Source organism: Bipolaris victoriae (genome assembly GCF_000527765.1).
Source record: "Bipolaris victoriae FI3 unplaced genomic scaffold scaffold_14, whole genome shotgun sequence".
NCBI classification, from domain to species: domain Eukaryota; kingdom Fungi; phylum Ascomycota; class Dothideomycetes; order Pleosporales; family Pleosporaceae; genus Bipolaris; species Bipolaris victoriae.
In genome coordinates, this window is record NW_014575378.1 from 1 (window position 1) to 133,014 (window position 133,014).

Consider the following 133,014-nt stretch of genomic DNA (forward strand, 5'->3'; position numbering starts at 1 on the left):
TAATACACTCAACCAACTACACCGCCTTAGCCTCAAACCTGTCGACATCCGGCGGGTCTACTAAATCCCTCACATACCGTACAACGGTAACCTCACTCGCATTCATAAGCGCAAGATGCCTCTTCTTCTGCGCCTCGGCTTGCTCCTCAGTCCTCACCTTACCCGCACTCGCCGCAACCCTCTCGTCATATTCTTGCATGCGGGTCAAGCACGTCGCTGTTGTTTTGGTGAGTATGGATTGCATGGAAGCGAGTACTTTCTGGCAGGCGCGGGCGAGGGGGAGGTCGGTGGCGGAGACCGAGTCCGGGGAGCGCCAGCTGGGGGTGGAGTGGAGGGGGGAGTCGGGGGTTGAGGCTAAGTGGACGGCTTCGATGAGGCGGGGGATGGTGAGGGCGGCGAACATGTCGCCGGTGCCTGAGAAGAAGAGGGGGAGTTGGGGCGTGTCGATGCGGAAGAGGCGGGGTTTGTGGTCAGAGGTTGCGGTTGAGCCGATGATAGTTAGGTTTTCAATGTCGTCCGAGTCGGAGGTGAGAGGGGTTTGTTGGGACTTGGGGAGGTTCTCCCAGGTTGAGGGATGGGAGGTTGCTGCATCGTGGGCTTGGGTGTTTGAAGGGGTGTGGGTTCCTGTGCCGGCTTTTGATACTGGTCTCGAGGACACTGTTTGGTTGTCGCGGGTCAAGCGGAGCGATGTTATGATAACGTGTGGGACTTGGTATTTCGTGTGGAGTACCTGGATTGCAGCTGCGAGAGACTTGAGGTCGGTGATTGGAGTCTCAGAGAGTAGTCTGTAGGTCTTGTTAGCCGTGATTTCTATTGTGACCTTCCACGCGCACGCACTCGGCCTCGAACTGGTTGGGTAGGATCAGATCTGCCTCACGCAGCAATGCCTTGTACTCTGGTACCTCGTCCTCAGGTATGTATAGCTTGCCGTTGTCTCCCATGACCGGGTCAAGCACTGTCCTCGTCAGTCGTCGCTTCATACCATGTTGTTTAACATCCACCCACCCCAGAAGAAGCTGCCAGGCTTTGTACCCGCATTGAACTTGATATCCCTTCCAATCGTTCCTATCGCTTGTACGGCCTCGGCACTGGGCATATATCCTGTTAGGAGCACGTCGAAGTTGTTAAGGTTGGATTGGCGGAGGCCTTCGTAAAGCTCGAGAATCTCGCCAGCCGACGTTTTCGTGCCTTTGATTTGTTTATACGCCGTGTGATTGCCTGTTCGTTAGTCAGTTTGTACCCAAGACACCAACGACTGACACATACTGTAGTGTACGGTATTGATCGCAGAAACGTCGCACCCTAGTGACTGCATAACAAAGGTCGCCATCTTGTTGCCCACATAGCTTAGCTTGCAGTCAGTCGAATGCGCAATCCGTCGCAACATGCAACTCACCCGTGGACTACCTGTCGCATGTTAGCTACAAGCACCATAGCTTTGCGCCCATTCCTCTTACATGGCTGGCGATTGCGAGAACTCGCGTATCCGGAATCAGAGTGTCAGAAGCCATTTTCACAAGTAATAGTTGCAAGTAGTCAGGGCAAGAGGACGTATGCGCAGGTGGGGTATTTGTTCATGTACTATCGATTTCCGTATCTGAAATTCCGCGGGTATGACGCGACTCGCATGGTGGGGCGGCAACCTTCCTTTAGTTTCCAAAGCGCAGAACACCGCTTGCAGATGCCCATTCACGCCAGTGTCGCATGCCATAATCATGAAGCTATTAGACGCTCGACGCACATCAAAGCCATTGCGCCACTTATTCCCTACATCTATTCTGAAAACATGCCGCTCGTATGTCAATAAAATCGTGGTTCGTTTAGTCTTCGTCACCAATCTGTGCACGCTAGTTAGCATCATGATTGTGAAGCATGGAAAAAATATCTCTTACCTTGGGTGCGAGGTAAAACCTGAGGTAGCTTTGCTCTTGTAGGCCATACTCGACAAGCAGAGGGACTTCGCTGGACAGGCAGAGCTTGACCTGATCCGACAGGCCACTAGCCTTGCAGAAGTTGGTCAAATACTTGAGCGAGAAAGTAAGGGCAACAGGCTCGGTCATGTCGATCGTGACAGACTCGCCTGGCTTGTCTAAGCTGGGGTTTTGCTTGAGGATGACAGAGCCGGAGCCGATGTCACCAGAGCAGGCAAACTTGACACCGTCTTTTGAGCACTCAATTGAGACTAAATCCACGTTAGTTCTGCCAACAGTATTTACTCATGTCGTCACGAGTCACGTAGGACATACCTGACTCTGACAATGCACCCAAATCTCTGCAAATGCGCTGGAACTCGGCTGAGGGCATCGATATGGTCGCAGCATAGTCTGTGTCGGGGATACCAAGGTGCTCCTGGTCAATGTCCATAAGCTTGATATCGTACTCGCTAATTCGCGAGCTGGTCTTTGTCTCAAAGACAAGGTTGACAACGTCGGGAGCATCCTCGGCCTTGATAGTGAGGATGTCTTCGTTTCCAGCAGCACGGAGCACCTTTGTGAGCGAGCCCAGGTTGATACCAAGGGCAATGTTACGGTCGCAGCGGAAGGGCGAGAAGGCGTCCGACTTGAGCATCATGGACACGAGGGCGACGTGCGAGTTGTCCATGGCTTGGAGCGCAATGCCCATGTCATTGCAGTCGAAGTTGCAGTCTTGGACAAGGTCCTTGATAGCATCGACAACCTAGTACGCGGTTAGAAGGGCTTTTGACTTTTTTGACTAGGGAAACATACCTTCTTCAAGGTGTTTGCCTGTTCTAAGCGTGCCTCAAGCACTGCAAATTGTTAGCTTCGTTCAGTTGTCATGGGAAAAGAGACTTACTCTTGGATTTGGGATATGATTAGGTGAGAAGGTAGTGCTGGAGGGTATCGTAAACGTCGTGCAAGAAGACAAGTGCGCTCTGTTGTAGAAAGGCAACAATGGATGGAGGGGATCTCAACGCGGGAGCGCGTCAAACACACGCTAAAATATGCACAGATCACCGCATGTTAAAGAGCTGCCAAGAGTACTACGCACGCGATGAACAAACGTGGCAGCTGTCAGGAGAATGTTTAGATTCAAGGCACCATGGGTGCTTGCCATCGTTATTGCGGGAGACGCTATTCTAAGTAAGTCTTGAGTCAGTCATCTCAATGCGCAAAGTTATTGCAAACTGCACTCTATAAGTTCACAAGCTCAAACTGGTCACGTTTGAGATGAAGAATCTGAATGCTTGATTGGACGGGGTATCATGCTAAAGAAAGGCAAAATGCGGCGAGTGATATCATGAGGTATATCCTACTACAGGATGCGTCTCTCAAAGAGGTTCGTGAGGTCTTTTGTCCTCGAAGACAGCTCTGTTCTCTCCCACCCAGATGGGTTTCAAACTTGGACTTAGTTGACCTCTATCCCATTTGAGCATCTTCCTGGGCCGAACAAGTTGTTTTAAGCTACCTTCCACCTTTTTGCATCGTCGCAACCACGTATATCTTCTTCAACTTCTCGTACATTCCTGCATCCATCCCAAAGCTCTACGCCCGCACCAGGCCATAGAACAGTGTCCAAGTCAGCACAAAGCCGCTCAAACCCCCAAACACATCTCCCAACCACAAATCGCCCAGCGGACTGTAAAAGTATGCGCTAGGCTTGCCCTCCGTCTTCAGCGCAAACAGCAGCGCCGAGACGACTAGCGATGCGAGTAGGTAGAAAATGAAGCCAGCGTAGGATTCGAGGCCTAGTGTGCCAGCGGCGACGCCGAAGAGCGATGCGGTCAGACTTCGTATGTTGGAGATGACCTGTGGCGAGCGTAAGTCTGTGACTGTATCGTGCAGGGCAGAGGCGCAGCAGGATAGGCTATGTCGTATGCCAGGCGGCGGCAATGACACGGTGCCATGGCGATTGATAAGCGTACCTGGGTATTGTGCTGTACGCTGCTTGCAACGATTGGGTTGATGGCAAGCTCCCGCTCCTCGTTCAGCGCTGATGCAGCCATGATAGACAATGCGACTGGGGTGGTGTCGCGGAAGGACAAAGGTATGCTTGTAATCTCACGGACGCTCACGGACAAAATGGTGGTATGTCCGGCCGTATGCGCGTTTCGGCCGAAGAAAGGGTTTAAGCTTGGGCTCAACTGTGGCGGATATCGAGTGTTACAGATTTGTTGGGTGCTCTCAAACGACGGATTCTTGTTCCTTCTCCGATGCTAGGTATGGCCGTTGTGGTGGGATAGAGGGTGGGTTGCCGGAGTCGAGTGCTGGTAACGCCGGTGCTCCACAATTTGCCGTCTTGGTCCATGCAGGGGACCCTTGACCGTAGGGATGACTTCACAGCACTCCACTTCAACACTTCAACAATCTCAACACTGTCCAACGCGATCGTAAATGATTAAAGATGAGATTTCTGTTCTAGGTATACAAGATCTAGCAATATTGAGATGAAACTTTTGTGGTCTATATGCATACCTCCTCCACTACGCAGTTCCGACTTCAAGCATCGTCGTAAAGAAATCCGTAATCGTCAAGATACCTCAAGCAATTAGTCTCTGTCAATACCACAGGATACGTATACCTACTGGAGCATATGCAAAGGTAATAAATAGTTGTTGAGCCCCTTTGCTGTTCGGAGGTAAACCATAGCTTGTCGAAAATAAACATGATGGACCCTGGGCGACGTGACGTTGCCAATGCTCATGAATGCTTCGGCGGCCTTTGCGTAGTTAGCGTTTGGAAATCTGAGTGAAGGGAAGGGTACTTGCTGTCAAAAGCAAATGCCCAGTCAGTTCTCCTTTTTCTCTTACTGCATCCACGGCAGATTGGAGGTAGTCGATTGCTGGTACTAGTAATGCCCGTGCCTCAACATAATCTGCCCCATTTGTTCGCTCTTGAGTACCGAGTAGAGGTTGCATTGTAACTTGGGCTGGATAGGGACTGCTTTCTTCGTTGGGGTGAAGCTCATTTTCTGCTCGAGCAATGTTTGCCAGTGCTTTTTGCGCTCGTAACAGCCAATGCCGACCGATCACCGTGACTGTCAGCCAAGGGATATGAAGCTATGAGTTTAGCTTACAAGTCAGAATATCAGGGTCTTGAGGGTACAACGCCAGCAGCGTCAGCAATTGTCGTAAACACCAGTCCGCTATGTCCGGGATAGGGCCGTTATCCGCATCCGCGAATGCTACCCGCTGGACGACAGTGACCAAAGGCATTTGCCAACATTTCCGAGATTGTTCGGGGGTTGTATCAGAAATCTCAAACGAAATGGTGATGTTTCGGATGGCCGGCAGTTGATCTCGCCAGGAAGCAGGCGTAGTGTCGAGGTTTGTGTTCACTAGCTCGACAGTGGCCATGAGCATGTGGAGCATTTGGCTGTCCATAATGACGACTACGTAGACGGTGGGGTTGTCACCAAAAAGAAACCCCCAAGATGTTGTACACAGCGCTGAAGAGTGAATTTGCAAGGAAACACACTAAGAAAAGAAACTTGGAACTAATATATGCTGCAAGAAGAGGATGAGACGACTCAGAGGAAGCATATTCCACACTTGGGTTGGCCACATCTTGCAGAGATGGTGCTAGCAAAACCGGTGTTCAGCCTGCAGGATTGGACATGTTACCGGGGCTCATGGCTGTCGCCTTGTGGAAATAGTCGGATGGCGATGTGTCAGCCATATTGACGGGAGGGGATAAGGCCGGTTGTCCGGAATCTCCAGGAATGAGATCGAGGACGATGATGCAACATGTATCTTGCCATAGGTGCTTGGCCAAGGTGAGACTTGACGGGTGTAGTTCATTCATGGCAGCAAAAAGTGGCAAGCATGGTTTGTAAGCGGAGATGGCATAATCATAGCAAGGTGGTGGCAGCGTAGTCTCAGGGACATGACAGCACACCACAACGCAGTACCTGCATACAGCATGCAGCCCTATCTTATCGATTGTGTTATCGATTGAGCACAGGCGAGCTTGCATGCATGCGCGTCATTTCGCACGCAACCACCACGACTGCTCGCAGCGAGTACATAGGCCAGCCGACCAAGAGGAAAAGAAAACAGTCATGTACTCTTTGGGAATGCGAGTCGCGTACGTGCGGGGCCGGACCTTCGTACTCATCGGGAGTGGATTTCAGGCTATCCGAAAGGGACGCGTGGTCGCAGCGTCGGTAGGGCCGGCAAGCGGCATTAAGGGCGAAATGAGGCGTAGGAGGGTGAATTATTGTTTTGCATCCAAAACGAGAAGCCTGCGGCCTCAACGCTCACTCGAGTCGGGGACGAGGGAGGGCTTAGGGGGGCTAGGCAGTCTGAGCCTCAGGGTAACGCGCGCCTAGATAGGCGCATGAATGGATTGTAGACCAGGGTGTCACATGAAAAGCACGGCGGAGACGGCTAGAGGAAACGAAACCGCCCCGTGAACGGTCGAGCGGGCTGTCAGCCGGTTAGTCGCCAATCACAGGGGGCCCGTCTCCGCAAGCTGCTTCATTTCCCTTGACCGAATGGTAGAGCCAGTGTAACAAGTGTGTGGCTGTGGATGTGTGCATGTAATGTGTGTGTGTGTGCGCGCGCGGACTACTCCAGCTGCCTCTCCTTTCTACTACCTTGCTCCCTTTTCTTGTCCGTACCCATCCCCCAATGTCCCCCCTGCCATCAGACGGACAAAGTGACAGCTGCCACGATTGGATCCCACGCACCAGACCACGCGCCCTTGCCAGCGCCCTCGCCTGCGCCCGCGCCCGCACCCGCACCAGCCGTCCCAGCTATATCCATATCACCTGCCCACCCCGGGTTAGAGCCACCGCAACACCACCACCACCAGCTCACGCGCCGCCCCAAAGACCACCCGACGTCCACTCCCCCATCATGCGGTAGCGCTCCCACCATGGAGAACATTATACAGGACGACTCACCCCTCGCTCACTTGCTCCAAGGTGAGCCTCCCCTCCCCCCCACACACAGCAACCGCCACCATGATGATGATGGTTATGACAACGATGCACCCCCAGCCACTAACCGCCGCACTAGGCCAGGGCAGAGGCGGCGAAGATGACGACGATACCCTACGCCCTCCTATCCTTCGACACGCCGATACCGACGTCGACTTCCAGGGCTTTGCACCCAAAGGACCCTCTACTCTGCAATCGAGAATAAGAGACCGCCTCCCACAGCCGTTGCGCATACATGCGCGCCATGGCTCCATTTCCCGTATTCACTTGGCCTGTTCGGTGTGTTCATCTGGCTTGGCGCTTTGTGAGTCAAGACGTACTGACCCAGGTGCAGAAGGCTGTCAATTCGCGATTGAGGCGTGCAGACAATGAGCGCTTCCTCGAACACTTCCGCTACCTCATCGTCGCCTCGCAGCTGCTTGGCGAAAAGGACGGCCTGCGCGCATCATCGATATCCACCTTTGCGCCAGGCGGAAGCTCCGGCTTGCACGAGTTCAAGGTCGCCACGATAAGCCCTACCGGCGCCGCTCTGACAGGCACAACAGCATTTGCCTTGGTATGGCTAGTCCACTGGTCTCGCCGCCAGCCCACCTTTAGCTGGAGTAGGTCGGCATTTGTGGTTCTGGTCTTCGCAGTCGCTGCATCCGCCGTATATGGCTTCATGCGACGTCAATGGCTCCGGTACCTGAGGCAGGAGGCTGTCGATGGCGCATCCGCCTTGGTCGCCAACCTGCAAGCCTTTGAAGCCTCTACGTCGTCTGCGCTTGCTTTGATCCAAGAGGTAGAGCTCGTATCTCGTGGCTACAGATTGTAGGTCCTCCACGTTTCCAACCGGTTTTCCCTTATCCCCGCTCACTGGTCCCCTTCTAGAAGCTGTCCACTACCCCCAATCTCGCGCATCGAGGAAAAGGGTCAGGCCCGCCGTTGCCAACGTCTTCGTCGCAATCTCCGCGCAGCATACGCCGACATTGTCCCCTTCCTTTCCGAGCAGTGTGGAGTCTTGAAGCCACTAATTCAGGAAGATGACTTGGAAAAGTACTTTGACGTTTACGAGATCAGCAACCCGGATCTGCAAGAGGCGGCTCTCAGCTACACTCCGTCCGAGTTCGAAGACGCCGAAAGCCTGAAAGCGCTTCGCACTCTCCAATATCGATTGTCAATTCTTCGCCGAGTGTACCTGTGCTCTCTCCTTGCCATGGAGGCTGATGGTGGCACGCTGGATTTCCCACGATGGTCAACAGTAGTCGACTCTATCCTAAACACAGCCCGTCCTATCGGTCAATGGAGCGAAAAGTTCAATCGAGTGCTATTAGAAGAAGAGCAGTTTGTTTTGCCATCGCCGGCCAAGGTAGCGCCCACCCCTGGGCGGGAAAAGATTCGAAACTCAGTGCGTAAATTGTCGGGACTTTCGAGCGGAATCCGGGGTTTGCAGGCAAAGATGCAGGTATTACGGGAAGAGACGAATAAGAGCTTGGAAGATGTGGAAGATGCCAGTGATCTGGGTCATTCTCTTATGGCGCAGTACGAATCCATTGGAGCCGATCTCAAGAGTTTAGTGCAGGCTTGGGAAGCAGGGAAGAATGCGCTTGCGTTGAACATTGACCGACAGGAGCGCCGAATCTCACAAGCATCAAGCAGCGGTCTACGCTCGCCAGTTCCAAGCCTAGGTGGATTGACTGCTGTTGACGAAGGAAGTCCGTCTGATGCTCTGCGCGCTCTTAACGGCGAAACTTTGAGTCCTCGCGAGAGCGCCCCGTCCAGCGACCAGGGCAGTAACTCTGACGACGAAGTATTCGAAGCCATCGCAATCCCCAAGACGCGCGTTACCATGTCGAGAGAGGAACGGATGCAAAAGATTCAGGATGACCGCATTCGCCAAGCTACGCTTCGTGAGCAACGAGACGCAAACACCAGCATGCTGAGAGAACTGGAGTCCGTGATCAACCTGCGACCGCATCGTGCATCTGCACCTCCTGGAAGCCGAATCACTAGCATCTGAGCCCACCCACCCCTTTTTCCTTTGTGTATATTTCCATAACTCATGACAGCTCGCTCGATACCGCATCAGTTACTCTTTTTCTCTTGTTTCCTTGTTTCCCGATTTTCATATCATTTGTTTCTACCGCAGGCATGCATCTGGACCCTTTGGGCTTTTGAATCTCTTGGGCATTTATCGCGATACCATTTGCTACGGCAGCAGTCGCAGCCACAAGTCGCTTTGTGTTTTTTTTTTGGTTTTTCTTATTACATTGGGCGTTTAAGGGGGGCCGTCATGTATGTGCCAATGCATCAATCAGATCTTGAGATTGGAAAAAAAGAGAAGATACTACTAGAATAGTATGACTTGATCGTGAAAGAATCGATGTGATGATGTTTTAATTGCAAACTACTTGATTACCAAAGGAAACTTTTGTGATTTATCACTGTGAGAGTGTGGGAATGAAAGAGGAATTCTTTTCCAAGAAAAAGTCTACATGCTGACACTTTGAAAAACAACTCAAAGCGTACGAAATGCCCACCGACTCACCACTACATCACCCAACTCCTCCCTCTTTTTTTTCCCCTTTCCCCTATCCAAACCCCCCTCCACCAGAACTTTCATCCCCTCTCCCCCTCTCCCTCCCCTTCCTCCCTACCCATACCCCCATGCACCCTCCTCACATGCACCCTCAACCCATCCGACCTTGCATAAACCCTCTCACACCCCTCACTCACACACTTGTACCTTCCCTTTCCCCTCCCCGGCCCCGTGCACGCTTGCGTTTTCAGATGCCGCGTTAGATTACCGAGGGCGTGGGTGCCGGTCAGGATTGTGCCGCAGTGGTAGGGGCAGGGGATTTTGGGGGAGGTTGATGGGGGAGGGGGTTGTTCGGGTGGTATGGAGGGGGGAGGGGGTGCGTGGTGGGTAGTAGAGGAGTTTCGAGGAGATGGTTAGTATGTGGCGGAGATGGAGACGGGGGGGTTGTTACGTACTGATAGTAGGGGAGATGTGCTTGAGATGATGGAGAGTTTGCTGTAGGCGTGTGTTGGGATGTGAGAGTTGTATAGTAGGTGGTACCGGTAAAGGCCGTGCTGGAGGGTATGATTTGGTCTGGTATGGGGTGCTGGAAGCTGGTGTTGGGAGCGTAGGTTTCGTAACTGGCAGTTGCATATGCGCATGCTTGTGAGTCCCAGCGCTGAGTTCCTCCTTGGAGTTCGGATATAATGGCCATTTGTAATGGGCTTTCTGCCGAACTTGATACGGCTGAGGGTTGGTAAGATGTGCTGTTTTGGCTGCCTCTGTTGTCTGGTGACCAAGGAGGCGCATGGCCGTATGTGGATTGGTTGTACGCCATGCAAGATTGCTCGTTTTTCTGGTCTTGTATGTGTCCAAGTAATACTACATGATGGTATTTCTCTCAACCATTATAAATCCAAAGAGCGAGGTAGAGAGAATGGTGATAACCCAGTTTGTCATCCAAATCGGAGCAGCAAATCATAGGAGAAAGCGCCAACAGCCGGAGATACAAAGCTCAGGCCTTCAAGGGCTCAACGGTAGTAATACGCCACCACGTATGGCACAATCACTATAATCTCTATCCAGTCCCAGACCATTAGTAAGGCGCCCTAGCCGACAAAGAAAACACCCCTCTGCATGCGTCTGACCAGCCAACCACGATACATGCATACCGATCAGATCAATCGCCGACATGCAACTTTACGCCTCTTACACATCTACATGAACAATCGCACTTAGTAATCATTCACGGAATTATATGAACGAAAATTCTATCCCATGTGGCTGCCTAATTTCCCTTCGCTTCAAAGCGCACGGGACAGTGTGGCAGTTTGTTCAGACTGGGATGGGCCTACTCGCCAATTCATCGAGACTACCCAATTAACGAAATCATCGGTAAAGTCGGGATGTAACACGGTGCATGAGACTGTGTTGTTGTTGGTCTTGCAGTACTGGGTTTTCGCAAGCACCAGTAGACTGTGACGCAAGATACGGATGCATAGGCAGCAAGTGCGGAAACGGGAAGCTTTTGCGATTAGATGTGTTTAACAAAGAAACTATGGGAGTCATTGGTACATATGTAGATTGCCTTTCGTGCAGTGTATATCTTTTTTTTTGGAAATTGTTGTGATGTATGGTATCTTGATACATGTTTACCAATAGCCCAGCACTTTGAGTTTCTTCTCATTGCAATCATGAAACTGTTCAATGCTCACCGCCGTTTTCTCTCTTGTTATTCAAGGCAATCCAGTATCCTCCTCACCATCTTCCGCATTCACTACACATCAGTGTTGTCATGACAGCATCTCCATCCGCAACAGAACCCGTGCCGATCATCCCTTGGACTACCCATCGGAACTGGAGATATATTAAATACACAATCGGCCTTACGGGCCGGTATTGATAGAGCAAACGCTCTGTTTGTCCATACTTCGGCGACCATACCTCTGCACGCTCCCTGCACCTTTATTAGCCTGCAGCGAGCAAAGCATCGAACCAGACACTACGTCAGTACCCCTGCGTTCCTTGATCAAGGGCTCTCCTATTTGGGTTACACGAAGGGGCTAGATGTTGAGACTAGCGTCGGTTTACAATGCATGAGTCCGAAGTAGAAAGTTGGGCGGGACGGATCGTTAGCGCATCAGACCGAGTACGAGACGGATGTTTTTTTTTCTCGGTCAGAGCTTGGCAGGGACGGTTGCTACCGGTTTTTTTCTGACCGGCCCGATTGGTTTTGCTCATGCGCCGCGGTAATCTATGATGGATGGTGCTTGCATGTGGCGATGGCGATGCGGAGCGAGGATGTGAAGAGATTGCAACGCCAACTGGTTCGGTAGATAAACCGGTTTACATATTATGCTCGCTATGATCTCCCATCTCCTATGTCGCAGAGGATTTTTTATAGGAAATCAGCCTCGCATATAGCCACAGAAGAGTTCTGGTGCAGAGAAGTTCTATTTCAGATGGTTATGGGCGTGGTGTTAGATTGAAAGTATGGTCGAAACGACTATACGGTGAGGAAGTTCTTCTTATGAGAACATCAACTGAACTAGAATATGAAGCTATTGCGATTGAGGACTAGCGACTAGACTAGATCATAGACCCTGACATGGAAAGGGCCAATGCCTTTATTTGAAACTGCCGTCTTGGTCATGTTTTGCTGCGACAAAAACCTCGGCTCTTGAGTGTTCATATTCCAGAACTCTCTAGAAATGAACACTTAATACGACACTAATATATTGTTTGGTATCGAGCATATGTATAACTCACAACTTCTCGATGCAAACGCCAAGACGAGAAGAAGGAAAAGATATCACTTTTCTCCACCGAATGTTCCGTCGCACTCGATCAGATTTTGTGCCAAGGCGATCCAACCGGTTTCAATTGAACAACGTTCTTGTTTTTGCTTGAGTGTAAAAATCATGCTCATCGTTGCTATTCCCTAAGATCAAATACGGCATTCTCTTCAGCTTGTCGTGTACTTTGAGCATAGCTCCAGACTAGTTATTCATGTGAAGAAAATTTGATTTACGTCCTTCTTGAAAGTGAGAAGGATACTGGGAGAACAACATCAAGAATCAGTGGAGGGGAAACGCATGCAGACATAGCAGAAATGTTTGGTATGAATGCACGATGCAGCAATTGGTGATGCAAGGAGATGTGTTCGCTTAACCCCGATCTTATCTACGGCCGGAGAATTTTGCGGCTAACCTATGATTAGGACGCCCCGCGTCCTAGAAGCACCTCTGACGTCGGCCGAGCTTCTTCTCTTCGATGGATACAGATCCATAACTTGCAGTATATCCGTAGTAATGATGCCGTAGCTGACGAATCGGCAAGTAGACCTCTCAGCCGATCTCGAATGACGAAACGTCAACGGCAGCTAATCGAGGGCCGCATAGGTATCATTCCTTGTTACGGGTTGCCACGTTGCGCCGGCAGATCGAATATCGTCTCAGGACAGGGGCGCGATATGTTGACGTCTTCACTGCGAGCCATGTCCGAGATTTTTGCAGTCTTGTCGCCGCAGATGTAAACCTTTTTCGGACCTTCTGGGCCGGGGTTAACGGTGATAGAAGTGCACGCCCCGCTTTGAGGCTCGAAAACGTGGTAAAAGTGGGTCCGGTGCCAACGGCGTAGATCGGCGAAAGGGCAAAACACCGGGATATCCATACGGACATACCTCATACACCAGACCGTCTTTTGATGTATTACAAATGTCCAAGAAATTTTCTAGAAGGCTGAAGGAAACGAGGGTATATAAAACTTGAGCCGTGTAGCTTGTATAGTCACCAATTCAGCCAACAAATCTCATTTCACACAACTACAACACCATTTCTCAATCCCCATCTTGTGCATTTCATTTTCCATAACAAAAGCGAACGAGAAAGATGTCTTCATCATCCGACTTCCAGGGCTGGGTAGCTCACGACCCCTCTGCCGCCGATGGCAACATGAAATGGGGCGACTACACCCCTAAGAACTTCGAGTCCACAGACATTGAGATGGAAATCAGCCACTGCGGTGTCTGCGGCTCCGACATCCATACCCTCCGCTCTGGCTGGGGCCCCTCAGACTACCCTCTCGTCGTTGGTCACGAGATCATTGGCAAGGTCACTCGTGTTGGAGACGCCGTCAAGGACCTCAAGGTTGGCGACCGCGTCGGTGTTGGTGCGCAGTCCGACTGCTGTGAGAGCTGCCGTCCCTGCAAGGCCAAGCAAGAGTCCAACTGCAACAACTTTGTCATGACCTACAACGCAAAGTACAAGACTGGCGACAAGGCCCAAGGAGGCTACGCAAAGAAGTGGCGCGGACCTGCTTCTTTCGCTATCCCTATTCCCGAGGGTCTTCCTTCTGAGTACGCTGCTCCTCTCATGTGCGGTGGTGTAACTGTCTACAACCCCCTCGTTACCTACGGTGCGGGTCCAGGAAAGCGCGTCGGCGTTGTTGGCATCGGTGGTCTCGGTCACTTTGCTCTTCTTTTCGCAAAGGCCCTCGGCTGCGACGAAGTCGTTGCCATCTCCCGCTCCTCCTCCAAGAAGGCCGACGCGCTGGAGCTCGGTGCTGATAGGTTCATCGCTACCGGCGAGGACCCCGAATGGATGAACAAGAACGCTGGCGGCCTCGACATCATCATCTCCACCATCTCTGGCGGTTTCGCGCTCGACCAGTACCTCAACCTCCTCGACGTAAACGGTACTTTTGTCCAGCTCGGCGCTCCCGACGACCCACTTCCCAGCTTCTCCCCCATGGGCTTGATCTTCAAGAACTTGAAGATTGCTGGTTCTCTCATCGGTACCAGGCAGCACATTGCTGACATGTTGGAGTTGGCAAAGAAGACGAACCTCAAGGCTTGGGTCCAAGTCAGGCCCATGTCCGAGGCCAACGATGTTATCGTCGATTTTGAAAAGGGCCTCCCTAGGTACCGATATGTGCTCAAGAACTAGGTTCTCGGTATGAAAACAAGTACCGATGATGACGATACCCTGTATTTGTAGTTTAGACGATATCATATAAATAGACTTTTTAATTTCCATTTGATCAAATATGAACTTTATGGCGCAAATCTATTGAAAACACCCCTTTAGACTAGTGAAATTTCTTGTTATGGCTGATTCCAGTGACGACTATCCTATGACAACATTTTAGATATGCTATCAAATTGACGTATTCAGCATGTTACGTTAAGTACTTGTCGAAAAATACCTTTAAAAGGTCCACATTAGAATTAGGACCTGGCTAAAAGGTTGTTACATGTTACGGCAATGGCAGAACTATAGCGACTCCTGAGATGCGATATTAGGAGTAGGCAGGATATTCACTACGAAATATTAGTATGATCTATTCAAATAAAAGTGAGACCACCTATGTATTTTGAACTAGTTGTGTCGTCAAGCGTTGCTGGGATGCAGGGTCTAGCCTAGCTAACCCTTTGTTTAGCCTCTGGCATTAGCGTACACTACTTTGTTATCCGAATCAGGAAACGCGGGGTTAGAAATACTAGATCTCTAATTGTCATGGGTATAGTGTAGCTGCTTGACCAACGCACCTTTTGGCGGGGTTCCTGCACTGGGACTATCCATGGATACACTATGAGACTATTGATTCCGGGAATTTGGAACTCTTACTAAGAATAGTTGGTTTGATATTAAAAGAGATATAATAAAACTATGAAATTATACGCTTGAGATACTTGTGCGACTACTTTGGTTCGCTGGCTTCTGCTGGCCGAATCGACCCATATCCGGTGCCACAAGCGACTGCTCATCGCTATCAGTATGTCGTACTTCGTAAGTGGTCGTATATGTGATGACATCCGGATCACCTCCTTTCCTCGAACCGAACGACTTTCCTCCCTTGCTTGCTAAAGCAACATCCTCTTTCTTCATTCCGAAACTTTGATTTCCATTTCCGTAGTAAGCTGCTCGGTCGGTGGCTCTGGTTGTACCCAGGATCTTGGGAAACAATCGTACGAGTATGACGCGTAATGTTGGTAGATTGGCGCACATGATGCCGATGTTGAGCTCGAGATTTGACCAAGTGATGACGTCGACCTGATCCCATGTTGGATTACTGGAAGCGGCAAAAGTCACAAGAGATCGTAGACGAAGAACGGAGATGACGGTCACGCTGGATGTAAAATCAGTACTTGAGCTCTCTCAATGGGCATGGGCTAAACTCACAATGTACCCACGCAGAACATAATAGCTACGCTCAACTTCTTGCGCCAGGATAACTGTAGCTGAAAAACTTCCCACAAGGGTACGGCAAGCATCCAAATATCCGTGATGATGCTGATAATGGCGTTGGACCACGCAAGGGCGTTGATGTTGATGCATTGACCTTGGTGTTCTCCGTCCCATTTCCACCAGTTGTATGATATCGGCCGGCATTGGAAAATCGACGCGGTGATAAATGCGATGGCGTAAAGGCAGGTGAAGACGATAGTTGCCCAAATGATTCTCTTGATGCTCTGCTTTGGGAATATCCGCAAAAAGAAGAAAAGGAGCATGAGCTTCAATAAAGCGATGTGGAAGAAGTAGAGCACTTCCAATCCGAAAAGATACTTGGCAAACTCGGTGATCTGGTCAGGTTGGACCGTCCAAATATCTCTTCCGAGTCCGTTGGGCACGACAGCCCGGTCAATGATGATAACAGACGGTGCTCCTGAAATCAGAGCGGCGACAACGCACCAGTCGTCATACGCAAACTCGCCACCAGAGAAGAATCCTCTATAGAAGAGTCTAGTAAGACCGAAGGCAGCGGTCAAGACCGCAATGATAATGTTGGATACGCGGACACTCTCGCCTCTATAACGTATCGGAGCGTGACATACTGTCATGGTCGCATTTTTGGTCACTGCATTTCAAATTAGCGGTGCTCATAGTCACGATAAAGAAACACTCACTCAGCCCTTGCCTTAGCGTACATGTTTTATGTACACAAATCTCGACTTGGTGCTGTAATTGCATATTTTGGCATATGCAAGTTGCATCGTTCAATGCACATGATGACTTGGAGACAGCCGTGACCAGACACTCTTGCTAAATAGTTGTATTAGTAGGCGTCCTCAAGATCATCAAGGAGGGGACATACCGCGCAGTCGGGAAGCTGTTCCACTGCTAATATCAAAGCCGAGTCATCGGGAACCTGACCCTGGGCAAGTGCCAGCTGCATCCATACTAGCAACGAGAGCAGGAATTGCAGGGACTTCATTCTTTCTTTCGCCCGTACGCGACGCGAGACTGAACAAACGAACTAAGAAAGCAGACGTGTTCTAAAACAAGTCCTGACTCCGATGCTGCATGGGGGAGCGGAGAGTATTTAGTATCATGCGAGGAACCAGTCCAAGCCACTGTTCTCCAGGGGCCAGCTCTTTCGAGAAAAGTAGAAGAGAGACGAACGACTGTAGTAACGTGGCGCCATGCGAAGGAAGACGGTAACTATAGCGTAGTGGAAGGCGGGGCCTGCGCGAATCTAGTGTCTTTCACCAAGCGGCATTCTTCATCGCAATTAGAGTTCCGTTGCCGTAGAGGTAGTCCCTGCTCCACGCATGGCAGGACCTGCACTAGGTCCCACAGGCATGGAATACAACCAATGATGAAATTACGACTGGGATAAGCGGAGTTGCCCCAGACATGTTGAAGTGGATCTCTCTGCAGGCCCTGCAGGGCAATCGCGGTCGGCAACGGAGATCATACTTTTCGCGAACAGTGGGCTCACAAGAGTGAAGGGGTTCGCCTAACATGCAGGAATGGTCGAGATAGGGAAAGGAGCCAGGCCCCGGACTTGTGCCGCTGAGCCTCACCAGGCACCTTTGCCGAGCGAAATCCTTCAAAGTCCAGCCTTACTTGGCGTCTTCCGATGCTTGGAATTCTTTGGAGGGCACTGAGACAGGGTGGGTTATCGTGAACCCATAGCAAAGCCGGAGAGTGTCCCGAAGATAGTGTCTGGTTCCGCGCCCAAGCGGCGGAAGAAGCGACTGGGCATGCACCACCACTAAGTAGGTAATGCAGGCGTTCAGGTTGAGGCCATCCGCACCCGCCCGTGGGCATGTCCATGAATACTTAGTTCTCTCGGCAAAAGGGCTATGGTACGCTTTAGCTGCTTGTGCCACATGGCAATCGGCACTTTCTTCTTGCAAATCGTGTTCGCAACGGTGTCGATCACCTTACATACCTACATGCTACGTCCACCAGGGCCGCACCCCAAATTCTCGACGCCACCCGCTGCTCCACTCTTCCTAGCAGATATGTACAAGCATAAGCATCCCGCAATTTGGCACATGTCAATGTCAATTACATGCGAAATCTCTAGGGGGTGTGAAACAAGGGGATTTACAGAGCCAACTGGTCTATTCCTGGGAAGGCTGAGTGTCAGTCTAGTGTCTCCACGAGGGAGAAAAGTGCCGGGCGCCTCCTACATGACACACGCCACCCCTCCAATATCCTTTGCTAGTTTGTTCTTTCAGCTCTTCTGGTTTCGTTCCAATGACGATAGGCTGCACACGTATTGGCATCCTCTAGCCAAGTTACCGTTTGGGTGCCAATGGCAAACGGTACTAGAACTAGGAGGCATCTCTCCGAACCCAGGACGCCACACCCGAAAATTCTCTACCACTCACATCCATTACATGACACACTCCACGTGTTAGGGGCTCTATTTTCCCGAATTTTTATCCGATGAATCTAGAAACCAGTCGCTTCGAAGTATCAAAATTGTAGAAACCATATATCTTATAGCACAAGGCAAAGCACCCCCCCGGTTGATAGGGCAGTCTTACATACTATACCTGACACGACATTGAAACGAGGCCACGCGACAGGGTGAATTAAGATTTCCAGGACGCTTGCCCCTTTCCTACGGGTCGCATGCATCACGTCCGACCACAGTGGCGGCTGTGACGCAAGTGTTCCAGTCTTTTTAAGGTTGAATGTCGGCCGAACATCGCGACCCAACGTCGTGACTCGCAAGCACAAGCATCACATCCCCGCGTTCATCATTCGTATCCTTACGGCCTCTATGCAGGGTATTTACATGCATTTGATCCACGCATACACATGAATGTAAAATAGCGTATACCTATACGCACACTCAGCCTTGTCGATGGAAGTCAGTGTGTGGGCACACCCACGACAGCTGAAGCTCTTCACCGGAACGAGGCACCTCCGAGAAATATCGGTGATTCCTCTATACCAACGATACATGCGTATAAATTTGAAGATAAGGGACTGGAATAACAACGCAAGGCAATCTCCACATTCCGATTCCTGTCTATGGACACTCCATAGCTACTCCACCGCTACTCCATCTACTCCATGCGCTTGTCTGTCAAGCTACGCCCACAACCCACATTCCGACCTGCCTCTACCTTGGGTTGGTACTCTATCTAGCTTAGTTTTTAGCGCGATGCTTTGGTAGTGATGGAAAGTTCCGCACATAAGCCGGGAAGCGATGACATATTCTCGCACCTCTGCCGGACTACATTCGGGCCTTGGTTGGGCGATCGCTCTGCAAATCGTTCTAAGCGGTTGGTCATCGGCGCCGCGCATCTCTACTAACCACCCACGTGCCAGTGGTCGGCGATCACCACGGTGCGAGCTACGGGAAGGAATGGATTGCTTGTTAGCACATCTTTAAGGGTCGCATTACCATGCAGTGCGCGTCTTTATATCGACACCGCACATCCCCTCGTTGGCTGTATTTCGCTGAATATACAAAGCTGTGTTGTCATTGGTGCGCTTTCCGATGATAGCGTTCGGCATTTTTGATGTATACATATGCAACTGGATCTCTGGAAAAGAAAAAGGTGTTTAGATGCACAGCTTCTCAACCATTCATGAAGGTATTTACTTGTGTCGGCGAGAAGGGACACCGCGATCCAAACATGGCTACTACACATGCTTCCATTGCTCCGCTCGAAATCATTGCCACTGTATTCACTTCCTGGAATCTTTCTTATCCCGATATCAGTTCCAAACTACATATTGTGATCAAGGCGCATCCTCGGCTTCAAAATCTCTGACATTGATCTGCATCTGTCGCCTGATTGTGGCGAAGCGAGATGTTCTCACACACCATGCAAACTCTATTGCGGCGTCACCCGGCCACATGCGAAACAAAGGTTGTATCTTGGAGATCTCGATCATCAGAAACCCCGTCGGCCGAGGGGGGTTTCCTATTCATCTTGAAAACCCAATAACGTGATGGTTTTTTCTTGTTATTTGCATTCTTGATTTCCTATTCCCGTACGACCATTCAATTAACACCGAAACAAACGGCTCCACATCTCATCGACTCATGGGCTTAGAAAACCCCAGGTTGTGTCTAGTGTACACTCGATCGAGCGGGAATAACTTGTTCGCCATACTCCACGTAGTCAACTACATGCCCTCTCATGACTTTCTCAAGCTCTCAGGCGATGTCGAAATGGTCATGAAAAGTAGTGTAGATCTTTACACATAATGACGGCACTCTTCTCGGAGTGGCTATTGGAACCTGCTCTTCTTTCTCGGATACCAATACCATGGAGTTGTGTAATTCTAAGAAGACGGTGGCAGATATTCAATATTCCTTCACATGGGTTTTTTCTAGTTTTGAAAGTAAGTCTGGTCATTCTGAACCACACATATAAAGTACACTTTTTTTTTAAATTGGAAGGCTGAGAGATAGAAACCAGAGGATTTAGTATCCACGAAACCAGGAAGTAAAGTGATAGACGTTCAGCATTGTTACTGGGCCTAGACTTTCGTGTACAGCATCACGTGAATATGCGTTACGTCATCCTTATCGATAATACTAGCGCCTATTGGACATTTTTCGAAAGTGAGAACTTGGGAACGGGCACAACCGTCATCCCTTGAAATGCGACGAAATTGAGTTATTGTTCTCTTATTTTCGCCCATTCGCGACCGTGCCGGCTGATGCTCGGTCTCTGTCGACTCCGATGCCCATCCTACTCCGCTCCACACTTCCAGACGCGCTTTCTCCGAACGCTCCCTCGCGAAATACCGACATACGTTCCACAATGGAATCCGACGATACAAAAACCCACCGGTCTACTTAAGACGCTGAATGGACCTAAGCTTGACTCGGAGGCAGCCCTTGGCGACATAACTCGGACCGCAGAGCTTAAGAAGCTCGCAAATATACAACACTCATTGATCGCTCTGGAAGATGGTCATTCCAAGAACCTATATGCGCTCAGAAGGCTTCACATTATACTACGGTCAGTCAGTGCCACCGATGGCCGTGATGATAGTCTTCGCGCACCCTTGTGGCGGGCATATATGCTATCAAAAGCAATCTATCCTCGAGTTATGACACGTCTCTCGAAAAGAGCCTGGGATCTACTATGGACAACCCAGTCTATTGATTCACCCAATAATCGAAACCGAAAGGCCCACTTGAAGCAGCTTCTTTGTGACATGGAGAAGCTGGGACAGACCATGACTGTTGGGCAGAGGGCCGGATATCTCGAAAGAGTATTTCTTAGTGGCAGGGAAGATTACGCTATCAGCGCATGGGAGCAGGACCATAGTTCGGATCCTGAGAGTGCAACACATGGTCATAGCCCGGAACATTTAGAAATTGGAGCTAAGCTACATGCTTTCTTTGGGAATGTAGATCGCAGCCGATGTATTATGGACGAGCTCTTCCGTCTGTATCCTAGCTGGGACACATCTGTTATGATGGTTGTATTTCGCGCTCACACAAGCTCGGATCTCCAAGAACACCATCATATTGCAAAGCAAATATACGTCAAGATGAGAGAGCAGAAAGGCGACGCCTGCACGACCGAGGACTATGACGCTTGGCTTGTGGGATTTCTGGAGGCTCGCAGTCTGACCGACGCAAAGCAAGTGTTCCAGGACATGGTCAAGGGTGGCTATTTGCTTGTCAGCGGAGCTACTGGTCGAGCCGAGTCAGTCTTGAGGAGATTGCATTTGCTGTATCATCTTGGCACCGACATTTCCAAGATGACTAGTATCGCTCTCAATGCCATCTCAGTTCTCCCGCCTGTCTATCACGGCCATATATTTGGAGATTGGATGAAGTCCGCTGTTGTGGAAAAGGCACCGGAGGCAGCTGCTCAAATCTTGGACGTGATGCTGAAGAGAGGATATCAACCAGAAACTTTTCATTTCAACATGCTGCTTAAAGCTTTGATACGTACAAAGGACACCCCCAATATTCTCAAGGCCGAGAACATCGGATGGCGCATGATTGATGAAGCGTGCAAAGCCCGCGCGAGACACTCATCGGATCCACAGACCGGTAGCATCGACAAGAGGTTTGTCGACCGCGAAACGGGTGTAGGTACTGTACAAGGTGTTCCTGCAGCCAATGTTACTACGTTCGCTCTGATCATGCAACATCACGCTAAGAGCTTGCAATGGGAACATGTTGAGTACCTGACCCGTCAGCTTAGGGAGACGACTGTTGAGCCGAATGCCACTATCATGAACGTCATCATGGACAACAAGTGTCGCCAGGGTGCTTACAGTGAAGCCTGGATGGTTTACAAAGCCCTCACCAACCCACGAGAGGGCAGTAAAGGCGTTTACCCAAATGGTGCAAGTCTCCGTTGTCTTTGGAAAACGCTTCGCCTAGCACTTGGAGATCACGCCACCCGGAATGATCCTACCCTGCCCACTCCTCGCGAGCTATTGAAAGAGACGATATCCTGGCGAATTCTAAGTCGCAGTCGCTACGATGCTGATCGTTTCAGAATGGGTATCGCAGGCGCCGACAAAGGAGCGATAACGTCACTCATCATGCACTGTTTCGGCTACACTCAGGACCTCGCTGGCTCGCTCATTGCCCTGCATGTTCTCCGTCACCACTTTTCCATATTTCCAACCAACAAAGCAGCCCAGATCTTGCAAAAACAAATGGCTTGGGTAGACATGGCGCGCGATTCAGAATCTGTGCGTAGTCAATATTTCCACAGTCGCTCCAACAAGAAGAATATGGAACGTGTTGTGAGAGTATACGATATTCTTTTGGAGCAGCGGTTAGCTAGGATGGATCTGAAGGAAGGAGAGTATGAGAAGTTGACTGAGGAACAGATTGGAGATGTGGGACTGAACCTGTTGAGCGAGTATGTGAGAGTGATGCTCAAGAGGAATTACCCGCCTGAGGTTGTGGAAGCTATGATTGATGCGGCGAGGCGTGCAGTAGGCGTGCCCGACCTGCCTACTGGGGACATAGATGCTTTTGAGGTGGTCTGAATGGGAGTGCTCTGAGGAAGGTTACGAGAGCACTTGATGGGAGCAAATTCGTATCCTTGATCACGTTCAACAAACTTTAGAAATTCCACTCAAACTATTATTATAACAATCATGATCCAAGATCTACAAGCTTACGGGAAAACGATCCCTGAGTCGCTCCCCAAAAATATAAAACAAGATCGGAGCGGGTGCAAGGAGTAAGCTCACGAATGCAAATGTACTGATACCCCAGCCATAGCCCAACTTCTTGAACAGCGCAGGCGCAAGGATGGGAACAATGCCACCGACTACACTGCGGAAAACAGTACCAGCTGCTATCGCGCTTGCAGCGTACTTTTCGAAGCTGTCAATAAAGTAGTTCTGCGTGCTGTTGAGAATCATGACCTGTCCGATGCCATAGAAGAATGTCGCAGCGATAGAGACGAGCCAGTGCGTGTGTTTCTCGACTGCCCAAGCAAACCAGAAGAGAGACATTGGGATAAAGACGGATCCGATGTTAGCCAGCGGCAGGCGGAATTCAGGTCGAGCTTTCTCGTGGTTTTTGGCTGTGAGTGACTTGTACACTGTATCGATGCGTGGGACAAGAAACCATACTGCAAATAGGAAGCCACAGCCTGGTCCGAGATAGAGCAGCCCAACCTGCTCAGTCGAAAACCCGTAGTCATCTTCGTAGATGGGCTGCATATTCGTGTAGATGCTGTACGTAGTGCCGAAGATGAGAGCCTGATATACCGCCATGACAGCAACAATGGGCTGCACAAAAATCTTCGGAGGGCGCTTCAAAGCCTGTGAAATCTTTTCGCGTAGGGGCCGCGCATCCTCGCCTTCATACGAGTACTTCGTGTCATCCCATTCAGCCGTTTGCGCCTCGAACTCTGCCTTCTTGCCGCTCAGAATCATGGGTGCGTACGTTTCGCGGAGGAAAAAGTATCCAGCGAGCGTGTTGATGAAGCAGACGATGGTCATGATCCAAAAGACCCATCTCCAGCCAAGTCGTTGGACGATCAGCCCTCCGAACAGGGGTCCGAGGGTGGGACCTAGAAGGGGACCAAGGAGATACCAGCCAAACACACCCGCTCTTTCGTTGGGCAAAAACATGTCGCTTATGGTGCCGCCGCCATTTGCAATGCCTACGCTACCGAAGAACCCTGTGATGCTTCGTACTGTGATCAAGAAGGCGATGTTGGGCGCAAGTGCGGTGGGAATTTGGAGGAGCGTGAAGATGCAGAAGCATGTGAGATAGATTTTCCTCCGGCCAAACGTCTCAGATAGAGGTGCGAGAATCAAGGGTCCGATGCCTAGCATAACCACGAAGCCAGTCGTCGTGCCGATGACAGCGGTTGTGGAGCAGTTGAGGTCTTTGGCGATTTGTGCAATACCTGGCGTGAACATAGATGAGACCAGGGGACTGAGGACTGGATATATTTGTTAGCCAAAGGATATGCAGGAAGAGGGTAGCTTGGTGTGTGTACTTGACATGAGGGCTATGACAGCCACATTTGCCATTTTCCGGCCTTTGGTCCATTCTCGTGGGTTTTCATCGCTGGGTAAGTCTTCGATACGCAGATGCTATCGCAAATCAGTAAATCTTTCATTTGGTGTATTGAATCACGTGTGCGAAGATGACGTACTGTACAAGGCTGTCCCTCTTCGCTATACCTCTGCTGCAATAGCGGTGCGCGCTCATTTTGTGTAGGCATGATAGTCACAGCATACGGTGGTGTATGGTGTTCCGGACGTGAAGCGCGACTGTGGTTGAGAATAGCATCACGAGCTTCTGAAATCCGGCAGCCACATCCACTGATGTGTCAAGAAAGTAGTCGTCATTGTGGCTAAAGCAATCATGCTGTTTAGCCGCGTTGGGTCGTGTTTGTGGATATCTCATCTTTGGAGCGTCATCGATATCTGCCGGGGGAGATCGGGCGATGCGCGATCGACAAGGTTCGTTTGGCCAATCATGTCAGCTCGCATTCACACCATATACATATCCCACCACAAACTTCGGGCTTCAGTGGCCGTCGCACATTTATTAAGGGCATAGATTTGGGGATTGGTATGATTACTAGAGCTGGAATTGAACCGTGTTGTTTCCATATGTTTATCGTGATGAATTGTGTGTGGTGACTTGTGCGGCCATGCGTTCGATATGTCAAGAAATACTAAACATCACTTTGACTGTCTTGTATGGAGATGAGGCTGAGAAGTTAATTTAATTATATTCAAAAGACCGCTGTGCAATAAGTCTACATCCAAATCATACAATCAGCGCCTTTGTGAGTTTAGGCAACACCTCTACCTCTACGTCGCCGCTCTTGCTTCACTGCTCTTTCTATACTGTACACAAAACTTTACATTATCGTAGTCTTCTCTGAGAACGCGTAGACCCCATCCGTCCCGTAGCCCTCTTATAAGACGACGGCTGCTACCATTCTTGAGCCTCCGTGCTTTGTACACAATGCGGAATCTTGGCACAAGATTGACCAAGGAGGCGGTCATGTAGATTGAGATCTTGTTATCCTGCAGATCTCTCCACCAAGCCTCGCTGGCGCCTTGGATTTCGTAAAGAGGGTCCATATATATCAGTTCTTCGTCATGAAATCCCTCCCAGTCCGCCCGGTCCTGCAAGTCGGCATCTGAAGGTATACATGTGCAATCTTCCTCAATGCCGGTGCCACTCCATTCTCCAGTTTGGGGGTTGAAGAACTGTTCGCAGCAGGTGCATATTCTCTCGTCTGGAGGTGGTCGCCCCATGATATCCTCAAACGGCGCGAAGCTAATACAGAAATAGGGACAGAGTGCGTTCATGCGGAATAGAAGTGTTATATCACGTTGAGAATCTTGGCCGATCTCATATTGCGTTCCAATGGTGAAACGCTCTGGTGCATGCTTGAACTCAGCAATGGTCGGCATGAAGGTCGAGATGAACGACACTGAAGCTTCGAGTCCCATGAGCCGAATGGAAGTGCTTCGCATCCAGAGCGGACGAAACTCAGCCCGAATCTGCCTACAGGTCTGTGTGAGGCCGAAAAACTTCCAGGGACGTGTTGCATATGGCTCTGGGACAGCCTCTCGAACTAGAACGTCGCCTTCTGGTGTGTCCGGTGTTCCGGCAGTGATGGCGAACTCGTATATGAAATTTCGGATCTCTTTGATATAGTCAGTAAGAACCGCTAATGTCTTGATGAGGGTGCCTACCTGCAGAGTGTGCAAGGAAGTCGTAAAAGCTTTGGACGTTCCTTGTTGTTGGTGTCATCTTGCTGGTGATGCGTAGTGATTGTAAGCTGATCTTTTGATATCGAAAAGTAGACGCACTGTGAGCTCAGAAGCATGGGCACAGTGTCAAGAATATATATGTGAGTGGGAGTGTACCAAGGTGGCCGGTCAGGTGACAGGTCAGTGAATGATATACGCCTAGCTACCTTTCACCAAGTTGCATGGGTCTCAGTGTGCGCCTCTCAGTGGTTGCCTGTCTAACATACAGTATGACGTGAAATTAACAGATAGCCACGAAATATTTTACGGGAATATACCAAATCGTGAACTGAAAAAGGGCGAGTGAGACTCTAGCGCAATCTCTTTCGAGCTTGCAACTGCAATGGAGTGAAACACGTGCACATCGTAAATTGTAGGTGAAGGGGTGTAAGTGAAGGAAAGGGTCGTGATCCAGCTGATTTATGGGTTTTGAAATCAAGGTAACGCCAGCATACATAGTAGTTACGGCAATATAAAATCGAACATCTACACAGAAGTAGTGCCAATGCCCAACAAATGTCCGCGCGGTGGCTGACAAACGGAGTCTGGTTGCTACAGGCTGGTTGCGATATCCGCACAACAAGAGAGTTGTCTGAGCCCGTAGACTGTCAAGCCTGACAAGGAGTCATGACGTGGAAGACATGACGAGAAGTTTGGGTGTCCCTTCCTCTCACTGTGGATCGCTTGACGTCCACTCCTTCCCAATGAGCGTAGAGTAATTTTGTAAGCTGCACGTGAAAACAAACACTGCCCCTAGCACCTGAATACACTCCTTCACTTTGAATTTGGACCACAATTAGTCTTCTCATTGTTTACAATCACATGTTAATTGATTGATAGCCACAATTACCAATCAGAGGCACAGCGCGGGATCTCGCGCCTCAAACCTCTACCAGGACCTCCACACAAGCCGCTAGCAGCTCCGTCATATGGAATACTATAAATGCCCGGTCGAAGATCTATGGCGAGAGGTAAATCGGCGCAAGCTGGGACTGCCCTTGAGACCCCGGGACGAGCTGAGCGAGGCTTTGGCGAACGACGACGAGCGAAGAGGATCCGAAGCAACGACGGTGGAAACCATAATCCAAGGCGGCTTCATTCCCAAAAACGTCAATCTGGGGCACACAGCCGAGTTTGGATCGACAGTCGTGGCCAACCAACTCGTCGACGAAAGTACATACAACCAGTACCATATGTGGAGACAACGAGACTGATGAGGGCTAGAAATCATCTACTGGACCATGAATACTTTCTTCCCGACCATCCAGCTCTTTTTCGAGTCCGGCCGTTCTTGTACCATCGACGGCGGCCAGCTGCCGGACGCAAGAATAGGTCTAGATTCGGCTCTTCAATTCCAGTTGACAGATTGTGCACACGAAGAGGATGGTCGTGTTACCAATTCCCTTCTCCCTACAACATACTCAGGGCCTGGAACTGGCATGGCTATCAAGGAAGTAGTCATCGCCCAACGAACCAGCATCGCGCTGCAGCCGATACACCCAGAAGACGCCAAGCGGTGGACAGAGCTAGATCGCCCTCACACGAGGATCGCAACGGAAACGCATACGGTTGTTGGAATAAGATTGAGGGGTATGGATAGGCTGGCCTACATATGGGCGAAAGTTAAAAATGCTCCGGCAACACGAGTTTGGAGCGACGTCAGGATAGCTGGGTTGCGAAACGATGTGCCAGTACCAAATGTATGGCAGCCAGAACGTCCTATAAAGCCAGGAGCTGAGAAAACCGTGGTAGTCAAAAACAGCCTGATTACGCGCAATTCTGGAGCGGCCTAGGCAGAGCCTCGTTGCGGGTGGATGCTCAGAAACACCTGGGCATCGGATATATCCCTTTCACGATGTGGCGAGCGGTTTGGGTGATAAGGTTAAGGTGAGCAAGTTCGTTCAATTAAGGGACTGATACAAGTCTGTAACTAACGTGACAGTGATATTGGAAGTGGTTCTCGGGAAACCCAGCAACACTGGAGCGATGAGTTGTTGACTTGGGTATGGATTTTACAACGTGCTACTTGCTGGCAAAAGCACGAGTGTGTACTCTGTAAATGGTTGGATAGCATCAATATAACCATTGCTATAGCTTGACGCCGCAAAGTCCACTTGGTGACTCGGCCGATGGAAGTGCATAAGAAGGCTTCAAGACTACTAGCAGCGACGAATGCTTTCTGGGACAGGGACTGAGTGTTCCACAACCAGACAACATACTCTTCACCACACCGACAAGTTAATCAACAACCCAGCATCAATCCAGCTAAGACCCATTAGCTGACATGGGAAAAAGCGCAATTCCCTCCCAAAAAAAACACCGAACACTCCTTATACCATCACTCCGACCCGTCAAGTCACAAACAAGGAAATTACCAAACAACCCCCAAACGGTCCGATAATCACCAAGCCCGTCACTTCCACGCCGATGCACCCCATTTGCTCAGCCGTAAACCCACCTAAGCACATCATCACCGCTTACCTCGGATCAAGACGGGGAAGTAACCCGCAAGCCAACTACACAAGATGGGATTGCCCGCGCCAATCCTGGTAAACAACCCAGTCGGACAACACATGTCCCTCGACCATGACGCCTACTTACGCGTCGTTTGCGCCCTTTTTCTTACCTCCCCAATAATAAACGAGAAAAAAAGGCTGTGTACAATGTCCAGCTTACGCATCACCATCTCTTCCATACCGGCATCAAGCCATCCTATTCCTCAGTTTAAAAAAAACCCCTCCATACATGCTATACCTTCCCAGATAACCACCCCACGTGACATCTTCAACCGCCAAACCCCCACGCCCAAGCCGTCTAAAAAAACACAACCACATGACGTCCAAGCCCAAATATCTAAAACTCCGACCCAACCTAACCTCCCTCTGTACCCCTGCACCCATCCAAAAAAAAGCTCAAGCAAGAAAACTCCCAACACAACAGTAACAACTCCCGATCAGAACATCCGACTCACAATCGCAGTGAAGCAAGCCAACGGTCCAACTTCGGCGCGTTGCCAGAAAAATAGCAGGATAACCCGTACCGAATGTAACGGAATTAACCCCCACGTTTGCGTCAAGCGCGGGTGTGGGGGGTGAAATGGAAACAAGGTTGAGCGACGCAACCAAAAAAAAACGTTTGCGCTGGCTTTGGGGTGGGACTGGGGACTAGGGGGTAGTTGGCGGGGAAGGGCGGAAGGTATATGTAAGGGGGGGGAGGTTTGACGAGGGGGGTCTTCCGGGTTCCGGTCGGTGAGATGATGGTGAGGTTGGAGGTGGCGGTGTGGTTGGGGTGGGATGACGAGGGTTGCGTGGATGGTCGAGGGATTGGAGGGGTTGTGTGCGATGGGCATGGTGTCCATTCTCAACATGGCCTTTTTGTCGTTAGTATGTAGTTTGGTGAGCCGGGTTGAGTGGTGAGTATGCTTCGATTGCTCGTGTAGTTAGTCTAGGGACATAGATGCGTATTTTAAAATATGTGAATGACAACACTGCAGTTATTTTAGTTAACAAAAAGATGAAGTGTATTGAGTTTTTCCCAAAAGAGTAGTGCGAGTTTAGAGCCTCATTCGGAGTCTAAATGCTCGCGATGACGCAGATGTCAAACCATAATTTCTGCAAGGTTGTGAGTTCATGGGCAACGCCTACAATGCCTCAAGTCCAATCTTCCTTCATTAGGTAATGCATCCTGCAACTCCAACACATGATACTCACAAATCAAGTTCTCGCACATGTCCTTTTCAATGCAGTCGTCTAGCTTACCTGTGTTTTCGCATTTGCCGCGATTTACTATCAGTCGACCAAATAAACCGCAACATGTCATGTATGTACTTGGACGTAAAAGGCGATTGCCAAGAGCTGGGGAAGTGCATACCGTTCAGAGAAGCAATGTGCTTTGCCGAGCTGGTTGGTTTGTAATAGTGGAGAGCGAGATTGGTGGAAGATCTGCACTGCCTTTTCGGACCGAGGTTTGGTAACATGTGCACGCTACATGGACTACATAAACGGCTGAGCGCAAGGGTCTGGCGAGGGGCATGCGACTAGAACCCCAGACGGGAAGAGTTTTTCGACATGTGGAGGTCTTCAAAACTTGGTTTGGCGTGTTGTTCGTGTCGAAATACCGAAAGAGGGATGGCTGTGATAGGGAATTGTGATTGACGCAGACGCGAACTGGACGACTGCTGAGAAGCAGTGTGCTTACTCCAAATAAATTGAAGTAAATTGATAGTATGTTGCGCAGTTACATTGAATGTATTGTTTCCGCCTTACCCGAACTATACCCGTCAAGCGCGGATAACTTCCTTCAAACCGACAATGCCGTTTTTGTACACACATAGGCTGTCTGGCAAGATCGAGTAGTATTCCCGTGCTCGCAGGTATGCCTGGTGATTCTTCGCAATGGGGTAAGACTATACGATCTGTTGAGGATCCATGATGCGTATGTGCTATACTTGGCGCAGACCGCAGACATGCGCCATATACGCGCAGCCACTGACGCCGATGGCACCAATATGGCCCGATACGACTACACTCCGGATTTGCCGCCAGAGTTGAGTAATGATATGGATCTGTGGCTTACGCGCAAGCGCTGCCCAGCAAATAACTAGGATAGACATGGTGTTTTTGGATTGTCATGGATCGATGGATTCGAAAGCTTGGCCCATACGTAGGATCCTTGCAGATACTCGCTTGCATGGGTGGGTTTGTGAAAAATCTTGACTCTAGCGTCTATCGACTGTCTGTGGCTAGACGTCAACCCTCAGTCTGTAGGAATGCATTTGGAGATGCCAACACTTGATCTACGTATTAGGGCTGCCCGGCAACTGGATGTTCCGACATCCGTAGAGAGGGGCTATTGCATTCGAGATTTTAATGGACCTATCCTATGCGAATTCGCATAGTTGTCCAAAGACGTGCAGAGCAGCAGTTTCAACATCGAGAGACACTAGCCAATTGTTGCATGGGGTTGTTTGTCTCCAATTTTGACCCCTGCTCAGGCTGCCCATCGTAATGTCAATCCATCCTATAGCATATCACTTACTCAATGATCTGCAAGGCCCAGATGCTAATACGAATTTCTCAACAATGGGACAGCCATTGATCGTGTCAGCAATATCATTCAGCTCCAACTGCGGTCTATGATTGAAATGTTGGGAGAGGCAACAACAGACGGGTAGAGATGACCCGAGCCTGAGGTCGGGGGAAGAGCGTGGGTATAGGCGACATCCCACGCCGAGACAGTGGAGAGGATCCCGTCCGATCAGCTTGGCTGAGATATGTTGAGGCTCCTTGCTAAACGGAATTGGCGTGGCAAACAAGCAGCGGCCGCAACTGCCGTTCTCCCTAATGCAGACGTTGAATGGCAATCGACCCCCACGAACAGCCATGACAAATGATCGGCAAACTACAGGTAAAGCAAAAAAGGGGGGGCGAAGACTTGAACACCAGTACCTGTAGCTGGTGTTGCCAGCCAAGGCCAGACCGAGTTTGCGATGTGCGTGTGCGCTTGGAATACCTGTGCTTGTCCTCTGTCGCTTACGCTTGCAGTATGTATAGAGGCAGTATCGGTGTGTGTGTGTGTGGCTGGCCGTGACAGATGGAAACGAGACCATGTCATGGTGACGAGTGTCAGAAATGTTTTCCGCAAAAGCATGTGCGAATGCCGTCGGCTGGGCAAGTCGCCGATGGATGTGGACATGGACGGCGGTCTGGCTTCGCAGGGTTGCATGTGCCCCGCATGATCCAAGGTGATGCCTGACCCTTATCCTCACCCCTCTTTATCGCTATTCCCGGCGTGAGACGGGCTGTTGTCGGGTGGGGAGCGGTGACTTTTTGATATGCTTGCTGGCTCATGGTGATTGATGGTGTCCGTCAGTAGCATATAGTGTTTGCGGTGAAGAAAGAAGCAAAGTAGTGCTGTTCAAAGGGGTCTCGTGATGGGTTTTGGCCAGCACACAAAGACGGAACTTGGGCAGCATCCAAGACGGCCATTCCCGGGGTGACATGCATATCTCAGGGCGTCAATGCATGGAATGGCGGTACACGAGGACAAGAGCAATGGCATGGAAAGCTTGGGGAGGCTATGCGAGTCAGAAGGCTGGTGCGGCGACGAGTTCAACGTGTGCGGCGAGTGTTCGAACGTGGTAAGAAGGCGGGGAACCAGGATCGCCAAAATGTGGGGTAATAGCGTCGGTCTTTGCTGGCTGCATCGCATCGCTCCAGGCTTCGGGGCTCGGATGGCGCTCCGAGCGAGGCTGTGCATTCTGGATGGCAGACGTTGGTCATGGGTGGTTTTGCCAGTCTTGGTCGTCTTTGTACTTGGACCGACTCGGACTTGTTCTGGGTCAAGAGACCACGTATATAGACTAGGTAAGAGCTAGCATACTTACATCCAGCTGGCGATGCAGTGGGTATAGACTTTCCAATCATCGTGCCACCATGACGGCGTCGCCGGGGTGCATGACATGTCTGTGGCAGCGCATGTTGATGAATGTTACCGCTCGCTGGACATGCGCAAGACAAAGAAGCTGCCTCCGTAGAGTAGAGTGGTATCGCCGACCCAGGAGAGTTTGGCGGGATGATTCGGAGACGGACTTTTCTGGGGCGAAGTTGATTGCCATTGTCGGGGTAAGCGACTGCGTGGGGGGGAGCCAGCGATACACCGGTTCACAGTCCACGGCGGAGGATCAGGTACCACGAGGAGGCGTCTCACCCACCCCCGTATCGTTTTGATATTGCAGAAAAAAAGCAAGGTTGGGGCCATGTCGACGGACCCTGCTCACCGCCGTCATGATGCCAAAGTCAGTTTGGACGGGGCATGTCGAGTAGGATAGTCTGCTCGCTCGGCACCTTTCCCCGCGCTCTGCCCCCTTGTTGATATGTCGACATACGCGTGTATTGACATGGTGCAAACACGTTTGCTGCCACAATTGGCCTAGATGGCTAGGTACACGATTCAATGGCGGTGATAGGACATGGATCTAGCGGTGCTGGCGGGCGAATGCGCAGTATGGAAACGTGTGTTGGAGAGCCTCAGAGGGGAGACGCTCGGGCCTGGGCCCCCCCGCCACCAGAGAGTAATGGGCGTGGGGGTTCTCCCGACTCCAATCGATCGTCATCTTGGCCAGGCTCTGCAACAACGAGGCACATGTTTGATACACACGTACGTATGTGTGTGTGCCTCCACTATTTTCGGCAGGTTTCGAGGCCATGTCATGGTCGCATGGGGATTACGGCCGCCGGACTGGTGCCGCATGGTCTGGTGACAAGAGCCTGCTTCACACGGCCTGCCACGTCTTGCAGCGTTGCTGGACAATCCTTCGTCCCCCTTGGCCTTTGCATCTGCTCTGCTGCAACTCCGAGCAAAAGGCCCGCCAAACTCTAGCGGCGGCTGGGGCGACTGGGCCTGGGGGGGGGACGAGGAGGAGGAGGAGCATCACCAGATGGTGTGAGGACAAGGACCCGCCGCACCCATTTACACCGGACGGCCACGATTCCCCCACCCCCACACTACCACGCCCGAACGGTATCCATCGACGCTCCTCTGATTCCGCCAACCCTTCGCATGGGGCCAGCAGTGGCGCCCGCCAGCCTATCACCAGACCCCAATGGACCCTCAGAGATCGTCACAAGGCGCTGCTCCCCCTTGCCCTGGCCCTTGCCCTTGGCCTTTTTTTCACATCCGGCCACGATCCGACCATCACAGCCTCCCCACCCCTGCCCTCCTGTTACTGCACGAGCGAAAAGAAACAAACGCCGCTCCAATCAGTAAGACGCCCCGTCTTCATTAGACCCGTTCAAGCCACCCAGCAAACTAAGGCCCAGCCAGCGGTGCCTGGCATCGGCTACGTGCAGGCCAGGACTGCCTCGGACAGGCTGCGCTTGTCACCGCCCCTTTGCCCTTCACCCCCAAGTGCCGGCTCATCCCTCTCGGACACGCTCGTTACTCGTTACCCTGAAATGCCTGCAGTCGCTAGCTCTCCTGACAAAGCCCGTCAGCTGGACCCCCACGCTCCTCGTTGCCCTTGGGAGAGGGTGCCAGGCCAGGTCCGGCGTTTGCAAACATTTAAGTACCTGCGCTATCTGGCTTCTTGACCAAACATCCATCCACCATTGACGTATTCGTCTCATTTTTCCTTTTCAGCGTACCGCTAGTTCTTTGCCAAAAAGTCTCGCTTCTCTTTACAAGCCTTTGCTAGTATAAAAGCCTACTTTCTTCTCCACACTCTCAAAAAAACTTATATCATGTCACCACACCACGACGCCCCTTCTCCTGCCAACAGCTTCACTCAAGATTCGGGTTTCCACCATCCTGTGCAATCTGTCTACCTGGCTGACCGCTACAACGACATCGACACCAACTCCATGACTTCTGCTGACGTTGGTATCCGGCGGGCGCTGGTCCCTGGCATCTACGTTCCTACCGTAGCATTCTTCGACCCAGCTACGGACAATGTAGATGTCGAAACGGTAGCTAGCCACGCAGTCCGTCTGGCAAAAGCTGGTGTTGCTGGCATCACCACCCAAGGATCCAATGGCGAGGCTGTCCACCTGTCGCACAAGGAGCGTGACCTCATCACAAATACTACCCGCAAGGCTCTCGACGACGCAGGTTTTGGCTACATGCCCATCATTGTCGGCTGTGGCGCCCAGTCTACTCGCGAAGCCATCGAACTCTGTGAAGAGGCAGCCTCGGCTGGCGGAGACTATGCCTTGGTACTGCCACCAGCCTACTACCAGGGCCTGTTTTCCAAGGACACTGTCAAGGAATTCTTCAACGATGTAGCCACTGCGTCTCCTATCCCCATTCTCATCTACAACTACCCAGGCGCCGTTTCGGGTCTTGATCTCAACTCGGACGTCATCATCGAGTTGGCCCAGCATCCCAACATTGTCGGCTGCAAGCTGACCTGCGGCAACACTGGAAAGCTCAACCGCATTGCGTCAGCAACACGTGCAGCCACTGTCTCCGACCCAGGCTCCGGCTTCATGTGCATGGGCGGATCCGTCGATTTCACTCTCCAGACACTAATCGGAGGTGGATCCGGCATCATCGGCGGCATGGCCAACATTGCCCCCAAGACGTGCGTCAAGCTAGTTGAACTGTTCGAGTCTGGCCACCTCGCCGAAGCACGCAAGCTCCAGGCTGTCGTGGCTAGGGGTGACTGGGCTGCCATCCAAGGAGGCATCATCGGCACCAAAGCTGGTCTCATGGCTCACTACGGCTACGGTGGTTACGCTCGCAAGCCTCTGCCCAGGCCCTCCAAGGAGGAAACCCGCAAGTGGCGAGACGCCTTTGAGGAACTCGTCCAAACGGAGAACTCCTTATAGGAGAGTGTTTTTTTCTTCGTTGTTCCGTCACGTCTCTTAACGACCCATGTTCTTTTTTACAGTCCTGCCCCCTGTTCTGCATAGGAATCTGGCGCTGAAGATTACTAGTATTTACAAAGCTTGTAATGGCGTTTTCTTTTTTTCTCTACATTTCTCATTATCTTCTTTGTCGTTTTCCTTACTGGAATCTGGAAAGCTTTGAAAAGCAAAAACGCGGATTTTTTTTACGTCTTTTGTTTGCCAAAAAGAAAAACTTGAGGTTTTCCATTTTTTTCCATTTGGTCTGCTTTTGCAACCGATTTTTTCGCATAGCAAGTTGGGGTTGGGGCGGTTCATCTGTCGTTAGCGATTTATCCATTTCTTAGCAAAACAAGATGCATTCTTAACAATGCCTCCCCAAAGAAGGAATTTTCATGAATTAAAAACATAAAAATCGTACTTACTACTGCCTGCTTGGGTGATGACTTGTCCCGTGGTTACTCGTGCTCGCCAAACTTGGGGAGATACCTTCCGTCCTGGCAGTTTCCGCATACATACATACATACATACTATTCGCAAATAGGAAATTCCCCAATCGGAACGGCCGGGGCCATAAAGAGAGGCATACATAACTCACCACACCATGACAACGACTATTTCTGCACCTAAGAAGATAAGGAATGCAAGGGAAAACTGTGAGCCCCGCTTGCTGACAGTTCTAGATTTGTGTTTGTGTACAATAGTACACCTCTTTTCCCCTTGCGCCCGAGACAGAGAGGGGGGAGGGGGGCGCAAAGTATACACGCTACCACACAAAAGCCGCGCTAGGCAATGAATGTGTAGTAAGTAGTTTCCGCCGTACATATTTAGAGAGAAAAAACGGTATACTTGCTAGCCCTTGTTTCGGACGAGAAGGGGGGGTCTCAGATGTAACTATGCAACTGCGAGTTTAATTCCTAGCGTTGCAGATTGAATGCCGATCACTACGTAGTTTAGTTCGTGAGTTGGGCGTGTGGCAGCATTTTACTCGTTGTTCGGCAAGCTGAACTTCTTTGTGTAACTTCAAAGACTGTGAGAGATTTCCCAAATGGAAAAAAAAGGGGGGAGGGGAGGGGGCAGGAGGAAGAGGTGGTCGGAGATGTTCATATTTTGTGAACAAGGGTATATGTATGTACATGAAAACTGAAAAACAACGCTCGTCATATCATCACCCCTTGCGACTTTTTCATCAAAGGGGAAAAAAAAAGATGAGCTAGTACGCTCGATGATGCCCACACTCATTAAAGTCGTTTATCGGGACTTGCCACCGTGACCGCGACCGCGCCTAGCACCACGGCCCTTGTTAAGCTTGACGGTGAAAGCGCCGCGCTCAATAGTATCTGTGGAGAAATTCTCGTCAGCATTCCAATTTTTTCTTCGTACATTCTCGAGTCCAGGGTAAAACTTACTAACGAGCACGTATCCCGAGGGAAACAAAAAGTGTGACCAAGTACCCACAAACGCAACGGTACCACCAGCAGCATCATCCTCGGGGTAGATATCAAAGAAGCCCTCGACGGTAACGCCCTTGCCGGTAGGATCCTTGCTTACAGACTTGACGTCGTGGACCCAGAGACCCGCGCCGTAGTTACTCTGGTACGCAAGGCCATCTACAATGTACAGGTTGTGATCGATAGCCTTGTGGTCAGTCGCAAAAAAGGTTCCGGTCGCCTTGGGGTTACGGAGATCGGTCAAGTCGATAATGTGGGTGACTGGGCGGCCCGAAGCAGCAGGGCCCGCGGCGTTGACTTCGTCGAGCTCGTCGTTCATGAGCACGTACTGGTGCCAGTTGCTCTCGGTCCACCAGCCCTGGTGGCAATAGGACGCACCGGGGTACGAGAGGGTGGATAGGATCTCTGAGGCTGGGTTTCCGTTCTTGAACGTCGAATCATACACGGTAATTGTGTCTTCGTTGTAGCCTATGCAGATGTTGCGGCCGCGGAAACTGCGGTCGGGGCCGTTGTACTTTACGCACTGGGCGTCGTGGACGTAGCCGTCGCTGCTTGCACAGCCGGGGGAGGTGGGCTTGCTGGGGTTGGAGAGGTCGATGTACTTGAGGCCCGACTTGCAGGTTTCGTTGCGGGGCTGGGCGCCGACGGCGAGGATGGAGTCGTGGTCCCAGTCTACGACGACGTTGTGCGTGCGGCCGATGGGGAGGTCGGAGAAGAGGCCGACGAGGTCGGTCTTGGGGTCGAAGGTCTTGGGGGAGGCGGGGTCCACAGTCAGAAGCTTCTTCATGTCGAAGACTGTCACGTGTTAGTCATATGCTATGTATGTAAAACGAGTGACTTTTCTTGAACTTACTCTGAACGTTGTGGCCAACAGCCTCAGAGCCGATAATGACCCAGTCGTTCAGAACACGGATCTCGCGCCATCGCGAACCCTCGCTCTGAGCGGGGAGACGACCAAGGTACACCATCTGGCCGTTCTTGAGAACCTCGACAAAGGCGGCGCCAGAGAACTGGCCGACAATGCCAAACTCGCGGCCGTTGGCGGCAGTCCAGCCCCAGGACGAGGATCCGCGGCCTTCTGGGCCACCCATGTCGGCATGGCTGATGAAGTCGTAGAGGTCCATCTAGTTTCTTGTAAGTACGAGAATTACTTGCTTAATCGAGTTGCAGGTCTACTGACGTTCTTGCAGCGGTAGGTCTGGTTGGCGTTTCCTGGCTCAGCGATAGCGAGGCCATCCTTGCAAGGGATGCGGGCGTCGTTCTTTCCCGGTGCCCATGCTCCCTTCTTCAAGGTAGAGAAAGAGTCCCACTGAGTGGGATCTTGCTTGCCCTCTGCCACATCGCGCTCCCATTGATCCTTTGAGACATGTTAGAATAGTGAAAACAACAAAAAGCAGTCTATAGAAAACGTACATTCTTCAGCTTCATCAACTTCTGATGAACCTGTCCAGAGGCATACTCCGACTTGGAGTAAAAGGCAGCCTGGACCGCAACAGGAAGCGCCAATGCAGCAACTGAGAACTTCATCTTGGCTACTTTGCGAGTGTGTGGAGTGCAATTGAGCTGGAATGAGCAAGTTTTCTACATAGGACTCTATGGATATATATAAAAGCCTGGTGCCCATAGAACACTCTGCAATGCTCCTATGAGCCCGCCCATCGTATTGCCACAATTCAACCGCCATACTACGTTAATGTCTTGGTAAATTGATGTCAGTCTGGGCATAATTTGGCAATCATGCTTCATGCGGAAGGTGGAAAACGGTCACGTGACTGTTATCCGGCAACGATATAGCAGGGCTTCTTCTGTGGTCCTACTGATCCATGGTCATGTAGCCGTCTCGAAGCGATGCTAACTGTTTCCAGAAGGTGATTCGTCAAGGTTCTAACTGGACGGTGTTTCGCCAAGCAGAAAAACAACCTGGATACTATTACGGCGAACCCGAATCTCACCTGGAGCGCGTTTGCTGGACTGCCCGGCACAAAGTCCGTCTGGGTTCGGCCTGCAATTCGGCCTTGGCCAGTATTACGAGCAACGCCAGCCGTGAGCGCCATAGGGGAAAGAGCACCTTTGGGGAAGGTGATGATACCCAGATGTTCTGTGTAGTGCGCGCGCGCTGGCTTTGAGCTCCGGACTCTCGGAAGTTTGGCACACCTGACTCGAGAACATCGCATTAGCCCGTCGTCCAAGAGTTTCTTCCCGTCGCTCGGCATGGAGGTTATTACGAGGTGCTGGGATGAAAGCGGCCGAAACCAGGTTGAAGGGAGATAACGCGATGGAGTGAAGATACAGAACTGGAATGTGCAAGCTGCAGTCTCTCGGCATTGAGCATTGGCATGCGCTTGCAGACGTTCCCACGGCCTGTATACTACGTCAATAAGGATAGGACCCAAGGTATTGTCAACAGGTTTGTGCGCTTATACAGAGACGATGTGTTTCTACGGCCGTTCGAGAAGGCCAGTGGTTTAGCGCCGCGGCATTCAATGCGGTACTACTTTAGTCGACCCGATCTCGTGCAAATGGTATCATACCTGTACGTGCATACCCCTAACGAAATTTGAATGTCTGTAGAGCGTCGAAAAGGAAGATGGAATAAAAAGCAGTAGAGTCGACAGAGAAGACGAAATAAGGATATGACATCCATCAAGACAAGATTGCCGGCTGTATCCCGCATTGCCGTGCTGACACTTGGCACAACCACGGCTCAAGCACGGCTCAAGCACGGCACGTGAGTATCTCACCATTCGCACGCATGTACATGTCAACAGAAGCAGCAAGTTTGGCGCTCTTCTCACCGGCTGTCGGGGACAAACAGGCGTTGTTTGGGAGAGTAGCAAACCGCCATCTAGTTGTCAAAGGTTTGCTTCCGGATCTCTCGGCATTTGTTTGCTACCTACCACTGGCTGCCAGTCACACAATAGAGCTCTTTCACGTCATATCTACTAACCCAACTCGCGCTCTTGACAGACGCCCTGTACCGCATGCGCATCCATCCACTTCTCTCACCTACACCGCATGTATTCACATGCGCTGGTGGGCGGTGAGTCGCAAGACCATCTCCCCTTCAGCTTCACGCAATCAACAACACGTTCACTTCGCGAGACGTTTCTCGCCGACCCCGATGAAGGGCAGCCACTGGGATACCGAAATAGGCTCTCCCATTGGGACTCGCCAGTGATGCAAGGGCCGCCGCCTACGCAACAAAATTATATCCCGTCACTTTCACACGACTTGCTGGTCGACTGACACCAGGGGCAGGACGCCTGACCAGACAGCTGGGGGCCAATGAGTTTCACCGTGAAGGAACCAATCGGACCGGTGAGGGAACGTCGTCAGCCTAAAATTTGACTGGTTGGAATTCGCAACACCATGGTCTTTATGCTCAATTCCACCACAATTGCCTCAATTGATATACTAGTGGGAAGTCTTTTATATATATCCAAATTTCTTGTTTTCTACGACGTACGACCATTGCAAGTTTCCAATTTTGCAATGGAAAGGACAGAAATAACAAGTGAGTTGCAGACGGGCAAGTCTTCCCTATTGAGGAAAAACACCCTGTCGGAGTTCGCACAAACTATTTTAGCGGACACAGACATCAGCAACGAACGCAGTGGGAGTAAGGAAAGAGGTGTTATATCGAAAGAAACGCAGGCGAGCCTTGACGGAATACCAGAAGAACTTCTCCTATACATCTTGCAGCACTTGAAGGACCAAAAGGATGATCTGGCCAGACTCTGCCGAGTGGATAGGCGCTGTAAGCGGATTTCACAAGAGCTGTTATATGGAACTGTAGGGGGTCTTCAGCCGCATCATGAGGATGCGCATGCGATTTCACAGTGGCCCGCACTGGCTAGAAATGTGCGGACTTTGGTATACGCATTTACAGATTCGGAAGACAAGGAGTCCGAGAGAGAAGTTTTTCTCAGTGTCCTCAGCAACGGGCACAATATTCGATGGATGACGTTGGGAGTCGACCACGCCAAAGCCAACAACGACGAGCCAATGAGTGCAAGGAGTACTACGGCGGGTTGGCTAAGATTATTCAACCAAGCCATATACCCCTCACTGGAGCCTCGCAACCAATTCTCCAAACTCACACACCTCTGTATCAAAGCCAGACCCCTGGCATCAAGGGATTTCCCAATCGAATCCCTATCCAGCCTCTTCCGCCTGCCCTCCCTCCTACACCTCCAACTGGATGGCTTCCACCAAACTACGCCCTTCAGGACATGGCCTATACCGACTTCCACAAGCCCCATCAAAGAACTCTTCCTACACCGCGCAATGCTAGACATATCCGCCTTATCCAACATCCTCATTTCCATTCGCTCCCTCTCCCACTTCGAATACAACTTCCACACCGCCCCCTGGGAGCCCTTCGCCGCAGAATCCAACCCGCTATCCATCTTCCCTGAGCACTCTTGGAGCCAGCTAGGCACCGCACTGCACCACCATCGAACATGCCTCGAGCGTCTCTCGCTCTCCGACGCTTCAGACGTCGGAATTATCGAGACGGTTTACCCCGAGGGTCACGACTTCGGCATCCTGGGCTCGTTCAGCGAGTTTGACTGCTTGCACAGCATGGCTTGTCCTCTCGACGTATTTGTTGATGTTGCCTACGCAGTGGATACGGAGTTCTCGGCGCTGCTTCCGCCACAGTTGGAAGCATTCAGTACGATTGTGCGCGAGAAGGAGGCAGATGAGGCGGCGGTACCCGTGGAACTTGTGACTTCCCTACGTAACGCTATAGGAACGAAGAAGCCGGAGGTATCCGTGTACTTTCAATATATACAGAGATGCCAAGTACGGACTTCACAGCGCCTGAGCGACGTAGCCAAGCGCGCAATGGAAAATGGAGTTGTATTATTCTTCAAGGATGGGGAGAAGGACCACGAGGCGTGGGTTGTGGGACAAGAGGGTGTAGAGGAAGACGACGATGATTCCATGGAAGACGAGGACGAGGATGTCAATGACGAGGATGTCAATGACGAGATTATGGACCACGGAGATGAGGGGTGACCCTATTCTTCCGCGCCTGATGTCTCTCCATCCCGAACTCCCCGGGGGAAAGCCACCGGGAATATTGTCCCCTGCCGATACGAATACGGATACGGATACTTTACCATCCGGGGGCCTTGTATATTGAGTGTCCTGAACTCCACTTTCTTGACACTACGCATGGTCTGGAACCGCGACACCCTAACCCAATGCACCCGGAAGAACATGGGACGTATAACAGCACGCCCGCTGTCATGTCAGAAACAGTATCTTTGCGACTACAGGATGTATACAATCAAGTAATCCGTTCAATATGGTGTTGATATCACCAAAGGGAAACATCTGGACATCTTCGCTGCCAAAAGACGACCATTCCGCACCCTGATCCAGATCGCCGCGCCAAGGGCGAGACATTTTCTTACCAGAGGAATTATATTGTCGTGAGCAGCCTACGGGTCTGCCGCTGCGCCTCTCTGGTGCAGGATCGTGCAGGAAGTGGGCGAAGAGTGCGTTGCTGGCGTCATGGACAGCTCCAATCGCAACGAGACTATCAAAGGATGGAGAGACCGCTATGATCCCGTCAGCTACGACCACAATAACGGCGTTTGGTTCATGGTGGCGGAGACGAATATAGACATGTTGCATGTTGTTCCAGCAACAACAAGGCCGTTTTGTTTCCTCTAATCTTGTTGGAGAAAAACAGCCAACTGCAAGACTTGATGTTGTAGCACGCGAACGTGTTCACATATCCACCACCGAGGTTGTTTCTTTTTTTTTGTTCTCGGATGGTGCAGAACTAAGGGATCTGAATATGTTATAGACGATATGGAAACGATGTTGCAGATGCAACGATTTTACGATGTAAATGAACAAATATTGGAATACGAGAATTCATCGCCTGATTGAAATTTTCAAACTCGAGAGTTTCCTAAACTGTTGCTTTTGCTGGGAACTTATTTTCATTGACTTTGCAAGGATGGCTATCAGCGACTTAAGGGGAAAGAAACTCAGGAATACAAGCGACTGGGAACTAGGATAACAAGATACACAGGGGGAGGAAGACGTGTGCCCTCCAATACCATACTAAAATACAGGGCAAAAAAGAAAAGAACAATTTTACCGCCTACTAAGGGCATACCGAAGAGAAATCCATAGGGTAAACTAATCTTCCGCATTCCTTGCGCTAGTAGCGCCATACGCAGTCGTAGGTTTGCTAGCGCGACCAGTAGCATCACCCCATGCAGCACCGAACCTGCGGCCGGTGCTTGCAAGTAGACCTTCTTCCTCTTCCTCCTCGAGGTCGCGATCAATTTGCTCCTGGTCGAGGGTGGGTGCCCTGAATAGCGTAGTGACAAAGACAATGAGGTAGATGCCCAAGAAGGCGAATTGAGCCCAAAAGAGAACGACACCGAAGAAGGGGAAATTGATCGTGACGCGGTTAATAAAGGTGCTAAGGACAGAGGGGGTGCAGACCTGCTGGGCCGAGGGGTTGGTAGCAAGTTCGCTGCAGGGCTTGATGAGGTCCTTGTGCTCGGCGCAGTCGGGTTGCTCGTCAAGGCTGTTGGTCTTCATGTCGCAGTAGGTTTGTGGGCCCCAGGTGGCGTACTGAGGAGCAACGACCATGGCGACGGAATAGTTGATGGCAAGAACAATGAGCGTCAGGAGCACAGTAGCCATAAGGAGAGCTTGAGGTGAAGTGTGGCCCTTGCGAATCTTGAAAATGGTGATCCAGAGGAAGCGGATGCCGACCGTAGCGATTCCGACAACAGAGGCGGAGAAGAAGAAGAGGACAAGGAGCAAGAACAGAACATAGTCGATAGGGAAGACCTTGGAAGACTTGACAAGAATCCAGTTGAGAGGCTGGAAGATGTTGATGTGGCCGAGGATGTATCCGCAGTGAGCACCGCAGATGGAGTTCTTGGCCTTGTCAATGCCAGTGATGAGCATACTAGCAAAAATAACAAGGGCAAAGACGAGGAGGATGAGGCCGCCAAGGAGCTTGAGCGGACGGAAAAAGGCCTCTGTCCTAATCCAAGCCTTGACAATCCAATGGCGGTCCTCACCACTGGACTCAGCAGCCAGGCGTTCGCGGCGGATCAGAGTGCGTTCTTCGCGAACAAGGGCTTCAAGCTCGCGCCTGTCCCTGCTATCCAATCCACCCTCACGGCCCTGGCTGCGGCCTTCAAGCTGCCTCTGGCGCTCACGGTTGGACTCTAGTTGAGAAGCAGTGTTCGCGGCAAGGGTGGGGGCCGAGATGGAAGGTGCCGACTTGATCATAGCAACAGGCAGTAGCGCCATACCGGAGCCTGTGTAGAGTACATAGAGTACGGTTCCCACTGTGATGAGTAGGCCGAGGGCAAAGGATAGAGCGCGCTCGCCATCTGGAGGGCTGTTAGCTTGTGTGTCTGAAGTGCGCCTTGGCTGTGCTTACGGTTCTCAGACAGGAGGTGCTTGAAGTAGTCAAGATCGAGGCGCTTGTCGTCCTTGGCCTGCTTTGCAAAGGGTACGAAGAAGCCTACAAGGAAGATGGCGACGACAAAGACAAGGAAACCAAGCGTCCACTTGATGGCGCCGCCAATGCGCTGGCCGGCAGTCTGCTCTCCGTGCTCGGCAGCATCCTCGTCGTATTCCTCATACCAGAAGTAGGTAAAGGGAATCACAAGTAGGCAGAGAACAGCGTCAAGAGAGTAGAGCGAGTAGTAGACAATGCGCAGAGTGTAGAGAATGCTGTCGACCTTGTCCGGTGTGGCCCAGTCCTTCTTGCGGCCTAGGCTGGAGCGGGACGTGGACGAGACGAGAGCGACATCAACGGGGATCAGCAGGACCGTAGCGAGCAGGGCAAGCGTAGTGAAGATGCAGACAATGGTGACAGCGGCAGCGCGATCGCGCGGCTTCTGATAGACGTAGACGAAGGTGGACGCGATGAGGAAGAGGAGGCCCACGGCGACGGCGTAGGCCACCCAGATGAGACTCGTCTGGATGAGAGCCATGATGGATGTCGCGGAACTGGAATTAGGAAAAGCGATGCAGAAAAGAAAAGCGAAGGCAGATCGCAGGCCGCCTTTTTGGTGTTTTTTCCTGTTTCCTGGTAGTTTGGCGTGCGCCGCTAACAGTGGTGGTACATGGTGCTGTTACAAACCAGCGGCAGCAGCATGACGTCCCTGTCGCGTCGCAGAGCGGGGATGATGCATGCAGCCTAGCAGACGCGTTAGCCACATCGGGCCCGCGTCCATGCACGCATACCCACACTTCTCTCTCCACGACGCGACTCAACACCAAGACAAAGCATCGCGGGCGCTGTCCCCTCCAGCTCCGCTCACCTTCACCCCGCCCTCCAAATTGATCTGAGCGGAGCCATCGCCATGCAGTGCTACACGGAAATAGCCCCGCCCACGGCTGTCAGCCATGCCCTCCACCTCCCGCTGCTGCACGCCAGGGCAAACAACCTGGTCGTCGCAAAGAACTCATTGCTGCAGGTCTTTGAGCTCAAGTCAACCACAACTGAGGTCACGCCGGGCGGAGGAGACGAGGCGGAGAATGCAGCCGCCAACTTGGACACAGAGGCGGCCGATGTGCCCTTGCAGCGCACTGAGAGCACTGCCAAGCTGGTCCTGGTAGGCGAGTTCCCTCTCACCGGCACAGTCGTGTCGTTGGCGCGCGTGAAGGCGCTCAGCACAAAGTCGAGGGGCGAGGCGCTGCTGGTGGCATTTCGGGATGCAAAGCTAAGCCTGGTGGAGTGGGATCCCGAGTCGTACAACCTCCATACAATATCAATACACTACTATGAGAACCCAGACTTGCCCGGCATTGCTCCTTGGTCCGCTGATCTCAAAGACACGTACAACTTTTTGACGGCAGACCCCAGCAGCAGATGTGCCGCCCTCAAGTTTGGCTCACACAATCTCGCCATTCTTCCCTTTCGCCAGCGTGATCTCGTCGACGATGACTACGACTCGGATGCTGATGGGCCCAAAGAGTCCAAGCCTGAGCAGCAATCTGCATCGGGGTCTCACACAACGCCTTATACCTCGTCCTTTGTCCTGCCGCTCACAAACCTCGACCCCACCCTTACACACCCCGTCCACCTCGCCTTTCTGCACGAGTACCGCGAGCCCACGTTTGGCATCGTCGCTGCCTCTCGAGACACGGCCCCGTCATTGCTCGCCCACCGAAAAGACATTCTCACATACTCCGTCTTTACGCTTGATCTCGAGCAAAAAGCCTCGACTACGCTCTTGTCCGTCTCTGGACTGCCGTACGATATCACCAGAGTGGTTCCGTTACCTTCACCCATTGGCGGTGCTCTACTAGTGGGATCAAATGAGATTATACATGTCGACCAGGGCGGCAAGACAAACGGCGTGGCTGTGAATGAATTCGCTAAAGCCTGTACTTCCTTTCCTCTCAGCGACCAGTCAGACCTGGCTTTGCGCCTCGAAGGCTGCAGTGTTGAGCTTTTGTCTCACGAGGCGGGTGACGTGCTAATCGTGCTCAACAATGGACGTCTTCTTGTACTTACCTTTACGCTTGATGGCCGTACCGTATCAGGCATGACAGTCCACCCTGTTGCAGCAGACCACGGCGGTCACCTCGTCAAAGCCGCCGCCTCTTGCACCAGCAACCTCGGACGAGGGCGCCTCTTTGTTGGAAGCGAGGATGGAGACTCGGTCATGCTGGGGTGGACTAGCACGGCAAGCCATCTGCGACGAAAGCAGTCCAACGCGAACGTCGACACGGACGAGGACATGTCTGATGAAGAGGATGTGGAAGACATGGAAGATGATCTTTACAATGATACGGCCCCTGCTGTCCAAAAAATTACGGCTGCTGCTTCGGAGCCTACTGCGCCGGGCACCTACACATTCCGCATACATGACGTACTGCCAAGTATAGCCCCAATCAAGAATGCCGTCCTACACCCAGGAAAGGATACCGAGTCATTGAATAGGGGCGAGATAATTCTTTCGACCGGACGAGGGGCTGCTGCTGCGATAACAGCCCTGAATCGTGAGCTCCATCCCGTCACTGTGGCTACAAGACAACTCCCTTCAGCACGCGGCACTTGGGCTGTGCATGCCCGGAAACAGGCACCTGGAGATGTCACTGCTGCTTTTGGTGAAGACATGGAGGCCAACATGGCCACTAATGTAGACTATGACCAGTATCTCGTGGTATCCAAAACTGGCGAAGATGGAACCGAGAGCACTGTCGTGTACGAAGTCAATGGTAACGAACTCACTGAAACTGACAAGGGTGACTTTGAGAGAGAAGAAGGCTCAACGTTGTTCGTTGGCGTACTGGCAGCAGGCACAAAGGTTGTGCAGGTAATGCGAACTGAGATTCGTACTTATGACTCTGGTAGGCTCCAGCCCCTGTGCAAAACATCCTGTGCAATAACTAACCAACCCTTTAGAACTTAACATGGATCAGATTCTGCCAATGGAGGATGAAGAAAGTGGCAACGAGCTCAACGTCATCAATGCTAGCTTCGCGGACCCATACCTCTTAGTCCTGCGCGAAGACTCCAGTGTTAAGATCTTCAGAGCTACTGGCGATGGCGAGCTGGAGGACGTCGAAGCCACCGGCTTGTCCAACTCACAATGGCTTTCAGCGAGTCTATTCAAGTCTGCTAGCTTCACAGAAGTTTTTGCTTTTCTCCTCACACCCGAAGGAGGCCTTCGTGTATTCGCAGTGTCAGATATGGAGAAGCCATGTTATGTTGCCGAAGCTCTGAGTTTCCTTCCACCTGTTCTGGGCATGGACTATGTCCCCAAGCGTAGCGCCATCAAGGCTACGATTACAGAGATCTTGGCTGCTGATCTGGGCGATGCAACGACCAAATCACCACACCTAATCATCCGCACATCGAGTGATAGCCTCGTCATCTACAAAGCTTTTCACTCTCCGTCACGTTCAGCTGCTGATCTGTGGACCAAGAATTTACGATGGGTCAAGCTTTCTCAGCAACATATACCACGATACACTGAAGACGGCGGTGCAGAGGATTCTGGATTTGAGAGTACTCTCTTGGCATTGAGCGACATTGGTGGCTACAGTACTGTCTTCCAACGAGGCACTACCCCGGCATTTATCTTCAAAGAGTCGTCAAGCGCGCCGCGTGTCATTGGCCTGAGTGGAAAGCCGGTAAAGAGTCTGACATCCTTTCACACTTCCAGCTGCCAGCGTGGTTTCGCTTACCTAGACTCTACCGATACGCTCCGTATCTCTCAACTACCATCACAGACGCACTACGGTCACTTGGGCTGGGCAACACGGCGTATGCCTATGGATGCCGAAATTCATGCTCTCGCCTACCATTCTTCGGGCTTGTATATCGTTGGGACAGGACAGCCAGAGGAATATCAGCTTGACCCGTCTGAGACTTATCATTACGAACTCCCCAAGGAAGACATGAGCTTTAAACCAACTATTGAACGTGGCGTTATCAAGTTACTGGATGAGAGGACCTGGACTATCATCGATACGCATGTTCTCGATCCACAAGAGGTAGTCCTCAGTATCAAGACACTTAATCTTGAAGTCAGCGAGAATACACACCAGCGTAAGGATCTTGTTGCAGTGGGCACTGCGATTCTCCACGGTGAGGACCTAGCCACCAAAGGCTGCATCCGTATATTCGAGGTCATCACTGTAGTTCCCGAACCAGACCGTCCAGAGACCAACAAACGCCTCAAGCTCATTGTGAAAGATGAGGTTAAGGGCGCCGTCTCCGCAATCTCAGAGCTTGGTACACAAGGATTCATGATCATGGCCCAAGGACAAAAGTGCATGGTACGAGGTCTCAAGGAAGATGGCACTCTTCTTCCTGTTGCCTTTATGGATATGCAGTGTTACGTCAGTGATTTGAAGAATCTGCCTGGCACAGGTATGCTGGCTATGAGCGATGCATACCGTGGTGTATGGTTTACGGGATACACTGTAAGATTCTTTTGTGTAATGATGGGTAAGCCAATTGCTAACCATTGAATAGGAAGAGCCATACAGAATGTCTCTCTTCGCACGATCAAAACACAGTCTCGAAGCCATAGCCGTCGACTTTATCCCCTTCGAAGAACAACTCCACCTGCTCGTCGCTGATGCAGATATGAATCTGCAAGTCCTACAGTTCGATCCTGACAGTATGTTCACCATCACCCCTTGCCCCACCCTTCGCACCCTACTGACCATGTCCACCCTGCAGACCCAAAATCTGAAGCTGGATCCCGCCTCCTCCACAAATCCACCTTCCACACCGGCCATTTCCCCGCAACCCTACACGTCGTCCATTCGCGCCTTAGAATGCCCTCAGCATCCGACTTCGCCGGCGCAAACAACAACGAAGATGGCGACTTTGAAATGGACACCTCGTCTCCCGACGACAAAACCACGCAACCCCTCCATCAAATCCTGTGCACATCTCAATCCGGCACGCTGGCCCTCGTCACCCCGCTAAGCGAAGATACGTATCGTCGCCTATCCAACCTCAGTGCGTACCTGTCCAATACGCTCGATGCAACTGCAGGACTGAATCCTCGTGCTTTCCGTGCGAGCGATACACCGGATGGCGGGTGGGACGCTGGGACTGGTGCTAGGGGCATGCTGGATGGGAATTTGCTGATGCGGTGGGGAGAGCTAGGCGAGAGGGGACGGAGAGAAGGACTGGCAAAGTATGGGGAAGGCGAGTGGATGTTTTGGGGCGAGAGGGAAGTGCTTGCTGGTTGGGGAGTGTTTGGGGGTAGGGGCAAGTGAGAGTTAGGAAGTGAGGGGGTTTGTTGTATTGGGTATTCTGGGATGAGAAAGGAATGAAAATTACTTATGATTGTTATCCGTCCGCGTTTTGTTACATGAGATGATGTATGCTGTGCCGAGTGACTTTAGCACTTCACTCCGTTCATTTCATCCAAAGTCTAATTCGTAAAACAAGAAGAGCAAGAATCGACATTGCGGATTCCATCGGTCTATATAACCAAATTAAAGGAGAAAGTACTAAAGAGAGAAAAAAAGCTCTTAAAAGAACCGTGCTTTGGTATCCTAGGCTTCTTCTTCTTCTATCTTCTTTCTCTCGCTCGCTGTCGTCACGTTCGACGCAAAACAGGCTCATCGTCATCACCACACCACTACCACCACCACTGATGCATCCATTCATCAGATCATAAAATAACACACCGCAAAACCAAGAAAAAAAAACAGAACAAAAGACTCCCACGACGCCGAACCCTGGGATACAAACACGCACACCTTTCTCATATTTTTCCTCGGCGTGCGTTTTTTTCCCCAATTGAAACCGTTTGCTTTCCATGGTAAGTGTCGTGTTCGTAATCTCATACCACTGTATCTATCCCTTCGCAGGCAATAAAAAAGTATGTGCAGCAAATAGTTTACTGTGATGCACACTGGACGCGCTCAGCACCGGGGTGCATTTCGTCTTCGTCGTCTTCCATGCCGCCCATACCGCGTGCACGTGCACCCTCACCGCCCTGCTCAACGTCCTCGAGGGTAAAGTCCTCGGTCATTGCGTCTGGTGGAGGCATGACGTCCGGAACCTTGCGTGGTGGTAGGACCGACTCGAGGGCGCGGATCTGCTCAGGGTTCATCGGCCCGCCTTCCTCGTTGCCGAGGCGCTCGGGGAACTTGACGTCGAATTGGATGTACAGGTTACCAAAGTCGTGGTGTCGGTATGATGGCATACCTTGGCCGCGAATCACCTTGACCTCGCCAGGGCTGATGCACTCACCAGGGATGATGTCAACGGTTAACCATCGCTCATCCAGGTGCTCAATGTGGATCTGGCCGCCAGCAAGCGCCGTCAGCAGGTCAATCTCGGCGTGGTAGAAAAGGTCGTCGTCCTTGCGTTGGAAACGCGGGTGGGGCTTCTGCTCAATTTCGAAAACAACGTCGCCTGGCTCTACGCCTGGCAGCTGGTCACCTTCGCCCCGGAACTCGATCTTGTGGCCGCTCTTAACGCCACGGTCAACGTGGACGTGTAGGACCTTGCGCTCGATAATCGTCTTCTTGCCGTTGCACTGCTTGCATCGGTCCTTGTCGCGGATAATTTCTCCCTCTCCCTGGCAGTCTGGGCACACAGTCTGGAAGCGTTGGATCATAGGACCCATCTGCCTCATCATGTGCTTCATACCGCGACCGTCACAGCCAGCGCACTTCTTGACAGCGCCCTCCTTGCCGCCGACGCCGTTGCACTTGGGGCAGATGACCGACTTCTGAAGCGCCAGCTTGGAGACCTTACCGCGGTAGACGTCCTCAAGTGATACCTTGTGGACATGGGAGATTGTGCGCGCCTTCTTGGGTCCTTGTTCGCGTCCACCTCCCATGCCACCGCCGAACATGCCGCCAAAGGGGCCGCCGCCGCCGCCAAAGAACTGTGCGAACAGGTCCTCAGCAGCCATGCCACCTCCGCCGCCCATGCCACCTTGTTCGAGACCCTCCTCACCATACTGGTCGTATATTTGGCGCTTCTGGGGGTCGGAGAGAACTTCGTAGGCGTGTGAGAGATCCTTGAACTTGTCTGCAGCCTCGGGGTTGTGTGCGTTCTTATCGGGATGCCACTTGAGGGCACCCTTCTTGTATGCTGACTTGAGTTGTGACTCGGAGCAGTCTGGCGATACCTGGTTCTGTTAGGCTACATTCTTTTGTGGGTACAGAGCAGGGCTATGCTTACCCCGAGGGTATCGTAAAGCTTGGTATCCTTCACCATGGTTGCGGTTGCAGGCTGTGCAGTGATGTAGAGGGGCTAGTGGGGTCGCAAAAAAAGTCGGACTGAGGGGCAGTATAAGAGATACGGGTGAGTGATGTAGAGCGTGAGTGGTAAAGTCTGGGGGAATCTTTTATATGGTCAGCGTCAGGCCATTGGGTTGTGGTGCGCAGCGGCGTACGTAGACACAACAAGGCCAGCCTTGTGAACGGCGGCCCGGCAGTGAAGCCAGGAACAGGGGGGCAAAGGGAAGGAAAAGCACTTACCAATCGTCGCCACAGAAAGGCAAAACGGGAAGAGGCGAGCACGGGGATGTGGCTCGAGACAGTGGGTGTATTATTTGTGTGGAAGCAGATGGTGATGGCCGGCCGCCTGTGGACTTAAAAGTAGTAGTTGCAAATACACCGGCAGCGCCGAGCGAGAGAAGATTCCAACCCATTCCACGGCCTTCCATGGGGCCTCGCCAGCCCAAGATAGCCTCAAAACACCCGTCTGTCTGCCCAAATTGCTCGCCAGGCCCCAGAGACTCGACAATTCACGATAATTCAGCCATGATCACCTTTGAACCGCCATTTCTACATCAAATGCACATGTCCTCGGTGCTCAATTCTTAGGAAAGTTCCAATGAACGCACGCTCGGACCATGCCCTCAGCAACCAATCGGGTGGCAGTCGATCGGTAAGGCTCTTGTTTCCAAGATTGGCGATGCAGGAGGACCCTTTTTGCCCTTGGCTCGTGGCGCCATCGTGCAGAAGCCAACCAGGAGAGAAAGAAAAAAATGGTGAAAATTTTGGTCATGAGCTACGTAGTCATAATTCCTGCGACCGACGAGCTCAAGGACTGAAGAATACTGGTCAAAGCCAAGGCTGGTTTCATTTGGGCTACAAGAATGCGCAGCCCTGCGACATGAGACATACATATGTACATATGTCATATAGAGTGCAAAACACGTGCAGGGACAGGGCTGGCAGCCTGATCGTCATCTCCGTGGAAACCATGTCGGTCTGGTTTCGAACATCTCGTCTTGTCATCCATCCTGCCATCACATGACGCATCTCTCACCCCACTGTGCATCACTAACACATCGAGGCGCTGACGACATACATAGGCAGAGCTCTGCGTGCTTGGCAGGAACCCAAAGCCCGCCTCACTGGCGGAACAGCCTTGGCCAGCCTAATACAGCTAGGCTTCTATATTAAGCCTTTGTCAGTCGGTGGATCTCTTCAAAGTAGAACTTAAGATCATCCGGCTTGACAAACGGGGTGATGCCTGCAGAATATTAGCAACCAAAGCGACGGAATGTAACATGTCAAACAACATACCGTGACCAAGGTTGGCAATCCATCCCTGCTTGCCGCCGCCGAAGCCAGCCACCATCTCCTCGACTACCTTTGTGATGGATTCCCTGCTACCATACAAGACACCGGGGTCCGCATTTCCCTGTAGCACCTTGCCCTTTGCCTGCGCTACCTTGTATGCCTCTGCCGGTGCATGGAGCCAGTCCAGTCCGATCGTGTTGTACTTTGTCTCGCAGAGGTCCGCCAAGGCATACCACGCTCCTTTGGCAAACACGGTCATCGGGACGGGCTCCAGCCCTTTGGACCGGAGACGCTCCGGGAGATTGTCAGCAATGTAATTGAGGTATGGAAGAGCGAATGTCTTAAATGACGACGGGGATAGCTCGCCGGCCCATGAATCAAAGACTTGGATCATCTGCAGTGGTCAGCGTCATGCGTCCGAGTGTTACCGTGCTTCGTACCTGAGCTCCAGCTTGTACCTGCAGAGCAAGATACTCGACACAAAGCTCTGCAATCTTTTGTAGCAGCGCCTTGCTCTCCTCTGGGTACTTGTAGATCCATGTTTTGGTCTGGATAAACATCTTGCTACCTCCACCTTCAACCATGTAGCACAGCAGGGTCCAAGGCGCACCGCAGAAGCCAATCAGCGGTACCCTTCCCGCCAGCTTTTGTCTTGTGAGAGTAATGGCCTTGTAAACATAGTCGAGTGATTCCGCAACATCCACCTCTCTCTCAAGCACTTCCTTGTACTGTTTATCATCCGGAGTTTGTAGTGGTTCCGGGAAGTGGGGTCCCTTCTTGTCCACCATTATCACCTCCATGCCCATAGCCTGAGGAATGACGAGGATATCGGAGAAGATGATGGCAGCGTCAATGAGGCCCGCGTAGCGCTCAATCGGCTGGAGGGTGAGATTCGACGCGATTTCGGGGCTGCGGCAGCATTCAAAAAAATCGTTGGTGCCCTTTTCCTTGTGGTACTCGGGGAGATAGCGCCCGGCTACGCATCATCAGCGCCTGAGGGTCTTCGACGACGAGAGTCCGTACCTTGCCGCATTACCCATATTGGCGGGCGCTCGACCTTTTCGCCTGTGCAATGTCAATTTCATGATGTCCATCAGGAATAGCGGAGGGTCGTTGACCTCTCGCTGTGCGTAAGATTAAGTCATTCTTCATAGGCTCAAATTGGGGCGCCATTTTTGTTGTGAATGGAAGCAGATGGAGCGGATGCACACTGAAGTATCGTCAGCGGCTTGACTTTGGACATTCCGAGTACCCCGCGTACTAAAGGTCCGATGAGCTAACCGGATGCAGACGCGTCCCTGCATTTCGACCATTGTACCCCACCCATATTCCCTCTACACAACTTAAAAAAACGAGGATGCTCTGCAGGCGTGCCAAATGTCTGGCGCGTTCAAATCCGTCAACCAAAACCAGGATTCCGTCGGTTGCTTACAGACCATACACTGCCATTACAAGTCTCGTCCCAAGCTCAACGCGACCCTTCGCGAAACCACGTGCAGCGCAGCATGCGAGTCTGCCATTGCTTCAAGCATTCCAACGCCGTGGCGCAAAAAGAAAAACTATTTTGCAATTGGACGATATACAACAAGGCCCTATTCAATCCGAGGCGCTACTACCCCAGAATGACGCCGAACCAGAATACCCTCCGCTATTGCAGCAAGTGCGCAACAACATGCTCAAGTTCAGCCAATGTGTGCTCCTCACACGCGTCGGGGGCTTCTACGAGGTACTTGACTAACATATCCGATCCACTGCAATCCTTGCTAAATTGACGCTCAGCTATACTTTGAGCATGCAGATGAGTTTTCACCCCTGCTAAATATCAGAAAAACTAAAAGAAAGGCCTTGAAAGGCAGCAAGAAGCCTCCGGTATCTATGGTAAGTCAACAGCCCATTTTCCCAGCAAAGAAAAACGGCGCTAATAGTCCTAGGCTGGCTTCCCCGCTTACCAGCTGGATCGTTATCTCAAAATCCTTGTCCAGGACCTCAATAAGCATGTTGCAATTAGCGACGAGTATGTCAATGATGCGCCAACTAAAGCAAAGGGTGAGCCACAATACACAAGAAGAGTTTCGCGCATTGTGACGCCAGGCACCCTCATTGATGAGCACTTTATGGATCCATGGGAGAACAACTACCTTCTTAGTATCCATGTAGATCCAGAAGTGCTTAGGAAAGAAACTGCAGTAAAACAGAGCCCTGGCAGTGCAAGCGTTTCCTCGGTTCTCAACCTACCGCGTACTGAAGTCGGACTCGCATGGATCGATTTATCCAGCGGCGACTTCTTGACCCAGAGTACAGACATCGCGTCCCTGCCCTCAGTGCTCGCTCGTATCAAACCGAGGGAGATAGTATTGAGTAGTGTCTTCCAAGAGGCTGATTACTCTGACATTGTTTCTGCCATACAACAAGATGGACATACAATTACTTTCCAAGATCCCCCTAAAACGCAACTGACTGTTGACAACTGGAAACCCATGTTGGAAGAAATTGTGGGTGATTTTGGCATGGCTGATTTCACGCCTGGTGAAGTGGCTGCAGGAGGTTCATTGCTACATTACGTCAAGCATCAACTGTTTGGTTCGCAAACACGGCTTCAGGCTCCGATAAGACACCAAGCCGAAGACTATATGAGCATTGATAAGAACAGTCTGAGAGCACTAGAGATCAGGAGTACTATTCGTGATGGAACATACGAAGGAAGCCTTTTACACACTCTAAAGAAGACGGTCACGAAGAGTGGAACAAGGCTACTTACGCAACGCTTGTGTAAGTACATGACCAATAACGTTCTTTGGAAATTACTGACGACACGAAGCTGCCCCTTCTATGTCTCTTTCAACCATCAATGATAGACTCGATCTGGTAGAAGAGATGATACAATACCCACAGCTACGTCAAAACATCATCGCACTACTAGAGCAAACGTTCGATTCGCTTCGGCTGGTGACCAAGTTCACCTACGGCCGTGGGGACGCCGATGACCTCATGGAACTTTCGAAAACAATCATTACGACCTCTGCCGTATTTAATGAGTTGCGGGAACACGCGAAATTCAGAAATTCCATTCCGGTTGACTCAACAAATGCAACGTCTGACACTAGACGGAGGCTGTGCATTTCAATGCTAGAACGCCGATTCGATCTAGGCTTGCCACTCCAGCTCGCGCACCGAATCCAGGAAGCTATCGACGAGGAAAGCTTATCTGAGTATCATCGCATCGAAAACGAAGAGGCTGAAGAGATGTCGGAACTAGCCCAGGACGTGCTGGGTCGAGAGGCTGGCGAAGAAGATTTGAAGAACATACCAAAGCGCGTCCAACCTAAACCCCATATGATCACAGGGAGCTTCAAGAGCGCCACAGATGGGAGAGAGGATGTCCACATCATGAAACACAATGCTAGCAAGACTCTGGAGCGATTGCATGAGACCCTGGAAACATTGAGACAGTCTAAAAGCGAATTGGAAAGTAAATTGCGCAAAGACATGGGAGCTGAGAGCTTGGTGTTGAAATGGACTCCTAACCTCGCTCATATTGCGCATGTCAAAGGAAAAGACATGTCTCGAGTGGCGCATCACTATCCAAAGAGCTTGAGCAGCAGCAGGACTACTCGTTCTTTCCAAATCCCCGAATGGACACAGCTAGGGGCTCAGATGGATGAGACTCGCTTCCGCATTCGAGCAGAGGAGCAACGTATTCTTGGCGAGCTACGTGAAGGAGTGGTACGAAACCTCGTAAAACTACGCCGGAATGCAGCCGTACTTGATGAATTGGATGTTGCATGTGCCTTTGCAGCCCTTGCTATTGAGAGAAACTTCATCCGGCCTATTCTTGGCGCAAAACCGTCGCATCATATTATCGGCGGGCGACATCCAGTTGTCGAAAGTGGTTTACATGAACAAGGACGCAGATTCGCACCGAACGATTGCCAACTAGGCGAGAAAGAACGTATATGGCTGATCACTGGCCCAAATATGGCTGGTAAAAGCACCTATCTACGACAAAACGCACTCATATCCATCCTGGCACAAACAGGATCGTTTGTCCCGGCAGAGTATGCAGAGATTGGGTTGGTGGATAAGGTGTTCAGTCGTGTTGGTTCAGCAGACAATCTCTACCAAGATCAATCAACGTTCATGGTTGAGATGCTTGAAACAGCACAAATCCTCAAGGAGGCTACACCCCGTTCGTTTGTCATCATGGATGAAGTGGGTCGGGGAACAACACCGGAGGATGGCATCGCAGTGGGATATGCCTGCCTCCATCATCTCTACCACGTCAACCAATGCCGGACGTTGTTTGCAACCCACTTCCATGTGCTCACCGACATGACGAAGGACTTAGAGAAGCTCGGCTGCTACTGTAATGATGTACTTGAAGAACCCAATGGGAGGTTCTCTTATATACACCGATTGAGAAAAGGTGTAAATCGGGAAAGCCATGCTTTGAAAGTTGCTAGAATTGCAGGTAAGTCTTCTGTTTCAGGATGCTCTTTCCTACGTGATACTGACGCACAACCAGGGCTTCCCGAAGATGCCGTCGCAGTTGCTGCCCAGGTCCTTCAACAGATCAAGGGTACAACCAATGTCACTGCCAAGGATCCAGCGCCTGCTCGATATGAGCAGCATTCAACTAGCATATCAGAAGCTGCAACAAGACTGTCCCAACAACAAATTAGCGCCTAGCTCTATCTTTTCTTCTCCATCCCCGAGCTGACTGCTACACATTTTAACTTTACGGAACACTCGTGCTTCTTGTCATACGACACTCATCGCTATCACCTCCACTATCCATTCTCTTCTTGCCACGAAACCCACTCTTGACCAACGTCCTTGGTTACCATCTTCTCGATAAACCGGAGGACCAGATAAACGACTCTCACTTGCTAGCATATCAACAAGCAGACATGATTTGGTACAAGCATATCTGGATCAAGGTGGCTACTTAGTTAGACCCAATGTTCCCAGAGCACCAACTTGCGGCCAGAGCCAGAGCTAGGGCCAGGGTAGACGAAGTAGACCGCAGAAATCAGCCTGCTCGTGAGCGAGCCAGAAAAGATAACACGACACAAGAAAGACAGCAAAAAACCCCTACCCCTATCCCTCATGGAGATGGCCCTACCCTTCATGAGGATGGAAAGGACGAGGATCACATCCGCCACGACACTCAACAAGATTTGCCTACTGGATTATCTCCTTGTGTAAGACAGCAGGCGATGGGTTCAGATTTTAAGAGGCTATATGCTCACTGAGATCAGCCCGAAGAGACCAGTTCAGTGCGCTCTGTATCCAGCGCACCTCAAATTCCCCCTCCACCGGTCCTCCCTTCCTTGCCTACATTCGATGGTTTTCGTCTCCCCAGTTCTTCACACGGCCGGAAAAAGTTTCGATGAACGAAAGTGTTACATGTGGGGAGGATAGCATGGTGATTCGAGACGAGGGGTTGGATCGAACGTATGAAGCGTGTCAGGGTTTTGGCATGGATTGATGTTGGTATAAACTTCACCAGAAGCGTCTGGCTAGACCCAACATTCCTGGTTTTAACAAACTCAATTCTTTATGAAAAATGTTCTTTATGATTCAGACTCGATGTTGTCATCCTCATACAATGCTGGGTAGCAAACGATATGTATCTTGTGAACGTGCTCATCACGTGCTGTACAACAAGACCAAACAACATGATGTCATTAACAAAAAATGAGATAAGACGTGCAAAGTGTTTTGAAACTGTAAAAATGGACCTGGAGCGCTCACAGCCTAACCGTGTGTCATGTATTACACAAATCCAAGGAGATCCTCGAACACATAGCCTTAAATGAGCGATACCCACATCGGATACCCTAACGTGACCTAGCTCCATGCACACATCTGAGAAGGTACCTTGCTACCTCACCACGTGCACTCGTTTGCTACACAACCCTCTCGCTTGTACCTCCGTTCACCCCTTGTACACGCATCCAATCTACACAGAAACTCCGAACACACGGCATTTCCGCAACCCTCGCAACGCATCGATTTCCATTTACCCGGCACAACGCACGCGCGCGCGTGGAAGGAAACTCGTACAAAAAAAATGCACTACAAGACGCTTGAAGTGCAGTATGTACAACATCACCGTGCACCCGTCGGTTACGCAAGGAAACTTAACAATTTTAAACGAGCCAGCCTAGAAGAAAACGATTGCAGGGGCATGTGCTTTTTGGGGCATGCGGGGACTGGCAAACAAATAAAGTCATGCATGCAGCGTGCCCCCCCCCTCTTTCTTTGTCATACATGCCTTGAATGCGGTGCTTGTTTAGGTAGGTTGCTACTTTACCCCACCATTAAGGCAAGCAAGTGGGCTGTTGCTCCACCCCCGTCTTATCGTAGCCGTTGCGAATCGGGGTGGCAGTTTGATCGTTCTTCTGATCTAGACGCTTACGATCTCGATAGCAACCTTTTTGTCAATCTACATCGCAGACCCCTTTCTTTTTTAATATTCGATCTGATTTTGAGAATCGGGTTGTAAGGAGGCTGAGAAGAGGTGGTCCAACACCAACTCAAGCGCTTCAGTTATGGCAAAAATTACCCCACTTCTCGAGACGGAGCAGGCGCATACTACGTCGACGAAGCCGCAACGTATATCTTCACATGTGACGCTTCAGGCACCGCTGTCGAGGCGGGGAAGAGGACCCGGGTTGGTGCTCGTGCTGGATCATTACGCGGAGATTGGGCCGAGTGAGAAGTATTTGGACCCGCCGCCGTTGCAGAAGTGGGCGGAGGAGGGCTTTGCAGTCGTACAGGTATGTTGGTTTCGAAGTATGGGAATCTCACTGTGGTGCAATGAAGAGGAGGGCCAGGTTAGGTTTGACGTTGACACGGATGCTAAGAGCCCACTAGCTTCTGGTTCCAGGCAATGAAGCCGAGGACGGCGGAGAGTTCCCACTGCAAAAAGCGTTGGATGCCCTCAAAAACTGTGATAGGTGCGAGTTTGACAAGGGGGTCGGCTTGATTTGTTCGTAAACTCTTTCTTCCAAACCCCTAAGACCCTGAGTCTATTTTCAGATCGCGTGCTGACGGCTATCTTCCAGCATACATATCGCGAATTCCTTACTACGTCGAGGAAGCCGCATGCCAAAATCCAGCCATCAAAGCTCTCATATCCTACGGGGGCAGAAAATTCGTTTCTCTGAGCTCTACCAACCAACCACCCCAGCTAATCCATACATCCGGTCCTCCATTAGCTCACCGTCGCCAGTCGTCATCTGAATCCGTTGGCATTGCCCCCAACAGCGTCAAGACATACCGCTACGAGGATGCAGAAAAAGAATCCGGTTGGATTCTGCCCAGCGACCCAAACTACCACAAACGCAACGCAGGAATCGCACACACCAGAAGTCTAACATTCCTCAAACCCCTCCTAGGAGGACCCTACTTCGACCTCGAAGCTGTATGGGAAGAACACACAAAGTACGAGTTCGGCGAACGAGACGTAACCAAAACAATGGCAACAATGGTCGACCAACCCTACGTCAACCACATCCCCACAATGACGTGCGTTACCCCCCTCCCCTCCTAGAAATCCTACCTCCCAAACTAACCCCTTACCCACAGCGGCGGCATAGGCAAAACAAACCTAACCTCCTTCTACACCCACCACTTTATCTTCAGCAACCCCCCGGACACCTCCCTCTCCCTCGTCTCCCGCACCGTAGGCATCGACCGCGTAATCGACGAATTCATCTTCTCCCTCACCCACACCAGCACCATCCCCTGGCTCCTCCCGGGTATCCCTCCCACCGGAAAACGCCTCACCATCCCTTTTAATTCCGTCGTTGCGCTGCGCGGCGATAGGCTGTGCCATGAGCATATTAGCTGGGACCATGCCTCGCTGCTTAAGCAGTGTGGGTTGCTACCGGAGTACGTGAGTTTCCCGTATCAGATTGAAGGGGAGATGGTGCCGGAGGGGAAGAGAGTCGAGGTCAAACTGCCGGTTGTGGGGGAAGAGGGGAGTAGGAAGTTAGCGGATGAGGGGGCGGAGGTGAGTAATGCGTTAATGGAGGGTAAGTGGCGAGTTGTTGATGATGTTTGAGGGCTGGAGATGTAGGGTTTCTGGGGTGATGGGAAATTAAACATCTTTTGCTACTGTGTAGGATTTAATCCGGTTGCTCTCGTCTAAATTTACAACTAGCGGATTCAACGAAATGCAGTCTCTCGTTAACTTCTGTCTTGGAGAGCGAGGTTTGTATATTTAACGAAACTAAATGATTCCGAAATCAAATACAAACTGATAGCCGGATCCAGTCGCCATGCCCGCTGTAGTTGAGTGCTACATTCATTTGGGCTTCCTCAATTTTTCCTTGTATTCAGTGTTACTGTTAGGCGTCGTCCCAGAAGCTCCGTCGTCCTTGCGTTCCCATGGAGGCTTAACTAGTGGTGTGAAAGATGCCCCACTGTTTCCTTCACGCTTTAGTTGACGCTGTCTGGGCTTCTCCCAAACTCTTCTAGCAGCCTCTGCATATGTGAGTCGTTTTGGAGGCCTCGAATAAGAAAGAGGACCAGCGGAAAGATAAGGAACATCTCGATGTCTCGATGGTTGTTCAGAAAGATTGTCAACGTTGTATTGAGGATCCGATTCAAGCTGTCTGACTTGCTCCGGGCTTCCTCTCCTAACCGCTTCATATGTAAGTCGTTCTGTAGGTACAGAATGAAGAAGAGGACCACGTGGGGAAAAAGGAGTAGTATCTCGGGATCTCAGTTTTTGTTTAGAAGAAGTTTCGGTGGTTTCATGAAGCTCTGATGGATCCCGTCTTTGCCATCTGGAAAGGTAATTTTGGTCACCTGGTAATGGTGACATTGGCGGCGGTGGTGATTCAGGATTCCAGGGATCACAGTTCGACGATCTTACGTAAGACGAGTTTTCAGTTGAATACATTCCAGGAGGTATAGAAAAGGAATATTGTGGTATCATGCTTGAGGGAATTGCTGGTTGGTCTCCAAGCCCGTGGATATTAGGTTGTCGATATGGGGTTGAACTCGATTCTGAAGGAGGCGGTAGTTGGGAATCTTCCAATTGTAGTGTATAATCAGCTTGATAATACGGTGCCTCATCATATACTGGTAGAGAAAGATCATAATATGCGGATGTAGAGTCGATAGGTGCACGAGCAGGAGGTGGTGACACTGGCCGCTTTGGTGGAACGGACAAGTACGATGAATCATCTTCAAAATATAGGTCGGAATTTCGCCCCCTCGTAGGGTCCTTATATTCACCTTCCAGTGAATTCTGAGTCAACTGTAAATTAAGATCTGACCACCCCACACCGTCTGGTTGCGTTCTTCTCTGTGTTCGATGACTGGCATCAGGCTCAAACGAGATTCCAGGAAACTGTGAATATGTAGGTCTTTGCGAATGAGCGTCTTGTCGTATGTATGATAGGTCAGGCGATGAAGGGGTACGTTCGAGGATAGGCGTAAATTGAGGAGAAGGAGTACGCCTTATGGTAGTGTGAAGTCGAGGAAAAGGTGTTAGTAGGTCCTCTGTATCCGGATCCTCGAACGACGCAAGAAATTGGGCATCCGACGTTTCTGTAAAACTACGCATGTACCGTGGTATTGGCTGCCCCAGATGGTAAATCTGTAATTCTGAATTAGCCTGATCTACTCCGGCACCAGGACCAGCATCTATGGGAGGAGCCATGCCAAAATGAGAGCGCGTGTCCACTGTCGACGGGAACACATAATCGGGAATGGCAGCAGCACCGTCACGACTAGCTCCACAGCGAAAGCAGGTAGTGCTCTTTGGTAAGTTGTGGAATCCACAGCCATCATTCCCACTGCACTGCCAGTAGTCTTCAGCACGGACGGGAATGATACCGGTACCTTCATTGGTGGGGTTCTCATCAAACCTTTGGAACACGCTTGTCAGCGAGTCCCAGCTATCAACAGATCCAATGAGGCTTGCAGAATCACCTGCTGATTCTTCGTCGGATTCAACACCAGAAGGTAGTATAGTAAGAGCGATTTCTTCCATATGGCGGGCAATGTGGAGTGCTAGGACATCACGGTCCCCGGAAGTAAACTCCATGCAGAGAGGACACTCCACATCTGAGAGTCGAACATCCATCCCATGCTGGTCTTGTAGGTGGGTCATTAGTGCATCGCTGTCCTCGAAGAACATGCGAGTATTGCAGCACTCGGCGAAGAAGCAAGCATATGCCAGTATGTCCCTAAAGACATGTTTCCTAAGGCAATTTGATTAGTGTCAATGCATTTAAGAGTGTATGGGGATGAACCAACTTACTTCCAGGCTTTGGTCCGCTGAAACTTGACTTGTTTATTGCAGATTTCGCAGGTGAAAGGCTCTCCAGACCGTGCTTGTGGAGGAATTGGAGGCACACGTTTGTGACTCGCTTCAGCCCTGGTAGAAACAATTGATGGTGCATAGATAGATTCGGAGCTGGAAACAGCTTTTGACTGTGCTGGTAAAGACACTCCGAGACCAGAGTCGTTGAATATTGTCCTTGCTTTTTCCACGGTGGCCATTTGGAGCTCCTGCTGCATCGTTTCCCGTTGTAGACGAAGCATGTGGTTGTATCGATCCCAGTTCAATCTTCCTAATTGAGCCACGATTGCTGATGCTGCGAGAGGGAACTTTTCCGAAACGCTGTTGATGTAGGCCTGCTCTGGTAAGTGTCTCTCGATGTATTGAATAGCACGTGGCTCTTCGTCATCAAAGTTTTCCTCTGCTGGTGATTCCAGGCTGGGTGCTAGCATGATAAGAGTATCGATTCTTGTACGGAGAGTCTGACACAATGTTTCGGCATCTTGCTCGGGCTTATCAGTTGAATGATATTGCTGTTCAATCATACTAGCGGTTTGATCCAGGCATGTCAAAATACTTGTTGACTGTAACACTTCTTTTCGGCGCTGCTCGCTACTGATGAGATGTATCAACGCTGTGTAATGTCAGTGATGCGCAATACAACAGGTCGTGTATCATCCACATACATGTGCTGACAAATTGGGAGATTGACACAAGAACAGTAAGACAAGTATCGCGCAGCTGAGGAGAGTCTTGTAGCATGTCATCGAGTTCGCCTCGTGATAATCCCAGGTCAGTATCCCAGAAAAATAATGCTGCACAGCTTGACTCCAGGGAACCATAGTGTAGAGCCCTATCGGAGTGTGTCCTGACCTCAATAAGAATGAGACCCAGAGTCTCTATGAGAGACCTGGATAGCGATCCAATGGGGCCTTGCTCTTGGAGCTCATCATTCCGCAGCGTGTCCAATGGGCTCTCTTGTGAAGTTTTGTCGCCATCTTCTGGCACGTCAATCTGATGGACATGACTTTCGGTAGGTTTGGCACCCTCTTTTGTTTCCTGGAAGTTATGTTGAGGGTTAGCAAGATTGCTGCGCTTCTGATTCTTCGGATCGTATAGGAGCTGCTTAATATTATGCACAAACAGAGGGTATAGTAACTCAGTGATCTTCTCCTTATTTGCCAAGGCTAGAGCACGCTCGAATGGTATCCAAACGCCCTTGAGGTGCATCGGACCGGTCTTGACCACATGTCTAGTCTTCTCGCTCTTCAATATGCCGTCTCGACGGCCTCGATCTATTCCAGCCACACTCAACAGCTTGGTACCGTTGATCATGTGGTTGTCATCGCGGCGAGCCACACAAACCCCTCTAGCTTCAACTTGAAAACAAAGGGAGCCTTCGTCCTCCCAAAAACTTGCTGTCAGTCGAATTTTGACCCCTGGAGGAGCCACCTCATCTGTGCGATCGGAGGTAACCGGCAGGTAGTTCTGTGATCCAGACGTTGAGAAGGCATGAGCTCTAGGAGCGAGTACTGGTGATCGTGTTCGAAGTAAAGCTGTGGGGCTACTCGGGGGCGACGATGCTGTTTCTTGGGAACGTCCCTCTCCAGTCTGCCAGCGCTCCAGTACTGAGCTGCCTTCTTCGGCAGCCGTCGCCTCATGGCGGACCCCTGCTGGAAACATGGGCAATAGCTATTTGGCACACAAAGACTGACGCGCAAGGGGGTTGCAGTCTTGAGATGGCTGCCTACCGCAATATGCTCTTGCTGTTCCCAATATCAGTTTTGCGCTGATGAATCGTCATATCTAGGATCTTTGTTGGCTGACCTGTACTTCATGGACCGAGCCTGCGGCGTCAAATCCGACTAGAAACTCGAAGCGCAAACAACTGGAGGCTTAAAAGCCGTTGGGGGGTGATTCATGGAAGAGTTCTTGGTCGATGGATTCTTTAGTATGATGTTGACGCGGAGGAGGAGCCATTGCGATCAGGCTGAGCCGTTGAGGGGCAGGAGCGCTTAGGTGTCACAATGGGGGCCAAACTGCGCCTCACTCCGCCAACAATGCGATTGTGCTCAGCCTGATCAGCCCTCATGTCTCCTCAGATTATTTCTCCGTATCATGTCGGGAATCGAAGTCGCAGGTCTGGTCTTTGGCGTAGTGCCGATTGTTGTTGAGATTCTCAAGTCCTACAGCACCGCCAGGCGCAAACTGACGACTTTCTCACGACACGCAGAAGTTGCATACGACATCCAGCTGAAGTTCCGAGTAGCAGCAGCGAGTTTCAAAAATGATTGCTGCATGCTACTGCAGGCGACCATGGCCGACCCCAGCGAAATATCTGAGATGATGGAGGATCCGACTCACAAGAACTGGCAAGAACAAGGAAAGGATATTGAGCAGCGACTACGGAGCCTGATGCAACAGGATTACGAACTATGTCAGGACATTGTGACGCGACTCCGCGATATCCTCCGCGAAACGCGAGCCGACCTAAGCAAACTCGAGGACGGTCTGAGTAACACCAAACAACCACAACACGAGTTCAGAAGGAAGATCTGGCACGCTTTCACAACAACTCGCAAAGAGAATGAATACATCCGACAGCTGGAGTCCTTGGACAAATGGAACAAGTCACTGAGCAAGTTGCGCAAACAGAGGTGCAAGATGCAGAAGCGCCGCAATGTCCCATCGGCTTGCATCATTCGCAAAGCCGTGCCAAAGAGCTATCAGCAGATCCGCATCGCCTCGCAACAACTAGGAGAGTCGATCCACGAGTCATGGTCTTGCACAAACACATCTCATAGTGGACACCAGGCCAAGCTGTCGCTCGATGCCAAGAGCGGGCACGACAACGTACAGCTTGATGTTGTCGTTGCATGCCAACCAAAACAAGGTCTCGCAGTCCAAAAGTATGTCAGGGCAGGCATGATTTGCAGCTCAGTGCGTCATATGAGAGCCACCCTGCTAACAACGTGTAGGCCATCCACCGATGTGCCAATATGGCTACAAATTCGGACCATTACATCACTTACACCATACAAAGTGCCGACATCGCCTCAGCCAGCACTGGCGAGCGCACTGTGTCATGGAATAGGAGAAACAGTTCCAGTCACAACTAAGACAACATTAGAAAAGGCCAAATCAAAGAAGAGAGTCCGAATCAACGATCCTAAAGACGATGTTAGATGCGTTCGAACGACTATAACAAGCAACATACAAACGACACAAGCCCAATCTTTTGTCATGCTGGACTTGAAAACAACAGAAAGCGTTTGCTGCCACGTGACAAGAATGCACTCGTCTGCATCGGCATGTCAAGATGGCTGCGTGGGATTTCTTGAAATCGCAAAGAGTCAGCCAGTAATGCGATTCATGTTCTACGATGCAAGTAAACTCGCCACCAACGACATATCGTCTTTCGCCCGGCGAAAAGGGGCTATGCCTATCAAAAGCCTCGTCCAGCGCTTTCGCATGCTGCAACAGCTTACACTTGCACACAAGTTAGCCGAGGCAGTTCTGCAGTACCATTCAACCTCCTGGCTGCCCCAAGCATGGACTCTTCAAGACGTAGCATATTTCACAGATCCGTCTCACGCAGATGTCAACGACATTTCCGACGCACTCGATAGCTTGCACCTGAGCAACCGCTTTCCAGACGACTCCTCTCTCACCACCGAGCCAAAGCATGACGCACTTGATCTGAATCACACATTTGGCATTCGCAACGTCACTCTAGCTAAACTCGGCGTTGCCCTTCTGGAAATCTGTGCTCAAAGAGACATCACAGGACCCCAACTGAACAGCACACCCAGCGATATTATCGCAGCGAGAAAGTTGCTTGATGAAAAACACCACTCTATCCAGACTCTGGGTCCCAAATATCTGGAAGTTGTGCGCAAATGCATTCACTGCGACTTTTCTTGTGACAATGATCTTCATGGTGACGTACTGCAGAGTGCAGTATACACTGAGGTTGTGTGTGCATTGCAGGACATGAAAAGCAAATGGCAAGCGTTCTTTGGCGCATAATAGCTCTCAAGATGGAGAGTTGCGTAAGAAACCGCCTATCGTAGTAGGCATTAAGCAGTGGGAAATCCAACCGACGATTTTGCAGTTGCAGAGAGATGTAACCTTACTCTTACACACCACAACTACACGCTACATCTATTCTATAGCCGCTGCCAGACTCACTCTTACTCTCAACATCACTCCCTTCGCATCTCACCAATCCCCACCGCCTTGCCAACGCAACCAACGCCCAAAAGCCCACATAATTAGCCTGCCTCACAACCCTCAACAGCGCCAGTCCCAGAACTACCTCCCACATCGAAGCTGGATATCCGCCAAACAGCACCATCCCACCCACCATACCACAAAGAACTCCACACTCTGGGTCCGGATTAACCACACTCTTGATCCCATACGCCACAACGCCACAAACCACCTGAAATACCACACACTCCACAACCCCCACCAAGCATCGCTTGCTCAACTCCCCACGCCACAGGAAATGCGTCGCACCAGCCCGATACGCCACGGGCTCGCGCAAATACTCAAACCGCGGCCCCCCATCCACACGCCTCACCCTCCTCCAGCCCGTCCTCACCCCTCGCCACTGAAAGTACGTCCAAAACGCCTCGCACTCCTCAAGCACCCAAAACACTGCACAAAAATGCACCGCAGCGTGCTGACCCGCAGTAAACCCACCATTCACATATCGACCCAGTACCAAAGTGACGCCGTGTAGCGCGGCGATGACAGATGAGACACCGAGGCAGTAGGATTCGCTGCGGAGGGGGTAGCGAGTGCCCAGGGCGAGGAAGAAGAGGCGGAAGGCGAGGCCGAGGATGTTTGCGAGGTTGAAGGCTAGGAGTAAGATGGTGAGTTGGATAACGGAGAGGTGGGTTAGGGATAGGTGGGTGAGAGAGAAGTGGGCTAGGGGGATACGGAGGAGGAGATGGAGGAGGTGCGGGATCAGGGTTGTTACGGTGGAAAGGAGGAGGTGGGTTAGGAAGCGCTGAGGTGGGAGGCGGGATGCCTGGTTTGGAGGTGCTGAGCTGTGTGGGGGCGTCGTACGTTGCATCTTTAGATTGCGTAGAGTAGAGAGGGGGGTATCGGTGTTTACTGATGGCCAAGTTTTATGCAGATGTGTTGGAGGATATACACAAGGGACCTGGTGTTCCATGGTTTGGATATCATGCCAGACCAATTGTTGGACGGTCATCAGTGGACAGGGCTCCATCACTGCGAATTGCGATAAACGATCTGTTGCATTCTGCAAAGGATTTTTTTTAGAAGACAGCAGGAAGAGAAGGGGGGTTGAAGATAAGGTAGTATCGCAAAGGTAGTAAAGAATATTAGTATCATCGAAAATCAAAAATATTCAATGATTTATCATGGAGAATTCTCAACCCTACCTATTCCAGAGATGAAAACGAAACAATTCCGTCTCCATATTCTTTGTGTCTAAATTCGATTTTACGTTATATGCAGAATTTCAGCCTCCAAGATAAAATATTCTTCACAAAGAATGTTTGTTCCTGGAGATTTAAATCACAAGCCGATAGAAATTAATAATTACCACAACGGGAAATTCTTGCAGACTTTGGGAATCGATATAACCAACCAAGCATTGACATTTCCAATATTCATCTCTGGCTACCATGCTGTTGTACGTCGTCGTAAATCCAGACCCAAGTCACGTGGCCAGCCGCTCAAGCTCGCGCAATTACCACTTCAACCATTGTCCCTCTTTTGCTCACCACCTCATTAATTGAGAGAGAGAGAAAAAAAATCACGCTTCATTCCTTAGCACAGCCACACATACTCATTTCAGCGTTTACCATGACCTGAGAAATGAGGGATATAAACGCCAGGAAAAAGTATGTAAGGTCAAGGTAATGGAGCTGATGACGCGGCTCCTCGCACCTGACGAAGGCAAAAGTTGCCGGCGTACCGGATTACATTCGTTAGCTCCACCAGGTCTGTGCCCGCAGCTGTCAAGCCTCACCACACACATGGACACGGACACTTCAGCCCTTTTCTCCACGTTTTCCCTGCGCCACACATATATGTAATGTGGCATGCCAGACTTGTGTGCCAAGTTTTCTGAAAGTTGCAAACATTGGCACAAAAAGCATGGCAAACATGGCGGCGACAACGACAACAGACGAGCAGCAGCAGCAGCAGAATCATGCGGCGCAAGTTATCCAGCGCAACTACCGTGGGTACAGGGAGCGAAGGCAGCTCCAGGGCATGGGACTGGACGCTAGCGCACGCTGGGCAGAGGTCCGCAAAACCGTTTGAGAAAAACCAAAACAAAAGCAAAACGTACAGAATATGTACGGTTTGTGAATGAAGCAAGTTTGTGTGGCTAATAATGTGTCCCAGGTGATACGCGACGGTTAGCAATTCTCCAATCCTACCCCAACGATTTACCCCTACCAACAAAAGCTAAGATTTGTTTGAAATATAGCCAAATGGCGACATACTACTCGTCCCAAGGCGCGCGCCGCGGAGGAAGCAGCGCTGCGCGAGAAGCTGACTACGCCTGAGCAGCGGGCGCGCGCAAGTTCGACGGCTGCGCGCGAAAAGTGGAAAAAAGTAGGTGAGATTGCGCGGCGAGCGGGCGCAGACGATCCGCATGATAGCGCTGAAGAGACGGACAACGGCGATGAGACAGCGTCAGAGGAGCAAACAGAACAGCGGCGCAAGCGCAGCGCATCGAGGGCGGAGCGCGACAAGACGGCCAAGATGATGGATCTGCAGTACTTTCTCGAAATGGTCGATCACAAGCACCGCTACGGGAGTAATCTGCGCGCGTACCATGAGCAGTGGAAGAAGGAGGATACGCACGAGAATTTCTTTTACTGGTTGGATTACGGCGAAGGCAAGAATTACGAACATCCTACCGTGTCGAGACAGAGAATGGACTCGGAGCGAGTGCGTTATTTGTCACGTGAGGAGCGGCTAAACTACTTGGTCACTATTGACGGGGAAGGACGGTTGTGCTGGGCGAAGAACGGAGAGCGCATCAACACTACGCCCGAGTATAAAGATAGTATTAACGGCGTAGTGCCTGTGGACGACGATACGCCGGCGTATGGACCAAAGGCTAAGCTGCACTCCGGACAGAGTCGGACGATACGGCGGAGCTCGCTGATATCGATTAGCTCGAGCTCTTCGGCGTCGGAGAGCGATGCGGAGGCCGAGCATTATGTGAATGAGGATCTCGACAAAGCAAAGGGCATATCCAAGATCAAATACGTTTCGGCAGCTACGGTTCTGAACCATCTGCTGCGTAGCTCGGTGAAGCCGAATACCTGGATCTTCGTATGTTTTGGAGCTATCGTCATGCCATCCAGTGTGCTAACATTGGGTTAGGTTGCTGATACGTCATTCCGCCTCTACATTGGAATTAAGCAGTCGGGGGCCTTCCAGCACAGCTCATTCCTCCACGGCGCTCGAATTTCTGCCGCTGGGCTGATCAAAGTCAAGGATGGTCAGCTACGGCGCCTCTCACCTCTGTCTGGCCACTATCGACCTCCCACGGAGAATTTCCGAGTATTTGTTCACTCGTTGAAAGAGAATGGGGTAGACATGTCACGTGTGTCCATTTCGCGGTCGTATGCTGTGCTAGTGGGTCTTGAAGCCTATGTCAAGACACGGAGAAAGGTCAAGCATGGGGTTGCGCATATCAAAGAGGCGGAGGAGAAGGTGGTGCACCCCGAGGAGCATGCGCGCAAGGTGGAAGAGAAAATGGACAAGAGTCAGAGTGCGCAGCGAGAACGGCAACTGCTGGCACAAGAGGCGGAGAAGAGGGAGGCTGAAAAGAAGCAGGCGAGCTTGAGCCGGCGGATCTGGAAGCGGTTCAGCAGAAGCGGGACTGAGAAGGACGACGTGAGAGTGACGGCAAAGGAGAGTGCGGGCGCTAAGCAGAAGAGGAAGAAGTGGTTGAGCAAGCCAGGGGAAGATGTCGAGGACGGGATTGCGCCGACGGGATCGAGATGAGACCCTGCGTCATGGAAGGAGCAAGTGGAAAGCAAGCTCTTGAAGTTGCAGGTCACGTGCGGGTCGTCATGATGGGGATTGTTGTGAGGGTAATTAGTTAGTTTAATGATATCCATAAGAGTTGTGCGGACAATTGTCCTAGTCGGAGTTTAATGCTAGTGTGAGGTTGTCCGGTAAAAACAAAGCAGGATAGCTGTATGCACCTGATGGACGGCGCAAAGGGGTCGCGGCGGTGCGGCGCGTATGATTGCACGATGGCGGAGGCGGAGGACGAGGGCACGAGTATCGAAGCAGGAAGAAGCGCGAGTCGTAACAGGCCCAGAACCAGAGCATAGGGAGGAGGGAGCCGTTAGCTTTGATTTGCGGCGCTCAGGCGAGCGGGACCCCCGTTCCGTGCCGCCACAATTGTGGCCAGCTGCCAAGGCGGGATAGTCGGTGACATCAGACTTCGTCACCGACCCAGAGTTGTTTCTTTTGTCTGATCTTGCTTGCACCAAAGACGTACACATGTACGTAACTACTATCATTTCCGCCATGTGCATGCAATCTGCCATATGTATGTGTACACGCTGCCATGACTCGACTGGTAGCACAGGCTGAAACGACAATGCTGTACACCGATGAGGAATTGCTTGTGCTCGTGTCGGCAGCGGGGTGTATGGCCGGAAGAGGGAATCGTGGTATGACCGACGGACCAGGCAAAGACCCTTTTGTACGCACACGCATGGGGTCGGAGCGGAATGCTGGGCACGGCTAGAGGGGGGGGGTGCATAACCCATGGGACGATAAAGTTTTGCTACAGCCTGTCACGACCGACACCTGTAGGTGGGAGACGAAGGGTCAACGTCGCGCCGTTGGCCGTTGGCATGGGAGGGAGCTCGTGCTGCCCCATCCGCCCCGCCGTTCATGTCCATGCCCATGAGTAATTTACATGCTTGGAGTTGTGGAACACTGGTATGAGCTCACGTTCACGCAACGACTGACTTGAGGCCGTGCGGGTGCCTGGTTTTCCATCAATCGCCCAGCCCCCCGGCGTCTGCTCACTCTACTCTCAGCAGCTTGTGACGCAGGGTCTTGTCCAGCCCTTTTGGAGTCCAGTTTTTTTTGTTTTGCCATTGACGGGGCTCGTGGCGTTCATCTTGGAGCCATGGCTAGGCTAAGCGAGGATTCGACAGGGGAGCTCCCAGCGGTATGATGTCAACAGCTCCAACTTCACACGCGTCCGCCCACTGTTACAACCTGCTTGCTGGCTTCCCACACGGCACCGCTTGCCTCCTCTCTCGATGCTGTATGCACATGGCCCTGCTGTGATAGGGGGGGATCCATCATCGCCGTCCGGGATGCTACTTGATACTTGTCTGCGATCCTCAACACCACCAGCCACAGTGTCGTCGATCGGAGCCTCGACTCCATGTATCTGCTTTTGCTTGACCACAGTTTCTTCTGCCATGCCATGCAGTGCCTCTGCCTGCGAGCTTCTCAATCCAGATAATCAGCCGTGTGCTAAAGTGCTCAAGTATACAGTAGTGAGCGACACTGACGTTAAGCTCTGCTCTACATACTTGGAACAGGTTGCCAAGCAGCCACCACCAAAGGTAACTTCACGGCGTCTTGTGGCTAGGCGTTTCAGCTTGTCTGCATGCAGCCCGTCAACTCTAATCCCAGTGCCAGTCCGCCCCTCCGCGGCTCCATCGACGATTTCCCTGCCATGCCATCCCAATTTCAGCCACAGCCCGTACTTACCCCCCCTTGCTGCAGCTGCCCGCCTGCCTTGTCTCAACCCGCTGAGTGGGCACCAAACCACCACCACGGGCTGACGCCCCGCCCCAAGCCAAATGTAGCCACCACTGTGACGCAATCCTCCTCTCCTCCGTTGCACACAGTGCGCCGCCAAATCAGGTTTGCCATGCCTTCCCGCACCAAACAGAGCCCAGCTCCTGTCTCCAGCATGGCTCCTTTCGACGTCATCTGTCCCAGGTGGTCCAGCATACAGACATGCGCCTAATAAAGGCCTGCTGCTCGGCCTTGCTTCCACTACTTTTCCCCTACTACAAAGACGACCCATTCGTCAATTGATATATGACCGATAATTCTTCACACAACTACTCCTACTACTCGTTCCCCCCAACCCCTAATAGGAATTCCCCCCGTTCCGCACGCTCTCAATCCATCTCAAGTAACGTATCAGGAACAAGCCACCGAGCTTCTTCCTACACATTCACATCCACCACGGCTCACCACGGGCACGACAACTCATACAACGTCTCGAGCGTTCTTTTCAACAACATGCCTTCCCCAGCAGCAGGAAAGGGTGACACCCCCCGCACCCCCACCAAGCTCGGCAGGAAGCCACAGACACCTGCTCCCAAGCTCAACAAGCCTCAGGTAGGCAAGTCGGAGGACGCCCCCACCTCCGACGTGCCCGAGCAGGCAGAGGGCCTGATGCAGCAAGGACAGGAAAAGGCACAGGATGTGCAGGACGACACAGAAAACACTTTTGAAGATGCCACCCAAAAGGGCGAGGAAACTGCCAAAGACGTCAAGGGCAAGGCACAAGACACCACTGGCAAGGTCTCACAGGCCGGCGACGAGCTCGAGCAGGCTGAGCCCAAGCCAATTGACGACGATGACGACGACGAAGAATATGGCGACGAAGACGACGCTACACAAAAGGCAGGGGACGACGCCGAAGACACTGCCGACAACACCGAAGACGATGCGACCGACACTGCCAGCAAAGCCGCTGACACCGGAAAGCAGGCTGGAGAAGGCGCATTGAGCGGTGCTCGTGGTCTCGCTGGCCGAGCCTCCAACCTTGCAGGCAAAGCCAAGCAAGACCCCAAGGGCGCAGTACAGGATACTGCTGATGATGTTCAAGACGGTGCTCAGGAAACCGCACAGGACGTTCAGGATACCGCCGAAGATACCACCGAGTCAGCCAAGAACACTGCCCAGGACAAGGCAGGTGATGTCAAGGACAAGGCTCAGGACACCGTTGACGATGCTACTCCCGACCTGAGCCTCCTCAAGGGTCTCGAAGTTGACGAGGAGGGTCTGATCAAAAACCAGGACGGCAAGATTATTGGTCGCCTGGTTGAGGGTGATGCCGAGGATCTCGCTGGCTACCCCATTGGCGACAACGGAGAAATCCTCGACGACGATGGTGATCTTGTTGGTCGCTGCGAACTCACTCCCGAGATGGCGGACCAGCAGCTCGGAGATGTCAGCGGCAAGATGCCTGACATTAGCATTCTCAAGGGTCTCACTGCCGACCGATCTGGTCAGATCCTGAACGAGGACGGTGACTTTGTTGGACACCTCGTTGAGGGTGACCCAGCTGATATTCAGGGCCGTGAGTTCAACGAGAACGGCGAGATTCTCGACGATGACGGCAATGTGATTGCCAGGGCTGAACTCTCTCCCGAAGCTGCCGACCTCCCTGCGTACCAGCAAGAGGACCACGAGGATGAGGAAGAGGAAGGCGATGCCCTCAACGGCGTTACCAATACTGCCGAGCAAGCCAAGGGCACTGCCACTAACGCTGCCGAAAGCACCAAGGCAGGCGTTGATGAGAAGGCTGCTGATATTGAAGACGAACTTCCTGGCGTCGAGGCCCTTGAGGGCATGGAAATCAACAGCAGTGGCGAGATCCTCAACGACGATGGCGATGTCGTTGGCAACGTTGCCGAGGGCGATCTGGAGAACATTGAGAACGTCAAGGGCCTCACCGTCAACGACAAGGGCGAGGTCGTCGACCAGGACGGCAATGTTCTCGGCACGGTTGAGCTCGCTGAGGGCGCCGCTGATAAGCTCAAGGAGTCTGCCGCCGGTGCTCTAGACACTAGAATCTTGGACGGCCTCAAGGTCAACAAGAAGGGCAAGATCCTTGACTCTGATGGCGAAGAGATTGGTGAGCTCACTGATGGTGTCCTTGACAAGTGCGCCGGCAAGAAGGTCAACGAGAAGGGTGAAGTCCTCGACAAGGATGGCAAGGTCATCGGCAAGGTTGACGTTGTTCCTGGCGAGGCTGCCTTCAATGCCATCAAGGCACTCAAGGAGGAGCTTGGCGAGCCATTGGAAGGTGAAGAGGAAGAGGGAGAGGAAGAGGAGGGCGAGCCCGAGATGAAGGAGATTACCCCTGAAATCGATGAACTTGAAGGCTTCAAGGTCAACAAGAAGGGCAAGGTCCTTGATGAGGAAGGCGAAGAGATTGGCGAGCTTGTCGAGGGTGACCCTGCCAAGTGCGCTGGTAAGAAGATCAACGCCAAGGGAGAGGTTGTCGACAAGGACGGAAACGTTCTCGGCAAGGTCAAGGCTCTGCCCAAGATGGTCGAAGCCTCCCAAGTCCAGGAACCTGAAGTTAAGCAAGTTGAAGTCACCCCAGAAATCAACGAGCTCGACGGCCTCAAGGTCAACAAGAAGGGCCAGGTTCTTGACGAGGATGGTGAGCCTATCGGCGAGCTTGTCGAGGGCGACGCCGCCGAGTGTGCTGGCAAGAAGATCAACGCCAAGGGTGAGGTGCTTGACAAGGACGGAAATGTCATTGGAAAGGTCAAGACCCTCCCCAAGATGGTCGAGCAGCCAGTCGGCGAGGATGAGGAGGAAGTTGAAGAGGATGCTGAAGAGGAAGAGGAGGAGGCCGTTGACGATGATGGCCGCCCTCCTCTATCAATCCTCGATGGCCTCAAGGTCAACAAGGCCGGCAAGCTCATTGATAACAATGGCAACATTGTGGGTGAGCTGATCGAGGGTGACGCCAAGAAGCTGTCAAAGTCTGGCCTCACCTGCGATGCCGAAGGTCAGTTCTGGGACAACAAGGGCAAGGTCATCGGCCGCGCCCAGACTGTTCCCCAGGAGGAAGGCGAAGAGGAAGCTCCTTTCGCTGGTCTCGAAGGCCTTGTTGTTGTCAAGGATGGCTACGTCGAAGACGACAAGGGCAACCGCGTCGGCCAGGTCGTTGAGGGCGATGCTAAGAAGCTCGTTGGTCGTGCCGTCGATGAAGACGGTGACATTCTTGACAAGAAGGGCTCAGTTGTTGGCCACGCTGAACGCTACGACGAGCCCGAGGAGGAGGCTCCAGAGGAGGAGGCTCCACTGGACCTTTCCGCTCTCGCAGGCCGCACCGTCAACAAGCAAGGTAACGTCATCGGCGACGATGGCATCCCCATTGGCCGTCTTGTCGAAGGCAACCCCAAGGAGCTGTCTGGCCGCAAGATCAACGAAGAGGGCCTCATCTTCAACGACACTGGCAAGAAGATTGGTCGTTGCGAACTGATCCCTGAGGAGGAGCGCGAGTCCAAGCCCGAGGGCATCTTCGCCGGCCTTGAGGGTCTCCGAGTTGTCCAGGGTGGTATGGTTGCTGATGAGGATGGCAACACTGTCGGCCGAATTGTCGAAGGCAATGCTAAGCGTCTTGTTGGCATGGCCGTCGATGAGGACGGTGATATCCTTGACAAGTACGGCAACGTCAAGGGCCATGCTGAGCCTCTCGAGGACGAGGAAGAGGAAGAACCTGCTGACCTCTCTGTTCTCGACGGCCTTACTCTCAACAAGCAAGGTTACCTTGTCAACAGCGAGGGCATTCCTATCGGAAAGCTTGTCGAGGGTAACCTTGGTGAGCTCGCCGGACGCAAGTCTGATGGCGAGGGTCTTATTCACGGCGATACCGGTAAGGTTGTCGGTCGCTGCGAGCTCATTCCTCCTAATGAGCGCCCTGAGCGCAAGGAGGGCCCATTCGCCGGATTCGAAGGCCTCCGCGTTGTCAAGGACGGATTCGTCGAGGACAACGATGGTAACCGTGTTGGTCAACTCACCGAGGGTGACCCCAAGAGGCTTGTCGGACACACTGTCGACGAAGACGGTGACATTATCGACAAGTACGGCAATGTTAAGGGCCACGCCGAGCCTTGGGAGGAAGAGGAGCAGGAGGAAGTCGACCTCAGCGCTCTTGCTGGCTGCACTGTCAACAAGGCTGGCAACATTGTCGACTCCAGCGGTGCCGTCATTGGTCGTGTCGCTGAGGGAGACCCAGCCACTCTGGCCGGCAAGAAGGTTGACGGCAAGGGCCAGATCTGGGATAACGAAGGCAACGTCATTGGCCGTGGTGAGCTTGTCCACGGCCACCAGTCCGGACCTGAGGGACCATTTGCTGGCTTCGACTCTGCTGTTGTTGCCAAGGATGGTACTGTCCAAACTCCTTCTGGCGAAATCATTGGCCGTGTCATCGAGGGCGACATCAAGAAGCTTGAGGGACACAAGGTCGACGAGGACGGTGACATCAATGACAAGAACGGCAACGTCATCGGAAAGGCCGAGCGATGGGAGCCTGAGCAGAAGGAGCGCCGCATCAACCCCATGGCTGGCATGCGTGTCAACAAGGAGGGTGAGGTCCGCGACGAGAACGGTGATGTTATCGGTCGTCTCACTGCTGGTGACCTGGGTCACTGCGCTGGCCTTGAGATTGATGACAATGGATACGTTATCGACAACGACGGTAACAAGGTCGGAGAAGTCACTCTTCTGGAGAACATCCAGGAGGAAGAGGAAGAAGACGAGACCGACGAGGAGAGGCAGCGTCGTGAAGATTCTGAACTCGCCAAGAAGATGTCTGCCATCTGTGAAGACACTCTTCAGCGTGTCCAGCCTGTCATGAAGCAGATTACAGAGGTATGCTTGATGATGTTCACTTTTCCTTTTTACGAGTAATTACTAACTAGCTTCTAGTACATTGAGCAAGCTGACCGCACACCACGTGACGAGCTCGACGAAGAGGAACTTGTCAACAACGTCAAGCCACTTATCGAGGAAGGATCTCGCATCCTCAACGACTGCAATGGCTCGCTCCGTGGTCTTGACCCTGATGGTCGTATCGCCGCTCAGGCAAAGGGCCGTCAACAAACTGGCGAAGCCTCACCCGAAGAGTACAAGCTTGCCGACAACCTCAAGGAGCTTACTACCACTGTCGTTACCACTATTGACAACGCTAAGAAGAAGATCTCCGACATGCCCCACGCCAAGAAGAAGCTCAACCCACTCTGGGCTCTGCTTACCGAGCCTCTGTTCCAGATCATTGCTGCTGTTGGTCTGCTGCTAACTGGTGTTCTCAACCTTGTTGGCAGACTCCTCAACGGCCTTGGTCTCGGCGGTCTCGTTAACGGTCTGCTCGGTGGCCTTGGTATCAACAAGCTGCTTGGTGGACTGGGCTTGGGCGGTATCACTGATGCGCTAGGCGGCGGCGACAAGAAGAAGAAGAAGGGTGCGAGCGGACCTATGAGCATGGTCGGTGGCCTACTCGGGAAGAAATAAACATCTTCCTAGGTAACATGGGGAATTCCTCTCCTCTCTCCTCGTCTCTCTGCTCAACTTGAGAGTTTTCTTTTTCTTGATATTTCCTTTGCTGTTTTCTTCCTTTCCAAACGTTGGAGTGCACAACAAGAGCTGGAAGATCGGGGGGTCTGAAGGTCACACCTTTTTGTCGCGCTGCGGCTGGTGAAAAGAAGATACGAATTGGGTTTATTGACAAGAAGAGAAGGATGAAGTTGAGTGGGAAATGAAAGAAAGAGAAGGGAAACGAGTTGTTTCTGTTGCTGTGGCTTTCATCAAAATCAGCGTTTGGGTTTTTTCGTCTTTGAATGTTTTCTCTCATCGGTATGTTCGATGGACGCATCGATCGTCGCCGCCACCATCGCTTACTTACCATGAATCATGCCGCGATTTTCCAATACTCTTTGAGGCCTCAAGAGTCACTTGGATTACTTTCGTGTGAGCATCTTTGGCTATTCGACCAGCCGGGTTTTCCTTTGTCGCACACCGAACAAAAATGTTTTTCAGTTTAGTTTAGCATTGGCGTTTGTTTGTTTGTTTGTTTGATCAACGAAAGGGCATGACAGCGACCTTTTTCTAGTTATCTCTGTAAGATAGTTGAAGATTTTTCGTAGATGGAAGTAATTAATAGTCTGATTTCTTATTATATATGCAATCCTTTATGTACAAACCTCGTGATTTCTCCCCATCCATCTACATAACCAAAGCCGCAATCCCAATCGCCAACGCTCCTACACCGAAAATCCCCATCTCAACCTTGGCAATCCCCGGGGCGGCACCAACAAAAACACCCTTTTTTACCAGTCTCTTACCCACACTCTCTCCACTCTCTCCACTCTGCTCTTCCTCTTCTCTCTTCTCTTCCCCCGCCCCTTCTTTCTTCTCAGTCCCCTGATTCGTAGGCTTTGATCCGCTCTCCACCGTCGGCGTCGATGGTTCCCCCTTTGTCGGCTTTGCTTCACGCTTGTGCTCGTTTATGCCCGTGACTTGTGCGCGTTTGTGCTCGTTTTTGCCGTTCGTATCTTTGGCAGTGGCTTCTGCGCGTTTCTCCTCGTACGTTTTTGTCTCGCGCTTTCCGACGAAGGCGACGATGGGGTCGCTGGTGTGGATGGAGTCCCGGGCGGCGAGGGGGACCGAGGGGGCGGCGGCGTGTAGGTGCAGGAGTTGCAGGAGTCGCCGGCTTAGCGGGATGGTGGGTCTTTGGGCGGTGCAGAGGGCGCTGCCGAGGGGGGTGTTGGTGATGGGGGAGGCGAGGGTGAGGGTCGAGGGGAGGGCGGTGGTGAGGTCGGCGGGGGCGTAGAGGGTGCAGGATATGCTGTCAAGGTCGAGGGAGGAGGAGGATGTGGCGGTTATGCTTAGGTTGCAGATTTCAGCGTCCGGGTTGGAGATTAGGGCGGTGAGCTGGTTGAGGGGTAGGTCGATGTTGAAGGGGGTGAGGTCTTGGTCTGCGGTTGAGGAGCAGAGGGTTGCGGTTAGGGTTATGGTTGAGGCTGCTGCCAGCGATGGGAGGGCAAGGAGAGGTGAGGCTTTCATTTTGGATGGATGGGCTTTGCTTCGAAGAATGTAGATGAGATATTAAAGAATGAAGCAAGAAGGGTCCAGTGTATTTCAGTAACACTCCAGTGATTCTGCCTTTGGTATGGTGGTCTGTCTTCACTTTCTTGTTGATTCTTCTTGATATATATACCCATCCCCCCCCCATCCCCTTGTCTTTGCCTTTCAAAATTAGCATTACTTCATTCATAACCAACCCATTCTCAACCTAACCCAAACCAATCCGTTCTTTCTTCTTCGGCCGTACTTCGTACCAAAACGTGTCTTGCTTGCACTTTTTTTCTTCGCACACCTCGTACCCTTCCGTCATCTCACGTACACTAGCACGGCCCCATACAACTGCTTTGTCCTGCCTTACCTCAGCATTTCGCCTCAGTACACCTAAATATACATATACCTGCATAACTTTGGGTTTCACACTACATACGTACGAACTGTCCATTCTCTCGTTTCCCTTTCACATATGTCTCGCGCGATGGGTGAGAGGTCTAGAATACAGGTACGCCAGGGCAAGTTTTTTCGTTACCAGACCGCGTTCTGTGGTCACCAGCAAGCATCTTGTGCATGGATACGCTAAGAATGATGATGATGAATGTGGCTCTTCTGCAGATAACACTACTATCCCTAATCTAGAGATAAATCTCAGTAATCTCAACGGGCGCTGCACTATATACAGTATAGGTCTTACTCTCTAACTCTACAACTTGTTTCATTTCCTGAAGAAAAACCCAAGCATGGAGCTACATGATCGCCCTCTCAACTAATTTCTGTGTATAGTCCGTGTCCATGGAATTCGATTGGTTATCAGAGAATACAAGCATCTAGGACATAACCCCCCCAGAAGAACATACTTTTTGTTTTTCTCTAGGACAGGTCCTTAAACTGATCATAGTAACCCTGGCAATACCCTAGCCATACCTGTTAGATGAGGTTTGCACTGTTCTCGGGTATACCCTTGGCAGAAATCAAAACTTTATCGTGCTTACTGTGTACCTAGTAACGATCCCGATCGCAGTGCAAGAACTCGATTCGTTCAAGGCCGGCTTCGGCCCGTCTTTTACTAGTTTGTGCATTTTAAGCATTCGAGACAAGGCGATAGTCTAATTTTGCAAGTAAGCTGTCGATCCTAGTGCTAATCTGGGTGTTGTACGAAGTTAGCTACACATTGATCAATCCGAGGAAGTGAGATTTGCTGACATTTACGTGAGGGGTGCGAGGGATGTTGTATTAAAGTTGGGTACTGTAGTACATATGTAAGCACTTGGTATGCACACGTCTGCTATACGAGTCCAAATCAAGCGTACAGGTCGCCGTCTTCGGTGGAGTCTCCGAAGCCACCTTCAGCAATATCTACGCTGTTTTTGTTTCCGTGGCTTGAAGCCGATGCTTTGCCTTTGCCTTTGCTGCTACCGCCACTGGTTGCTTTGCCGTCGCCATTGAGTTCGACGTGCTCGGTCATGATAACCATGCTGTCGGTATCATCGACTGCAATCGCCTTTCCCTTTCCTTTCCCATTTGATGATTGTTGGGATGCCGAGCCGTTTGCTTTCTGGTCCTCTTCCTTCTTGCCAGCACCCTCGAATTGCCTCCTCACCCGATCGTAGTGACGGAGTTCGTCAGCACTAACACTAGGGACGAGCTCCTTGTGGGCCTCCATGAAGTCCTCCTCTGTGACCATAACTGCCGTATCTTCTTCGGTAGCAATGTGATCAAAAAAGTAAGCAATGGTGACGTTGGATGAGTGTGTGTTGTTGTACGCTTTGACCTTGTCGTCGACCATTCGGGCACTGCGAGTAATGGCCTTGAGCATGGCGTCCGAGCATAGAGCGTACATGTCAGCACCTGTGTAGGTGAAGGGAAGACCTTCAGATACTCGCTGTAGGGAGAGTGAGGGATGTAGTGTGAACCTGGAATATATATTAGCATAAGCAAGACTGGGAGAGGACTCTAGTCACGTACTTTCTTGTCAAGGCTTCCAAGATGGTCTGCTGCTTCTCATGGGTGTCTGAGACACCTAGGTACAGCATCTTGTCGAAGCGACCGGGACGTAGCAGCGCTTGGTCAAGCAGATCCGGTCGGTTCGTTGCACCGATGACGAAGACACCTTCGCCCCCGTCACTCATGCCGTCTAGTTCAGCCAAGAGCTGACTGACTATGCGGTCCATGACGCCACCACTATCACCTTGGTTGCCACGCTTGGGGGCGACCGAGTCGAGTTCGTCAAAGAACACTACACATGGTCGTGCATCGCGAGCTCGTTGAAATACACGCCGCACATTGGCTTCAGACTCACCAATATACATGTTGAGCAACTCTGGACCTTTGACACTGAAGAAGTTGAGCGAGAACTCTGTAGCAATGGCCTTTGCAAGGAGGGTCTTTCCCGTTCCTGGTGGTCCGTAGAATAGAATACCGCTGCGCTTCTTCATGCCCTTGGCAAACAGCTCTGGGCGAGACAACGGGAGCTGAATGGTTTCCATGACAGCATCCTTGACGTGTGTAAGACCACCGACATCCTTCCAGCCGACGTTTGGGATCTTCGGGGCTCCGATTGCGTCGGCAAAGTTCTTACGTGCTGCATCTACGGCACCGTCCAAGTCTGCTTTGGTAAGACTGTTGCTCATATGACCACCGGCAAGCTCGATATCCCGAATCGTAACCGCTTCTGCTGACTTTAACGATTTTGTCGCGGATGCTGCAAGCGCTTCGAGACGCTGTTGTTTTGCAACCAAAGCCCTGTCGACTACGTCAACGAGATCCCCTGCGACCAGCGCTGCAGTCTTGACTGCAACATTGCCCAAGTCGGCATCAGGAGACAGCCTGATACCAGAGTCGTCGATGATACTCCTCAATATGCCTTCTCGCTCTCCTTCGTCCGGGGCTGTCATGTCGATTTCATGTGTAAAGAGTCCTCGAATGCCCTCAGGCACCTTGTCGATTTCTGTGGTTGTCGCAATCAACACGCGGCAATCGGCCAAGATCTCCTTCAATGCAGCATTCATGCGATCCGCATTCAGCGCATCGATATGCTTCACAAGTAACGCTGTGAATTCCGCGCCGCATGTCAAAGCTCGCTCGGCTCTTGCCTTGAGAAATCCTTCAGTCTTGACATCACCACCTCCAGCACCTCCTTCTGTGACAATATCGAACGCATCAATAGAGAAGGTGTGTAAGCCAAGATCTTCACAAGCCTTGGTAGCAATAGTAGCCTTGCCGATGCCGCGTTGGGTTGAGGTAATCAATACTGCAATTGGAGGTAGTCCCAAGTGGATGGCCCTAGGACTTGTCGCCACAGACATGAGTTCCCGCAACCGTCTGCGAAGCGGCGAAATGTAGGGCTTGGGCAGCTCGTCCAATGTCATCGTCTTCTGGGAGCTTGAGACTGGAGCCCGTTTGGCGCCTAGGTAATATTGCCATGCGTTGTTGATAGGAGCCGGAGTCTTGCCTTGTTCGCTGCCGTTCATCTCCATCTTCGTGCTTGCAGCGTCCACAGTTACAGCACCACCCCAGATGTCCGGTTCTTCACCATCGTGAGCCGGATGTGAAGAAGCAGAAACGTTGCCAATCTTGAACCATGAAACGACCTTTGAGTTCCGACTGCTGACACCAGGACTCTCCTCGCTGGCATTTGATTTGGCTCTGGTAAGCAGTTCTTCATTCCCAGCATCGTCCTCCGTACTGGTTTGGAAAACCGCTCGACCAAGAGACTCATCAATCGAAACGCCGATCAGATCGCCGCTCTTTACGACTCTTCGCTTCTGCTCAAAGTGATCTTTCAAGGCTGCGAAAAGACTAGGCTGAAGCAAACGCTCAGAAGACAGTGGTGTTGACACTTTCAGAAGGGTTACTTCTTTGGCAGAGGGGGGTAAAGACGAGCCGGTTACACGAGGTTTCTGGATTGCACTTCTTGGGAGATGTGATGATTGATTGGGGGCTAGCGGGGTAATGCGGAGGTGGGACGGACTTCCCAGATTGGCGAGAAGGATTGGCGAGAGATAGGCATGTAGTGATGAGACTGGTTGCGAAAAGCCCGAGAAACTGCTTCTTCGGTCAAGCTCCGAGTTCTTTTGCACTGGATAGCGTGCAACCTTCTTGGACATGTTTTCTGGCAGACCAAAGACTCGAACAGGTCTCCAGTTGGAGCCGTCCTCGTCGTCTACTCCGCCAAAAGCGCCCAAGCCAAAAAGAGGATGCGAAGAAGGCGCTTCAGTACCCTCAATCTTGACCCAGTCGCCAGAGAAGCAACCAACCTTGACCAGGGTGTTAATGTCAACAAAGACGCGGGCCTCTTCATCATCTTCAGCCCCTGGCTTTGGGTAGACAAGGTCATCTGGAACTTTTTGAAGCAGCCCCTGGGCTTTGAATACCTTGCTCCTATTGGTAGGTCCACGGGCAGTAGTAGCTGTGAAGCTAGAATACACCGAACCTGGGGTGGCAATTCCATTTGTACGGTAGTTGCCAGGCCGTGGAGTAGCGGAGGTATAGGATGAAAGCACTCCTGAAGACTGAGGTGGCAGCATGGGTGCATTCAGTGAGATGATGTCGTCGGATTCGTCAGACAAATCGCCGGCATCACTCTCCGACAGTTCCGACTCAAAATTGTCAGTCGACTCTTCTGGGGGAGACACATTGCGCGAATCGAGGCGATCCTCGGCAGCGGAATAGAAGGTATCATTTGAAGTATCGTCGGCCTCATCCTCATCGCCGAAGCCATTTGCAGTCTGCTTCACAGGGGGAAGAATGACGGGGTGCTTAGAGCTGCTGCGATGTGACTGCAGTATTACGATGCGTGTGCTTGGCAAAAGAAGACCTTGCGAGACGGGCTCGCAAGCAGTAATCCTAGCTGGAGGAGGCGGAACGTGTGTGATTGGGTGGGCAGGGAGGTTCAAGGGGAGCAAGTCGCCAGTATGAAGGACGCTGGGTATCTGTAGGGCTTCGCGTACGGCCTTCCGCCATACCTCTTCTTGCGCAGCCACGTCGACTTGCTTTCCCCTTGTGCCGTTGGCTTCCAGGGAGCGACTCTTTGGTACGCGCGAGGTTCCGTTGACCTGAGGAAGGAACCCCCCGCCAAATTTGGCGTGCACCTCATCGAGCTTCCTCAGTGCTTCAGTATCCAAATTCACGTAGAGTGTGTCCAGGCCGACGGGTACAACATCGTAGATGCGCACCTCAATTGGCGCATCTCTCCTCTGCGCTCTATTTGGGGCGACGGTCTGGAGGACTTGGGAGAAGGACTGCAGCGCAAGCGATGAGGCCGGAATGTGGAGGGATGAGTGGGGGCGCGCGGTGCCATTCTCAGTCTTCTCAGCCGGTCGCACCGGAAAGATTGTCCACGGAATGTTGTTTGAAGCGACGACGGAGCTCGGTAGCCACGGAGTGATGGCAACGTGTCGGATGCGGTCTGAGTCTGGGGTGTCTCCATTCGTTTCTACCCTGGTTAGCCGACTCTTCTCTCCGCCAGTGACTTGTAGTTTGCTTCTTCCACCTACCTGCATTCTTGCTTTTAGAGGCAGGAAACAGATCGTTGAAGAGATCCTCAGACAACACGCCGACCTCGCCCTTGATGCGGTCGTCGAGCAGTAGTCGCGCCGAGACAGGAGGCCGGTCAAGGCGCCTTCTCCGTCGCCTCTTTCGCGGGTTCTGTGATCCATTAGGCGCGTCCATGTTTGGTTGTGTATAAAGATCTGTCCCAATGGACAGAGGTGTGAGCAACAGAGGCCCTTTGTTTGGTGCGCATACGATTCGCCCGGAGATCTGATATGGGCCGTATTGCCTCGGCAGAGCTAAACGACGGCTACCAGCTCGGAGGACGGAGGACAGGGGTCAGCCTAGGGACACCGACACCGACTCTGCCATCGCTCCCTCTCCACGTCACCGGACCACCAACTCGATTCTGTTGTAGCGTTGCGAGATAATAGTGCGGCTCATACACTTGGCCGCTTGAGAATAAGAGGTCTAGTTTTACTGTTATACAGCCTGATGCGATATCAGCCTACAGCTATTGGTCGAATATCACGTGTCATCCATCGTCAAGAGCGCCTGCCATCGCACGCAGTATCCATTCGAGCATATCCGGTACACCCAGCAACTAAAGAGAAGAATTCCTAATGCGCTTCAGTTTTGCTTTGTTCAACAACGTGTGCGCTTCGATCCATCACGCAGCATGTGTGGGCGTTGAGATTAACGTGCCGGAGACATGTCCGCAGACTCCTCATATGTCAAAATCAACGCCACTGCATGCTGCTTTACGCTGCCATGTGCTATCTTGGGCAAATACTTACGCGTATCTTGCTAATCTCTCTTGCTCCCCTTGCCATCAGGATACCAGACTTTGTTTGTTGAGATGCGTCAATCTCCCACACCCTCGCTAATCGTCACCATGCTCTATTTACATCTGACGTAATGACTGCTCCAACCAAGGCGTGCGCTGATCTATTTCGCCCACCACAATACACCCACAAAAGCTGCCATGCATCAACCCTTTCTCTCGCTACCCACCCACATGCCATTCCTTGGGAAACGTTTGTCGTACACCTGGTTCCCGATAGACTACTTGTTCAACCGATAGCGCACCACTCCACGGCCTACTGGTTTCTCCACCAGGCTGTCATTACATAATTCGGGGTCCCACTTAACCAAACATGTCTACGGCGACTGCTGTCAAGCATCGTGTTGAGAAACGACTTCACCACGAAAAAGATGACAACAAATCAAAGACCCAAGCAGTCGTCGAATTCGCGCTGCAAGCAGAACGGCTAGGACAGTATACGCCAGAACAGGAAAATGAGACAACCGGCTCTACGCAGGCCATTGAAGCGCACTTTGTAACCCCGCAGGATCCTGTAATCGAGACTGCAGATGGGCGCCGACTACCTGCCGTGCCCCTTGAGGAAGCGACAAAACTCAATGAACTACGAGACATTATCGAGGATGGTCATGTGACGCAACAAAAGCCCTTGTCACCACGGTTGCGAGAAGCAAAAGATGGAACCGTACATGGACTCCTGACCAAAGAAGCCGAAATGGAGGGCGAGGGCAAGTCTGACGTGCCTCTGGGAGATGCGAAAGCGCCTTGGAAAACAAATCCTCTATTTCCACCATTACCCATGTATGGACCTCCAACGCTGCTGAGACAGTGCCAGTGCTGGTTCTTCAGGTTCTCCTCTGGCATCCTATCATTTCTGTTTCTTCTCGTCATTATACTAGGGGCCGCATTCACATCTCTCCCAGGCATGTTAAAGCACCTATTCTTGGTACTCACTTTTCGCGATCCAGAAAAGCGGCGTATCTTTTACAACGAGGAAGTCAAACGGAGAAAAGCCAGGAGAGAAGCAGAAGAGGCTTGGAGAAAGCAAGACAAGGTTATGCTGGAGAAAGGGCTAGAAAATGGTGACAAGCAAACAGCGAGAGAATACGAACCTCTGGAAGGTGGCCGCGATCCTCTCGTCTGCGATGCTCGTTACTATGCGCGACGGGTCGGCCTGGACTGCGAAATCTTCAACGTACAGACTGAGGATGGCTTCATCATCGAACTGTGGCATCTCTACAATCCCCGTGACTACAAGCGCACAAATGCCGGTCAGCGCTCACCACACTCGCCCGAGCTCTTTCCTGAGGACAGAACTCGTGTTGCTGGCTCGCAATATGAACCAGGCGAAAAGAAGTATCCGGTGCTCATGATCCATGGTCTCCTGCAGTCGGCAGGTGCATACTGTACAAACGACGACGATAGCCTTGCATTCTTCCTTGCCAAATCTGGTTACGACGTCTGGTTGGGCAATAACAGGTGCGGATTCAAGCCTAGACATTCGACGTTGGACTATGGCGATCCTCGCATGTGGGCATGGAACATTCGGCAGATGGGAGTGATGGACCTGCCTGCTCTCATCTCACGTGTGTTGTCGGAGACTGGATTTGAGAAGCTAGGCCTCATCGCACATAGTCAGGGCACGACGCAAACCCTCGTCGCACTTGCCAAGGAACAGCGCCCTGAGATCAGCGAGAAGATTAGCGTCTTCTGCGCTCTGGCTCCTGCCGCGTATGCTGGTCGTCTCATTGACAAGGCACAATTCAAGTTCATGCAGGTCATCAGTCCAAACATGTTCCGGGCGGTTTTTGGCATTCACTCCTTCATCCCCTTCATGATGACGATGCACAGTCTTCTTCCGGGCAAGCTGTATGGTGCAATGGGATATCGAGTGTTTGCCTTTTTGTTCAACTGGACGGATGCCCGCTGGGACCGTGGTCTGAGGGACCGGCTTTTCCAGTTCTCTCCGGTCTATGTCAGTGCAGAGAGTATGCGTTGGTGGCTTGGACGGGAATGTTTTGCAAGGCAAAAATGCATCTTGGCTACAAGAGAAGAAAAGACAATCGAGGACAGGGAGGATGAAGAGCGTGAGCGCAAGAAGTCGAGTGCGAGCGTGCAAGTGCAAGATAGTGGTGATGACGAAGGAAATGGTGATGAGAGCGAAGAGGACAGAAAGGCCGCTGAGCGCTACGCTTGGTACGGGCCTGGGACACCTCCTTTTGCGCTGTGGGTATGCGGCGCCGACGATCTTGTCGATGGGCCCCGGCTTCTTCGTCGGTTCGAACGCGGTCGCGAGCCTCATGTCGACGTGGTGCACTCCAAAGTCATTGAAGGATACGAACACTTGGACGTCATCTGGGCCATGGATGCGATTGAGAAGGTTGGCAAAGAGGTACGGGAGGTGATATGGAAGACGGCATCCGAGGACGCGCGCAGAGTATGCCGAACGCCAAAGGGGTGTGAGGACATGAAGGCGTTTTATGAGAAGAGCCGGACTAATTAGCATACACATAGACGAGATATCCCTGGGTTGGTTTTTTGTACATGAAGACAGCACAACTAGTTCTAGAAAGCGTTAATTTCATAGTAGGTTTATTGGACAATAGTTACTTTTTGGCAACCCCAGTTGTACAAGGCCTATGCATAACGCATATCTGTTATGCGAGGGCGTACCTGAGCGTGCACCAGTGCCCCCGCTGTGCCGCTGGCGTTGTGCGTGGTTGGCGTGGACGATTGGGGCAAAGTGGCTCGTCGCGTAAACAAAGGGCCCCTGCAGCCGACCCCACCAAACTACGACCAACGCGGCGCTTCTCACCGCCTGAACCCAGAACACTTCTACCCTCCAGCCTCGACGCCGGAACCCTGACGTCCCTTTCGACAGTCTGTTTGACACAGAAATCCATCCACCATGCGAGGAGAGGTATGTCTGCCTGCATTGGCCCTTGGATAGCCATGCATGCCCGTCCAATACACGACACCCCCGACCCGGCGCCCCCTCACTTCGCCGCAACAAAGCCATATTACTACATGCTACATGTACTCTAGGCTAACATTATGCTTCACAGATCTGCCACCTTCACATTGGCCAAGCTGGAACACAGCTGGGCAACAGCGCCTGGGAGCTGTATGTGACTGCACCCGCTACGCGCGCACCCCAAACTACCCGTTCCATCACTGACACCATGGCCTCAGTTACCTCCTCGAGCACGGCCTGTTGCCTGATGGTCGTCCCAACCCCGACGCGAAGGAACTTGGCGAGACTGGTTCTTACGAGACCTTCTTTACCGAGACTGGCAGTGGCAAATATGTCCCCCGTTCCATCTTCGTCGACTTGGACCCCTCTGTACGTGGATACCGTGCCGTACAATCGACCAGCGCTGACGGAAACAGCCCATCGACGAGATCCGAACTGGCGCCTACCGCCAATTGTTCCACCCCGAGCTTTTGATCAGCGGCAAGGAGGATGCTGCCAACAACTGTGCGTATTGGAAAACGTGTCGGGCATGCAACGTCACTAACGACAGCAGATGCTCGTGGCCACTACACTATTGGCAAGGAGATGGTTGACAGCGTGATTGAGAAGATCCGTCGCGTTGCTGGTGAGCACTCTCGTCATCGCCAATCTATTCCATTTGCTGACACGGCCAGACAACTGCTCTTCCCTCCAGGGTTTCCTCATCTTCCACTCGTTCGGTGGTGGTACTGGTTCTGGATTCGGTGCTCTCCTGCTTGAGCGCCTCTCGACCGACTACGGCAAGAAGTGCAAACTCGAATTCGCCGTCTACCCTGCTCCTCGCGTCTCCACCTCCGTCGTCGAGCCCTACAACGCCGTTCTCTCAACACACAGCACCATTGAGAACTCCGACTGCACGTTCCTCGTCGACAACGAGGCTGTCTACGACATCTGCCGACGCAGCTTGGACATTCCCCGCCCCAACTACGAGCACCTCAACCGCCTGATCGCTCAGGTTGTCAGCTCCATCACCTCCAGTCTGCGTTTCGATGGTGCGCTCAACGTTGATCTGAACGAGTTCCAGACCAACTTGGTCCCATACCCCCGTATCCACTACCCCCTCATCAGTTACGCTCCTGTCATCTCGGCCAAGAAAAGCTCTCACGAGAGCTTCAAGGTTTCTGACCTTACTTTCCAGTGTACGTTCTTTATTCATGAACAACTATGCGTATGCGCCTTGCTGATTTGAATAGGCTTCGAGCCCAACAACCAGATGGTTGTCTGTGACCCGCGCAACGGAAAGTACATGGCTGTCGCCCTTCTGTACCGTGGCGACATTGTTCCCCGCGACTGCTCGGCTGCCGCCGGTGCTCTCAAGGCCAAGTCATCCTTCAACTTGGTTGAGTGGTGCCCTACTGGTTTCAAGCTCGGAATCAACTACACCAAGTATGTTTCTCGCCTTTCGTTTTATCCATCCCCACTAACAAGATACAGGCCCATCAGCGTTCCCGGAAGCGAACTTGCCTCTGTCGACCGAAGTGTTGCCATGCTTAGCAACACGACTGCCATTGCCGAGGCCTGGTCTCGCCTTGACCACAAATTTGATCTCATGTACTCGAAGCGTGCTTTCGTTCACTGGTACGTTGGTGAGGGTATGGAGGAAGGAGAGTTCTCCGAGGCCCGTGAGGATTTGGCTGCGCTGGAGAAGGATTATGAAGAGGTTGCCAACGACTCTCTCGATGACGAGGGTGTTGAGGAGGGCGAGTACTAAATGTTGTCAAATATGCATGTGGAGTGATGGAGTGAAGAGATTATCAAGCGGTATGTGCTGGGATCAGCAAAAGACTTCTGGATGCTGCAGTGTTGATCGCCATGTTCTGCAGGTGAATCGACATCTTGAATGGAAGATTTTTGAGGTTGATCATTATTTAATTCGTTTCTTCTAAATATTTTTGTTGTGACAGAGTCAAAGTCAAATCTGATGCACATGTAGTCAGTTTATCCTACACGCTAGTTGGAATCTAATTAGTACAATTGCTCTTCACGTGATCACACTGCACCAGAAAAGACATGACAAGTCCAATAGTAATTATAAAATCTATGGATTATCTTCCAGGCGATACCAGTCCATCAGACTAGATATGGAAAGATGGTATAATAACTGTGAAAAAAAACAAAAGCCTGGCGCGCTGCCTCTTTTGGCTCTACCAAATAACTAATACTAATGCTTAATGCCCTTCCTTCTCAATTTCCCAGAACAAAGAGATCCCGATGGTCATTTTTGTTTCCAAACGACTATCTTCTTCTTCTTCTTCTTCTTCTTCCTTTATTTCTCGTTTGAATAGCTTCCCTGCTCAAACTAGTGAGAGAGAGAGAGGTAGAAAAAGACAAATCTAATGTGCTATAAATCTCGCAATCTCGTATGAGAAAGAGGAAAGAAAAGGATGTGAATGTGTGGAATGTACAAGAAAAGGAAAAAAGAAAGAAAGATATCCCATTCGCTTTTATTCACCTTCCCTAGGATTTTCGAGGGAAAAGCGGATAAACAAGGGGCTTAATGGAACCGTCTCATTTCGAACCCATCAGTGCGCGACCTTGCGGGTGGACTAAAGGTCCGTTCTGAATCCGCAGTACTGGGGGGTAGTGCTCCAGATACACCGGGGCTATCTATGCTATGTAGGGGTCGCAAATGGGTTTCCGAGAGGGACGCAGCGTCACGCACGGCAACTGAAGAAACGAGACCGGATCGTGGATCGAGCGTGTTGGTGCGAGGCGGGGTATCGTAATCGGTTGCTTCAGGGATATCAGCCATGGCAGCTTCCTCATCGTTGCCGTGGCGGTTGCGGGAGAAGAAGCGGTTGCGGTGGGTGCGCTCGCGCATAGTGGACGAGGCGTTTGTGCCTACACGCTGGAGACTGGTGCTGCGGCCGCTTTCTTGGGAGCCACGGCCGTTGCGGTCTTGGCTGTGGCTGGGAGACGTGACGCGGACGACGGTGGCGCGGGTGCGGGATTCCATTTCGCGGTCTTCGAGCACGTCGCCGCTGGGGTCGTCGAGGCCGATGGATTTCATGCCGAGGGAGAAGTCGACACGGCGGCCCATTGCTGAGAGGGTTTCGGGGGCCGCTCTTGTACCGGGTTGACGGAGGATGGAGCCGTGGCGAGTAGGACCGGTGCCTGCAGATGTGGGAGGCACGCTTTCGGCACCGTTTTCTGGGGCTGGTGCTACAAAAGGCTGGTCCTGTGGCTCGTTGCGGATGTGGCCGTTGGGCTGATCGGGTGTGCCATTGATGCCAACACCAGGCGTAGCAGGGTTCTGTAGATTTTGAAGATAGACGGGGAACGATTCCTTTTGACCGGGGTAACGCATGCGGGGGCCTTCGATTTCGCATTCCTGAATAGCCATGGTGAGCGCACAGATGAACTTGTTGCGACGCTGCAACCTGAGCAGTTCATTTTGCCAGTTAGACTTGTAGAAGAAGACGACGTTGAGTTCGAGCCAGTGGACCTCCTGGACAGCGCGGAGTTCAGTAAGAATATTGGTCTGGTATTCACGCTTCTCAGATGTAACGAATTCGAGGAGGACGTTGCGGAGACGCTCAATCTGCTCCAGGGTGGTACCAAACTTGATGATGATAGGGATGGCTTCGGCGAGAGCTCCAGAACGACGGTGGTTAAGGATAAAGAGAGTGTTGAGGTAGCTGTTGGGCGCTTGAACGATATGACCTTGCATCTTCTTGAACTCCGTGTAGAAGAGGGCGATTTCCTTGACAAAATAGTCATCACCGCGACCGAGATCACCTGTGTTACCGTACACAGTGACACGGTCACCAACATCGTAAGGGTGCTTGACGAAGACGAAGATGCACGACTGTAGGAACTCCTGGGCGGTGGCGGAGAAGAGCCAGGACAAGGCGAGAAGAGCCGAACCAGCAGACGTAAGTACACCAGCAGCCGAAGTCGAAATGAGCGAGATGAAGACAATGATGGTGATGACGACCACAATGAAGACGAAGACATCGTCCAGCTTGGAGACGACGCTATCGAGATCCTTGAGAGAAGCAGTAATGGACTTGCGTTCACGACCAATCTCCACGCAGACTGCCTCAAGTTCTTCCATTGAAATGTCGCCGTTCATGTCTTTGTCGAACATGGAAAACGCAGCAGTAGCCTCCTCGTCACTGTCAAAGGCATTGTTGAGGTCCTCGGAGTGTACAGTCTCAGTTTCAGGTCGTGCAAAGGTGCGGTACAAGCGGCGGGCCAGTACTTGGGCGCCACTCGTGGTACTAATAAGCTGCAGTACGACCTGGTGAGGGTGGCCGCTGTTGGTTACCTGGCGACCAGTGAAGTCTCCAGCAACCTTTCCAGCAATGTCACCAAACTTGCTGAAGCCAACCTTGATGTTCTTCTGGGCTTCGGTCAACACCTGACCAGGGGTACGGGCTCCAGATTTCTGGGTTTCCTCGCTCTGCTCAAATTCCGAGTCTTCCATGGCAATCTTCTCTTTTGAGAATCTGTACAGCTTGGTAAGACTGCCAATCTGAAACTTGTTCAGTTCAATCCTGTCCTGATAGGTTCGGAGATGGAAGCTGATGGCAATGAGCTGGATAATGATTTTCTCGATGAAGTTCAGAACGAAGCCGACAAAGAAAGACACGAGCACCTTATTCATGTCGCGTTCCCAGTCTTTGGTCGTCTTGTTTCCGTCGAGATGGTGGTTAGTCATGGTCGGGAGAAAAGAGATTTCAATGGCCAGCCACCAGAAGAAGAGAGTGGCAGGCAGCTCAAGCTGCTTGCCCATGTCCCTCCATTTCTTACTGTTGTTGGTGAAGAGACTAGACACGAGACCAATTGGCCAGGGAAGTAGCTTAGCAAAGACCTACAATAGATGTTAGCATATGGGGATGCGATGGATGCAGAATAAATCTTACTCTGCCAGCCCACAGTGTCAACCAGACAATCATAAGCCATATAGAGAACCAAATCAGCTTAACCCCACCCACAGTAGCCTCTTTGAAGGCAAAGGCTCCGACGAGCAGAGGAATCAGAATCAGTAGCACCATGGGTGTAATGTAGGTAAAGTAGCGGACAAGCCATGACGAGTTGTGGACCTTTTTGAAGAACTTGGAGAAGCTGGTAGTGGGGTTCTCTGGTGGCTTGTAGCGAGCAGCCTGCTCGTGCAATGGGTTTGTAGCGGCATCAAAATCATCGACAAGGTCGTCGCGGCGAGATCGCACCCGTGTCATGGACCGGTTCGTGGACTGGTTCCGCTTGAGGGCTTCTTTCTCGTCGAGGCCTTGCTCGATTGCAAGCACAGCGAGGTCATCATTGAGTCTGCTTGCTTGCTCACGAGTTTGTGTAGGCGATTGCACGCCCCTCATGGATGCCATGTCTGGTTCGGTGTCGACAGTAAGGTGTGCGCCAGACTGCGATCGGTTATGCAACGGTCGTGGGTGATTATTCAGGTGTGGTTGGTGATGGTCGTCCCCAAAAACTGTACCGTCCTCGTCGGAAGACCGCTGGTGACCGTATTGTGTATTGTTGTCCATGTTGTATGTCGGCTCAGGCCGCTCGACATTTGGGGTCGTCATGGCGAATAAGCACAGTCGGACCCGTAGCCGTCGTGGATGATGATCGGCGCGCGATAGGAGACCGCGGTAGCCCTTGTTAAAAAGATCAGGGTAATATGGCAGCTCACGTCAGGCACTGAAACGAGCGTTTACTTTTTTCTTTCAGGGCCCAAGGGCAATCAATGGCTCGGAGTTGCTATTCGGCTGGTCCTAGGTGAAAGGGTCAACTAGTGAAACCGAGTGGCGTGACGTCAGGAGCGTGTCTCGTTAGTGAATCTAGCGAGTGACTGAGGTGAATTGGGGGGGCGTGCTGCGAGGATCAGTTGAGCGTGGGAGCGAAGGAGAAGAAATTAGAGAGAAGCAGGGTAGGACAACGGGTGGCAGCAGCGTATGTATGTATCGGTTGGGTGGAGCTGGCCTTGGGGTTAAAGGAGCAGGGCGAGGCAGCGCTGGGGCAGCGATTATTTTTGGGGACATAGCGATCTTTGCTTGCTTAGCATTCCAATGCTAACCTTGTGGTGGGCAGGAAAACTGGGTCGCAAAGGGTCGGCGGACGTGTGCGTGGCCATGGCAAAGTTGCGGGTGGGTCTCACGGTACCGTCTAGAATGTCTGTTGGGACGGGGGTTCTGGGAATGAGAGGGTCTGCAAAGACAACGGTGCACCAACCAGACATGGGCCAAGGGCTCGACAGCCTTCGCCTCGGGGCACCAAGACGCCGTCATCCTGTGTCTTTTGCAAATGCAAACACGGCCATTCTTCTTTGACATCCGTCGTCGTCGTCCGCGCCGTTGGGGCCTGCGCGGCGCTCCCTCGTAGCGCCCGCCACCGACGTCACCCAGCATCCGTATGCAGGTCCTGCGCATTGCTTTAGCTGCTCTTTTTTTTGAGTACAAAATTTCTTCGCCTTGACTTGATCTAGAGTAGGGTAGAGATGCTGCGCGCAAGCAGCTGATGACTTCTCCTGAGAAGCCAGCACACCACGTTCACATGTCCAATCGGCCATCCCGGTTTGCCCTGCCTGGTTCCAAGGCAAATTCTCCGAGCTTTCTTCTTATCTTTGATTTCAGGGACGCGCTGCTTATCGTGCGAACGAGTTTCAGAGAAAAAGCCGCCAGTTTACACAAAAAGCTTGTTGCGTGCCGATCCTAATCCCGCCCCCTGCATAGCCAAGGCTTCCTAGCGATCGCGTCGTGGGGTGCTCCTTCAAGATCGATGCCCCCAACTCCAGCAAAAGGATGGCATTCTCCAGTTTCGCGGACCCGCTGAAGTCTCTTCCTTCTCCATCTTTCTGACCCAGAGACGTTCTGGCCATGGGCAACGCGGTTCGCCTTCCCTGTGCTGTCTGCACCCAACTTACTCATGCCTGTTGCCAACCCTAGATTTCTCCCCTACACGTCGATCACCAAATTTACGGACGAGTGGAACCCTCGACACCGCATCCGTTCATCTTTCAATGCTCAAGCCCGACGAGGCGACGTGTCCTCGCAGCACAAATACTAAGCGATACGTCGTAGAGATTCGTGGTGGAGGCCGTATGCCCGGATCGTACAATCCACCGATTCCATGATTCCAATTGTGGGTCACATCCGCTGGATTGTGTCATACTACCCCGTATAGCCCAAAGGTCAATCTTCGTCATTTTGAGCTCCCCAACCCAATGCCGAGGGTCAAGTTTAATTGGCGTAGTCCCTGATCTCGTGGTATGTATTCTGTCCCCACATTTTTGGTGTGGAGTTGTATACATGTGTTGTTTTTCCCCTCGTATAGAGTAGGCGCGAAAACTGCAACCCTATGGTGACACCGCTTGCAACCCGACATCCAGCTAGTAATCGGTGTAAGAGCATCATAGAGTTGAAAGAATGAATCATACATGATACGCCTTCTTCTTAGCTTCTCGGGCGGTCTCTGAGCCGTCTAGCCTGGAAGTATGCTGCCGTTGGAATGATGTCTAGCACGACTTGGCACGAAGATGTCGTAAGTTGTGCAATATGACGCTGACGCGCTAGGGACTTGTGTCGCCTCATTCTCACTCCACTCCAATTAGTTCCCAGCTGGAAAATCTCATGGAACTTTATCTTCTATGCGCCATTGCACGTAGAGTTGGATATATTGTGCATCGCATAGCACTACGTAGCTTGTGGAAAGAACAGGTCCCGGCATCCCGCATGGGGCCTGGCGCCTTGGCGTTAACACTCGTACCTTGAGTAGAGTTTGAAGAGACGGAAGGACTCATGAAATTAATAATTCAGGGTTGCGGCTGAAAATGATGCAGCATCACTAAGCTAATCGTTCGTTCCATCACACTTTGTCACGTGTTCCGTCAAAAGCTTGCTACTGCAACCAAACTGCCAAAGAGCTTGCTTGATGGTCTCAACAACGGCATGTCCACCAGTCTTCAAGTCAGTGTTTCTTCAAAGATCAGGAATATGCTGATAAAAAATACTACCCACCTGGTGATAGAATCCCTTTAGTGCCCACAGCCGTTTTGAGGCTCTGTAGGCGACACGGGAACGCTAACCCCCATGTAGCTTGCAGGGGGCCGAGTCTTTTATTGGACACGCAGATACTACTAAAATCAACCTATCCTCTTTGAAAACCTGCCGTGAATAGAAATTGAAAAGTTCAATTTACATCCCTTATGTTTCCGCAATGCAAGAAAACGGTACAGCGAAATAAAGCCAAACTTCTCTCTGACCATCACATGTTTGTTGTACAATTTCTTTTCTCCTTTCTTCCCTCTCTGAGCCTACTGCTTCTCCGGCTAGCCTGTTCTCGCCTCATCTTCAGCTGTACCAAAGCCTCCCCAACCCTCGAATTCGTCCGCAAACTTGACTGCCGCGTTGAGCCAGTGACTCGGTGTATTGTCTGAGACACCCCACGTCTCTTCTGCCACCTTCAGCGCCCGCAGTGCTTGGGTTTGTCAGTCGAAATACAGCATGCATTGATGGTTGTCACGACTTGCCTTTCACATAGTGCTCATCCTTAGAATGGGGGCCATTGAGTGCTTTGTCCACAACATGTTTCCAGCTCTTCTTGCTATCTTCACCCGGAATTGCCTTGTCCATATCAATCACTGGCCGGGTCTGAGCAATGTACACTACAAGTGCAAATAGCCACCATTGTCGCAGTAGGCTCACGTGGTACTTTGCTGGGATCAAAGGAAGCAAGATGCGAATGGCATGTGAGCTCGTGAGCACATGCACAATAAAAAAATCATACTTGCCCTGAGAAGGAGCCGGTGTGCCCACCAAAAGGCCCATGCCTACTTCCTGGGCGGCACGGAATTGATCGGTTGGGCTGGTAATGTCCCAAGCATTCCAGTATTCTAGAAGTGCCTCCTCTCGCTCCTCCAGCACCTTTGAGATATCTCCACTCCTATCGTCATACAGACCATCGAAGCGACTATCTTGGCGTACCTTGTCTAGTAGACCGATCAGGCCAGATTGAGCGCCAGTCGCGCTATGAGGACTAGGCTTGGTGTATTTCGGGTCATCAATGTATTTGTGCAGGGAGTTGTAGCAGCAAGCGCCCATCGCCAGAGCCTCAATTGCCACCGTTTTGGAGTTTAGCTCATATGCGTATCCAAGGTGGATAAGGGGATGTGCGACTATGCAGTTTTAGTAAAATATTGTTAGTTGTGGGCGTTGAACGTACGTCCAGAGATCATGCCGTTGATCAATGGCTCCTTTCCCTGGAATAAGAACTCTTCGAGGACTTGCTCGACGCTGTACTTTTTGGTCACGAGCTGGTCCTCGAAGAAATCGATAAAGGCACGTTGGTACCTGTTCACAGGGTCAGCAGTTGACCCTCATTTCAGAGCAGCACTGTGGCAACTGGTAACGTACTCGGGTTTTCCCAAGAAGTCGCGCCAATCATCTTTGGTAATTTCGCCCGGTGCATCCTGCCAGGGCTCCAGTTCTTCGGCTTCCTTTTCGTAGATGTCGTTTAGATGCTCGGCAGTGCCTCCGAGAAGGTAAGCTGATCCTAGGATCTACGGAAGATGCTTAGCAGCTACAGGCTTTGTTGGGCGAGCAGCATACGTGTGGTGTGTGGTTATGGAATACGAGGTTATGGTATAAGATTCCGTAGTTGGCGTGATTTGCCTTGAGCAGATGCTTGAGGGTCCGCGGTCGCTTCTCGGCAGCTGTTTCGATATCATGAATTTCCACCGAGGGCAGGTTGACAGTCAGATGCGAACCCTCTCCGCCGCGAAGGAAGGATGGAAGCGATATTCTCGGTAGGCTGAACATTTTGTGCGGTGGTGTCGGAAGATGCAAGAGGAGGTTTGCGGGGAAGCAGGGCAAGGATGAACTCGCGTTGCGCCTTCCTCGATATGGTATGACGTGATGTGCTCAGTGCTGCTTGCAAGGCCTGCCGCCGTCGGTGTTAGTGTCGGACCACCAGCGCCGCATCCGAGAGCCTTGTCCTGTCTCCAACCCACGTCTAACCTTCAACGAGCTGCCTGTTCCATATTCCTACGCCTTGGCCGCCCCATCATGCCACGCCTGCAAAGGGCGGTTTCAAATCCATTACTCCATCGGGCAGGTTCCTGCATGTGTCGATCTCTGCGACCTTTTTCAGTGAAGGCTAGACTCCTGCAAACTCTAGACCCGCACTTATTTCTCACGTGTTGCTCCATCCTCACTCACAAACTCGGTCTTCTGCTCCGTCGTGTCTTTTTGCGCATACTCGATTGGGCAGGAAGGTCAGAGTGTCGATTGCGGCAGCAATTTTAGGGAAATACTAGGTTCATCCTAGGCCCCGATTTGCTAATACTTACGTACCTTTTTTAGTTCACCAGACGCCCACAGTCATTAAAAGACCCAGATTCCAACTATACAAATATTCTCGTTGTCCCTTAGAAGTCGAATTGGCCTCGATGCTCCCATTGGGCCCCGAACTCTATCTGATAGGCATAGAGTATCATATCATAATATGGTCAGGTACCTCAGCATAGTCAGCCACTCGTGGCCGCAGTTACCCGCCAATCGGCATTCGATCTCAAATTCTACCCCTTGTTCCTCACTGCATGCCGCCCAATGTTCCAACACGAGTGCCCAACGCGAAGCGGCGAGCCCGCCCTTCAGATTGAGGCGATTTACTTCTCACACGTCCCACACTTGCAGAGCTACCTCTGACTGTTGAAAGCACGATCGCATGGGCGAGAAGACAAAGGCCGTGCTATGACCCTAACAGCTGTCTGCATTTCCTAGGATATAATTGATGGGTTTAGGGCTCCGCTCTAAGACGTCAGGTCCGATGTACGTGTTACAGCCGGCCGTTCGTGACCAGAAATCCACCACAACTTTGTCATTCGGCATTCTTTATCAAGGATCGAATTCGGAGGACAAAAAGACATCTTCAGATTATTTGTTGATTCAACGATTCATAATAACAGACCCATTTGAAAATGGGCAGGTCGAATCACCTAAATAGGGCATCTACTGGTCAGAATTCTTGCCTAGCATTTTCACACGCACGTTTTTAAACACATACAAGCAAACTGTCTGATTTCATCTATCGGGTCTCGTGGAAGATTAACATTACTGTGGATAGAAAGTGACACTTTTCGCTGGCACAGTACCGGGTCCACGTCCGTTGCGCATGTTCCATCACCATCGCGGATAATAAGACTGTTGCTTCGTATTTTACTGCCTTTGCCATTGCTTCCGTGGACTGATGGAAATGCTGGCTTTGGATTCATTGTCGATAAGCATCTATTGAATAACCCTCCTCGCGAATGTTCAAAACCTTTAGTCAAGTCATCACATCAGAGGTCAATTGGACGCCCAAAATTTACATTAAATACCGCTTGGTGGCGTTCTGCAGGCGCACTGGCATCCGTCGTTCCTACATGTTTCGGCCATCAACAACCGACACACGGTTACATTCAGGTCCTAGTAGGACGCACCTACACAGGCTTTCATAAACTTTGCGCTCACTCGTCTAGCAGTTTTTAGTGTTACACAGTGTGCTGTAGTGCCACTGCATCCCACTATGGACTTAAGAACCTACCGGCGGATGCGAGCGACTGCAAGATTGGTTCAAGCAAAAAGCCAAGCGTGCCATCACCCCACAAGCGCATCTGCAACACCAGCCAACACCGCTGGCACAAGTCTCCAAATAATGTATTTTCTAATCGAGTCAAGCGCCGTCCCTGCCTCAGGTCATTGACCAGGCGAAAATCTACTAGTCGATTTACAGATCAGGCGAGAAGTCCTACTAGTACTAATTCGTTCGTCACCAATGCAAGACAAGACCACGGATCCCATGCACCACGAGCCGCACCCTTGTGGGATGTGCGACCGCTGTCTTGCATTGCATGACGGCAAAACGGCAGACACACGCGCTCCCCCTAGCTTGTTCTTAGCAGGTGGTCCAGAACAGGAAATTTAGTAGCGTAATGCGATTGGTGGGCCTAAGGGGGGTTACAAAGACTAGGGATCATGCAAGTATCTGAACTCAACAGCTCGGTTACGTGGTTGTATGCACGAGCTGATCTTCATGTATGTGCTTTATCATTTTTATCCCTCGTTTTTACCCGGGAACATTTCTGCCATTTTGACTCTTCCCCGTCCTTTGCGTCGCTATCTTATGCTGCCTTCGTTTGTTAGGGGTCAATTCTTTTCTGTGCGCTACAATCGTTATGTCACCTAAGAACGGTGAAATCGAGCTGGACGTTGTGTCAACTGGATCCACAGATAAGCAAGATGATCTTGCTTTGGCGAGACTGGGTAAAAAAGCTGTATTGAAGGTATGTATGGAATACCGTCTTTCTTTAGAGAAAAGGCCAAATACTCAGCTAATTGACGTTACACAGCGCCGTTTTGGCTTCTTGTCCATCCTAGGGTTTAGCTGTACGGTTCTGATTACATGGGAAGCGTCATTGGTGTGCGTTGATTCTGCCCTACCCTCCTGCGAGCCACGTTGCTGACTCTTACCCTAGCTTGTTCCTGGTCGGTTTCCAAAAGTGAGTTGTGGCCTTTTGGTAACGATACGGATACTCAGCAATTATAGTGGAGGTCCTGCTGGAGTCATCTATGGCTACATCGTTGTATGGGCAGGTACCGTGTCTGTTTTCATAGTACTTAGTGAATTGGTATCAATGTGAGTATACTCTCCTCCCACACTTGATATTAGCATAAGAATAATTTATTAACACTGGATAGGGCACCTACTTCCGGTGGCCAATACCACTGGGTATCCATGCTCGCCCCTCAAAATTCCCAGGTACTACTCAGCTATGTTTCCGGTATGTTCTGAATTTAACCCCACAAATTGATAGCCGTTTATTAATACATGATAACGTAGGGTGGCTCACTCTTTGCGGCTGGCTAGCATCTCTCGGCTCAGGTGCCTTCTTGACTGGTGGACTGATTCAAGGTCTTATCATGCTATGCCAACCTACGTCCTATGTCCCTCAAAACTGGCACGTCACCCTCTTCTACTGGGCTATAATAGCCTTCTGCATCTTCATCAATGTAGGAGCCGGCTGGCTGTTGCCCAAGTTCGAAGGCGCACTGCTGTTCCTACATATCCTTGGTTTCTTCGCCATTTTGATCCCTCTTCTGGTAATGGGCCCGCAGGGAGATGCCCAGGATATTTTTACAACTTTTCTGAATATGGGAGGCTGGAATAGTCAGGGACTGAGCTTTTGTGTGGGCATCATGGGGAGTGTGTTTGCTTTCGTCGGTGAGTTTTCCTGAGTCGATTCATCTCCGATCACCTGTTCTCTCCAAGAACTAGTTCTGACTGACATGGATATCAGGTGGTGACGGTCCTATTCATGTAAGTCTCCCGAACCTCAGGTCCCAATTCCAGAGAAACGAAAAGCACTAGCAACTCGCCTGCTAACTCTTTCACAGCTCTCCGAAGAAATTCAAAATGCGCAGGTCGTCGTGCCCCGCTCAATCATGATTGGTATCGCTATGAACGGCACCCTTGGTTTCGGCATGCTCCTCACTGTCCTCTTCCGCATGGGCGATCTCGACTCGGTCCTCGCTGAAAATCCCGCATTCCCATTCATGGTCATCTTCCACCGTGCAGTGCAATCGCGATCTGGCGCCGCCGTTATGGCTTCACTAGTCATGGTTCTAACCATCGGCGCAGGCGTCGGCCTCTCAGCCTCCACGTCCCGCATCTGCTGGGCTTTTGCCCGAGACAAAGGGCTACCAGGTTGGAAAACACTAAGCAAGGTAGAACCACTCATTTTCTCTGCTCCCAGAGTGTCAGTAATCTTACACGTTACAGGTCAGCTCCAGAACCCAAATCCCCGTCCCCGCTGTCCTCTTCACAAATATAGCCGCCTGCCTCCTTGCCCTCATCAACATTGGCTCCACCACCGCCTTCAACGGCATCATCTCCGTCGCCATTGCCGGCCTCTTCTCTTCGTACCTTCTCACTTGTTCCTTGCTACTCTACCGCCGCTGTACAGGCGGTATCGGCCCCCCTACGGATCCTATCGCCGCACTGCCATCATCCCCGCTCAATCAAGACTCGAAAATACATGCAGTATGGGGGCCCTGGCGTCTCCCAGCTGTTTTGGGTATCGCCAACAACGCTTTTGCATGCGCCTATTTGTGTTTTGTGCTCTTCTTCAGTTTCTGGCCTAGCTTTGCGCAAGTCACGGTGCAGAATATGAACTGGGCGGTGCTGGTTACGAGCGTGATTGCGGGAATGAGCGTTGTGTATTATGTGGTTTGGGCCAGGAAAGTGTATCGTGGGCCGGTGGTGGAGGTGGATGTGGCGAGGGAGGGTGGTGGTGTTAGGGACAATGAGGGAGTGTAAGGGTGGCTGGAATTATTATCGGGGAGATGGTGTGACGTAGATGGGGGCACGGGGGCATTCTTCTATACGTGGGACGTATGTTGTACTGCTCATGGGGAGATTTTGAAAATCGGCATGGGAGTCAATCATGATTTACGAACATTTCTTTACAAAAGCTCACATGAAATTAGGGCCAGGCGGTTCAAATCGAACGTAGCTCATTTACTGAGCAAATGGTATATACTACGTCAATCATCATCATCATCATCATATACACGTTAAACAACAAAAAACAGCATTGGTATCGACTCGCCACGTTAAGCAATCCAGAACCAAATCTTCTGCCAGACATTCTTCGGTACGGGCGCCCCCGAAATATCATCCTTGCACAGCTCATTCATTTCCCGGACTCCAGTCGTGACATTGATGCTCTGCACAGGAATTGCAAACCTTGTCCTAGTCGCAATCTTGTGGCCAAAGTAGAAGGCGAGGAAGATAGGCAGGGTAATGTATGCAGCAAGGAAGTTGGAAACATCCCAATCAGCGGGGACAAAGACCTGGAAGCCGTTTGTGAGGGTGAGGAGGGAAATGACGAAGAGGGTGAAATAAGTGAGGTATGGCTGGAAGGGCGTGCGGTAAGGCAGGGTCTCGAGAACGCCGTTGAAGATCATGGCTTTGCGGAAGCGGATGTAGGTGATCATGACGACGATCCAGGCGATGAAGCCGGAGATGGTGGAGATGTTGGAGAACCAGAGGAAGACCTGGGCGCCGGTGTTTGAGACGTTGAGGTAGGCGAGGAGGCCGATTGCCCATGTTGCGAGGACAGCGACGTATGGGGCGCCTTTTTTGCTGGTGCGGCCGAAGATCTTGGGGGCTTCGCCATTGAGGGCCATGCCGTAGAGGACGCGCGAGCCGGAGAAGAGGAAGGCGTTGCCGGCGGACCAGGCGGATGTTAGAACGGCGGCGTTGACGACGTGGTTCAAGCCTGCGATGCCGGCTCTTTGGATGCCGATGACGAAGGGAGATGCTGAGGCGTTGGAGCTTCCGCCGAGACGGTCGTCGTCGGAGGGGACAATGACGCCGATGATGAAGGATCCAAGGCCGTAGAAGATGGCCAGACGGTATACGAAGCGACCTGCGGCCTTGGGGATGTTGCGGCGAGGTGCAATGGTCTCTCCAGCAGCAAGGGCAATCAGTTCAGGCGAGGTGATGAAGGCGAACCCAGCGCGAACAAAGGCAGTCCAGTATGCAAGGAAATTTCCAGCATTTCCATCTACGATATATGGCTTAAAGGCACCGGGATTATTCCAGTACCTAAAACCCAGGCGGCCTTGATCATTTGGACTTCCACCAAGCATAATGACGAAACCCAGAATAACGAGGCCGATGATGGTGATAAACTTGATAGAGGCAAACCAGAACTCTGCTTCTCCAAAAAACTCGACAGCGATGATGTTGAGCAAAAGGACGACAATCAGGAAAATGGTGATCCACACAGCATTGTGAACGGGAGTTTGCCAGTAATCGAGGAGAATGGCTCCAGCCGTGGCCTCTGCGGCAACAAGAATGGCGTACGCATACCAGTAATTCCATCCCGCGGCAAAAGCTAAGCTGGGATCGACGAATCGTTTGACAAAGTATGGAATCGTGATTCCGCGCATTGGCAAAAAGGTGACGATTTCAGCCAAGTTGTTCATGACGTTGTAAACAACGAGCATCATGCTCAGGTAGGCCATGAACAGAGGTGCGGGGCCGACGAGGGCGAGAATAGAACCCGATCCGATGAAGAGACCAGTACCGATGGCACCACCAAGAGCACTGGATCTTTATCAGCATCCGACCTATTTCAAGATTGAAACGCGCATACTTACAGAAACTGAATATGCCTAGATTTCAATCCACGATGTGTGTCTCCTCCCCGACCCGTCTCGCCGCCCACAGTAGCAGCGCCATGGACAATGGGCTCCTCGAAGCCGACATTATTCTCCTCGTAGCCATAAGGGGCCGACTCGGGCTTTTCATCTGCCATGTAATGGTTCGGCATGACTAGAGTGGTAGGAGAGTGAAATGACAGGCTCGCCGGTACCAAACTTGGCCAGTGTAAATCGGGAGATGGTAGGTCATTATATACTACAAGATACGGCGTCACAAAAAGCGCAAGGCGGGGTGGCGCACGCGAGGAGCTGTTCAGGCAGAGATTTCCAACATGGTGAAATGGGCCGAGACGGGAAGGAAGGGTACTACTTTCCCAGGTTGGGGTTCCAAGAGGGCATCCATGGTGTGGGACGATGCTGTAGCGTTGGCGGCGCAGACGCATGCATAGCTAGGCGACTCTGGGGAACCAATTGTCGTTAGGTAATGGCAAACTACCGACGAAAAGGCGGGGGAATGACCTTGGCGTTCCGTGAAGGATGCCACACAGAGCAAGGCCTGGCGTGATGACGCCCTGGTCGTGCGTCTCGCATTTTCTCGGCTCTGTCCTTGCTGGGCGCTGGGCACTGTTCGAGATGTGGTGTGTGAAGGCTGTTTTCAGCCCAGCCCGATGAGTGGAGTGAGGCCTTATGGCTCTGAGCCGAAGAAAAGCGCGTGCCGTGGGGTTGAGGCTCAGCTTCGCCATAGCCAGAGCCCTGACAAGCTTCTGGAATACGCGCTAGTTGACGCTAGAGGGGTTAGCGTCCGCTAGTGCCCCACCCATGGTTTGCCAGATGCTGCCCGGCACTGTGCACACTGGAGACCATCCATGTGGTTTATGGAGAAGGGTGCGGATTCATGGCCTCGTTTGGAGATCGCGGGGTTAGCTCTACGACCCTTATTGCCCTCCGGTGTCATTGTGCGACGGCCAGTATTCCGCAGCACTCCTATAACAAAGTCTCGAGTCGGCTGTCAGACTACGCGTCATACGTCTTGTGCAACCATCACATCTTGCAGATTTTTCTCTTTGCTCGCTTGGCCTCGTAACCGCAAAGTCTGCGTCCTTATCACTTCATGCCACAACAAAATATACCCTTATCTCTGGCTATTCACACCGCTGGGGTTTGCAAACGTAAAAGATACTCGTCCAAAAGCCTCCCAGGCGCACCCACTTGGCTCAGAACATGTTCGTTGCGGGTCCTAGTGGAGACACCAACCCCAGAGCGCTATGGACACATGGCGTGACCCACTATCCTCCACACATCAACCTACCCAGCCGTCTGTATTTTGACATAGGGCTATTATCTCCGCACGACTATGCCAGTGATAGGCAAGCTTCCCCTCTTATCCAATACGAGATTGTTCGGTCTAAAAGTGACCATTGCATTGGGTTTTCCCTAAACACGGTCATGGGTCAGACAGGTACACTACCCCGGGCCCATAGTACTGCCGCAATCCAGCGATCAGCACGGCACCTGATTGATATCAAGGAATATAATCTGCATCCTTGCTGGGCCAACGTCAGCTCATGTTATCAAGTCGTCAGCCCTTCTCAGGGTTGAGACAAATCCATCGGCAGTTACCACTTCACTCTCTCATACTATGCTGGTATCGACATGTTCAGTGGCGACTATACAACAAGAAGGGACGACTTGATACATTCCTAGACGACCATCGTTTGCAATTCCACCCCGGGGCCAGCTTGGTCAACCTTTTCGCCAAAGGAGAAAGCTGCCACTTCGAGATGTCATGGGTTATTTCTTCCGACAACCCTTCCAAAGCCACCTTCCTCCACGCTTTTGTTTTGGTACCATTTTAGCTCCAACACGTAGTGAATCGCAGACAACCTTTTCAGCCTCCAGGACGCATCAAAATGCAACCGATAAGAAACACATTGCAGGAGAAAGTGAAAGACACTGCAGTTCTCATTGGGGATTCACAACCCCAGATGTATGGAGGTTACGTGAGGCTCAACTTCGGCGCAAAAGAACCGCCACCCGCTCAACCCCTCACCCTGCCACCCGTCAGCGGCTGCAAGCGAAAGCACAAGCACATACACACGACAGAAAGACGTCATGGCAGCGGAATCCCTGATGCTCCCACCATGCACCTTCCATGAGAACGACTCAAGATGCCACAACCCTTGCGCCCGTAGCACCCCCAACCGACCATGATACCGCAAGACGTGATCGAAAAAGCGCTATCCAGAGCCCAAGAAAGCGCATCACATAGCTGGGAACACAGCACAGTCTTCGAAGCCCTCCTCGAATACCGCAATCCACCCTACAGCGTCTTCTCCCCGGACCCATTTCCAAACGGCGAAACGCCAAGACTGAAGATCGAAGACATCGACGCCCTACGCTATGTAAGGCCGCTGATCCGGACCGATACCCCAACGCTCAGCGAAGACAACGGTGCGTTTGCCCCCTTGCATACTCTGTGCCCTGTCGTCAAGCCGTAGAAAAGAAGCCGACTACGTACGAAAAGAAAGGAGACGAATACGAACCGCAGATTGCTTGCAATCAAGTCATTAAAACAACCATAGGCTCATCAGCAGACCCAGCATCCCTGTGTCTCCCCGCCCTGCTCCTCTCCCTCTCGCCATCGCTCTCCCCTTCCACCCAGACCACCTATTCCACCGCGCTATCCCGCCAACTCCACCAACTCCTAAAAGAAACAGCGCGTTTCCCAAACGGCGCCTTATCCCACCGCACAACCCACCCCTCACTATGGTCCGACTTCATCTACATGGCACCCCCCATCCTCGCCTACACGGGCGTCTCTACCCACAATCCCTGTCTCCTCCATGAAAGCGTGCGCCAGTGCGAATCGTACTGCGAGATCCTACGTACACCATCGGGTGCTTGGCGCCACATCGCCAATCTCACCTCTTCTTCTACACCGGAGAAAGTAAAACAAGACAGCGGCGCATGGACCACGAGTAATGCGTGGGCAGCCGCAGGCATGGCACGTGTACTAGCTACCCTGCTCCACTCTCCCTTTGCAGCACACACGACGGCAGAGCAGACCTCGCTTGTTGGTATGATTAAAGGTATTGTAGATGCGGCGAGGAGTGTGGATACGCATCCTTCGCGTTTGCTGCGCAATTATCTAGATGATGAGACTGCGTTTGCAGAGGTGGCGGGCACGGCGTTGATGGCTGCGGCCGTGTTTAGAGTCGCGGGCTTGGAAGGCGCGGGGGAGGTGCTTGGGGGTGGGTATACGGCGTGGGCGACGGAGAAGATGCGGGCGGTGGCGCAGCATGTTGATGTGCGGACGGGGGTTGCGGCACCGGTTGTGAACTCGCTGAAAGAGAGCCAGCAGATGCCTCCGGGAGAGATCAATCCCGAGGCGCAGGCGTTTGTTGTTTTGCTGTTTGCTGCGTGGCGGGATTGGAGTCAAGCTGAATCATCGAAAGGGGGTTATTTCCTAGACCAACTGTGATGTTGAGACTCTGGTTTGTGGAAAATGCCGTGATTGGTGCTGTGCTACAGACTCAGCGCAAAAGGGGTAACCACGTAGTAGCAGCAGTAATGTTGTATTTCGTGTACGCTGGATCCAAAAGAAAAGGATTGCGCTCGAGTCCTGAGACTTTTCCTCTTTCCATTATCAAAGTATTAAACAGTTACTCGTCTACAATACCCCTCCGCTATGCAAAAAATAAGGATTAAAAAAAAGATAGAAAAGAAGATTCGGCAGGTCGTCAACGTCCAAGCGGTTAACCTTAATCTTCCAGCGGTCATTACAACAACGATCTAACAGCGGAAAAAAAAAGAACAAGCCAAGGGGGTGTACTTGTGTATATCCAGAAAGTTCGTGAGTTGGGTCTGACCTCGAACAAAAAAACATGGATCGTTAAAGAGAGCAGCAGGAAAAAAAGAATGGACGTCTGGCCTTGATAAGGTGGATGACATGGTGATACATGACATGTCGTTGCTCCAATCGTTACTCGCTGGTGTCGTCAAAGCAGTCACAGGCAGGCCTAGTCGGTTCGGCCCTTGCCGTCGACAACGCCGTTGGACCTCAGGCTCTTCTCGTTGGGCTTCACGGGAATGGTAAAGCACTTGATACCAAGGTAGTCGCATATGCTCGTGATGACCAGGTGCGCCCATTTTCCGTAAACAACAAAGGCGAAAACAAAGTATGCGCGGAGGTACCAGAGCTCGAAGCTAGCGGACACGGGACCAAAGGTGGTTCCGGGAATGGTAAAGTAAGGGTGGTTGACAATCAGCGCTCCTCCAATCATGGGCGCCAGCATGATGGTCCAGTAGGGGAACGGCTGATGGGTGAGATGGGCCAGGATAATCTTGGTCGTCATTCGTCCAAAGACCAGCGACATGGTCAGGCAGTAGAGAACCAGGTGGTTATCCTCGAGGAGCTTCGAGTATGGCGATCCCAGCCAAGCCATGGTGCAGACAACGAAGATAATCAGGGGCGTCCATTCCTTGATCAGTGGAAGCACGGGCTGGTTCCTGGCTCGGCGTGCACGCGCAACGTTGAGGATGCATTCAGGGAGGTGCGCAACGAAGAAGGTGAAGAGAAGGATTGGCACCCAGAGTTCCTTGATAGTGATTTCGCCAATCTCCGCCTTGTAAGACGGGAAGTAGTTGGCAAGCGGGGTCGACCAGATCTCCGGGCCGAAGTATCCGGACAGGCAGATGAAGGTGCAGGCGAGAATCAGGCCCTCTGTATCGCGTGAGCTAATGTTCAGGAGAGCGCATGTATCCAGACTCACCCGTAGGTCCGTTAAAGTATCCCAGATACAGGGTATGCGTGTGGTACGTCTCCCACGTGGAGAAGAACATGGGCAGAACAGGAATAAGGGCAGTAAAGGCACCAATCTTGGTCGAGCCGTATCCAACAGCTGCAGTCTCCAGGAGGCTTGCCAGTGTGCAGTTCAAAGAATCAATGCCGTGGCTAGGTGTGACGGTCAGTGACGTGGTCTGGCGCGTTCGGCTACAATGTCACATACTCAAACAGTTCACCCAGCGGGCTCGACGAGCCGGTGCGACGCGCTTGCTTTCCGTCGACGTTGTCCATTGTGGAGTACCTGCAGGAGCATTAACGCAATGCTTGGGCGCGCGCAAACGTGGTGTTTGCTTACATCCACATGCCAAAGGCGAAGCTGTAGTAGACCCATGAGGGCGCTGGACCGACGAGATCGGGAATGTACACCTCGAGCAGCACAATGTTTCCTAGGATGAAGCAGAAGCCGAGTAGCGTGACGAGGTTCGGGGCGAGCCAGAGGGGCAGTAGTTCGACAAAGGCATTCCACTGCGCTAAAGTCAGACGAGGTCTTGTGGGTTGCGGGGATGCATGGCGCAGCGTACGTAGTGCTTTAGGATGTAGCGGGAGATGAAGGACTTGTCGACGCTCGAGTATTTGTACGTCCGCAGGTGCTGCAGAGCATCTTCAGAGACACACTCATGCTTCTTTGTCTCTGTAGACGTGTCAGTGTCAGCAGAAAAATAAAAACGATGGGCTAAAAGCCGGGCGCGCGCCAGGGGGGCAGTTTGTACCTTTGCTCGGCGGCATGGTGGGCGTGGTGACAGGATGTGGCAGCGACATTTAGGCTAGCAGGGCGGGATTAATTTATAGTGGTTTACGATTGACCATGCACTGCTGTGGGGGGAATCTGCACTTCAGGAGCCGCCTGTCTCTTGTGGGTTGGGGTGGGCGTTTGGCTTCAGCGGCGGTCAAACTTCTAAAAGGGACGGGTCCGTCGGCTCGGTAGGCGAGGACCAGGGATCTCAGGGCCAGGGGTCCAGAAATTGCACGTCATTGCTCAGTTCCCAATGCTTCTGGCACGTGAAAGGTCCGTCCTGTGGCTCTTGCGCCCCTTTACTATTATCTACTACATAGTATGTCCGCTACACAGTAGTACTACCACATACCCACACATGTACCACTGCCGCCTATACTGCTAGTCTTTGCACACCCTCTTTGCTAATTTCACCTTAATAAAAACCCACTTGCCGTCTAAAAAGGATGCTTAACGCTTTTGAGCGTTAAGCAACGAAGCACCACTGCAAGCCCTGGGTTCCACGTTGCCAGCTTCTTCTTTCAGTCAGCCATCATCGCCTGGCATGCTACCTTGAGAGGGTTTCCTCTTATCCAAGGTCCAACAAAGGACAGCGTGGTACAGTGGACTTCGATGTCAATCTCCTTTAGTCTTGGCAAAATTGGCTTCAGAGACATATTGTGGGGTTTGAGCCAAAACGGTAGATGCATCGCGAGGAGACGACTATTTGTCTTGAAGTCGTATATATATCCTTTGCTAACCCAGAGACGAGTGACGTGAATACTCAGTCTGCGTATGACTGTCCTGTACTTGGGCTGTCGGGCAAGCCATACTGGAAGCATTATCAGATCTGCGATGCGATACATGACCAGAGCCGCTATCATGTCGTCGTCTTCGTATCCCTCAAGCTCAAGGCTACATGCGCGCTTGTTCCTATTAAATTCTGTCAGGTCGCGGTTGTGAATAAATCCGATTCCAAAGTGGTCCATCTGTACGGTGGAATCTTTGAAAACGGTTGAGTATATCATCGCGCGTAGCTCGGTGGGTAGGCTAGGTAAAGTCAGCTTTCGGGGTGAGTCCTTAACAGTAATGTCTCTGGCCTTCACGTCCTTACTCTTTCCAACCTGCAGCATACTGCTCGTGTGCATAGGAGAAATGCTCATCTTTCTAGCTGTGTAATTGTTAAGAGGATTCAAAGTCGTGTGTTAGTTCTTGGTGTTCAGGCGGAGATGCAGAGGATACACCGGGTTTTTATAGCACCTGTGAGTGAGTCATTATTTGGAGTTGAGGAAATAGAGCAACAGTATGTCAACCATGGGTGGAAAGGCTTGACCACTGAACTCTGGCTTACTCATCCACAACACTCAGCCGTGATAACAAACGGGCACGACGTGGCATGGTACATGTTATAAATGTACCTGAATAAAGAGGCCTGCTTCTACGAAGAATTCGTTACACAAAATCATGGTGAAACCATATCAATAGCGGCTGATTGCAGCTTGAGCAAAGTCTCGCTAGCAAAGCCGCTCATTGCGCCTAAGCTCACAATCCAAATCACACGCCAATCGCCATACCAAGGCTCACAGCCCTGATCTGCAATAGAGCAGGAGCAGCTGGACAAAAACCACCTGATCCATGAGAACACACATGAGCCTTCATTTACGATGCTGCGGCCGCCTTCCTTTGATCCTCCTCTTTCCGCATATCCTCCAAAAACTTTTCCCATGTCTCAATCGTGCCCTGGAAGAAATCCACGTGCGCATCTGCTAGATCACCGAGCGTGTCCTTGAACTCAATGGCTTTGATACGTTCAAAATCAGCCACTTCCTTGACAGTGTGCTCATCAAATGCCTCGCTGGCCTTCTTTGAAAGCTCCACTTCGCCTGTCAGACGCTCAATCTCGACTTCGAGTTTGCGGACCCGTTGCCGACGCGCTTGGTCGTGGTCGATACCTCGGAAATCCTCAACCTTGGATCGTAAGAAGCCAGATGCACCCATGCCCGCCCCAGTTGCGCTAGCCAGCGAATCACGGTCCGCAGCAGACTTGGCCAGGTATTCGCTCAACTGCTCAAAGTCAAGCTGCTTACCCTCCCTCGTTCGAAGCAGCGTCTTTACGGCCTGGATATACGCATCCATGTCTCGTAAACTAGTCAGGTAGTTCTGGTCTGTGTGATCGCGAATAGACTTGAAGCCCTGTGAGGTGGTGTTGACAGAAGCGGCGAACGAGGTCAGGTTGCCTTCGACTGCAGGCTCCATGGTAGTCAGCTTCTGGCACTGCGTCGCTAGGTCGGCGTAGTCGGTCTCCAAGTCTCCTTGCCGCCGGGCGACCTTGACGGTAACCTTTTCCACATTGTTCAAGTCTTCGCTGAGCTTGTTGGCTCGTTCGCTGACCTCAATAAAGCGCTGGTCCGGCTTGTGTATCTTGGTGAAGGTGTTGACGAATGTGTCTGCTATGGCATCGACGAAGCCGCCGCTGCCTTGCTCAGACCCACTTGCTGCTCTCGACGATCTTCCCTTCATGTGCTGGTTCCAATCCGGGCTCTCGAGGAAGTTGATAACAAGCACGGCTCTTCGCAGTACAGGATGTAGCGCTATCCGCTTCAGGAAGCGGTGCAGGGAGTGGGCTCTTCTCTGTGTAAAGTCCGGACCGAAGCGGTCTCCGCGTACATACTCCATTTTGTGCTTGTCGGGTAGCGGAGGGACGGCGCATTGTGGATACTCTTTGGAGAGCTGTTTCCAGAGGAAGACAAAGTCTGTGAAGCGGCGGCGCACGGAGAATTCGGGCTTCTGGAAGGACTGGAAGTCGGACTATAGGCGGGGTTAGGTGTTAGAGACGGGGTACGTGAAGACAGAACTGCAGAAATGGGCCAAGGTACCAACCTTTGTAGTCACCAGATAGGAAACATATTGGTTCTGGGTGCCTGCCAACTCTTTCTGTGGGCTGCCGACAAACGTCTCTAGGCGCCCTTCGCTGAAGTCGCCCCCCATTGCGCGTCTGCGGGGTGCGTTTGGATCGCGGGTGAGTATCAGGCGACTCTGTTGGAGCTCTTCAAAGTCGCTTAGGCAGTCGTAGTCTGGCTCGTCTAGTAAATCGTCGCACTGATCGCGAGGGCTTCCTGTCTGCTGTGGTCCTGGTAAGCTCGGAGCTGAGTCGGTGACGTCGGTTGGAGAGGCAGTGTTAGGGTGGCCTGGGCTCTCGCCCGCACCCTCGCCCTCCCAGGTGAGCGACCGGCACCGGATCCGCTCGTACATTGCTTCAAAGTCATCAACACTTGACAGCAGCATGTAGTCACAAGGTCTGTATTCAAAGGCTCAATGAGCGTGTTTGGTGTGCGCGTATCAATCGTTCCTGCTCAGCTAAGTGCAAACAGGCCTGCAATCATACCACAGTCGGTGAATATCTACAGTGAATGCGGAATGCGCAACTTGCCCAAGCAAACGCGCTCCCTTGTCGCGTGCATGGTCAGATACATTCATGCTTAATCCAGAAGGCCACCCTAAGTCCTTGGTCTGTAAACCAGAAAAGTGTAACGGTATCATCGTGACATAATCAAACACTCGTAACTCAAGCCCATCAGTACACACACTACTGCTCAGCACCGAAGCGCTTGCCGAACTCGTTGAAGAGCTTGGGGGATATCTCGTCGCTGCTGTTTCCATTCACGGTCCACAGCACGCCCAGCTTGTCGTAGTGCTCAAGCAGAGGCTCGCTGGTTTCCTTGAAGCTCTGGAGACGCGCCTTCCACACCTCTGGGTCGTCGTCTGCGCGCCGCGTAAGCGGCTCACCCGTGACATCGTCTTTGCCCGACACCTTTGGCGCATTAAACGTAGTGTTGTAAACGCGCCCCGAGGGTTCGTGCACCCAGCGATTGCAGATGCGGTCGATAATGATGTCACTAGGTGTGTTGAGATGGACGACCATGTTGATGGGCACAATGTTGTCGAGTTGAATTGCCTGGACAGCAGTGCGCGGGAAGCCGTCGAGGATGAAGGATGCCGAGGGGTGGTTGGAGAAGGTGTAGCGCGGGGCCCGCACCTCGGACGGAATCATGACCGAGTCAACTGTAGTGTCGGCCATGTCCATGGAACTGAAGTTGAGGGCATATGGCCGCAGCGCATTGTCCCGTATCCATCCCCGCGTCGTCAGTTCATTCACAATCAGGCGCAGGATCATTGTGTCTGGCACCAGCTTTCCGGACTTCATGGTCGACTCGGCCTTGATGCCTGCGACAGGTCAGCATTGGGTTATTTTATTTTTTTCCTAGCGCGGGGAACGAGCGCGCATACCGAGAGGAGTCCGCTCCCTCACATTCTTCCTCAGCAGGTCGCCAGAACTGATTGCCGATAGTTGGGAGAATTTCTTCATCAAGCGCTCCGTCTGAGTGCCCTTGCCAACACCGGGCGCGCCCACCAGGATGATTCTGGCCGCCCTTGCTAAACTTGGTATGTGCATTATGATGTGTTTTGTGAAAAGATGGCCGTGGGTGGCTAGAGGGGGGTTACGATGGCTATGTATGCCGGGGTATTTGTCGGTACGAGAAGTGAAGCGCGGCGGGCTTCGCGGCGGGTGTGCAAATATTAAAAATGGTCCATTGTAAGCGGAGGTCGGGGGAAGGGAATAGCGATCTGGGGAAAGGGAAGAAGGAGAAGGAGAAGAATGGAGGACGGCGACGCGGCCAAAGTCCTTTTTCGTAGGACAAGACGCTGACCAACGTCGGGTAAACGTGGAGGAGGGGACGGCAAGGCCCAGGACTGAATCGCATTCTCTCTGTCGAAGTTGCGGCCATCGGCCACGGCAAAGCCTCGGCCATGACCACAATGCCTACTTTGCTGCTTAACGGGGGCACATAACACCCAACAGTGGTCGCCGGAGCGTCTGCACGGCCTGCGTCGAGATTGCATACATATGTATGCGTATCCGGCCTGTTCCTAGGCGCAGTTATTCATCCGTCATGGAGACGCAGGCCAGTGCCAGGCTGCGTTGGTGGCGACCAAGCTTTGGATCGCCCTGGTGCGCCGGTCCCTGAAAACTCCCTAGGCCTAACTCCGAAAGACGGCAACGTCAGACCAGGCCCGTTTTCTCAACTGCATAATCCAGTCCACTTTCCCCGTCACACGTCAGTTTCCCACATCTCCTTTCCACCTTTTATATGCTGCTTCTCCCCCACCCGTACATACTTTAATCGCTGTACAATATCCACGTCGCTCCCTTTTTATTTTGCTGCCCGTCCCGGCGCAATGTACGTTAGCAGAACTGCCTCCCGGGCAGCGCCCGCAGTCTTCAGAGCAGGCATCAGGACCACCACCCGCACACATCGCCCCATGCTGCGCTCCTCGCCTGCAATTCGCATCCTCATTCCGCTTCGAGCCCTACAGACCGAGTCGACGTCATCCAACACTGCACAGAACTACCCACCCCCTGGCTTCGACCCCAAAAAAGCAAGCCAACCACTCTCCAGGCAGGATCAGGACAAGGCTCCCCAGCAAGCCAAACCCCAGCTCGAAAAAGACACCCTCATCCCCAAGTCTGGCCCAACCGCACACGCCAAGACTCCCGCTCAAGATGTCCAGACAATCAGGGAGCTGGGCGCAGACAAGGCAGCAGCCGAGACCAAGGAGGAGAAGAAGGTCATGCTGAAGAAGGACGAGGAGAAGAAGAAGCTTACTGTCTGGCAAAAAGTCAAGAAGGAGCTGGTTCATTACTGGGACGGTACCAAATTGCTTGGTTTCGAGATCAAGATTAGTTCCAAGCTTGCCTTGAAGATGGCTGCTGGTTACGAACTCACCAGACGAGAGCGTCGACAGGTATGTTTCCTTTTGCTGCTCAAGCCAATCCAAATGCACAATGCTAACTTGACCTAGCTGCAACGCACAGTCCAGGATCTCGCCCGTTTGGTTCCCTTCCTGCCTTTCGTCATCGTGCCGTTCGCAGAGTTGCTTCTTCCCGTAGCGCTCAAGCTCTTCCCCAACATGCTTCCCAGCACATACGAGGGCCAATCAGCCAAGGATACCAAGGCCCAAACCCTCCGAGCAACCCGCAAGGACGTTAGCGACTTCCTTCGCCAGACTCTAAAGGAAACCGGTTTGCCAGTCTCTCTCGAAAATGCCCAGACAGCAGAGTTTGGCGAGTTCTTCCGAAAGGTGCGCACAACTGGCGAGAAGCCAACGCCAGAGGAAATCATCAAGGTCTGCAAGATCTTCAAGGATGACTTGACTCTTGACAACTTGTCTCGCCCGCAGCTCGTCTCCATCTGCCGCTACATGAACATCACTTCCTTTGGTACCGACAACTTCCTGCGCTACCAAATCAGGGTTCGTATGCGCCAAATCAAGCGTGACGACAGGGCCATTGCCTACGAAGGCGTCGAGACCCTTTCGGTGCCCGAGCTTCAGACTGCGTGTGCAAGCCGTGGTATCCGAACGTACGGCGTTTCTCCTGGCAGGCTACGGGATGACCTGACAAGCTGGCTTGATCTCCGTCTTAAGCACGGCGTCCCTTCAACCCTCTTGGTGCTCTCCAATGCCTTTGTATACGCACAGGGCAAGGACGCAGAAATGACATCCCAGATTGATGCTCTGGAGGCTGTGCTTTCCAGCATCCCTGAAGAGCTCTACCACGAGGTTGACCTCGAGGTCCGGAACGCTGAAGGCGCCGCCACCAACAAGCAGCGTCTCGAAGTCCTCAAGGAACAGCAAGAACTCATCAACGAAGAGAACGAGCAGACTGAGACGGTCGAGAACAAGGCCACTGCCTCGCCCAAGGACCACGACGACATTGACGAGGCCGAAAAGCCCACAAAAGATGCTGAAGAGGCAAAGGAGGCCAAGGCCGCTGAAGAAAGCAAAGAAGCCGAAGCTAGCACCGGCGAGAGCGTGGGCGGCAGTGCTGAGCGCGCCGAACAAGATGACCGTGCGAGGAAAATGGACGAGCCTACCGGTAAGGCTGAGAAGCCTGCCGATGCCATTGCTGCAAAGAAGGAGTAAATATGAGACTTGATCATCTGTCTCCCTTCTCTACTCTGTTTTCCAAGTCACATAGCTACTCAAAAGGAAACTTTGCAAACACCATATGGTCTCTCTCCTTTTTTTCTTGTTGTTCTGGGATAGGGGTGGGAGGAAATGGGAAAGATTAGGTGCATATTAGAAAATACCCCCCCTTGTTTCCCCAATAGAAAGTGTAAAACTAGACGGAAAATTGTATATACACGAAAACTTACTCAATTGTTACCGTTTTTTTTTCTGCATGTGGCTAAGTGGGCTTGGCGGGGCGAGGTAGAACTAAGTGTGTACGTTGTACACGTAGTTCTGAAAGTGGGGTCTTGTAAACGATTGAGAGACGTGTTATGTGTTGTTGAGTAACCTGGAAGATGTGAAGCACGTGATCATTCGGACGTTGTATGAGTTGTGTTTGGAATGGCTGATTTGATTGAGGAAGCGACGGTGCTGTATTTCTGATGAGGGGATGAGATTTTGTTTGATCTGTGAGAGATGTAGAGAGAAAAAACCAAATTAAAATTCTTGTCGTGACGACGGGGGTTGCTTTTGCGGTATGGAGGTGAAGTGGGTAAGTGGACTGAATTGTGTCTAAACGTGAAGTATGTAACTAGCCCCCCCCCCCTTCTTGGCGCTAGCTTCATGGGGGTTAGACAGTTAAGTCACTCATCACTTTCTTTACTGCAATGTTTGAGCTCATTTCAGACCCATAGCTGGAACCATCATGAAGAAAGTTCATTTGCTATTGTACACAAGTAGTCGCTCCGTGTGAGCCTATCATCAAACAACCTAGTGGTTTTTGCAATTCCCTTATCTGGGAGTATGAGACAGACATTCGAGAAGGCGAACAACGATCTCTTCCCTCAGCTGAATCATGTCATCTCTCAGCTCAATCATTTCCCAGAGTTTAGTCTCGCGTGTTCTTGCACGCTCTTCCTCCTCCTCGGCCCTTCCAAGCAGCGTCGAGAAGTTCTGCTTAAATATGTCATGTCTTTTTTGTAGACTCTGCATGGCCTGTCCATGCACCTTTGCCTCCTCCGTCTCCTTGTTGAGTATGTCTGTCATTCGCGTGTGATATGTGGGAATGATGTCGTCGCTGAATAGAGCTTCCTCGGCCAAGTTTTGAAGTGACGCCGGCGAATTGTTGGTTTCGGTCTGCCTCATGATGTCGCTGTGTCGCCGATTCGATATCCTGTGCCCCGATCAGAGGTGCTTGTCCTTGATTTCTTCGGGCCTTTGTAAGGAAGCCATGGCGTTGCGCAAGTTAGTACACAAAGACACTACATCACTGTCGACCTGCTTGATAACTTTCTTCAGCGCCATGTTCTCAGCCATGACAGGTTCCGGTGGCGCTTTTTGCCCCATAGCACTTCGTTGAAGCTCCAGTTGCTTTTCCAGCGAAGCAACGTTTTCTTCGCATCTATGGTGTAGATCCGGTTCCGCAAGTTGAGCCCTGAGGTCATTTATCTCACGTGAGTATCCCCGACATTCTTGTTGGAGTATTTCAATGGTCGTCCCATGAGCCGTACATTGCTTTTTCAGTTCATCGTTTTCTGCCTTGTATACTTTGCAGTCTTCTTTCAGTCTTTCGATCGTTATTTGATGGATTTCATAGTGCTCCCGCAGAGCAGTTGTTGTGCCTTGTTGAACCCTATACTTCTCCTGAAGCTCTCCGAGTTGCTTTTTCGACACTTTCTAATGTTTCTGAGCGTTCCTTGTGCGCATCTAACTTACGCCTCAAGTAGGCAATGATACTATCACAGTCGTGACGACTCAATCGATCCACCTCCTCTTCGAGACGCGTAATCCGGTCTGCTTGTTCTTGGCAATCAATTTGATTCTCCTCCCATGTATCCACTTGATCTTCAAGGCCATCGATGTCGGCCTGTTGCTTCGTTTCATTGTCTCGTAGAACGCCAAGCTCTGCTTCGAGGCTATCCATAGTAATATCTGCCGAATCTGTGGGAATGTCAGCAGGTCTCATGCTTTCTATAGGCGTTACTTACCTTCGGCTTATCGTCTTCCCGCAGCCTTCGCGTGCTCGACTAATTCCAGGACGGTCTCGCCCTCTCTGACCAGGGTATCCGGTTTCTTCGTCGTTTCCAGGACTTCTTCTCGGGTCCTCAAACACTGCTGTTGAGCAGCTCGTGCAAGCTTTAGGCTGGCCTCATGATCATTATCATGAATCTCGTCCTCATTATCAGAGGAGTTTCTTATGTCGAAGGACGTGGCAGATGCTGTGTTTTGATGCTTGTTCACCATGCTAAAGCCGTAGTGTGTAGTATGTGATAGATAGGGTGCGTAGTAAGAAGAGATGGGGGAAAAATATTGCCTTGGTTGTGCGTCTGTTTGGCGCCAAGCCTTAAGGGTCTTTCACCGTGAAAGCGTTGAGTGAGCGGCGCTGTTGTCATAGCTTCGACTATTCCCGAAGACAACGGCTCTATACCTTCCCTTTAAAGCTTCAGCATGAGGCTGGTCTGTCGTATATGGCGGAGAATCCTCGCGGACACGTCTCTTTAATCGACATTGACTTGAATGGTGTCGGGAACACTCGAAGTGACAGACATGCCCTCATCCCAATGTAGTCTCAAGTTACGCGCTATCTTGACCTTTGAGATGCTTCGTCACTTTGTGAGGCTACAAACTGGCAAATCTATTCTGGCAATAATACAAGACATGTTCATCAGGTGGCTCACAATTCATCCACACTTACTCACACCGCACACTTCTGCCTTTCTTTAAGATACCAGCAGTATCTAGCAAAAGTAGGTGTGACTATCTCAGAGCCCTGTATCTATCCAGCTACTGTTAATTCCCTTAAAATTGCTAAAAGTCTTCACATCCAATTGCTTAATGGTCACTATTGTTTATGCCCAGGTGAGAGAGCATCTCAATCTTCCTCCATACTATGAAGCTTAATTATATAGTCATCTACAATCCATCAGCCCATCCAAAATCCTTCTCACGTTCTCTCATTTACTCCTCCTCCTTTTCAGCATCCCCATTCCTCATCAGATACGCTTGCACCATCTCCGCCATTTCTTTCATGTCCTCTTCAATTATTCCAACATTCTGCTTTGCCATGAGTAGAAGAGCATCGAGTTCCTTTTTCTTGAGAACGCCCCTGTCCGCATTTCCGGAAGCTACAGCCTGTGCTGCATTGAGTTGTGCATTAAGGTTAGCCACCTCAGCATGTTGCACCGTACCCGATCTTGATCTGGAGAAGACACGTGAGAGAGAACTACGCCTTTCTTCACGCTTTCGTTGAATGTCAAGTAATGTGCGCCAGACCTCCCATTCGCGATCTCGACATTGGCTCAGAATCCTGGCACTGAAATCTACAGTTCGCCTCAGCTCACTGATTTCATTTCTGAGCTGCGATATGTCGACATCCAGATCATCAATCTCGCGGTCCTTTTGCTGGAGATATATGCTGAGTTGCGGCACGAGGTTGTCCTCTAGTCCGGTAATGCAGTCTTGGAGCCCATAGACCGTGGCGGTGAGTTTCTTGATGAGCTGTGCATGTGTCTCGAGTCCAGATTGCGATAAAGTACCTACAGGCGCTGTCTCATGGACTATCTGATAGTGTAGCTCGAGCTCTGGCGATGTGAGGAGGGAACGGAGCAACGCAGATACCTGTTCTGATACTAGATTGGGAGGAAACGGAGAGCGCGGACGAGGGTCAGGGATAGTATTGCTGGAGCTACTAGAGCTTGATGATGGGTAATATCCTGGCGGAACACCATTCGTCAATGCAACATGTTCTCTACCCTGCCCTCCTTGTAAAGGCCAGTTCGAAGGAAATGGGTCACGATAGAGTGTGTCATTTGAGCTTTCATGACTATGGTGCTCAGAGTGAACACCATTTGGCAACAACTCTTCTTGTCGCTGCTCTTTCTCCTGGGGTGATCGTGCTCGAGGTGTCCGTGCCGCATCAATGCGGTCATAAAATGCACTTGCAGCGATTGGGTAGCTGAAATTGGGCACAAGACCGATGTCCGCAGGGGTAAGAAGAGGCGTCTCTTGGCATTCTGATCTTCGAATAGTAGAGCTACACTGCGTCCTTTCCCTAACCGAAGCTCTCGTCGCAGGGTCGACTCCCCAGTGGGACAGAATACTCTTCAATGCTGATTTCCATGTCAGTGATTGCGTCGGTTCAGGTTGGATCGATGGGATATCGAGCGGTTTTACTGGGATACTTGTCGGAATCGGCGGTACAGGACATCCCAACTGAGCTTCTGAACGAGCATGAATGTTATGGGACCACAAAGGGACCTGTGGTTCGGTCACAACTGTTGGTTTTGATAAGATCGGGGCATTCGAAGCGGCAAGATCCTCATCAGACTGCTTACGGTCATCGTTATAATATATGTGGTAGGGATTATCTAATGGGAAGTCCATGAACCTGTCCCACTCCTGTGTGCCGGGTGTGATCGGTCCTCGAGGCGGCGATGGCGCTCTCTGGGGCGGTATATTACTCGAAGGCTTAGCACGCGCTGGTGTGAGATTGATGCTATTTCGTCCTTCCCATTCTTTTTGATCCTTTTCATTCCTCAAAGTGGCCATCCATTCGCTAGGCACGGGTTGTGCCGAGGGGCCCTTATCATTGTTACCATTTGGACGCTGAGTTGGGGTCTTGTGAGTCTCTTGCCTCAGCTCCCCATCAGGTGGGCCAGCATATTTGGGCTCTGAATCCGCTGCTAGCATGACACTGTTGAAATATAGTTGATCTTTTGGATATAAACACCCCCTGTAGGGGCCTCTGTCGATGATCACGGGAAGGCTGTCTGAAGAATTACTTCCTCTTGGCCCCACCCGACCATCGTCCAGATCATTTTCAATCCTGTCCAATATTCTTTGCTTCTCCTTCTCCTGTTGCCCCCGAAGCTGCTCGGGCGTAAGAGGGGGCTCTGCAATCGTATAATAGTGGATAGGGCGCCGGAATGGATGTGCTAGTCGCTGACAGAGTGTTGTCATTTCTTCTGCTATGGCGAAAAACAACTTGGTGTTACGGATGCTGGAAGCTTTGAACAGGCTAGAAGTATGAATCTAGGTGTTTGACAAGAATCCATGATGCGTTGTTTGACATTGCCCTGTGGTCAATTGTGAACAAGCGCCGTTTGTGCCTGCGCTGGCACAGAATTCTGCTTCCAAAGACAATCGCGTGGACGTGATTGACCACGGAAGCGTTTGAACCCATTCACGTTGATGTGTCACAACGTGGGAGCCGTAAAGCAAAGAGAAATGAACATTCGAAGACCATTAATAAGCACTAAGAGCACTTGCAGGTAAGAAGTGATGTCGAACCGAAACTGCAGGTTGTATTACCAACTGTTATCGCTTGCAAATATAAACTATGTGTAGTCTCTTCATCTGAGCCACGTACTATGAAGACAGGATCGTTGTTCGGGGTATGTAACAATCGTGAATGCGCCATGGTAAAAGAGATCCGCTCCATGGCTATGCAATCGCAACAATGCAGGTAAAACGCCCCCATGCCGTGGAATCGTGAACCGTAACGCCGAAGATCCTTAATATTTTCTTTTTGCTTTGGCTGCCATCGCTGCCAGCTTCTTCTTTCGCTCCTCTTTTTCCTTCTTGAGCCTGTTCTCTTCTGCCAAAGCCTCAGCATCCTCCTTCTTGGCAGCCTTGAGTGCCAACTGCTCTTCCTCTTCCACATCCCATATGCCCCCTTCCATGGCCGAAGAGCCGTCGGAGTCATAGTCCCCTTCTTCGTCGTCTTCCATGTCGTCAAGGTCATCCCAGTCTGCATATCCGTCATAGCGGCCCTTGGTTGGGTTGGGTTTGGGTTTCGCAGCTGGCGTGCCGTTGCGGCTCGACGTTACAGGTGCACTAGAGGGACGAGCGGTGCCTTTGTAGCCAACTTCAACAGGCTTCCGAGCCGGCCGTGCAGTGCCTTGATAGCCGACGTCGACCTTCTTCTTCTCTTTGGAGGGATCCGCCTTGGGATCTGCCTTGGGATCCGCAGGCTTTGACAGCAGTCCAGCAACAGGCTTCTTGCCTTTTACTCCTGCTTCTGCCTTGAGCGCCAGCCGTTCCTTCCGCGTCAAGATTTTAGTAGGCTCATGTTTGATCGGCGGTGCTACGGGTTTGCTGGCATCCTTCTCTTTGGCCTTCTGGAGCATGGCCAGATATCCTTTCTTAGGTGCGGCATTCGAGGCGGAAGCGGGGGCGGGGCCGGTGGCTGCCGGAGCAGGCTTGGGAGCAGGCGCCGGGGCCTTTGTTGTAGCAGCGGGTGCGTTTGATGACTGGAGAGGCTTTCGAACAGGTGGGTTTGCTGTTTTCGAAGACGAGGGCGCAGCGGTTCCGCGGTAAGGGACAGACGTGGTAGGCGTAGACGAAGGTCTGGACGTGGCAGGTGACGACGTGGCACGAACCGCGCCATTTGCCTGTGCTATTCCGCCAACCGCCTCTTTTCTCTGCACCTTTGTCTGTCCATTCTCAACGGGACCCGATGCCTTTCGCTTCAACTGGGGTGCTTGGGATGCGCCGTTCGCCCCTCCAACCGGTCGCGACGCTGGTTTAGGGGCAGTGCCAAGCGGACCTTGCTTTGATGCTGTTGCTGCGGCCCTCGCGCTTGGGTCGATTATCGACATAATGTCTTTGAGTGACTGGAAGACACGGTCAGTACACGGGTGGTGTCCCGGGCAGTCTGTTGCAGCTCACGCTCATGGTAGGCAACTGATAAGCGTTTGACTCAGTGTTACCGCTCGTCGATTCGATTGGAGGGCAAGTTGTACATGCTTTCCTAGTAAAAATCGCCGGTAGTGATAGTCGGCGGAGGGTGGTCGCGCGCGCAGAGAGAAGGCGAGGCGCACGGGACCGGTGGATTAGAATGGACGGCCAGAGAATGAGCGGACAGCGACGGCGCAGACGGGCCTGTTTTATACCTTGGCTTTGCGCCTAGTCAGCCTTCACGTGATGATACGGTCATCTTACGCTAGTCCGACTGCGGAATGGCTTGGGTAGCGAGATCCCACCTTGAGTCAATATTCTAGGACCAGGAACTTTTTCTTTTCGACAACCACAGCGAGAACTTGTAGATTCAGTCTCCGGCCACAAGCGGTGCGTACTTACTGTTGTTTGCGCTCAGCGACATAATACTGACAGGCGCAGGTTAAATCGATTGAACTCCTGTTCCTTTCCACCGAAACCACCAATTTACCATCACAATGAAGCACCTCGCTGCATACCTCCTCCTCGGCCTTGGTGGTAACACCTCGCCTTCCGCCGAAGATGTCAAGGTATGGTGGCTTACGAAGTCTTTTTTCAATTGGAATTCTAATGGAATTTAGTCCGTCCTCAGCGCCGTTGGTATTGAGGCCGATGACGAGCGCCTCAACAAGCTGATCTCCGAGCTTGAGGGCAAGGACATCAACGAGCTCATCGCCTCTGGATCCGAGAAGCTCGCTTCCGTTCCCTCTGGTGGCTCCGGTGGTGGCGCTGCTGCCGCTGCTGGTGGTGCTGCCGCTGGCGGTGCCGCTGCCGCCGAGGAGGCTCCCGCCGCCAAGGAGGAGGAGAAGGAGGAGTCTGACGAGGACATGGGTTTCGGTCTCTTCGACTAAGCGTGTCGCCAATCCATCTCTGTTTACGATGTATGATCTGGCCAATTTCTCAAAAATCACGAGAATCATGCGCAACGAGTCCGAGCATTTGGGGCGTGTCGAGCGCGCGATGGATGGGATATGGAGAAAGATTGTGCGGCAATGCTTTCATAGCTGCCTGCTGAGATACCCACAATGAAGCCATGCACCCTCAATTTATGTCGACATTGTGACTTCCTTCAATGTGACCATGTGTCTGTGCATCTTACACTAATGTATACCTTGAGAGTGAGAGTTGAAGTTGTAAATGTTTACTATTCAAGTGTTCAATTCTACAAATAGATTAGCATGTGAGTAACATAGTGCCTGAAGACGATCTGACTGCTGAAGTGATCTCGGGCAGTCACTTTTGACTAGTTCAAATATTGTCTTTGATGAAAGCTGCAGCGCTGGTTATAGCCCACCTTTTGGAGAGCAAGATCTTGTTTGCATGATTGGCACACAATACTGCCTCACAAAACTACGCGACAATTCGGTCAAGGTTTACTATTCGTTGCAAGTGTGAACATAGTGATGTTGGTGTTGGTCCAGCTGCGCATGGACGTAGTGGCACGCTAACGGCTCGCTTAAGCGAGGCAGGCAACACCTCGAAATTCCCTTTGCCCATCGATAATTGAACGACCGACAACCCACGACCCAACGAAGTTCCCCCCATCAGCTACTTCGACAACCGCAAACATGGCTGACGCTGACTACGATCCCGAGGCCGCAGCTGGTACGCATTCCTGTCCCATTCCCAAGCCTCTCCCCCGCATCCGCAGCGACAGATGGGCATATTGATGGCAGAACATGGCTAACGAGATGAACAGCCCTCAAGGCCAAGAGGGCGTTCCGCAAGTTCTCTTACCGCGGTGTCGACCTTGACCAGTACGTTTCCGATTCCCTCGATACTCCCCTACGCTGGGGATCGACATAAATGATAGCGGTATTCTGATTGCGATGCAGGCTCCTCGACCTCGGCTCTGAGGAGCTCCGTGACCTCGTCCACGCCCGCGCCCGCCGCAGGTTCAACCGCGGTCTCAAGCGCAAGCCCATGGGTCTCATCAAGAAGCTTAGGAAGTCCAAGCGTAAGGAGCACAGTCGGCTTGATGGACAGGAGAAGATGGCTAACGTTGCGCAGAGGAGGCCCGCCCCAACGAGAAGCCCGACCTCGTCAAGACCCACCTCCGTGACATGATCGTTGTCCCCGAGATGATTGGCAGCGTTATCGGTGTCTACTCCGGAAAGGAGTTCAACCAGGTCGAAATCAAGCCCGAGATGGTCGGCCACTACCTCGCAGAGTTCTCCATTTCATACAGGCCAGTCAAGCACGGAAGGCCCGGTATTGGTGCCACTCACTCTTCCCGTTTCATTCCTCTCAAGTAAACGACTGGGTTATGGTTGCATGGGTTCTTTAGTGGGGCGGACAATGTACATGACGACCTACAACGAATACAGGTGTTAGGTGCATTTACTCTCGATGGCTATGACGTACACAAAAAGACGACGGCGAGCATGAGGATATGGTGTAGATTACCATCCATCAGATTCGAGATACCTCCACATATGTTCTTTTGTACAAGATGTGTGACATGAGTTGTGAATGATGATTTTGACGACTTTTGCGGTCTACTTTCAAGTGCAAACTGGAAAACGAAATGATGAATTGCGAAAATAATCAAATTGGGTATTCTATTATGCACAAAGGGACTCGAAAACCATATCCACCCGCTACCTTCCGAGGCGCATCTCGACCTTAGCGAAATTGTACAGGGCTCGGAGGAAGACTTGATAGTTGACGCCCTTGTTGTCTGGCAAGTGACTGGGAGGAAATGTTAGTGCTGTTCTCACACAAAAGCGACAAGCGAATTAACTTACAAGATCTCGGTCAACCTCAGCTGCCATGGTGGGTAGCCCTTCAATTGAACGGTTGGACTGAACAGGATCAGCAGATCTGGCTCGCTGGAGACGTGGTCGTTTAGCTGTGCATCGATCAAATCCATGTTGATCTGCTCTTGTCGCACGTCACCCTTTTGCGCCATTTCGGCCAGGGTGCGAGTCAAATCGACAATGGTATCTCGGCCATCATGCTCCGACAAGAGGAGTACAGTGAGATGCTGGCGTTCTTCCTTGAGGTTCGGATCATTTGGCTCAGCCGACTGAGGGGGCGTGTCGGGTGGTGAGTAGGAGCTCAGATGTGGTGCGCGGAGGGAGAGGGTGGGCTTGCGTTGTGGGCCAAAGTAAGCTTCGAGCGTGTTCCAGATACTGGCGTGGGTTTGGGGCAGGTAGTTCTTGAGGACGCCTGTTTCGCTGTTAGCACTTGAACAGCCTCTTTACACGTATCTGTGGATTTTGCTAGCTTACCAGTTCGCTCGTAGATACTGAGAAAAGGAATTCCAGCACTTGCTGCCCAAGCCGCTATCTCGCAGACATCGTTTACGAGACCTTCCAGACCAGCGTTTCCCTGACTTCCATCATCCTCTTGGTATTCCACAATCACACTCAGGTGCTTTGGTAGCTTCTCCAGGTCCTTCACGTCGTGCGCTATGAACTCTGGCGTTCGATGATGATATTTCAGGAGCGAGATGACTTTTCCCCGTACAAGCCGGTAGGCACGTCGAAAGCGGAAGAAGATGCTGAAGAGTAGAGCGACAACATGGTAGACGGTGAGGTGGAGTAGTGCTTTGAACGGGCCGATGAGAGGTTTGCGGTGATGTGGTTGGGATGCGCGTTGACGGCGTTCACGGAGGGCCTTCTTCTTTTGCGCCTGCGTATCACTATCCGAAATGTCGGTAGGAAGAAAAGGCTTGAGCAGTTCCTCGCGTTCCTGGACAGAAAGCTCCTTGCGCCGGAAAGCCGACTCCTGTTTGGATGATAGACCGGTGACAGCAGCCATTGCGGACGACGTGCTGAGCAAAGGGGTACAGGACGAGCCGGACTGTCGATGGCTACACACGTGAAATCAGGACAAAAGCTGATAAGTATAAAAAAGAAGAGTCAATGCTCGCGTTAACTGGCCATGGTTGGGGGGTGGGCAGATGTATGATACATGAAATATCCCTGTGAGGCTGGTGCATGTGCATACGTGTGGCGCCGTCTCTTCCGAGCGTCAGCCAAGGCGTATACGCGCATGTTACCGTGCTCCGCCCTGCGCGGTGGCGCTATTACGCGGAAGCTTTCGCAAGTGATGTGAGGCTGTTCAGCAATTGCGGCTCTAATTCAGGCATCTGTGTACAACAGTCGAAGGGTGCAATGGCATCATAGCGCATGGGGTTGCCCGTGGTTTGATTCGGCGGGCGCTTCTGCAATGCGCCAGGGACCGAGGCGTGGGGTGCGACAAGCCACAGTCGCGACTTCACTCGTCTCTACTACTACCAGGTGCACATACACCCTGGACCGGGAATGCTTTCTCACGATTATCGCAAGCACCATCCCAAGACATGATCTGGTAGAAGCCTTGTGCAGCTTGATGCTTTGCGACAGTACCAGCAACCTCAGCCCCAAGCCAGTTCAGGCGGCATTGGCTCGCTGGGTAGCAACGATACACACACCTGCTTTACATACCACTTGAATGATACCTAGCCTTGAACTCCGGCCTGTGCCTTGCTCACAATCATGCAACGCGTCAGCTCCGATAGCGCTTCTATACTCACCCACCAGACCTCGAGGACTTCCATACGCATACCGCAGTTCACCCTAGAGAAGTTCGCCGTAAGCTGCCACCCAGCACTTTGGTCTTTCCTGTACTGACTCACGCAGAGCAAAGACTTTCTAGTCAAGGATTTTATCGAAGACCTTTCTCAGGCCGCTGTACCTGCGACACGACGATCCGGGGGCGCTGGCGGGCAGCAGACGTTCGACCCAAAGCCGCTTATCCGAACCTTTGAACATGCCCTGAGGAGCCTCAACAGTCTATCCGAGGACCTCGAGGAGAAGGAGACAGACCTCTCTGGAGCCGTCCGGCGGGCAGAACTCCAACACAACCAAAATGTCGAGTCCCTAGGGAGGCGGCTGGAACAGGCCATGGATAGATTTCAGAGGCTGGACAACTCGCTGAACGGAAACGATGATGGAGGATCAGATACGGGCGGCAACGTTGCCATGCGCATAGGCGAGCGACTCGAAGAGCTCGATCGCCAGCGGAAGAGGGCTCTCGATGCAAAGTTCCTGATTGAGTGCTGGCAGGAGGTCAGCGAACGAGGCGAACTCATGATTCTAGAAGACCAGCGGAAGAACGGTGATATCGTACGATGTGCTGAAATCGCGCGCCAGCTTCTGCGCATCAGCACACGCCTTGATCCAGACGGCAGTCAACGAGTCAACGGCGATATACCGAATGGGATGAAGCGCAGGACGACACACCAGCCGAGACACAACACCAAGGAGGTCATTGAGAAATTCCTTGAGAACTTGGAGCAGGACCTTCTCAGCAAGTTCCAGGAATGCTACGCGCGTCCCAACTACCCTGGGATGCGTGACTGCGCCATCGCTCTCAAAGGCTTCAATGACGGTGCCAGTGTCATCGGGACTTATGTCAACCAACATTCGTTCTTCATCGACCGCATGCAGTTAAGCGGTGAGGATCTTGGTACAGATTTGGAGACATGGGATCGCCTCCAAGATCCTGATGCTGAACCGCCTGGCGTGGAACCGACGCTTCAGTCTTTGATTGACGAAGTTAAGATTGTCGTCCAGGAAGAATCCGCTATTATCAAGCGAGCGTTCCCATACTATGAAGAAGTCCTCATCAAATTCCTGGAACGCATATTCCAGCAGTCTATCCAGTCCAGGCTTGAGATGGTGCTCGACAAAGCTGGAGATCTTTCGTCGCTTGCTTTCCTGCGTTCGCTACAGGCTTCAAGAAGTTACATCACCCAGCTCGTGGAAGATCTCAAGACACACGGTTTAACAGAGCATCCTGAGCCTGCTACGTCAGCGGTTGCGGCTACGCTCGACCAACAGCTGGAGGAATTATTCTCCTCATACTTTATCGGTGAGAAATACATTGAGCGAGAGAAGAAAAACCTCGAGGAGCTGTACTCTTCATTGCTTCTCAAATTCACCATCTACCACTCGCGGCGAAGCAAGATGCCTACCTCATACTTTGGTTCGCTCGCGCAAAGAGGCAAGGAGCTGGCCGCATCCGCTCGTGACAAGTACATGGAGCGTCTGGAAAGCACTGAGCTACCGGCTAGTCAGAAAGCGACTCTTCTTCGTATCGCTGGACTGAAAGAAGACCAACAAGAGAAGAAGGATATCGAGGTCACTGACGAGGATGGCCGGCTGTCACTGCCAGTAGCCAAGCGAATGCTCAAGTGGCTGGCAGAAGGTGTTGGACGCGGGCTGGAGTTGTCGCCTGGCAACGAGACACCAAAGGACGTGCAGATATTGCTCAACTTGCTCCTGCGGCAGATGGGTGAGATGTACTTGGAGACGGCCCTGGACGCGTAAGTATCATCTCTATTATGATTGAGCCTGTCAACTAACATCAATGCAGCGCACAAGACCACGCAGCATCACAAGAAAACTCCAAGACACCACCAGATCTCACCCATCTCCCCTCTCTGCACACCATTACCACAATGCTGCATCTCCTACAACAAACAACTACTACAATTCTCCTGCCTTTGTGCACCCCCAACCTTACCATCCGTCGCGAAATTGAAAAGTCTATTAATCTGACAATGACCACGCTCGAGGCGAAGCTCTCCAATATCCTGAATCTTACGATAACTGCCTCGCTGAACTGGGTCAGCAAATGTCTTGCCCAACAAAAGAAAACAGACTTTCGGCCAAAGGAGGAGGACCTTATGGTAACAAGCGAAACCCAAGCCTGCCGGGAGGTCTCCGCGTTCCTTACACGTGTTGCATCTCAGGCCACCTCCGCCCTGTCTGGCCGCAACCTCTCGCTCTTCCTTGCTGAGCTAGCGCGTGGCCTCCGCTCCCTCGTCCTAGCACACCTGTTGAAATTCTCCATTTCACAAGTCGGTGGTCTAAGTGTATCGAAGGATATGAACCAGTATGTTGAGTTGGTGCGAGCATGGCCGACGGGTGATGAGCTGGAGCCTGGTGCTATGGATGTCTTGACAGATGTTAGCACGTTGTTTATCATTGGGCCAGAGGCACTCAGGGACCGTTTGAGGGCTGCAGGTGGACAGGATGCGCAGGAATTGAAGGGTTTCATTGCTAGAAGAGACGATGTGGGGACTGTTGGTGTGCAGAGTGTGCTCAATGGAGTGTAGGGTATTAAGAAATGTACTTCGTGTCTATACAGTAATAGCATATTCAAGCTTGCTACGTATCTCAGCGCGCTCTCCATGTTGCTTTACGGTGTTGTCTGTGAATACGTAGGACTTTGTGGCCTGTATACAGACTGTCTGAGCCTTGTCGTGTTCACTGAGCGTTTTGTCTCCTGGTTGTTTTAGTGGGCATAGATGTGGAATTGTTTAGCAATGTCTCTTTTGTCCCCTGGTTAGTCAACTAAATAGAAAATCTCAACGAACTTTGGGAACTGTGCCTTGACCAAACTGATTGCTGTCTACATGTAGTCGAGTTGCATGATCGATTTGAGATTTATTAATGGAACGCTGAGCTTCAGGCATCGCTTGAACCCCACCCCACGCCCTTTCCGTCAGTCTGGCTCTGATTTCAGAACTGGTGATGGAAAGAACACCCGGCAAGCTCTCGACGCATGATGGTCGGTCACGACACTTTCTACACATCCACAAGTCGACAGGGCCATAGGAACTACTCCACGGTAGTGAAATCCCAAAGCCAATGCTTTCGATGATCCTCCGATCAGCCCCGATGCCAAAGACCTTCTCATCACTCTCATAAGATTATGCAACGCCAGCCCCATTTCCGACGATGCCTTCAGCGGTCTTCTCAGTAATATCCTTACCACGTACCACAATGCCGGCTGTACTCCCCACACGATCTGCACCCACAAAGAGCAAGTGTCACTGTCAATTTTGTTGAGAAGTCAAGAACAACAGCGGTGCTTCATGTGTTCAATGCGTGGTACGCAAGACCCATAGCAGTTCCTCTACATCTACCAAAGACAATGGTTTCTTGGTGAGCACTGCGTGGGGCCGAGAGCGTGTGTGGCTCTAACCCTATTCCTTCTTCGGATCACACGAAGTCAGGATATTTTTTGATGCCTTCAGATTGCTGAACAGGCCAAAAGTGCTTTCTTTTGTATACCACGCAGTGGAGAGACCATGAAGCTTATACATACGGTAGTGTCTCATCGATCTGGAGCTCCATGGGATACAGTTAGGTGCTAGTATCATCCCTGGAGGTCCTTCTAGATCCTAAGTATACAGAAATGGAAAGTGATATGTCCTAAACCCAAAATTCTCGACCCGATATCCGTATCATCAGTAGATGATCGATAATTTCCTTCGCCAGCTTCCACTTTCACTAGTTTCCGTATAATTGGTTCCATCGATCCTTTTCCTAGTGAGCAGTGAGAAGCAACAAACGCACAGTCCGTG

The 133,014-nt window shown here is 51.7% G+C and overlaps 51 protein-coding genes across 51 annotated transcripts; 23 read left to right on the forward strand and 28 right to left on the reverse strand.

The window, feature by feature from the left end:
• Positions 1-16: 16 nt before the first annotated feature.
• On the reverse strand, positions 17-1,511 carry COCVIDRAFT_90342 (hypothetical protein; the record flags this gene model as incomplete). The annotated part of the gene is made up of 6 exons (XM_014704543.1): positions 17-785; positions 838-955; positions 1,006-1,218; positions 1,267-1,346; positions 1,397-1,407; positions 1,458-1,511. 6 exons carry the CDS (start codon positions 1,509-1,511, stop codon positions 17-19), a joined length of 1,245 nt encoding a protein of 414 aa, XP_014560029.1.
• Positions 1,512-1,820: 309 nt separating this feature from the next.
• On the reverse strand, positions 1,821-3,964 carry COCVIDRAFT_34776 (hypothetical protein; the record flags this gene model as incomplete). Its single annotated transcript, XM_014704544.1, has 6 exons — positions 1,821-1,838; positions 1,893-2,182; positions 2,247-2,676; positions 2,727-2,767; positions 3,590-3,767; positions 3,884-3,964. 6 exons carry the CDS (start codon positions 3,962-3,964, stop codon positions 1,821-1,823), a joined length of 1,038 nt encoding a protein of 345 aa, XP_014560030.1.
• A 723-nt stretch (positions 3,965-4,687) lies between these two features.
• COCVIDRAFT_34777 (hypothetical protein) lies at positions 4,688-5,341 on the reverse strand (the record flags this gene model as incomplete). The annotated part of the gene is made up of 2 exons (XM_014704545.1): positions 4,688-4,995; positions 5,035-5,341. 2 exons carry the CDS (start codon positions 5,339-5,341, stop codon positions 4,688-4,690), a joined length of 615 nt encoding a protein of 204 aa, XP_014560031.1.
• A 1,495-nt stretch (positions 5,342-6,836) lies between these two features.
• COCVIDRAFT_90145 (hypothetical protein) lies at positions 6,837-8,899 on the forward strand (the record flags this gene model as incomplete). The annotated part of the gene is made up of 4 exons (XM_014704546.1): positions 6,837-6,885; positions 6,980-7,179; positions 7,235-7,710; positions 7,771-8,899. The coding sequence occupies 4 exons, from the start codon at positions 6,837-6,839 to the stop codon at positions 8,897-8,899; spliced, it is 1,854 nt and encodes a 617-aa protein (XP_014560032.1).
• An 805-nt stretch (positions 8,900-9,704) lies between these two features.
• On the reverse strand, positions 9,705-10,262 carry COCVIDRAFT_90110 (hypothetical protein; the record flags this gene model as incomplete). Its single annotated transcript, XM_014704547.1, has 1 exon — positions 9,705-10,262. A coding segment is annotated over one exon (558 nt), but the record flags the coding sequence as incomplete, so codon positions are not given.
• A 3,025-nt stretch (positions 10,263-13,287) lies between these two features.
• COCVIDRAFT_90177 (hypothetical protein) lies at positions 13,288-14,343 on the forward strand (the record flags this gene model as incomplete). Its single annotated transcript, XM_014704548.1, has 1 exon — positions 13,288-14,343. The coding sequence occupies one exon, from the start codon at positions 13,288-13,290 to the stop codon at positions 14,341-14,343; it is 1,056 nt and encodes a 351-aa protein (XP_014560034.1).
• A 729-nt stretch (positions 14,344-15,072) lies between these two features.
• COCVIDRAFT_23685 (hypothetical protein) lies at positions 15,073-16,612 on the reverse strand (the record flags this gene model as incomplete). Its single annotated transcript, XM_014704514.1, has 4 exons — positions 15,073-15,526; positions 15,580-16,255; positions 16,305-16,440; positions 16,493-16,612. 4 exons carry the CDS (start codon positions 16,610-16,612, stop codon positions 15,073-15,075), a joined length of 1,386 nt encoding a protein of 461 aa, XP_014560000.1.
• Positions 16,613-20,844: 4,232 nt separating this feature from the next.
• COCVIDRAFT_90288 (hypothetical protein) lies at positions 20,845-22,629 on the forward strand (the record flags this gene model as incomplete). The annotated part of the gene is made up of 1 exon (XM_014704549.1): positions 20,845-22,629. The coding sequence occupies one exon, from the start codon at positions 20,845-20,847 to the stop codon at positions 22,627-22,629; it is 1,785 nt and encodes a 594-aa protein (XP_014560035.1).
• Positions 22,630-22,752: 123 nt separating this feature from the next.
• COCVIDRAFT_90080 (hypothetical protein) lies at positions 22,753-24,329 on the reverse strand (the record flags this gene model as incomplete). The annotated part of the gene is made up of 3 exons (XM_014704550.1): positions 22,753-24,044; positions 24,102-24,198; positions 24,261-24,329. The coding sequence occupies 3 exons, from the start codon at positions 24,327-24,329 to the stop codon at positions 22,753-22,755; spliced, it is 1,458 nt and encodes a 485-aa protein (XP_014560036.1).
• A 598-nt stretch (positions 24,330-24,927) lies between these two features.
• Positions 24,928-25,882, reverse strand: COCVIDRAFT_13094 (hypothetical protein; the record flags this gene model as incomplete). The annotated part of the gene is made up of 2 exons (XM_014704494.1): positions 24,928-25,775; positions 25,825-25,882. 2 exons carry the CDS (start codon positions 25,880-25,882, stop codon positions 24,928-24,930), a joined length of 906 nt encoding a protein of 301 aa, XP_014559980.1.
• Positions 25,883-26,810: 928 nt separating this feature from the next.
• On the forward strand, positions 26,811-27,674 carry COCVIDRAFT_13095 (hypothetical protein; the record flags this gene model as incomplete). The annotated part of the gene is made up of 2 exons (XM_014704495.1): positions 26,811-27,054; positions 27,106-27,674. The coding sequence occupies 2 exons, from the start codon at positions 26,811-26,813 to the stop codon at positions 27,672-27,674; spliced, it is 813 nt and encodes a 270-aa protein (XP_014559981.1).
• A 3,970-nt stretch (positions 27,675-31,644) lies between these two features.
• COCVIDRAFT_34785 (hypothetical protein) lies at positions 31,645-33,218 on the reverse strand (the record flags this gene model as incomplete). The annotated part of the gene is made up of 5 exons (XM_014704551.1): positions 31,645-31,725; positions 31,834-32,080; positions 32,206-32,345; positions 32,660-32,857; positions 33,159-33,218. The coding sequence occupies 5 exons, from the start codon at positions 33,216-33,218 to the stop codon at positions 31,645-31,647; spliced, it is 726 nt and encodes a 241-aa protein (XP_014560037.1).
• A 903-nt stretch (positions 33,219-34,121) lies between these two features.
• COCVIDRAFT_90329 (hypothetical protein) lies at positions 34,122-35,207 on the forward strand (the record flags this gene model as incomplete). Its single annotated transcript, XM_014704552.1, has 1 exon — positions 34,122-35,207. The coding sequence occupies one exon, from the start codon at positions 34,122-34,124 to the stop codon at positions 35,205-35,207; it is 1,086 nt and encodes a 361-aa protein (XP_014560038.1).
• Positions 35,208-36,476: 1,269 nt separating this feature from the next.
• Positions 36,477-38,203, reverse strand: COCVIDRAFT_34787 (hypothetical protein; the record flags this gene model as incomplete). The annotated part of the gene is made up of 5 exons (XM_014704553.1): positions 36,477-36,565; positions 36,635-37,471; positions 37,530-37,800; positions 37,857-38,033; positions 38,090-38,203. The coding sequence occupies 5 exons, from the start codon at positions 38,201-38,203 to the stop codon at positions 36,477-36,479; spliced, it is 1,488 nt and encodes a 495-aa protein (XP_014560039.1).
• Positions 38,204-38,560: 357 nt separating this feature from the next.
• On the reverse strand, positions 38,561-39,001 carry COCVIDRAFT_34788 (hypothetical protein; the record flags this gene model as incomplete). The annotated part of the gene is made up of 3 exons (XM_014704554.1): positions 38,561-38,596; positions 38,629-38,774; positions 38,812-39,001. The coding sequence occupies 3 exons, from the start codon at positions 38,999-39,001 to the stop codon at positions 38,561-38,563; spliced, it is 372 nt and encodes a 123-aa protein (XP_014560040.1).
• A 1,167-nt stretch (positions 39,002-40,168) lies between these two features.
• COCVIDRAFT_90268 (hypothetical protein) lies at positions 40,169-41,698 on the forward strand (the record flags this gene model as incomplete). The annotated part of the gene is made up of 1 exon (XM_014704555.1): positions 40,169-41,698. One exon carries the CDS (start codon positions 40,169-40,171, stop codon positions 41,696-41,698), a length of 1,530 nt encoding a protein of 509 aa, XP_014560041.1.
• A 1,140-nt stretch (positions 41,699-42,838) lies between these two features.
• COCVIDRAFT_90227 (hypothetical protein) lies at positions 42,839-44,667 on the reverse strand (the record flags this gene model as incomplete). The annotated part of the gene is made up of 2 exons (XM_014704556.1): positions 42,839-44,058; positions 44,109-44,667. The coding sequence occupies 2 exons, from the start codon at positions 44,665-44,667 to the stop codon at positions 42,839-42,841; spliced, it is 1,779 nt and encodes a 592-aa protein (XP_014560042.1).
• Positions 44,668-45,039: 372 nt separating this feature from the next.
• Positions 45,040-49,426, forward strand: COCVIDRAFT_23694 (hypothetical protein; the record flags this gene model as incomplete). Its single annotated transcript, XM_014704515.1, has 4 exons — positions 45,040-47,035; positions 47,091-48,616; positions 48,669-48,816; positions 48,879-49,426. The coding sequence occupies 4 exons, from the start codon at positions 45,040-45,042 to the stop codon at positions 49,424-49,426; spliced, it is 4,218 nt and encodes a 1,405-aa protein (XP_014560001.1).
• A 629-nt stretch (positions 49,427-50,055) lies between these two features.
• COCVIDRAFT_34792 (hypothetical protein) lies at positions 50,056-51,389 on the reverse strand (the record flags this gene model as incomplete). Its single annotated transcript, XM_014704557.1, has 2 exons — positions 50,056-51,300; positions 51,354-51,389. 2 exons carry the CDS (start codon positions 51,387-51,389, stop codon positions 50,056-50,058), a joined length of 1,281 nt encoding a protein of 426 aa, XP_014560043.1.
• Positions 51,390-52,581: 1,192 nt separating this feature from the next.
• Positions 52,582-53,878, reverse strand: COCVIDRAFT_90136 (hypothetical protein; the record flags this gene model as incomplete). The annotated part of the gene is made up of 5 exons (XM_014704558.1): positions 52,582-52,655; positions 52,709-53,099; positions 53,146-53,681; positions 53,729-53,770; positions 53,824-53,878. The coding sequence occupies 5 exons, from the start codon at positions 53,876-53,878 to the stop codon at positions 52,582-52,584; spliced, it is 1,098 nt and encodes a 365-aa protein (XP_014560044.1).
• Positions 53,879-54,082: 204 nt separating this feature from the next.
• Positions 54,083-57,391, forward strand: COCVIDRAFT_34794 (hypothetical protein; the record flags this gene model as incomplete). The annotated part of the gene is made up of 6 exons (XM_014704559.1): positions 54,083-54,216; positions 54,260-54,431; positions 54,485-54,583; positions 54,637-55,474; positions 55,524-57,173; positions 57,228-57,391. The coding sequence occupies 6 exons, from the start codon at positions 54,083-54,085 to the stop codon at positions 57,389-57,391; spliced, it is 3,057 nt and encodes a 1,018-aa protein (XP_014560045.1).
• Positions 57,392-57,663: 272 nt separating this feature from the next.
• On the forward strand, positions 57,664-57,957 carry COCVIDRAFT_90343 (hypothetical protein; the record flags this gene model as incomplete). Its single annotated transcript, XM_014704560.1, has 1 exon — positions 57,664-57,957. One exon carries the CDS (start codon positions 57,664-57,666, stop codon positions 57,955-57,957), a length of 294 nt encoding a protein of 97 aa, XP_014560046.1.
• A 1,302-nt stretch (positions 57,958-59,259) lies between these two features.
• COCVIDRAFT_34796 (hypothetical protein) lies at positions 59,260-60,776 on the forward strand (the record flags this gene model as incomplete). Its single annotated transcript, XM_014704561.1, has 4 exons — positions 59,260-59,491; positions 59,598-59,699; positions 59,776-60,238; positions 60,299-60,776. 4 exons carry the CDS (start codon positions 59,260-59,262, stop codon positions 60,774-60,776), a joined length of 1,275 nt encoding a protein of 424 aa, XP_014560047.1.
• Positions 60,777-62,642: 1,866 nt separating this feature from the next.
• COCVIDRAFT_52251 (hypothetical protein) lies at positions 62,643-64,025 on the reverse strand (the record flags this gene model as incomplete). Its single annotated transcript, XM_014704562.1, has 3 exons — positions 62,643-62,928; positions 62,988-63,642; positions 63,695-64,025. Coding segments are annotated over 3 exons (1,272 nt in total), but the record flags the coding sequence as incomplete, so codon positions are not given.
• A 228-nt stretch (positions 64,026-64,253) lies between these two features.
• On the forward strand, positions 64,254-64,502 carry COCVIDRAFT_90126 (hypothetical protein; the record flags this gene model as incomplete). Its single annotated transcript, XM_014704563.1, has 1 exon — positions 64,254-64,502. A coding segment is annotated over one exon (249 nt), but the record flags the coding sequence as incomplete, so codon positions are not given.
• A 624-nt stretch (positions 64,503-65,126) lies between these two features.
• Positions 65,127-67,037, forward strand: COCVIDRAFT_34798 (hypothetical protein; the record flags this gene model as incomplete). Its single annotated transcript, XM_014704564.1, has 2 exons — positions 65,127-65,917; positions 65,987-67,037. 2 exons carry the CDS (start codon positions 65,127-65,129, stop codon positions 67,035-67,037), a joined length of 1,842 nt encoding a protein of 613 aa, XP_014560050.1.
• A 6,267-nt stretch (positions 67,038-73,304) lies between these two features.
• COCVIDRAFT_23702 (hypothetical protein) lies at positions 73,305-78,323 on the forward strand (the record flags this gene model as incomplete). The annotated part of the gene is made up of 2 exons (XM_014704516.1): positions 73,305-77,684; positions 77,742-78,323. 2 exons carry the CDS (start codon positions 73,305-73,307, stop codon positions 78,321-78,323), a joined length of 4,962 nt encoding a protein of 1,653 aa, XP_014560002.1.
• Positions 78,324-79,034: 711 nt separating this feature from the next.
• COCVIDRAFT_13109 (hypothetical protein) lies at positions 79,035-79,874 on the reverse strand (the record flags this gene model as incomplete). Its single annotated transcript, XM_014704496.1, has 1 exon — positions 79,035-79,874. The coding sequence occupies one exon, from the start codon at positions 79,872-79,874 to the stop codon at positions 79,035-79,037; it is 840 nt and encodes a 279-aa protein (XP_014559982.1).
• A 1,315-nt stretch (positions 79,875-81,189) lies between these two features.
• COCVIDRAFT_23704 (hypothetical protein) lies at positions 81,190-85,559 on the reverse strand (the record flags this gene model as incomplete). The annotated part of the gene is made up of 3 exons (XM_014704517.1): positions 81,190-81,802; positions 81,855-85,323; positions 85,385-85,559. 3 exons carry the CDS (start codon positions 85,557-85,559, stop codon positions 81,190-81,192), a joined length of 4,257 nt encoding a protein of 1,418 aa, XP_014560003.1.
• Positions 85,560-86,536: 977 nt separating this feature from the next.
• Positions 86,537-88,705, forward strand: COCVIDRAFT_34802 (hypothetical protein; the record flags this gene model as incomplete). The annotated part of the gene is made up of 1 exon (XM_014704565.1): positions 86,537-88,705. One exon carries the CDS (start codon positions 86,537-86,539, stop codon positions 88,703-88,705), a length of 2,169 nt encoding a protein of 722 aa, XP_014560051.1.
• Positions 88,706-88,746: 41 nt separating this feature from the next.
• On the forward strand, positions 88,747-89,247 carry COCVIDRAFT_90284 (hypothetical protein; the record flags this gene model as incomplete). Its single annotated transcript, XM_014704566.1, has 1 exon — positions 88,747-89,247. One exon carries the CDS (start codon positions 88,747-88,749, stop codon positions 89,245-89,247), a length of 501 nt encoding a protein of 166 aa, XP_014560052.1.
• Positions 89,248-89,264: 17 nt separating this feature from the next.
• On the forward strand, positions 89,265-90,926 carry COCVIDRAFT_90335 (hypothetical protein; the record flags this gene model as incomplete). The annotated part of the gene is made up of 7 exons (XM_014704567.1): positions 89,265-89,326; positions 89,395-89,545; positions 89,593-89,680; positions 89,730-89,801; positions 89,851-90,354; positions 90,409-90,601; positions 90,650-90,926. Coding segments are annotated over 7 exons (1,347 nt in total), but the record flags the coding sequence as incomplete, so codon positions are not given.
• Positions 90,927-91,709: 783 nt separating this feature from the next.
• COCVIDRAFT_23706 (hypothetical protein) lies at positions 91,710-94,743 on the reverse strand (the record flags this gene model as incomplete). The annotated part of the gene is made up of 2 exons (XM_014704518.1): positions 91,710-94,031; positions 94,084-94,743. The coding sequence occupies 2 exons, from the start codon at positions 94,741-94,743 to the stop codon at positions 91,710-91,712; spliced, it is 2,982 nt and encodes a 993-aa protein (XP_014560004.1).
• A 2,741-nt stretch (positions 94,744-97,484) lies between these two features.
• Positions 97,485-98,973, reverse strand: COCVIDRAFT_34807 (hypothetical protein; the record flags this gene model as incomplete). Its single annotated transcript, XM_014704568.1, has 5 exons — positions 97,485-97,633; positions 97,686-98,330; positions 98,378-98,505; positions 98,569-98,714; positions 98,764-98,973. The coding sequence occupies 5 exons, from the start codon at positions 98,971-98,973 to the stop codon at positions 97,485-97,487; spliced, it is 1,278 nt and encodes a 425-aa protein (XP_014560054.1).
• A 2,396-nt stretch (positions 98,974-101,369) lies between these two features.
• On the forward strand, positions 101,370-103,510 carry COCVIDRAFT_23708 (hypothetical protein; the record flags this gene model as incomplete). The annotated part of the gene is made up of 9 exons (XM_014704519.1): positions 101,370-101,477; positions 101,544-101,614; positions 101,670-101,693; positions 101,741-101,830; positions 101,893-101,975; positions 102,035-102,415; positions 102,492-102,511; positions 102,589-102,918; positions 102,974-103,510. 9 exons carry the CDS (start codon positions 101,370-101,372, stop codon positions 103,508-103,510), a joined length of 1,644 nt encoding a protein of 547 aa, XP_014560005.1.
• A 296-nt stretch (positions 103,511-103,806) lies between these two features.
• Positions 103,807-105,533, reverse strand: COCVIDRAFT_34809 (hypothetical protein; the record flags this gene model as incomplete). Its single annotated transcript, XM_014704569.1, has 2 exons — positions 103,807-105,307; positions 105,361-105,533. 2 exons carry the CDS (start codon positions 105,531-105,533, stop codon positions 103,807-103,809), a joined length of 1,674 nt encoding a protein of 557 aa, XP_014560055.1.
• A 2,037-nt stretch (positions 105,534-107,570) lies between these two features.
• COCVIDRAFT_90135 (hypothetical protein) lies at positions 107,571-108,844 on the forward strand (the record flags this gene model as incomplete). The annotated part of the gene is made up of 2 exons (XM_014704570.1): positions 107,571-107,814; positions 107,946-108,844. 2 exons carry the CDS (start codon positions 107,571-107,573, stop codon positions 108,842-108,844), a joined length of 1,143 nt encoding a protein of 380 aa, XP_014560056.1.
• Positions 108,845-109,382: 538 nt separating this feature from the next.
• COCVIDRAFT_34811 (hypothetical protein) lies at positions 109,383-110,935 on the reverse strand (the record flags this gene model as incomplete). Its single annotated transcript, XM_014704571.1, has 6 exons — positions 109,383-110,086; positions 110,136-110,317; positions 110,373-110,450; positions 110,505-110,674; positions 110,731-110,840; positions 110,920-110,935. The coding sequence occupies 6 exons, from the start codon at positions 110,933-110,935 to the stop codon at positions 109,383-109,385; spliced, it is 1,260 nt and encodes a 419-aa protein (XP_014560057.1).
• Positions 110,936-111,463: 528 nt separating this feature from the next.
• COCVIDRAFT_23712 (hypothetical protein) lies at positions 111,464-112,084 on the reverse strand (the record flags this gene model as incomplete). Its single annotated transcript, XM_014704520.1, has 1 exon — positions 111,464-112,084. The coding sequence occupies one exon, from the start codon at positions 112,082-112,084 to the stop codon at positions 111,464-111,466; it is 621 nt and encodes a 206-aa protein (XP_014560006.1).
• A 496-nt stretch (positions 112,085-112,580) lies between these two features.
• Positions 112,581-114,173, reverse strand: COCVIDRAFT_90104 (hypothetical protein; the record flags this gene model as incomplete). Its single annotated transcript, XM_014704572.1, has 2 exons — positions 112,581-113,729; positions 113,802-114,173. 2 exons carry the CDS (start codon positions 114,171-114,173, stop codon positions 112,581-112,583), a joined length of 1,521 nt encoding a protein of 506 aa, XP_014560058.1.
• A 334-nt stretch (positions 114,174-114,507) lies between these two features.
• COCVIDRAFT_23714 (hypothetical protein) lies at positions 114,508-115,374 on the reverse strand (the record flags this gene model as incomplete). The annotated part of the gene is made up of 2 exons (XM_014704521.1): positions 114,508-115,145; positions 115,209-115,374. 2 exons carry the CDS (start codon positions 115,372-115,374, stop codon positions 114,508-114,510), a joined length of 804 nt encoding a protein of 267 aa, XP_014560007.1.
• A 785-nt stretch (positions 115,375-116,159) lies between these two features.
• Positions 116,160-117,905, forward strand: COCVIDRAFT_90277 (hypothetical protein; the record flags this gene model as incomplete). Its single annotated transcript, XM_014704573.1, has 2 exons — positions 116,160-116,726; positions 116,784-117,905. 2 exons carry the CDS (start codon positions 116,160-116,162, stop codon positions 117,903-117,905), a joined length of 1,689 nt encoding a protein of 562 aa, XP_014560059.1.
• Positions 117,906-118,724: 819 nt separating this feature from the next.
• On the reverse strand, positions 118,725-119,078 carry COCVIDRAFT_23716 (hypothetical protein; the record flags this gene model as incomplete). The annotated part of the gene is made up of 1 exon (XM_014704522.1): positions 118,725-119,078. The coding sequence occupies one exon, from the start codon at positions 119,076-119,078 to the stop codon at positions 118,725-118,727; it is 354 nt and encodes a 117-aa protein (XP_014560008.1).
• Positions 119,079-119,117: 39 nt separating this feature from the next.
• Positions 119,118-119,898, reverse strand: COCVIDRAFT_23717 (hypothetical protein; the record flags this gene model as incomplete). The annotated part of the gene is made up of 2 exons (XM_014704523.1): positions 119,118-119,605; positions 119,649-119,898. The coding sequence occupies 2 exons, from the start codon at positions 119,896-119,898 to the stop codon at positions 119,118-119,120; spliced, it is 738 nt and encodes a 245-aa protein (XP_014560009.1).
• A 739-nt stretch (positions 119,899-120,637) lies between these two features.
• COCVIDRAFT_90067 (hypothetical protein) lies at positions 120,638-120,826 on the forward strand (the record flags this gene model as incomplete). The annotated part of the gene is made up of 1 exon (XM_014704574.1): positions 120,638-120,826. A coding segment is annotated over one exon (189 nt), but the record flags the coding sequence as incomplete, so codon positions are not given.
• A 64-nt stretch (positions 120,827-120,890) lies between these two features.
• COCVIDRAFT_90134 (hypothetical protein) lies at positions 120,891-122,891 on the reverse strand (the record flags this gene model as incomplete). Its single annotated transcript, XM_014704575.1, has 1 exon — positions 120,891-122,891. The coding sequence occupies one exon, from the start codon at positions 122,889-122,891 to the stop codon at positions 120,891-120,893; it is 2,001 nt and encodes a 666-aa protein (XP_014560061.1).
• A 554-nt stretch (positions 122,892-123,445) lies between these two features.
• On the reverse strand, positions 123,446-124,646 carry COCVIDRAFT_90245 (hypothetical protein; the record flags this gene model as incomplete). Its single annotated transcript, XM_014704576.1, has 2 exons — positions 123,446-124,546; positions 124,602-124,646. Coding segments are annotated over 2 exons (1,146 nt in total), but the record flags the coding sequence as incomplete, so codon positions are not given.
• Positions 124,647-125,107: 461 nt separating this feature from the next.
• On the forward strand, positions 125,108-125,500 carry COCVIDRAFT_13123 (hypothetical protein; the record flags this gene model as incomplete). The annotated part of the gene is made up of 2 exons (XM_014704497.1): positions 125,108-125,179; positions 125,231-125,500. The coding sequence occupies 2 exons, from the start codon at positions 125,108-125,110 to the stop codon at positions 125,498-125,500; spliced, it is 342 nt and encodes a 113-aa protein (XP_014559983.1).
• Positions 125,501-126,217: 717 nt separating this feature from the next.
• On the forward strand, positions 126,218-126,904 carry COCVIDRAFT_90143 (hypothetical protein; the record flags this gene model as incomplete). The annotated part of the gene is made up of 4 exons (XM_014704577.1): positions 126,218-126,254; positions 126,349-126,406; positions 126,485-126,606; positions 126,660-126,904. 4 exons carry the CDS (start codon positions 126,218-126,220, stop codon positions 126,902-126,904), a joined length of 462 nt encoding a protein of 153 aa, XP_014560063.1.
• A 345-nt stretch (positions 126,905-127,249) lies between these two features.
• COCVIDRAFT_23722 (hypothetical protein) lies at positions 127,250-128,414 on the reverse strand (the record flags this gene model as incomplete). The annotated part of the gene is made up of 3 exons (XM_014704524.1): positions 127,250-127,340; positions 127,397-127,820; positions 127,883-128,414. 3 exons carry the CDS (start codon positions 128,412-128,414, stop codon positions 127,250-127,252), a joined length of 1,047 nt encoding a protein of 348 aa, XP_014560010.1.
• A 719-nt stretch (positions 128,415-129,133) lies between these two features.
• On the forward strand, positions 129,134-131,760 carry COCVIDRAFT_34819 (hypothetical protein; the record flags this gene model as incomplete). The annotated part of the gene is made up of 3 exons (XM_014704578.1): positions 129,134-129,229; positions 129,278-130,965; positions 131,016-131,760. The coding sequence occupies 3 exons, from the start codon at positions 129,134-129,136 to the stop codon at positions 131,758-131,760; spliced, it is 2,529 nt and encodes an 842-aa protein (XP_014560064.1).
• Between the last annotated feature and the right edge of the window lie 1,254 nt (positions 131,761-133,014).